The 122,632-nt window shown below is 39.2% G+C and overlaps 1 protein-coding gene across 3 annotated transcripts; it reads right to left on the bottom strand.

Annotated features, from left to right (window-relative positions):
* Positions 1-1,020: 1,020 nt before the first annotated feature.
* Positions 1,021-83,992, bottom strand: GADL1 (glutamate decarboxylase like 1). 3 transcript variants are annotated; one of them, XM_066194049.1, is made up of 15 exons: positions 83,924-83,992; positions 72,589-72,758; positions 71,661-71,787; positions 69,897-69,987; positions 69,182-69,288; positions 67,610-67,725; positions 60,844-60,923; positions 60,674-60,728; positions 57,200-57,316; positions 51,028-51,092; positions 50,702-50,783; positions 43,674-43,873; positions 39,407-39,458; positions 36,292-36,381; positions 1,021-3,779 (listed from the first exon to the last, which is right to left on the bottom strand). In XM_066194049.1, the coding sequence occupies exons 1-15, from the start codon at positions 83,928-83,930 to the stop codon at positions 3,606-3,608; spliced, it is 1,533 nt and encodes a 510-aa protein (XP_066050146.1). In that variant the 5' UTR covers positions 83,931-83,992; the 3' UTR covers positions 1,021-3,605. The 3 variants fall into 3 exon arrangements, with proteins under 3 accessions (XP_066050146.1, XP_066050163.1, XP_066050154.1); XM_066194066.1 differs by lacking the exon at positions 83,924-83,992 and adding an exon at positions 82,970-83,001; XM_066194057.1 differs by lacking the exon at positions 83,924-83,992 and adding an exon at positions 82,515-82,533.
* Positions 83,993-122,632: the final 38,640 nt, after the last annotated feature.

Raw genomic sequence — 122,632 nt, 5'->3', positions numbered from 1 at the left:
CAGGTTTTGACATACTCTTGGCATTATGGGAAGGCAAGTCTACCAGTTCTACTAGGCTTTTCTTAAAGGTCATTTCTTGTCCTTTTAAGGACAGGTCAAATGATATTTGAAAAGCATCTTAATGCATCACTGAAGGATACAAATGAAAGCACATTTCAATTCAGTCTCACAAAAATAAAGATAAATCTGAACCTCTAGTCATGAACATAGAGCAGATAAACTGAGGTGTACAGAGTGCCAAACTGGGGCTGAAATGAAAGATCCCAGTGGTAAGACTCAGGGTTCAATCCAGCAAGGGTTTCCAGTTAAATCAGTGGGAGTTAGAAGCACTAAAATCATATGTAACCAGACTCTGATGATTAGTGTTCATTTATCACAGAAAATCATAATAGAAGTCCTGAGACAGGGACTGCTGGCTCTAGGAACAATGATTTATGTGGGTGATTTTGTACATGGACCCATCAAAAAATGCCCAAAGTTCTCACAAGACACAGCCACACAACTAAGTAAAATCTGCCTCCACATCCCTTCTGTCTAAATATTTCTTTCCTTTTCTATTAAAAAAATTATTAGAGGTAGACACAAGAAATTACAGGCAACAAATGGATTAGCCTGTACACTGACTTATGCATGCAAGTACCTCATTACTTCCAGAACTTTATTTAGCATCCTGAGTGATGGAGCTTGCCAGTAACTAGGAGAGGGAGCTCATGGGCCAGTCCCAACTAGCTAGAATAGCAAAAAGTAATAAAAATTAAATGTCTTTTTGCACAGACGATTTAGCTTCTGCATTTAGAAGCAGAAGTAGGATAAATCATGACATGTTTTCACCCAAAACGTTTATTAAAGATGATGTGGGCACAGCACACAGATAAACCACATCCTGAAGCAGGGTTAAACTAGGTTTCACATTTTAAAGCTGAAGTGCTATTTATCTGGAGTGCTTAGAGGTACCTTCTATGTTTGTATATGCAGTTTTAGATTGACAAATGACAAAGACAGCCTGTACTTATAAGGGTGTCATTTACTTCACCTTTTATTAAAATCACCAGCTACAAAATAGACATTTTGTACATAGTACTCCTACATAAGCAACTATGAGAAAATTACATTAGTCCTGAAATTAAACCATCATATTGTGCACCTGGGACATGGTAAGGGGCCAGAAACAATGGAAAATATATGGAGATTGGATAAAGTACTCACATCACACTGGAAGGTTAACCTATAGCTTCAAAGAAATCAGTGCATATGTTGATCAGAGTTATTTTCTGCAACTATGAAAAAAGTTCCAGTTTACTCTCATATAAAAATACTACAGCCACTACTGCTACAGAAAAGGAGTTGTGTTACTTCTGCCTGACATGTGCCATAAGTGTCACAGTGCCTGCAAACAGAGAAATGCACTAAGAACATGAAGAGAAACAACACAGTGACACCTTTTTGATAGTGGTGGTGTCTCAAAACATCACGGACCAAATTTTTAGCTGGTGAAAGGTGTCATAACTTCTCCAGGAATCAAAAAATCGAGTGCTCACCAACAATCTGGACCATAAACAAAAAATCCTGACACTGTATTCTGTCTTTCCCTTCAAGGTCAAAAAAAGAGAAGGAGAAGGGGTAGTGGTCCTGTATAAGTCAAGATGAAAGAGGAAAGCTGTCCCCTTCATGAAGCATTCCTTGTGCACTCTGCACTGCACTCTGAGTGACTGGGAGGCAAAAAAAAGCCTTATGGGCCCTGAATTTAGGCTTTCCAAGATCAGGATAACTGGAATAGCCAGAAGCACACTCCATCAGTAAATGATGGAGTGATTTGTGGGTATTGAAGAGCAACGTACAGGGGCCACATTGTGATACTCATTTTACTATCAACATGGTTTTTTCTTGAAGTCCAGTGGATCACTCTGACAGCACAAGTATATCCACTTCCAGGACACTGTTAAACGCACCTGTCAAGGGCTGCCGGTGACCCTTGCTCTTAACTACTGCTCTGACAGTGACAGTGTGACCTCCTTGGTTATCATGACCTGGTTAAGCTTTGCATACCGTCATCCTGGAGACTGGAAGTAGGAATTTCCTGCAATGTTGGATCCTAGTACAATGTAGGCAGTGAAAACAGGGAAGTTTTGTGTTTAAAACAGCTTTCAGGAGGACAGAAAACATTACAGCAAAAAGGTTCATACTGGTTAGTGCTACATCAAATACAGAATAAGGAACAAACAGCAAAACATTAACATTGGGTAGATGTTAATTACAAGGTGAAAGACATGGCTATTTCCATTAGCTTGCTGCAACAACTTCATCAAAAGAAATACATTTCTATCTTTATAAAATTGATCTTTTTTATGGAATAAAAAACAGATGAAAAATATAGTCTAATTCTTAACACAAAGTGCAGAACTTAATTTTGAAACTTAAGATTTACCAAAAACATTCAAACTTTTCATTTCTTAAAATCACAGGAAGACCTTCTCTGATCACCACTACTGTAATTTCAGAGTAAAATTACAAATTATACACTGATAACATAAAATTGAGTCATCTCAAATCTGTAGGAAAATACAAACAATGACAAATAAGTAATTTTGCTATATTATTAATATAAAGTCACCATGCATAAAAATAGATATCTTCTGGGTAAATATATTTTTTTTCTCTGTTAAAATTTTAAAGTGCATCTAAAAGCTTCTAAATAACTCTTTACACTTTAAAAATAGATGAAGGTGAACAGCAGTTCAGAAATGGTAAGAAACAGCAGTTCAGAAATGGTAAGAAACAGCAGTTCAGAAATAGGTACATCCTGCTAACAAAGATGTTCTAAATGTTATTCCAATATTTTCAGCTCTCCTAAAGTGGTGATATTTTGGGTGGGCAACACTGGCAAACACTGACTGGACCAAATGACTGTGTTTCATAGAATCACAAAATCCTGTGGATTGGAAGGGACCTTAAATGGTCATCTGTTCAACCCAGCAGGGTCAATATTGGTTACTCAGGGCATTAAGCAGGAGGTTTCTGCAAATCTCCCACTGTGACGACTGCACTGAGCCTCATTGTACTGTCTGCCTGTGCTCACAGCAGAAAACCTGGGCAACCCACCTAGTTAGGTGGCCTTGAGGAGCTCATTTTACATAAGTTCACAATTTCCAGTCTTATCATGTTAATTGCCAAACTAAAATATTGACAGAGTAGATAAGACAATTAACTAGCGTCAATTCATTCGTAATAGCAACTTCAGAGGAATTTTGCCTGCATGCATAAGTGACCAGTTTGAGCTACACTGTGCACAGGCACCCAGCAAATAGCTGCCTTTCCTGGGACATAGACACCATTTTCAGAAGTGCTCCCTTCTTGAGGAAACACTTCCCAAAATGGCAGCAATGGTGCCGGAAGCACCAGCCTGCCCCCCAGCCCCCATCAGCAAATACTTTCCTGTGAAGGGTTGTTCTGCCTGCAAAGTTCTCAACACCAACCTGTAAAATGACAGTTTCCAAACTATACATCAAGCTTTTTACTACCTTTCACAAAACAGCACCAGAATGCTGCTGCCACTCTCTCTCCATAAATATCACACATAGGCAGCACCTGATGCTGTGGAGCTACAGCTACAAGTCCTTAGCAAGAAGCTCGATTTCATCCAGCAGGAAGTCCATGTCCTCCCGGCTAACTTGCGGGCTGATGACCACCTGGCGGAAGAAGTTGACTTTGCCCCAGTGAGGCTGGTACCCAAGCATCATGCTGCCTTTCTTCATCATCCTCTCCTTAATTATAGGAGCAACCTGAAAGTAGAGACAAAAAAAAAAAAAAAAAAAAAAGGTTTGATGTCACGCTCAGAAATATAACAAGTTCAGGCAGGTAGTGTATTTTGTGACTTAAAAAGTTTTTCTGAACTGTCTGAGTTTTGCACTCCTAGCCTGCCTTCCCCACTGCCTGCCCCAAGGAAAGCCAAACTCAGACTAGCAGGTTTAAAGCACTGAGACCCTTGTGTTCTGTAGTTCCTGAAAGAATTGGAGCAAGATCTAAACCCTGGTGCTTGAGGCAATCATCAGTGACATGGGAAAGGCTGGGTTAAGGTCCCTAGTCTTCCTGCTTTAGATCAAAGGTTTGAACTCAGGAAGAACATCAGCTGCAGCTGGTTAAAGGCAGGGTTTGTCTTCTTGTGCTAATAGGCTAAGCATGACTTCTTGCCCTTGATGACCCTTCACCACATCTGCAAAGCAGCTGTCCCTAGAGGACATTCTGCACTGAACCCCTGTGAGACTCAAGTTGCAAAAAAAGTCAGTGTGATGCAATATTCAAGGACAAGGCCTGATCCTGGTGCTTAAGATTTCATCTTGTAGATTTCAGACATGAGTAACTTTTGGCTACACCAGTCTTGTGCTGCATGGGATGAAATCTCATAGCTGTCTTACTGCAGAAAAAAAACCATGCGTGAGACTGGCAGAGTCAGGTCCTTATGGCAGAGCATTTGATCTCATCCCAGCAGGGCTGTTAACTTTGGCCAATTAATTTTGTGCATAGCTTAAAGTATGTGAGTAGTTCTGCATTGCAATGCTTGAGATAGGTCATAAGCTTAAATACATTGCTGGACTACTCCTTAGAAGGCAGAACTAAGTGTTTTGACACGAGTATTTTTTAAAAGGTCTTGCATTTTAATATATTAGTAATAACATCAAGGTATTTCAGAAGAGTGTGTTCCTCTCCTCTTTATGATGGCTTGACTTTGAACTAAGAAAATAGGTGTGTGACCTAACCTTGGTTTCTGTATTAATTTATTTCAGCTCTGAAACTTTCTGCCTGATTTGCAAAAGAAAAAATGATGATGCCAAACTTACCTAATAGCTTTATTTATACATGACATATTTCAGTAGTCTTTTTTGCTTAGATAGAAACAGACAAGGTTCTCAATGCTAACAGCCTGGTTTTATGTGTTTTATAGTGGCCAAGTCCCCTGAGAATGGGTCACAGCAGCAGAGGAGCAGCTGCCATTTCCTCAGAACAAAGTCCCAACTGCACAGACATGAACTGCAACTTGTTACTTCCAAATATATTCATCTAGTTTGCTTGTGGGAGTAGCAGGCAAATTAATAACAAATTCAATTTATTTATTGAAAAATAAAATAAAATCCTCTCCACTTCAGACCAAACATTCCAAACTGCACCCCTACCATCTGTGTCCTGACAGTACCTTGACACTATGACATCATGCCCCAGAGGGGTTGTGCTGGGCACCATGTACATACAGAAAAGAAAAAATTCCTCCATCTCTGTCCTTGACAGAGCCCCCAGGTGACTTCTGCTCATGGAATAAAGACACTACAAGTGCAAGGGGAGAAGCAAATTCTTCTTAATACACTTTCTCGGGCTCTTTAAGATTCAAATCCCTATGGCAGCTTTTAGCCTTTATTGATGTTCCATCACAGTTATTTCATCTTTTGTATCACACTATTGATTCTCTTCATCCCAACACCTGGCGCTCCATAATCCATCATCCCAAAATGTGCAGCAGCACAAACAGAGGCCATGAAAGCAAAAACATTTACAGCTTCAGTAATTTGAGGACTGTAAATAGGGTTTTAAATTAGGTTTTATTTCTGTAAATAGAGCATTTCAGTAGCTCTTCTCTCGTGGAAAGGAAAGGTAGAAAAACCTCACTTTCATGATCTCATTTATTATCTCATTCATCCTCCATGCTAATGAAGCTGTCCTCTTAATCTGAAGTGTGTTCATCCTTTTTTGAAGGCAAAACAAACTCTTCCTACATAAATAAAACAAAACAAAATACTGATTTATAAGTTTTTGACAGGGTTAGTTTTGGAAAGACTTTCCATCACAAATTTTGCATGTTCTTTTTGCTAAAGTGGTTCAGTCAGTGTAAAAAAACTGTGAAAGATCCTATCCACAGAAAACAGTAAGGAACAGAATCTATGTTCAAATGCTTAAGCGCATGTCTCACAAAAAAACCATTAAATGATACCTGCATGCTGAGGCTTGGACTTGAGTGGCACAGGGTATGACTGCTAACAGAAGGGGAAGGCAGTTACCACTCTGCAGCAGAAAAATTAGACCTATAAGAAACTAATTGCCTAGTGAGGAGTTCAATGAGTTTAATTCTCACTGAAGTCAATGAGAAATGAGGATGCTCAAATATTAGAAAGAGCTGCACAGCCCCATTCAGGATAGGCTCCTTGGAAAGCAATTTAGTGAGAGCAAGATTGCTTCACCAGCCCAATTATTTTCCTATGGAACTTAGTTCAAATTGTAAATCTAATTCTTTATGTGACCCATCCATGGAGCAGCCTCAGAATTTTAAGTGTAATATAACCTAAACCTGAAGTTTTCTTCTCTCCTTTGCTCTCTTCACCTCTTCCTTCCCACTGCTAGCCTCCCCTACCAATCCACCCTGGAGACTATTGCTTCAAACACTCACTACAGCAGCATAAAAGCTATTAGTCAGGCTCTTCTTCCACCTAGGAATGTGGGGAGTAGGTGCCGTGTGTGCAAGGCCATTCTACACCAGAGTTTTCCACATTGCTCTGTGCAGCCAGAGCCCAGAGAGCTTTTCCTAAGGATTGATGGGTGCATCACAGTCTGCCTGCGCAGAACTACAGAGAAGCTGTAACAGCTCATACTTCCCTAACTACTGATAGCAGAGCTTTTTAAAACAGACCAAAGATCGCAGAGTAGTTTAGCTCCTTCTGTACCTACTTGAGTGACAGGGTAATCTCTTTTCCCACTCTCAGCCAGCACTCAGCCACACTACCAACAATAAAAAGTTTTAGCCCTGAACTTTAAGCTGTTTCCATCAAGAGTCCAGACCACAGCTGATCCTCATACATATTTACATGGAAGATGCCAATGCTTCTTCCCAGCACATATACACACAGAGCAGTATGATAAGTAACTGGGATCAGCTTAAACACTACAGCTGAAGTATCTAGTGTACCAGGGGGATCAGAAGAGCAACATATCTTCTTCTCTATATCTCAAGTATCCTTGAGAAAAGTGATTCTGCAGTCACACCACAGGGCAACATTTATCTTTAAACCACTGTGTCCTACTAATTGACTCATCAATGACATTTAATCAAATTTCTCCAACACTTTAAGAACCTTCCTCAGGCTCAGGTTATAACAGCATAAAACACTTCAACAACCACCATTACAGACTGACTCAACAAAAGGATTGAGCACATTCTTCCCACGAGAATCCTATATCCAGTGTCTCCAAGAGTTAGTTCCCACATTTGGACAATAAAAATCAATTCAGAGGACTTGATGAAACCCATATTTGATCAAATTTCTTCTTCCAAATAGCAAGGCCTCCAAAACCATTTTCACCTTGGTCAAGCCATACAAGTCTTGTTCTTAGGCCAAGAACAACCTTCTAGCACATGGGTTTGTTGTGCAAAGGGAAACCTTCAGAGCAGCTCTGTTAAATAGGTAATGTTCTCACTCCATCAGTCATGGCACAGTATTATACTGTGGAATTCATTAATTATTAGCTGCCTTTTGGTAAACATTATGGACATTTGCCAGAAGAACTGGTTTGTAAATTTTATTCTAATAACAAAACAAAAAAGAAAAATCACAATAAGAAAACAAAGTTCCTAATTTGTTCAAAGCACATCATCTCATTGACTTCCAAAATACATGCCCTGCTATCACCAGTTTGTAGTTCAAGTTGTACACTTAGAGCAAAACAGCAGATACCTTCTGATGCAAAAGAACAGAATAGAGTAATCTGGCTCCTTTGTTCATACAAGGTAAATGCACTGGGCCCCGAGCCCCAACTGCACTGGTGCTGCTGGGTATGGATAGCTAAATAAGTTGTCCTAGAGAGAAGCAGAATTTCCCCAAATATATGCAGTCTTGTTCTTTTTTGCTGAAACAAAGAAATCGGCACCTACTGGTATTAATTAACTCCTTACTTCTCTGTGCTAATGCTGTCCCTGACAATTGCAATTAACAGACATGCTGAAAATGCAAGAAAGCTCAGGCTAGACAACTGCAAACTGGCTTGCTGATAATGGAAGACCATGTCAACCTTGATTATAAATTTCCTTCTCTAGTACCTTCCTTTAGTCCGTGAGTGATCTCATTTTAGACCTAATTGGGTATTTGCACACTGTCTCATCACAAAAGATATTCCCCGACACTGTACCTTTGTAACCTGGATGTCACCTGTACTGCTCTCATTCTCACAGACTCCAGCTGGATTTCTGTAGTCATGCCTAATGTTACATATCACAACAGTTTTTCCAAACTGTAGGCTAGAGGTTATAAGCTTTAAAAGCAACATTATGTTATTTTTTTATTTAAACACGGAGGCAAAAGGAGTGAGTTGCAAAACTGCTAACAATGCTGGGTAAAAATATTCTGCTAAGCAATGAGTTTATGAAAATATATTGCTTCAGGGGGGAAAAGAATGTGAAATTGAAAAATAGCCTAAGATAGCATCAGCCAGAAAAATAAAGAAACCTGAAAAGACTAAACTTTCTCTAAACTTTGGAAACAAACATATTTTGAGTATTTGTTTCAAAATACTGTTTTCAATTAAAACTTAAATTCAATTGGAAATTGACCCATTTTTATTAAAGCCCGTAGAAAAGGACTGAGAAAATTGACACTATGCAAATTGCTTCATTTTAGCTTGCCAGAAAACAACTTTCTGGTCAATTAAAACCAAAAATTTCTTCTACTTTCCCAATTCAATGGCCAAGCAAAAAAAAAAAAAAAATTCATTATTGTACAACCATAAGTATGTGGGACCAAAAGTGCTGACACTGCTTAAATAAAACATCTGTAGAATTTTTGTCCCTCAGAAAAGACAGAAAGTATGAGAAAACTCGTGGGAGTTCCCACTCTGTTGGCAAAACCTGTCTGGACATCCATATGAACAGCTTTGAGAAGTGTGGATGAGTCTAAATGTGCTAACCTAGCAAGTACTACAAAGACAGAATGCCTACAAAAACTAGTGTTAATATTGGCAACTGCTATAAGAAGCATTTTTCCAAATCTTTTGAACAGTTCCCAGGTGACTGAGCATCTCTGCAACATAAAGCTGAAGAGTTACTCCAGTTGCTGGCAGCAGTAAGTCCCAGTCACAGGACCCCATTCTGCTTCTCCTGATATTAATTTCCAAATTGCCATGGACTTCAGTGGAAGCAGAATGCAATTATCTAAGTTTCCTGCTTAAGCCTCTGCTTCAGGTGGCAGTTTGCAAACAGCCTTCAGCTTTTGCTACAGAAAGCCACATTCACAGTCAATCAATAACCTTTCTAGGGATCCATAAAAGCAGGTTAGACAGCATTGGAAGAACAGGAGAATATTAGCAGCTCAAACTATTCCTCTTCCACAAATACAGCCTTGATTAAATTTTCCGAGGTACAGAATACCACATGAAAAACTGGCTGAAGATTCGTAGCTAAAAGACAAAAAAGCTGCCCTTTACACAAAAGGGAAAGACGACATTCTCATGATTTCAGAGATATGGGAAACACATTTTTTGTCCTTGTCTAAATTGTTCCTCACAATGGAAGACAAGTTTATACAGAACAGACCCTCTCATCTGACCACAAAAATCTATTTTGTCTCCCCAAGAAGGGGCAAATTTTCATTTGGAAGTTCATGATTTTTACCTTAAAGGCAACTATTGGCTGTTCAAAGTCCGACAAGTTATTCTTCCTGCTAGAAATGAGTAGTCTGAATCCATGCATATTCATAACAAAACAGCTATTTTGGCACAGCAATTGCCACCAAAAAAAAAAAAAAAAAAAAAGTCAATAAACCCAAATTCATGAAGTATTTGGGCACAATCTTAAATTTTTACATACTGATCAATTATTTTCAGGGGTTTTCCACAATACAGTTTCTTATCTTGCTTAAATTATAGAACAGTCATTTGAAATACTGGATACAGACTCCACAACTAGGACTGGTCCCAAACTCTGCCAGAGGCTATTTGGACAAATTACTACATCTCTTTTGGGTAACATGCTTCTTTTCCCCTTTATAACCCTTCAGAACAGTGAAGTCTTTATGTGTTCATACACTGGCGAGGGCTGGTCTCTTCTCTCAAGTAACAAGCAATGGGACAAAAGGAAATGGCCTCGAGTTTTACCAGAGGATGTTTGGATGGAATATATTGGAAAATTTTTTCACTGAAAGGGTTGTCAGGCACCAGAGGAGTCCACCCAGGGAAGTGATTCAATCACTGTCCCTAAGTATATTTAAAAGCTGTGTAGATGGTTTAGTGATGGACTTGGCAGTGCTGGGTTAACGGTTGGACTCAATGACCTAAAAGGTCTTTTCCAACCTAAATGACTCCATGATTCTATTATTCTATCTACTGCAATTGGCCAACCCACGACACCCTGGCACAAGTAGGCAGAGCGTCCACAAGGTATGATATATGTGTATTTTATAACTTTTGTGTTAAGTAGGTCTCACAAACACCTGCCACAACATGTCTGCTGCATTTCCCTATGTGGCTGCGGAAGATAAGCTTGATTTTAATTATACCAGTCAGTATCAAGTAAGAACAGTAGCTGACATTTTAATATCCATCACTGGATGCAATACAAATGAACAAAACACTTTCCTTGGTTGCTGTTATCACAAAACTAGCTAAATATTATAAATATTTGGAAGTAATAGTGCTTTCATCATATTTTAACACCAAGAAAGTATATTCCCCACTGTTAAATTTTTCTTGCCTTTTGCTGCAACATCAGTTGCTGGCTTTAAAACAGGCTTTTCCCCTCTTGGTGATAATTAAAAACAAACTCAGACCATTTGTCAGCTGTCACAGCAACCAGGACAATCGAAATACCAAATATTTGCACACCCAATCACAGCTTTGTTCCTGTAGCCAAGGCTCTCTGTAAAACCCAAACATGTTTTTCTTTTGTCTAGAATCTGTTCTGGGCCCACATCCCTAAACCACTAATAAATTACTGCCTTACACTATTGCGCCAGTGCTCCCCTTGTGCCACACCACGCAACAAAAGCAGAAATAAGTGCATTTGTCAAAATAGCAGTAACCACTTCCATGTTCTTTGGGCAACTAACTTATCAAAGAAGAACAGATGCTGCAGTATTTTTGTCTCAGTACCAACATTCTCTGTGCACCTTCGACTCACACACAGGGCTGCACAATATGTCCACACTACCATATATTGCACATCATCTTCCCATCCACTGCTTTTTGCCAGAGGACATGTTATGAATCCCAGAAATCCCTGAAAATCACCTGAATAATAGGAGATGGTGGGCTGGCTTCAGATTTTATTTGTCTTCAATGACTTCTTTAGGTTGGTCATTTATGCAAGACAAAATAGCCTTCTGACAAAGGCTTTCACACTAATGGTATTGGCCTCTGGACAGGAGGAGCCAGGAATAAAAGCCCCCAGAACAGAATCAGCACTTGAACAAGTTTGTGTGTGTTTTTACTTACAGCTGAAAAGCACATTGGTGAACAACATGGTTTTACAGGTGCACAATCCCATGTCTGCTTCTGTCAGAGCACATGTGGTTTTTCAAGACAATTCACATGGAATTCTTATTATTTTCCTGTCATTTCTCTGTTGTTTTACCAAGATCTTATTAACAAGCCATGTAGAAAGTGCAGGCATTAAGAAAACTCCAGAGGCTAGCATGCAACACTATTATTCCAGTGTTCAAAAGAATTGAGAACTACTGGTTTTATAAAAGTAATTATTTTAAAAGCTTTCACAGCATACACAGGACTCTTCTGTGCACCATTTTATTAAGTTCTCATTTTAGTGACTAGGATTTCCAGTCTTTCAACCCTGCTAAAGCTCCCCTTCTCCATCCAGGATGAAAGGGTAGTATGTCATCTTAAAAACAAGAGTAACAAAAAAATCTTAGCCTTTATGGTTTTCATGCACAGGGCTGAGATTCCATTCTATTCCGTTGAGGGAATAAAGAAACCACAGTGCAATGTGAATGTCTGGGGCTGGGAGGAACATTTTACAACAGAAGATGGTTGCATTATGTGGTGACACAAGTTCAAAAACTCAACATGCTTCTAGTGTAGAAAAAGGAATGTCACTTCAGAAACTCAGAATTATTCCCCACTGTTAAGATCTTATTTACTATTTGCGCAAGTCAGCTTCTGGTGTAAGATATCAGCACCTTCTGTATTTGCATTACACTAAGAACTACAGAGCAATGCATATTCTTTAACCAGATTGAAAGAAAAATGGGTATTTCAACAAAACTAGGTAACTTTCATGCCTTGTTTTTTTGCCCTTAAAGTCATCATACTGGCTCTCTCAGAGGCTGCATACAATTACTTGGGGATCATGAGGGGATGTGTCTACTATGACCCAAAATGTTAACACAAAAGCAAGGCAGTTGTCTAATTTGATCACCCAATTTAAAACAGTAAACTATGCCATTTGCCCCTCCACACAGTGAAACACAAGACCAACAACTGTCAGTTATCAAAATGGTTTTTCTACCTGAGACCCCTTTTCGTAATGCCTGATATGGCTATGAAACAAAGGCCATCTAACCCTATCAAAGTCAACGCAACATTTTTCCTGTGTACATCTTGCCCCCAGAGAATGTTCATTCCAGCTCAGCCTTGCTCCTCTCCTCATTCCCAGTGAGTTGTTTTATCTTTTTTTTAATCTCCAACCTAAACCCAACATATGTTACAAACGTCTGTGATTAATGCATGGACAGCCAGGAAACTGAAAGAACAAAGCAGGATCTCTAGGGTGTCAAAATGTGCAATTCTATTGCAGTGTGAAAGGGTGAAAAATGAAAGGAAAATAATGATTTGCACCTATGAGTACTTGCAAACTAAAGAGCCAAAATATAGGTAATGATGATTAATAATAGTCTGAGGTAAGTAGAACTAGACTGCAGTCAATCCCTAGATAATTTAGGGTCAGTTGAAGGGGGAATATCAGACTAGGCACAAAATTTAGAATCCATTTTGCAAGGATTTGTAACCTCAAAGGAATACACAAAATAAAAAATCTGCTAACCTTGGGCTTAAACCATTAGAGACACAGATATGGCTCAGTATTCAGAGGCACAGATGAAATTTTCTAATCCTGTACACCAAATTGCTCTGAGGATCTTATTCTTCCACCAGTCTGACCAGATATTCCCTACAGACCATGGTTAATGCCACAATTTTCCCTAGTGCCACATCTACCTATAAATCACACACAATCAGAAAGGAAAAAAAAAAAGCAGAGTAAAGCACTTGCATGTTTTTGTAAGGGTTCTGCACCAGCTATTTTTGCAGAGAAGGAGAGCAAGAACAATGTTTTGAGCTTTGAAAGCAATTATGATCTGCTATACAAAACTCATCCACTAAAGTCTGATAGATTTCACTTCCTTTATTGAAAAAGTTTTGCAGAACTCAATAACTACAAATATTCCGCTTACAAAAATTTGTAATTTTTCTGATTGTTCAGTGTGTGTCGTAAAGGTTCTCTAGACGAATCAACATTCACCTACAGAACTCTGCCATTGAAGTCACAGAGGGTTTTATGGTTAATTCATCTGTGGTAGGGTTAGACTAGCCCATGTTTCCTTATAAATACTATCTGTTAAATTATCTATTATTAAATTACCTATTAAATTTGGAAGGAAGGTCTAAATATCTGTTGAATATCAATATCAAGGATTTGCTACTGCTTTTAGAGGAATGCTTCTCAGATATAATACATTTTTTCAGACTTGTAGGTATTTCCGACCATATTGACCCCTTTGGAGAGTAACGAGAAATCCTTCCCTTGTAGGCAGGAAAAAGAAATATATTCCATCTCATTCCTCTTGAAACTCCTACAGCTAGAGAGGACTCTGTGCTTAAATATCTGAAGCACATAATGAAATCCAAAATCCTAGAAAGAACTTTGTATCTCACTACACATGAAGGAGCAGGATTTCCTCCCACTCATCCCCAAAAACTTTTTTGACACCACTCGCAACATCACACAAGTATAAAGACTGCTTAATTGCACAGATGATGCAAGGTATACACTTTTTCTGTGGCATTAATAGTAATTGATTTTTTCTGAATATTTCTGAAATTTCTTATCAACCAACAGCAAGGAAGGGAAGTTTTATGTGAAGGAAGGACAATTTAGGGCCCGGACCTATTTTCCTCCTGGAAATACAATACAGTATTTACCTTCAGTTCCTGAAGGAAGTGTTAGTGCTGCTCCCCTCTCCTTCTGCTGAAGTTGGTGACAGGAAACAGAAGAGTGCTAACGTAATAAGCAGATACTAATTTAAGTGGACACAAGCTTAAGATTTATTGACCTGAAAGCAAGAGGTCAATATGTATTCAGAAAACAATAAATCTTTATACTTCATTCTAACAGATGTTAATCCAATGTATTATTAAATCCATCCCATTAAAGCTAATTAGACTATGTGTCCTCATGAGCCTAGTTGCCAATAGTCATTAGTATTGCCTGGGTCATTATTACTACGCTTTGATAATTAAATCATGTAATATTCAATAAAATTAAATACATGGGGATAGAAATATTTATTTTTCTCTATCATGACTATATTGTTGTGCGTTTCATTAGGTTCTCCTTCATGCTGCTATAGACCTTTCTTATATTCTTCTGCCAGGACCAGCACAGCTAAGGAATCAAAAGCTCTGTTTAAACCACACCATTTTTTAAACTTTTTCATTTGCCTTAAAAACCCTGATGCTCTTAAAGCCACGTCCATCTACTTGTCATGCTCTAGGCAGGTAAGAAGGAGAGACACAAAAGAGTAAGTAGCTGCTGTTAGGGAAAAGGAAAAGAGAAAAGGAAAAAGAGCCTTACTCCTAAGTACAAATGAAAAATTCCTTCTATTTTGGAGTTTTACAGTGCTTTCCATCTTCACATTTCAATGTACTTCTTAGATAAGAAGAAATACTATTATTTCCATCTTGATCTCTGAAAGGAACTGAGTCACACAGAAAGGAAATAATGACTGAGATCTTAATCACAACTCTACACCAAATCTAGACATCACTCAGGTACATTAGTGAGCAGGACAGGGGTTTTTTAGTGCAAATTGGCCCTGCAAATACTCTTGCAGAATACACACAAACTTATCCCATTTGGGTCAAAGAGGTTTCCTTCCTGGAGGAGCCTCAGCTGAACAGCAGCAGCAGGATGCAATGCAGAGTGCCCCCTTGCAGTGCAGGTGCCAGCTCCTCCAGTGGGTAGCACTCCACAGTGCACACCCAGGGCTGCTGACTGCTGTGAGCTTCACTCTTAATGAAGGTTTAGTGAGGGATCACAGAAAATCAAATCCTGGACACTCCATCTTCTTTACACCACACTCATCATGAACACAGACTACCATTTCCCAAGTTCCGGCTCTGTATATTGACTTAGATTGATCTTTGACAATATTTTTGCTTCAGGACCCACACTGTTTACAGACTGTAGTTGGTTATTTTTGTAAGACCTTCTCACATAAAGGGAGCAACAGCTTGAGAGAAGTGTTAGGTACATTGAACTGTGCAACATGTTACTCAGAGACACAGCCTTCAGCACTGAGATAAAATGTGGAAGTAGGATCCCATTCCCATAATTTAGGCAGTCTAAAGGTTAGACATCTAGCCTATGCTAGCCATCTAGGCTTTGTCTTTAGTTAAGAAAGAAAAAGAGGTACTGCTAGAGAGTGATTCATCTTATCCTAGAAGAAGACAGGCCTTAAGAAAGATGGGCTCAGTTTGAAAAGCCTCCTACACAGGCTTCAGCAGAAGACTTCTGCCTAAGTTTTAGTTGGCTAATACAAGGTAAGATGAAGCCCGGGCAGACAGTTTATCTTGAATCAAAGCTATCTAAAACCATGTTCCTCTGCTGTTTCTAACTGGTGGATTGTCCCAAAAGCTGCACTAGACGAAATATAGAGGGAGGATTTCCAAAGCACAAGAAGATTCAAGGGGAATCAAGTGTGGAAAATGCATTATGTGATACTTAGGTGAAGAACCAAAGGTGTGGCCAGAGAGAGGTCAGGAGGATGGGGGAAGGTGAGGAAAACCCCATGAAGCATTACAGGCTTGGGGCAGAGGGGCTGGAAAATGGCTCAGTGAAAAAGGACTTGGGACTGCTGGTTGACAGCCAGCTGAACACGAGCCAGTGTCTGTGCCCAGGTGGCCAAGAAGGCCAGTAGCATCCTGGCCTGCATCAAAAATAGTGTGGCCAGCTGGACCAGAGCAGTGATCCCCCCTCTATGCTCAGCAGGGGTGAAGGCACACGTCAAGTCCTGTGTCCTATTTTGGGCCCCTCACTACAAGAAAGATATTGAGGTGCTGGAGAGAGCCCAGAGAAGGCAACAGAGCTGGGGAAGGGTCTGGAAAGTCCAATGAGGAGTATCTGGGGTTGTTTAGTGCAAAGAAAAGGAGGCTCAGAGAGTTCCTTCTCACTCTCCAGAAGAACCTGAAAGAAGGGAGTAGCCAGGTGAGGGGCAGCCTCTTCTCCCAGGCAACCAGTGAAAGCACAAGAGGAAATGGCCTCAAGCTGCACAAGAGGAGGTTCAGGTTGGACTTCAGGGGGAATTACTTTACAGAAAGGGTTATTAAACATTGGAATGGATTTCCCAGGGAGGTGGTGGGTCACCATCCCTGGCAGTGTTCATGAAACACACACTTAGTTCCATGGTCTAGTTGACAAGGTGGTGGTCAGTGAAAGATTGGACTAGATCTTAGAGGTCTTTTTCAACCTAAGTGACTTTTTGCATTAAAATAGGGAAAGTAAGATTAACAGGGCAGATACAGACAGACAGATGGTCAGCACCCTTACCTATCTCAATCCTGCCCTTAATCACTGCAGACTATCCTATGTTCTTATTAAATCTGATTTCTTTCATCTGTATGGATGTATGAACATTAATAAACCTCAAAATGGACAAGCCAGATAGCAGGACAGAAAGACCGAATACCTGCAACCAAGGTGTCAGCAACTGGATAGACTCAATTTCCAAAACCAGCTACTAGAGAAACGGAAATGTGCGTATATTTCAAGACTTCAGTCCCTACCAACTGAAGAGAATATGATTGTTTGTAGTTTCCATGTCTGTATGACATGATTTTAGATGTGTTCACAGGGATACCAGTAAAGACACTGCTTTCTGTGCTGATCTCTGTAGCCAGCTGTGTGTATATCATGTATTTTGTGTGTGTGTATGTGTGTGTGCATGCACACATGTGTGCACATATGCACCTCTTGGAATTTGTGTACTCACTGGACTTTAGGACAGGGAATCACAATGGTCTCACACCTACTGGGCTGGAAAAGGAGGAATGTTGCTGGGTCCCAAGGCCAGCCACCTTCTGACATTGTACTGAATTGTCACTGCTCTGAAGTCTTCTCTGTGGTTGATAACCCAAGCCAATCCTTCTATGATTCTGTGGTTTTCACTGAAATGGTAGGGATTTGTGCTTTGAATAATTTTCTAAGTATAAGAAATCATTTGCATTTTATCCCAGGAGCATCCCATTGGACCCGCAAATGTACACTGATCATTAGAAAACTCTGGGGTGGAGCTTCATCTGGCATGAACTTGAAATGGAACTTCAGACTAGGATTAAATCCACACATGTTTTTACCTCATTATTTATCATATGTTAAATTCCCTAAGATCAAAAACTTAAACTGCACAGAATGAGGCAATGTGAGGTTTGCATTTCTGATGCTGTTTGAGCAAGAGCCATCTTTAACCAAGAACAGTTGTGAGGATACGTGCAAACACCATCCTGAGGGTGTGCCTCAACTCTCCTGACGCTATTTCCCTTCTATGTTTGGAGCCAGTTTTTATAAATTTAGCACATGCAAATTCCTTTGGTGCACTGCTGCCAAGCTGGCAATGTGTACATGCAAAGATCAATTTTTCCTGTAAGCACAGATTATTTGGATGCATATGTTACATATATGTATACATACAGCTGTGTAGGACCAATTTAGAATGAAAGTCAGGGTTCAGTGGACACCTCCAAAAAACACAAACACAAAAAACAAGCCAAAGGAAAAGCTCCATCTTGTACCTGGCACAGCTCTCCAACAGGCTGCAGAGCAAATGACTCTCAGATCTAGCCTGGCTACAGGCTACTGCCCTCCTACTAGCTTCAAACTGTTGTTATTTTACTTCACTCAGATGATTCTCATTATAACTGGGATGAGTCCTGAGTTTAAAAGTCAGTGTATGAATCATTTAATCAACTCAGTTGTCTGGAATTTAGCTTTTCCATGCATTTCCTCATTGCTACATGGATCACCAGTGTAAAACACGTTGTAGCTGCATCAAATTTCCTTTGGCTCTTTTAACCCTAGAGTTGCCTGTGAGCATATACGTATTTGGTGCTATCCACCTTCCTAACCACTGATCTGTGCCTTCACTGCCTGCCTCACAGAAGTCACAAAAAGTTACAAATATTTACACTGAAGTTAAATCCAAGAGGGATCTCTTTATCCATAAAGCCTCTGCACTGCACTGAGTGCCTGTGTTCTGCCCAGGGAAAAGGAAAAAAAAAAAGCAAAAAAAAAAAAAAGCAAAAAAAAAAAAAAAAAAGCAACCCAGATGTTAAGTATAAGCCTAATTTAAGCTATGCCATTGCTCCATGCACCATCAGATCTCATCCATCTTTCCATACATGGAGGTGGCTCCAGAGCACTGCATCTTTTTCCATAGCCATCACCCATGGCACCTCCTCCCACACAGGGGTAGAATGAGGGCTGTTTCCACCAGCTTTTAACCTTGCTAGAGAAAGGATGTATGCATGTGAGTTGCTCTGAGCACTAGTCACAAGAGATGCTTCTGCTTCCTTATAGATTTACACAGAGAATAAAAAAGAATTTTTCCCTGCTATTAACATTTACTGCTCATGTGACATGCTCCTTCTTTTAGCTGTTTATTTGAACTATATTTATTTGGCCTATAATAGCTATAGTACAGTCCAGTGTTTTTTACATCATCATTTTACAGTCCTGTGTTTTGTACATTTCCCTCTTGCTGTCTAAACACTGTACCGTTGATATTTTCTACCTACAGCCACTCTGCACAGTACTGTATTAGACATCCCCTCATCCCAGATGTGTCCAGGTACACATATCAGTCTCCATTCCTGAATATTATACCTTGCGTTTTTCAGTAAAAGAATATTTTTGACTGATTCTCTTCAGTGGAATGCATTTTTTCCAGTTACAGAATCCAAAACACATCTCACAATCTTTCCCCTTGAAGCCAGTAGTAATCTAAAAGTACAGGACTAGAGCAGGTTTTGCAATTTCAGGGTACGCAGTGCAGAAATGGTTTTTCCTTGTTTGTTTTTTGGTTTGTTTTTTTTTTTAATCTTATAAAAAACTGTAATCATGTTTTCAGAGTAATGCTCCCCCTGCTTTTTCACTACTGCCTTGTATTACCAGTAATCAATCTGTACATTCAGAGACTTAAGTTTCAGTCCATAGCAATTATTTAGAGAACTAGTATATTTGAATTCCTGTATTGTGGAAACAACACTAACCCCAGATTGAAGTTATGGAATATCTGATGAACGCTTTACAATCAGACAGAGAGAAGCACTTCCTACACTTTTATCCAACAACTGACTAAAAAAAAAATCAGAACAGGAGATATGAATTTAGAAGCACCTCTATCTTAATCTCTAAGATGACTCAACTAAACAGATTAATCATTAATGGACAGTGGGAAAAGTTTAAAAGCTTGGCAGGAAAGACTGTCAGTCCTGTGCTTTCATTTTCCAAATGCCAACTGTGATTTTGGGAAGAAGAGAGAACACAACTTGGGCTGCTTTTGATCACCATCTAGTGTAGGAATTAAAGAACTGCACAGGTTTAAGGACTGACCGAATTAAAGTTAAGCAGCAGCAGGATTAACAATTCTTTTCATCATTTATAGGAGACCTCAAATGAGCTTAGTGAACTTGAAAAAGTAGGAATTTCCAGGTGCCCCTAGCTGCCTGATGAAAGTCAGATGTTTCATGAAAATACTGTTTTCTAGTAGTCTTGACTTTGACGGTCTAGGGATACAAAGAAAGCAAGACCTCTACGTAGGAAATCATAGTGAAATAGTGTCTCTTTTAGTCCAACTTACTTAGTGAGATGGAGCAACATGGTTTCAAGCAAGGAGTCCTTTCACCAAGCCTCTTCCATGTGTTTAAATGCTACATTCATTTCATTGTTTTCTGATTCTTTGTCAAGTCAGAAACACTATTTGCAAAATTCTTCACTTACAAAAATTAATTGTGTGTGCTGTTATAACTAAGGCCCACATTCTGATTACGCTTCAACATTTATCCATGCAATGGGGACTTCAAGGCTGGTAAATCAGAAGGATAACTGGACAGAGGAAGACTATCACTACCACTGGGGATAAAAGCCTCTGGCAGCTTTAGGTGTTGACCATTGCAGATGACTCAGGACAACATGGACTATGCTTTTCAACAGTACGGGCCAACCAAGGCCAATTCTTGGATAACAGACTCACTTTTCAGAAATCATACCCTGGCTCCATCCACAGAAACTCAGTATCTCCACCCTCAGGAACTTACTTTAAAAGACCAAAACACAACAAAAAAAACATGTCTTTACTAAAACAGGCTTATACCTTCAATACTAAATATTAGTACTGTTAATTTCCATCAAAGATTAGCAGGAGTTTCAGGAGACACTGGGAAGAAAACTTTGCTTGTAGACAGTAGAACAGCCTTCTTTTTAAGGGAAAAAATGCTTCCTTCCTCCCATTTTCTTATGAGGCCAGGTGAAGGAGCAGTCAAAGATGCTTCGACACCGTGACTTACCAGTAGCCTATAGTCACTGTTATACAATACCTACCAATGCTAATAACCTCATACAGCAGCAAGCCAGAAATAATGTCTATTAGTGTCCCTTCACATCTGAAATTCAGACTATCAGCTAAAATCTCAGGGGAAAAAAAATAAACGTAATAATTTTTAAAAATACTACCTCCTCAAATATTATTGTGTTCAGACTCCATACAGGACACTCAAATGCCTAGGAAGAATTGTAAAATCCTTACAGGTATTATATTTTATTAAACACTGATCTCTCTGTGATAATTGTTCAATTCATCTCATTCGAGGTAACTTGCAAATCAGTATATAACTTTAAACAAAGGATTGAAAGGGAGGAAAAAAAAAAAAAAAAGAAAAAGAAAAGAAAAAGAAAAAAAGCTAGTGCTACCAGGAAAGTAGGAGATAATTCATGCTTGATAGTTTATTCTTTAACAGCTCATGCCTTCAAAATAGAGCTTGCAGTAGTACTGAGGAAATTATGTTGATTTAAGAAGTGGAAGAAATCTCTCGCCCCCCTCAAACGTGGGGTTTTTTTCCGTGACTGCACCAAGGAGACATTAACAGCCTGAGCGCTAATTAGCAGCTCCCAAGCATTGCTGTCGTTCTGGTGCCCCCCGATGGTCACCTGGCCCTACTACTACCTGCGGCTGCAAAGCCTCTCGGAAAAGCCGCGCTCCAGAGGTGACCCCCAGCTGCACGCGTAGCCCTTCAGCCGGCTGGACACGAGCGCAGAGCCCTGACACAGCCACGGACACAGCAAAATTCCCATCCTTGGGATCCAAAGCAGGGCATCCAGGGCAGGTCCTCCAGCCAGGTCCTACCCACCACCCCTAACCACTTCCAGCAGAGTGCTTTGGCAGCTTCGGCAGTGAGTCCTCCAGTCAACACAGCTGCCTCACAGCTATTGTTGATTGTGGAAAAACAACCCGATTCACAAGCACAAACGCTACACAGAATAATCTGTTGACCCTTCAAGGTCATCTGGTCCAACAACCCTGCAACAAGCAGGGAAACCTACAACTACATCAAGGTTGTTCAAAGCCCCCTCCGGCCTGACCCTGAATCTTTCCAGGGATGGGATATCTGTAGGAATCTACATTATATTAATCAAACTGAGGCATCATGCAAGCAGTCAAGACATCCAGCACTGGATAACCAGCACTGGCCTTGTCTTACCTTCCTTCCCCAGCAGTCACCACATCCTGTTACCACACACTGACCCATCACATCCACCGAATCTAATTCATACAACAATCAGTTTTGCACACCCTGTCCCAGTTCACCGGCAGGGTGGTGCAGACACAGTATGATATATCTTCATTTCCAACCATATTCTGGCCCAAAGAAATTACTCATTGGTCTATAAATCAACACTTCCCCCTGTGAACTCATCACAACCTGACTAAACTCAGTGAAGCCTAAGGAAAAGGATGGACACAATCACAAAGACTGCTTTAAAATAATTAATTTCAAACAAACTTCAGGTGGAAAAGATAGATGAAGGCTTAGAGCTCTTTAAGAAGAGATTAGATGGTCAAAAGCTGCAATCCTTCAATCAAGAAAGAAGACAGCTTTATCTAAAAGCCCATCCTGATTTATTGGCAAAGAGAAGATAGCAAAGCAATATTTAACAAGTTGAAAGAGGGAAGCAGATCATATAGCAATCAATACAAATGTGACATGAAGAAAATTTATCAGAAGGAAAAGAAAACCTTGATTGACAGGACTAAGGAAAGAAGAAGCAGTTTAGTATGTACATTAGGGATGATTGAAGCCCTATCCATGGTTAAATCATTAAAAATGCAGGCAAGGCAGAAATGTTCAATATGCTTTCTTTTTCTGCTGGGAGGGATTCCTACCACAAATCTGATGGGCTTTCCAAGCCATCAGGATTTTAAAGATCTACTGAAGAGAATTTTTTAGGCCTATAGGCCTGGATGGCTAAGATCAAAAACAGCTCACTGGAGCTGTGGATAATTTTTGAGAACATTGTGGAAATTTCAGAAAACAAGCACTAGTGTTAGAAGTGGTAAGGAGATAGACCTAGTGAAATAAGGTTGCTTAAGTCAATGGGAACCTAAAGTTAAAAAAGAAAAGCTCATGCTGGATTTAATTTATGAGTTAAAGGGTAAGAATACACAGAAATTCTAAAATTTATAGAAACAGACAGAAAATGCAGTCTTTTATTTCAGTTATATTTATATCTTTGCCAAGCACCATTTTTTTAGGTCAGCCCACCTTCATTATTTTGCTGATATTCCAAGTTTTCTTGATGATTTATTTGCACTTAGAGTATTAATAAGAAAGCCTTACACAAGCCATTTAAATGAAAAATAGCAGGAACAATTCACACAGGAACAGCACAAAAAATTAGGACCACACAATAGGAATGCAGTAGAACTGAGCAAGATTTGAATAACTAGCATATCTCCCCATGCAGGAAAAACAGAGCATCAATCAAACATTGCTGCTAGTGAGGCTCCACAGAGACCAGGATTAACCTTGATGCTGATCCTCACTGTTGGCTTTCTGAAAGTCAATAAATGACAGCTGATACCATTTGCAAGTGAGAGACTCACACAGGGAGAAAAACGAGGAAGACAAGTCATTGCACAGACCTGAACTGCTCAAACTCACTCAAAAGGTAAGTTATGCATGCAGATAAAAAAACAGAGACAGCTCAAAATTGGTAACTACCCTAAAAACAGGGACTCTGAAAAGAATGTAGCAGTCAACAATAAAACAAAATTCATATGATCTTCCAGGTCACACATCAGAAGCCAAAAATCCTTCCTGGCAAGCAACTGACTTCTCTGCAATTTTTTTCACTCTACACCGAAGCCAAAATCAGCTTCTAAAAGTTCTATCAAGAGGCAGACAACGAAGTTTTGTAGTTAGGTCATTTATGTGAATGTTTTAAAATAATCAAGACTGCTCTTAAACAAAGATTCCCAGATCACAGGACCACTGGTTTATCTGGGATGTCAGCTTGTTTTCCATAGGTCAACGGGAAAAATAACCCAAACCACCCAAGATGTCTTGACAATTTATTTTGTTCTCAAATTAGTAATTTATACACACAAGAAAACTTATCATTTCAGCATTCATCAAAATATATATATATATATATATATATATATATATATATATATATATATATATGATGGATGGATGGATGTATTATAGAACCTCCTAAAGGAATACAGAAGAAAAAATGTAATATGATCCATGATTTTATAAGGACAGGCTTTTGGGAGACAATTTTTATCTCCACATACAGTAGTGGAAACACAGGTGCTGACAAACACAGGTGCTGGCAAGGAATACATAGCTCAGATGTTTGTTGGGCTTCTGAAAAATGGCAAGGATGATGATGACAGCCACAGAAATAACTCAATGTCTAATGAAGACCTAAAGACACGAATCTATTTAGTTTATAAATAGAAGAATGAGAGGTGACTTGATGATAACTAACGAGCAAAAGGGGGAAACACATTAGAGAAGGCTATTTTAGTGTGGATAAGCATTATTTCACCACCATTTTGCACAGGAAAATTTCATACAGGAAGGCTAATTAGCTATTGAAAGGAGGTGCCAAAGAAAGTGTTCGTTTTACCATTCCTTGATGTATTCCAGTCAAGAACAGATGCCTTTCTAGAATACATGCTTATACAAAAGTCACTGGTCTACCCAGAGAAGAGTCCCCAAAATACAGAGCTGGCCAAGTAGACAAAGACAGTACCCTAAAACAACCTCTAAACAGTTCTGTGATTGAATATTTGTGAACTATGTTTGAATTACGATTGTAATTCTTTTTTAGAGATGCTGTATTTGTCCAATTGTCCACATCCTTTGAAATTCCACTGACACGCGAGTTCCCCACTTATGCCTGATATACCAAATACAGCGAAATATTTCCCCAGATAGCCTAAGCCAGTGTTGAAATTGTCACCCATGTTTCAGACTACAGTGGAAGTTTACTTTTCCTCTGAGGAAAAATAAAGACTAACTCTGTTCAGTAGCTGCTCTTTTCTGTCTGGTAAAACAACAAAAAAAAATCTTATTTTCTATCAAACACATAGTAACTCGTGTTGTAGCAGTCCATTAATTAAGGGTGAAACTCAAAGATTTTATTTTCCTTCTGTCTAGCTCACTACAAAATGACTAAAAAAAAAAAATCACTATGTTATTTATCTCACGATCACTATTATTGCACTATGGTCAATTCATTGCTGTGATTTATTAAACATGTCAAACCCAACAGAATGCTGGAAGACACTTGTTTCATTCAGAAACCACAGCAGGTACTAGCTGGCAGGGCTGGTACCCCCACCAATACCACCAGAAAGATTTGTATCCAGAAGGAACTTTATTGAGTAGTGTATAACTGGGTCATTTAAAAAAACACCACCAACAGACCATACTACTACTCACCGTTCACTCATCCACCTGCAACTTCTGATATTCAGGTACCTTTATAGCTAAAGCACTCAGAAAAGGTCCTGTTACCACATCCTTGCAGAGGGAAAGGCAGCACTTAAGAAGGTGCCAAGAAATTGTGCCTTCCATCCCACATTGCAGTGTAACTAATGCAAAAGCAAGACAAATCATGCATTAACAATTAAACAACTGCTAAGAATGATTTTTTGCTTGGCCATGATCCTTACTTCCACTCTCAGTGAGATTCATCCTATGCACAGGAGCAAGGGGAGGGATAGCTACTGCTGTTATCCTACACATACCCTTCAGCATTGAAATACCAATTATTAGCGAGGTTAATGAATATATATAACCATCATAAAGGAATATATATAGCCATCATGTGTCAAGCCAGTGGCTCTGGTGGGCAGTTCCCTAGTGCAACCTAAAATGTTCACTGCAAATGCTCACCTAAAAACCACCTCAGTCATCGACCCCATTCAGTTCAAACTCCCACTGTAAAACAGATCCTCTGAGCTGCATGCCAAAATTCCCCCAGGGCCAGGGAGCCAAAGCTTGGGCAGCCGCAGGAAGGCAGCTTTAGGAGCAGCTTACAGGCACAAGGTTAAACAAAGCAGTGAGAATATGATGGTCCTCGAGGAGTACCATTAAACACCGTGAGAGGGGACTGACCTGGGCTGCACAGCAGCCTTGCTGGCCCAACCCCGAGGGCTCCAGGTCAGCCAGCACAGCCTGCACCAGCCCAGCTCTGCCAGTCACACAATGCAGCCCTGGCACACCACCCATGAAATACTCAGTCAAGAAAAGTTCAAGGGTCTCAATCTCGCCAGGATTCCTAGCTTCATTCCAAGCCTGTTTCTCTGTCAGGGTGCTGCAAAAGTCAACCTTCCTTCTACCACATTCAAATAGGGAAAGAATTTATCCCTTGTGCAAACCGCAGAGCAGCAAGTCCAAAAAACCCTTCTGTTACTGCTGTTTTCCTGAGACAAAACTATACATCCTCCCCATACCCACACAGCACCACCTGTGCAGCTTCAGGCTTGCAAATTATTGCTTTCCCATCACCAGGAGACCAGTTAGGATCCTTCAGAGAGCCCCTGCGGCTTCTCATATGAAAGGAGTAAATTCAGAGCTGGCAGACAGATGGATCAGCTTCACAGACCCAGAGAACATGTTGAGTGCTCTTGAGGGACCATTCTGCAGACACCCAGGACAGAGATGAGAGAGCCATGAGTCAAGTGTACTGGAGATACTCTGAAATGCTAATGTCTCTCAAGGACTGTTTTTCTCATTTGCAGAAAATTAGGAGGTGGAAGGGGCAGAAAAGGGAGTTTATTGTTCCCCTGAACGTCAGATAAAATAATTAAAGTCAGTGTATTAAAATATTATTACAATTTGTTATAAAAAAATAGATTATAGGGCTTTTATTCAGGTAAAAACTTAGCACAGAATGAAGCTTCTAGGGACCTCAGCACTCCAGTACTTAGACATTCCCAGAATGCTTCAATTATTGAGTTCCCCTGTGATATATACTGGGTTTCATTTTGATCCACAGGCTATTAAGCATGATCTATGATACTTTCAGAAAAGCACTAGTTTGGAGTTCAACCTGTAACTCGAAGTTTTTTTCTTCTATCATTGGTTATTAATGTGCATACGGCATCGAGGGAGCAGAATGAAGAGGTGCACAGATATTCAGGAGCACAGTGCTGCTTTAGGAGAACAAAATCCATAAGGTCAGACAGAACAAACTGTTGAGTGTGTCCAAACTCTGCTTTCTTGCTAAAAGCAGCTCTCTTCACAGAGAGCCATAAAAGGCCATTTAAAATATTAGCCAATATGTTCTAACTCCAAAATGAAGCAAAGGAAGTGCAATTAGTCCCATTTAAGCAGAGGAAAATACACGTTGATTGGGCAAACAAGTGCTATGTAGTCAGGAATCTGAATGCAATTTTTCATTGTCAGGGTGACCAAACACCTGCCCAGGGAGGTTATGGAGTGTCTCATCCTTGGAGATATTCAAAAGTCACCTGGACATTGTCCTGGACAACCAACTCTAGGTGTACCTGCTCAAGCAGGGAGCTCAAAGACCTGTAATGTTCCCTTCAAACATCGACTGTTCCGTGATTCCTTTTACAAGTTTTTTTTACAATGGAGTTACTTGAGTAACACTATATGTTATTCCCTTTCAGTAATAGGTTTTTTAATATAATCTTATATAATTTTATATAATTTACCCTGGGTAAATACACACCCATATTCATGTGTACGCATAGGAACACACATACATTTATGTTGAAACACTGCATATGGGCAGTTCTAAAGACTGTCACAGTGTTGCATTACAAAATACATGGGGTTTTTTCATTTCTATAGCAGTAATGAACAAAAATGCAATACTCTTCAGTGGGGCAACATGACTCCAAGTAAGAAGTACTTATTTTTGTTATGCCATTGGAAAATGATGAAAGGTACAAACAAGGATGACACTGAAGTGCTCTTAATGGAAACAAACAAAGAAAGAGATGATAGACTCTTACATTCATTACAAATTCCCTTTTGTTTTCTATACTCAGAAAATAGTTTAATATTTGCTTTTAAAAAATGTCATAGTTGACATAGGTTTCAGATTAGATTTTTCAATTCTGCCCAAACACAGAGAAAACAATTTTCTGAGGCATATCGCCGACTGCCTGCTCAATTTCTATGAATTGCATCACCTTCACATAGTCCCCCCAAACATTCACCTTTCTGGAAAAGAAATGGGGTTGTTTTACCCTCTTGGTCTTTCCACACTTTAAGAGACACTTAACAACGGGTGCAAAGCATCTGCTGCTCTGGGTAACAGGTTGTATCTATTTGAAAGCCATACAAATTTAAAAGTACTGTCTTTGTTCACACAGAAATAGCAAGGAGCTCTTATGCAGTGCTTAAGTGCCCTTTAGTCAATTGAGTCAGTGCAATAAAGCAGAGAATGCAGTTCCACTGAATCTCCACCACCTGTCGACCTATCAGTTACAAAATAAGATGTTTTAGAAGCTTCCTGTATACAAACAGAAAAGTTCATTACATGTGAAACTTTCAACAATGCAAATATTTGAAAAAAGGTTATTTTCTATATCTGAACTGAAAGCTAGAATGACCCTCAGATCTAAGGATATAGCACGCAAAAATTTTAAGATATTGGACAAGTGGAACCCATGGTTTCCCTGGAAGAAAGGAGTACACCTACCCAAAATATATACCACTGCCATTTGATGACATGCTTTGGTCCTGAAAGAACAGCCATGTCAACTGTTCCTTTTTAACCTGAAGTACCATATTTAGCCTGTTGCCATATGGCTCCTAGTACCTGAGCCAGCTAAGGTATCATCGCAGAGCATTAAATACCATGATGGAAACACACCTTGCAATCATCCCCCTGGAAGGATTGGTCCTTTACTTTGAATCTGTGAGTCTCTTGTGATTTTATTTCCTAACAGTATTTCTCTCCACTTTGTCTATCGCCCCCAGCTTCATTTCATGCCATTATGTGTATTACCACATGGAGAAATTATCGGACCCTCCATTATCCTTAAAAGGATTTCAAGCAAGAAACGACTAGTGTGAAACCTACTTCATCTCTGGAGATCTGAGCAATCTTGCTCTGCAGGTGGCTTGGGGAAGATGAAATCCTTGTTCAGCTTGAATGCAACATATGGAGCTGCAGCAGACTCCCTCCCTCCAGCTTTGATCGTTTTAGTAGGCTGAACACCAGGGATCAATATACCTCAGTCCTCAGTGTGCCTTGAACACGCACAGCTCAATGTTAAGTCTGTGACAAAAGTTGCCCTGCACTCTCATGCAGTAAACCATTCAGCATCAGAATCATTTGGGTTTCTTCTCTTTTTATTTTTTTCTCCCAAGAACTGAGGTGTAGTTTTAGCAGCTGTGCAACAGTGGTTTTAAAATAGTGTTGTTTTGCTGAAAGATGTATTATTTAGCGATGTTGACTGTTGCCTATTTGCACCAATTGAGACAGGTACCACTGACCTAACACATGTAAAGATTTCTGCATGCATGGGACTGCCTTTAACTGGAGCCCAACTGATACTACACACCCCTGAAAAGTCAGTCTGGAATAAGGGGCAAAGTAGGAAGCTAGAACAAAATATCTACGATTGGCATGTCATGAATTACCACAGTATCACTTGGACTATTATAGAAAGCACAGGCTGGAAGCAGTTCACACCCTTGCCTTGTCCAATTACAAAAAGTAATGCTGTAGTTACAATACAGTCATACAAATATACCTCTGTTCTAGCCCCATACACACACCTGCTATGCCAGACATCCCATGAAAGAGCAAGCGTGAGATCAGGTCACTCTCACACACCGCTACACGTGGCTGAAAGTTAGGCAGGTGTACAACCTCAGCAATGTAAAATATACACTGAAGTGCCCCTAACACCTCGGCCAAGTGCTCAGGTGAAATGGACACTGTCAAGTGCATTGATTCATGCATTGATTACTACTTCTCCTGATGAAGACTTTACCAGCCAATTCAGGCCCTTAGACTAACACTATTACTTCAGTAATCATGCAAGAATAAATATAAAAGAATAAAAACATAAATTCCAACCAGAAGCAGATACACAGTCAGAAACCAAAATACTGTATTTTGAATTAACAATTGGGTATTCTTATAACCCAATTCTATGGAGGATACATTTAAAACAAAGTAATGTTAAATACCTTGTTTAATTAACAACTACAGTCACTTTTGTACTGATGAGTTATATAAAACTGCAGAAAAAGACACATATTAAAAAGGAAAGTGTGCAAATCCCTCATTAACGAGGTACTGAAACACTGCTATAATTTTTCTCTGCTATTATATTATCCTGTACTGTTTCTTCTCATTTATCAAAGCTTAGACCTTTCATCTTAACAATAACAGTCATTTATGTGCAGCCAAACTACAAACATTTTATTCATCTGCTGCTGTCTATTATGCAGTATTAGTTGCAAAATAAGGGATGTTGTTACTTTAAAAGATTAATGCTTATTTTATTATTAAACTTCTGAGCATCACCTGCTGCTGAGGAATGGTCACACTACAACGTAAGTCCTGATTATTATCATGTTACTCATTTTGTGGCTTCAGTGCTTGTTGGGCCTCTCTCCCCTAAGGTCTCTGCCAGCACCACTGCCTCCACGGGGCCTGTTGATCTCAACTCTCCTGGAATGCTGCATTTCTGCCCCTCTTGAGCACAATACTGAGAATGCAGCTAGGCTCATTCAGTCAGGAGGAGATGTTGCAGCCCTTCTCTCCAGAAGCCTGTGAAACAGAAATCTAAAACAGCACACAGCATGCTGAGGATTTAGTGGTAGGTTCTTTTTACCTGTATTTATAAATAATGCAGCCAATCAAGAATCATGGCACCTCTTAGGTTCCCCTTGTGAATAATGGAAGTTTTTCCTAAGGGTGCTTCTGACTGAAGGTTGCCTAAGGCATGATCTGGAAGCTCCCTTTCTTGTGCTCCATATTAAAGATGGCGGAAAACCAGCCAATTCCTCAAGTAGCTTCCTTGGGTAACTGCCTTAAGTTTTATAGGGTGGATCTGAAGCTTCTGTTGACCTTGATTTCTCTGACAAACCAAATTTCTTCAAACAGCCCCTTCAGAGGTCCCATCTGTTATGCTGAAATGACAATCCATCTGCCTCTGGAAGGTCTAGAAGAAAGACTGCCAAATGCAATCTCTTCCACCTGTAGAATTTTGTTTCTTGAAGTCCACAACAGATTTGAAGGGTGCATTAAGAGAAAGCAAAGACACTGAGGAATGGCACTACTGAAGTCTAGATAGACAACATCCACAGACTTTCCTTCATCACTTAGTTGGTCACCTTGTCATGGAAGCCAACGATTTGGCCAGTCTAACTCCTGTATACTTCTGTGCAAATCTTACCATTTGTTTTCCAGTCATTAGTTGTAGCCCTCCACTGAAACTCATGTCAAACTGAGCTAGATGCTTGAGGCAGTAGGCTACTTGCTATCATAAAAGTTACTTATGTAAGGAAAGTTCACAGAGACCTGTCTCTGTCATTACTCTTCAAACACACACATTAAAGTATCATTTAATTTGTTCCTTGCTAAAGTGTAAGAAAAACTCAAAGTGTGGTACACAGGGATGCCAGCAAATCAAATAACATATTGCACACAAATCCCAAGTAGAAATACACTTTTAGTGATATATTTGGGGCCTTTCTTACTCAAAAACCTGATTTCAATGCATTTAATACGGTGGTTATAACTTACGTGGTTTTTCTCTCATTCTTCCAAAATGCAGAGGACAAACTTTGTTAATATAACCAGCTGGAGGTCTTGTTTTCCCTTCCCATTCAAGTCTTGTACCATAATCAATAGGTATTTTGAATACATAAATACTGCTGAATCTGGTCCTTGATTAGTTTTTTTATTTATACAACAAAGACCACAAGATTCAGGGGTTGCCAAGGCAACACCTCTTCAACCTCCTTACATTTATGCTTTGATATGAAATCTCTCATTACGCAAATGTATCACTACACCATTCAGCATGACATGCTATTTTACAAATATGTCTTCAGACAACAGATATATTCTTCTCTTAAATAGGAGAGGAAGGCTCAAATAAGTTTACCTTTTACTGAGGTGAAGAGCGGAGGTGCAAAATAGCATTCCAAGCCATAAAGGCTTTAGTAGGACATTACAACTTTAATATGACTTTGCACCCTGAGCTTTCTATTACAGCCAATAAGTTTTGTATTACTTGACCAAAAATCCTCAAAAGGAAAGGAAGGAAACAAAACAAAACCAAAAAACACCAACTGCACCACACAAGTAGAGTCTGAGATGCTAGAATTTTGAATTACTGAAACTAACAACTGTGTATAAAAGCTTTACTGAACCACAAGAAATCTAAAACTCCACCATATGTTTTTTAGAACTACAAAGCAGGCAAAGTTCAGTAAATCACAAAAGACTTACTAGGAACCAACTGCTGCTTTTTGAACTTAGATTTTAGATTTTGAGATCTAAAGTGGTACTTAGAATACAACCACTAGCCTTCTTTACTGAGCAGTATTCAATACATTGTACTCTACCTACAGTTACGCTCCAGGATCCTTTGGCAAAGCCAGGAGGAGGGGTCTGTTAAAGACAATTACAACAGTGTTATCTTTTAGTCTGCAAGACAAAAGTATGAGTTTCAGCAGACTACTCCAGAATGAATAAGACATGGCTGTCTGGGTTAGCAGTAGCATGGCAATAGGATAGTTCCAAATGTAACCCTCCACACCCTTCCTTGTGCCCTAGCATCCTCTGTGCTGGCAGGAGGCTTTCCAGAGATGCTCTCACTAACAATCAGCTAATTTTACATGATCTGCAGGCATTTCAGTATATGCTGAGAAAGGTGACTTTTTTAAAGAGAAAATTGTTACAAGAAAGAATATGCATAGATATTTGTAGGTATGGAGAAAATATGAAAATTGAAATGATATCTGCTTATGTGTTTTCATGTCTTCCCTCACTCCCATTTCTGGCTTGTAATTTCCAGTTCAGCTTTTCTCACCGTGACCCTGTGACACACCGACCATTCTCAGCAGTAAACAAAATAAATCCTACGGTGTGTCACCAAAGGAAAGGAGTGATATTCCCACTGGGGGGCGCATACAGCACTAGCAAAGCCATTGCTCCTTCATCCCGACAATTATGTCAGTTGCCGGTCAGAGACAGCAGCCCCCAGTCTGCAATGACAAAATAACACTACTTACAGATACTTCTAGTTGGATCTACCAGCAACTCCTCAGTTACCACAGAGGGCCGTCGTTTGCATGGTTTCTACAAGAAGAAATCTCTCCTCATTGGGAAGAATGACACTGGAAAACACCTTGCACAGCTGGATCACTTATGGGCTATACCGTCTGCTATTGCCTCAGTGCGCTGCTCAGCGCTCAGGGCATGGACTATCTTGGACCATCGAACTGCATCCTAAGCCTTGCTGCACTGTTTATAGAACTAGCTTCACTACACAGCCAACTCCTGCTGTAATCCCAAAAGATCAAAGTGGTGTCAGACTGTGGATGTGCATAGAATTCCCAATTTCACGCATAACAGAGGAATGTACCATTCATGCTGTCATTTACTTCCCTCATCATCATGTTGTTTTCTCACTCCCTAAATTGTTCAGGTGATGAATCAAATGACCAGTTAGTGTTCCAGATCCTTCAGACTTCTATCACATTTCTGTTTTGAATGTAGTAGACTCTGAAGAGTGCAAATTTCACACCTGTAGTTGAAGGCTCCAAAATTTAAAACAAACTACCCCTCCCCCCAGAAAAAAAAAGAGAAAAAAAAAAAAAAGGAAGCTTCTGAGAGACACATTCTATGTAGGACAGTAAGAAGGCTGACATCAGGTATCACTCTACCGTCCAGTCAGTCCTGACACATTTCCATATAAAGTGGGCCATGGAAACTGGAGAAGAGTCAGTACAGCAGAAAACCTCCAGGGTTATTTTGCACAGGTCTATGCAAATTCTTCACAAAGCTGAAAACTTTAGATGAGAACAATTTGTTTATCAACTTTCACCAGCACTAAAACTCTTATAACTAGCCTTAGAAGACATCATGTTATTCTGAACAATATTGCTGAACAAGTAGTTGAATAAAATCAATTACTTGCCCTAGGGATTTTTAAGACATATGTTTCCTTAATTATTGTCAGTTATGCAGGTCAACAAAAAGGAAGATTGATTTTTGGATAAACAGAATAACTGTGATGTTAAAATGTGGTGTGAAAAGAGAAATTGTGAATGAAAGCATTTTAATGCTCATTTTAGTGATATTATGGGAATATTCAGAAACTGCTTGCAATCAAGAAACTGTCACAGCCCCAACTGTCCATCAACAGCACCATGTAACAACCTCTCCAGCCTCAATGCTCTTATCATTTATACCTTGTTGATCAGGATGCATTCCTTCTTGTCCAGCAATATGTTTGTATTGATTAATGTAATATAATGACCATGCTGGTTGCATCAGCAGTGGTAAAACAAATTGACCTTAGCTGAGAAAGTCAAGTCAGTCTTATTTTTCTGACCCAGTGCTGTCATCTCATCTGCTCGCTGATACATGTTGTGACCCGAACTGGCCCTCAGCATCCAAAAAGCAGGGTTACCAAGACCTATCCCTGTAGAGAATCAGGGAGGTGAAATAACACGTTTTCACTGTAAAACAGGCTCACTTCTGTAGTGTCAAACTACTTCCCAGCAGTGTCTAAAATAACACAACTAACAATCATCATTTTTTGTTTCCTCTAGGAGAGAAATTCATGCCATTTCCTAGGGAGCTTTGGTCTCTTTTGTGCTAGATTTTTTTTTCCAGACTTTTGTGGGGAAGAATGGAATAGTTTATGTCTTAGGATTTGGGATTTCTTAGTTAATCATCAGAGGAGATTTAAGAATCAAGAAAATGTCACCTTGCTCATGAAAAGAGTGGTTGAGATCCACAGCAGTGGTCAGTTCTTGGAAGAAATTGCATGCAAGCTTCTTTCCCAAAACACTGGCTAGAAAATCTGTATTTCCAGCATCAGTCTACCTATATTGGTACATAAAATAAAGGCAGGTATCTATTCCCTACCCTGACTGGAAGCACCACAGAGTAACAGAGCAAAGAACCAGTAAGTTACACTCCATAAGCCACTCAAATATACGTGCTCAAAGCCATTTGCTGTGCTTCATCCCTTCCCTCCTTGTTCCCATCTGTAGCCACATAAATCAAACAGTGACAGGTGCAGCATTGTTCCTTCTATGCCTTCCAGTTGCTCCTTCCCAAATCCTGACTTGTCCATGAGTAGATGAGCTGTTACACAGCTCTATATCCATACATACACACACACACACATACATGTATATATATACACACATATATTCATATATAAGCCTTCCACTCTAAGGAGAGGATGGGAAGCCCCAAATGAAAGGAATATGATTTCGTGAAAGTATGGTAAATGCCAAGCCCTTGCATCCATAGTGTGGCTAGGCATGGATCTGTACTACAAAAATGCACTTTCCAAAATAATACAGGTGGGGTTAAGGAAGATCTTTCTCCCAAAGGCACCAGCCTCCAGCAAAAATTGAAAGCAGTTCCTGTAAAAGCTGCTGAAATGAGAACAGATGTTACAGGAAGCAACATATGAACTATGTAACTATATTATAAACTACGTAAGCTTGTTTGCTTGTTTACATAGTATGCAGATGATATACTATGTTTTAGTTTAAATTTCTAGTAGCAAACTCTATGAAATAATAAACACAGAACACCAAAACTCTTCCAGAGATGAGCAAACAATGAATTAAATTCAATTCTTCATAGAATAGCTTATTCAGTAAAACATAATACCACAATGTCTAGTGGCTTCTTAATTAAGTCTTAATTATTGATTTTCTGCTAGTAAATTCAAAATTTTACTGCTGCTTTTTTTCCAAGATGTTCATGATTTTCTATCAGGATGGAAAAGAGTTACCAAAACACTCATCTGTGACGGTTTTCCCACAGTCTTTTCCCATTATATTCCTGTTTTCATTTATGTTTAACATCAGAAATATATTCTAAAGCATTTCCTTGCTTGCACTATCATAGATTATCACAGATAATGCAAGCCAAGTTCCAAGGACAGCACTAAGTATATGAAACAGGTAATGAATAATCTGTCTAGACAAGAGATACACCAACACTGTTCCTCTTCTCTCAGTTCTGCCAGCTGCTAACAGCTTGGATAACAAGCTGAATATTTGTTAATGTTTACACCTCTTCCATTAAGAAAAAAAAAATAGATTTGTCTAAACCAAGAAAAACCTTAAATCTTATCAACATCTATTTAAGGATTAAATCCCCAGTCTACTGAAAGGTTATAATGGTGAGCAAAACCAAGGGCTATTTCACATTCTTATCTGGCACACAGACAAACCAATAAGCCTCAGGCAGCACGTGACACTCACCTGGTGCAGCTTTTGCCAAAATTCAGGTCCATCCTCCATTTTTCTCAAGCTGGGTGGAATGTACCAAAAGCAGACGTTTGCATACTCCGGCTAAACAAGAGAACAAGTGACTGCGTGTAAGATGCAACGGAACGGACAGGGACACATATTACACACTTTCAAAGAGTTCTGCTTTAGTTTTTAGGGGGGTTGAGTTTATACCCTTTCCTTTAAAGCTTCCTTCTCCAAGTCACCTTTTGTTTCCTTTTTTTTGAAACTAGAAATAATTTTTCATATCATCCATTCCTCTTCCTGCTGCCAGGGGCTCATTTTTAATTTCTTCCTTCTATAGCCATCTTTAACTGTTTTACTCAGTAAAAAACTTTGGCTAGAAAAAGTATAAGAGAGGCACAGAAAGATAACTTACAGAATTCATATTTGAAGCAACTTTAAAGAATACGTTTTCTTTTTAGTGTTTTGGGGTTTTTAAATGAAAATTTCCAATGATGCCTTTTATACAAAAACACAAAAACTCAGTTTTTGTGACCATTTAACATTTGCACACCTCGTCACTTTTCTACTGAACAATGCAAATCTCCTCTCATATCACAGAGCACACTATACGGTGCAGGAGTTAATGCTGAATTTATCAATTTCCACATTTTATAAGAATCTCAAGACCCCTTTCAGGGTGTGCACCATATCCTGAATGTATCCTGTCTAATATCTAACTAGGCCTTTTGAGCAAAGACTGAGACTCCACATGTCTGCTTTTATCCAGGGAAATATTGCCTTTAAACTCAGTAGAGTTAGCTGCAAGGCTCCCAGCAGAAGTGGCTGCTCACCATGCATTATAAAATAAGGCATTTTGAGCTTATGAGGTTTCTGTATCATATATGATTGAGAAAATGTTCCTAGCAGGCCAGTTCAAGGTATCTATACATTTTCTGCTTATTTGGAACTATATTTTTTTTTTGTTTACCAGCATAGAGAACAATAATATGAGGAATAAATAACACCTTCTGACCCCATCCCACACAACCCACAAATCACTAAGTCAATTTTGACCTCCACTATTTGCAGCACAACATTCAGATGGCAACTAGATTATAATATGGATTATGATAATTTGGATTGTGAACTCACACACCCCGCTCCTCTCCCACATGCTATCCTCATTAGTACTAGCTGAAAGGATAAAAACACTCTTAAAAGGGAGATTGGTAGCTGAGTCACAGCGTCTCTTTGCCCCACGGTGGATGTGACTGCTATTATAATCCCAGGCAGCCTCCTGAACGAGGAGAGCCCACCAGCTGAGACATGTTCTTCCGTGAAAAGCCACTGAGAGCTGCTCATATCATTTTCCGCTTCACTTCAAAGAATGCATTAAATACAATTTAATCATCAAGAAGAATATCATTGTCAGCAGGAACTGAGCTGCTAACCTGCCATGTGCTGCCGCTGAATGGATTAAAGATCGGTTCTTAAAGTCCCATTTCTTTCCCCAAAGAGCTTGCTTTGAGCACACATGTAAACACAGACCCTGAAAAGGCAGTGCTTTCCCCACAAAAACAAGCACTAGCTCAGTGTCTCAGGGTTTACTGCAAAACTATCTAAAATCAGATGGCAGGAGCAGACAGATGGCATACATTACCATATTGCCATTGCCTATATTGCCTTCTTGATTATCTCAGTTTCCTTTCACACATCAAATATATCATCGCCCTCTGAAAATACCATTCATCCTAGAAAACTACCCCCAGCCATGCTTCACACTCTATTTCTGCTTATCTTGTCACAGGTCTTTTCCAAGCAGGTAAGCAATTATACCATAGAAGAGTTCAAGATGACTCAAGCACAAGCAGCATTTCCAGGCTTTAGAGCAATTCTCATCACAGGCTTTTTCCTCACTGCATGTATCAGAGGATCATCTTCCTAAGATTCTTGTCTGAAGCCCATCTTCCCTTCAGAGAGGCCTTACACAGCTGGGCCTCGCTGCCTCATAGCAGCTTTTCTTTGAATTCTCATTGCTTATCCCCCCTGCACTCCTGAAAACTTCCTTAGCCCTTTCAACTTCTCAACTCGTAGCAAAACTCAGAGAACTCAAGAAGCTCAACTTCTTTCTCAAAGTCCATACCACAAAATTCCCTTCAAACCCACTATGAATCCAGGTGTCCCATTCCTGCAGGAACTACACAACAGCCTCTGCTCTTACCAAGAGTTTTCACATCTAGAGCAGCTCTGGGCTCTCAGCTAAGGTCTACAATAAAAAGAAATGGACAGCTTTTAACAGACTTGCCACTTGACTAACCCCATCCTGTGCTGCTGGCCTAAAATTCTTCAAGTGATCAGCAGTTTTCAAAGTTAAAGAGAAAAGTCTACATTGTATGAAATATTTTTCATTTTTTTTATTTTGTCTAGCCTAACCTGCAATGCTCATGGTGACACTAATTCCATTTCCCATCCTCCTCTATGTACTCTCTTCTTCCTGATCCCACATACCAGCCTGTCTTTCATACAAGTACATTTCCAACAATTCAAAAGGTTTTTATAAAAATGACAGGTCTTTGCGACATCCTCAGACATCACCCTTATTAAAGAGCTGAGGACAGGTGGAAAAACGGTACTTAAGCTCTATTTCCTTCACTCACTCTCCCCCAAGCAAGATCAACAAACAGGAAATAAGCTGACAGGTTTAGTAAAATAAGTGAAACACAGAACTTTTGGGTAGTTTTTAGGAAGATGGGAGTCAAAATGGAACTAGGGGGAAAAATACGGACTTTAAAAATGAAAAGTCCATTTTTAGGATGAAACTATTTTTCCATCCAGCACACAGTCTTATCTGTAGGTCTGGCAAGCACTGTTTTTTTTTACAGCCAGCCTCTTCGCTCTCCCAGAAAAGTGCTCCACCTATGCCCCTTGAGGCAAGACAGGACCAGAAGCTAGGAAATAAGGTAGAATGATGGTAGGGAACACAGCACATATTATGCGTGTTCAGTCATATCTGTGGATCTCCAATACATAATCTTTCTAGATTAGATTCTTTAAATACAAATTGGTTATTGACTAAAAAGAACAAAATTAGACAACGGACACTTCCTAACAATAACAACAGTTCAGTTCTCCTTTCACTTACCTCCAAAAGAAGCTGGAATCCCTCTCTTTTTTTAATTTCCTCCACCAGGTATCTGTAATTAAAAAATCAGGGGTTTAAAGCACAGAACAAAGCAATACACACAGACAACTGAAAAAAAAAAAAGGGTCTTAAACATGTATTTTTTTTCCTTTTTTTCTTTCTCCACACTAAGAAAACAACAGAGTTAAACCTCATTTCTACCTGCTGTGAAAATGCAATAGCTATCATAGCTATCAGTTCCTAGAAACAAAGAAGGCCACAGCCAGCCAAGGAGCACTGAGGAGAAGCCAAATTCTGTCCTCAGGCACAGATTTTCAGCAGAGCCACATGGCACAAATTGATCCCATTTGCATCAGGTGGTGAACTTTCCCAATGCAAATTAATACCTCCATCCCCTGTTGTCAAGTGCCAGTGCTGGGCTGCCAGGTTATTTCACGGTCACTCTGACACCTCTTGCATTCTACTGTCACCAGGATCTCTTAGCTTAGCCAAGAATTTAAAAATTTGAACATACTTCAAGCCCAGCAATTTTCTCAGTACTGCCCACATTCCACACAGTCCACAGTGCAACCTTCCATTCAGTGGGCCACTGCTTATGTACAACAATCCCTGGACATCCTATGCCAGCAGTGTATTAAAAAGGGAATTTCTTTTCTTTCTCACCTGTCACACATGAAAAACACAGAAGCTTCAATGGAAAGATGGTTTTGAATCAAAATTTTGGATACAAAAAGCTTCAATTTACAGAAATTCTTAAAACATGACCACAACTTTGACATGGCACGTAGCACAGAGGAATTCTGAAGCAAGGGGGACACAGATGGGAATTCTCTCTTTCTTCTCCCCAACCAAAGCCTTACAAAGAAAAATTTCAACGAATTTACTGCAAAATTCACACTGCTTTTCCATTCCAACAACATTTTAGCCTTCTACATGAAGATATTGCTGTCTAACATTAATAAACCTGACTCAGTTAAACTACTGATTGTGCACAAATCTGTTCTTCTCTTGCATTCACTGTTTGGCATTTTCCTGTCTGAAGCTGCATTACTGGTCCTCACCCTAGTAATTCTTTTTGGTGAGAAAGAGAAATATTGTGAAAAGAACCTCCCTTGGTCCTGCCCACACACCTGAAACTTGCCCCCAGCAGGGACACCTTTAGCACAGTTGTCTCTGCAATACCTTCTCTTCAGCAGACGTGCTGCAGGAACAGGCTGGCTGGGGAAGCAATAAACAATACCCTAGATGACACACATTTTTCCAAACAGCTCCTGGGGAGTTGTCACGCTGTTTATCATTAACAAATGCTGTGCCTGTGACTCATTACTCCTCAGCACATATCCTGGCTTTGCAGTGGAGGGCCAGTGCCCACAACACACAGCTCAGGAGTTGTGCTGTGCACTGCTGAGGCGTCTCCTCTCGCTGAAACAAGTCATGGTTCTGGTCATTTCTGCAGTGACCCTTCAGATCCTCCTGTGTGCATTTGTTTGTTATCTGGCTGTTAATATCCATACTACTGCTTAGGTTGAAAGAGAGACATGATTATCTGTAGAGTAATTATCTTATGTCAAACAAGCTTGCTGCTTCTGTTCTGTTTATTAGAAGATACTAGTCTGTGCCATAAAACCAACATTCAGCAACATCAGCAGGCTATTCATATGACAGTGGCTTTCAATTTGATTTTTTCTTTTAATAAATTCTGAAAATGAAACCTATGCATAATCACTTGCCTTTTTCTTTTTTTTTTTTAAGGTCTTGAATTGCTAGAGCAATTTTGCAATGCTTAATACCTTTCCCTCCTACCTCAAGTGCCTTTATTTTATATCACCTAGGTAAAAAATCTGACGTAGGCTACCTGATGTCAGTCAGGTTCACAACACTGTTAATCATGCTCTTAACTACACTGCCAACAACCTAAGAAGGCAGCCATTAGAAAATCCATTGCCCATGATTTATCTTGCCAGGATCATTTGATGGCAGTGGAGCAATTTACTTTGTGCATCTTTCCACAGTTGACAGGGAAGTTTTATTATCATGTCACAGATGTAGTATGTTAGAAGGGCTTGAGTCTTAGTGAAGACCAAAGTACACAGAGAAATGTCATTTGCTATGATTAAGACTTGCAGAAAATGAGAGGTGGAAATCTGCTGTGAATGTAGACATATGCCTGCTAACAGTGGGTGTCAAAGAGGAAACAGGCAGAAAAATTCAAAAGATGAAGCATAAAATGCAGAGGTGCTTATATAGTAACTATAGTTGTATTCTAAAAGCAGTTTACTTCTATTTTCTTTTTATTGTACTTTATAAAGCAACATCCCTACATCAAAAATAATTGGGGGGAAGAAAATGCGCAAAAAAAAAATCTGAAGCAATCAGCTGGATGCTCTGCTCTACGTATTTACAAAGCAAGCCTTGCTAAATAGATAGCATAACAATGATCCTGGGATATTTAATACCCTGAAAGCATGATTCATCTCCAGAACAAGAAGATGTTACTGGAATAGCCAATAGGCAAAGTTTGCTGCATCAGAAATACATGCCTGCAATTATCCTAAAACCTTTTCAGCTCTGCTTGGCTACCACCAAAAAAGAAAAAGCAATCTTCCCCTAAATTCTACAGTCAGTGGACTAATTCCAGAATTAATCCAGGTCTGTGTTCAGGAACACTGAAATACTACCCTTGCAATTGAAGTAACATCTAACATAACAAAAGAGGAGAAAGGCTGCATAGCTGAGCAGTTGGTAAACATGGTCCAGTGTCCATGTCCATGCAAACTCAAGATGGCAATGCTACCACTGTGAAGAATCTATTTCATCAGATAATGTCTAAAAATTAAATTTCTTCCTAATGGAAAAACAAACCAAAACCAGAAGAGACAAGCCAGTCACTCTTCAGAAGTGTTACCATCTGAATCCTAATGTTAAACAGAAATATCGATCCCAGAAATGTCATTAATCACTACACAGTCAGTCAAATGACCTTGGCCAGTGACCTTGATAAGACTGAATTCTCCTACCGATAGCAGAAAGGATTACTTACTCTGAACAGACAAAGAATGGTGCAATGCTTCGCAACAAAAACAAGGTGCAATGTAACCAGAACATATTAAAGAACACATAACCAGCCAAATAACTCAGTGGCTTTAAATAAATCAAATAGAGAAAAAAGTCACAGCTTTTTCAGCTTTTCTGGTTTTGGTTCTTTCTTTTTTATTCCTTTCAAATCCACTCTGGGTTTAGGTCAGGAGCATTTTTATCTTTTCTTTAAGAAACTTCATTAGAGGCAGGCTATTCCTTTAATTTTGATTGAAATAAACATTCAATTCTTTTCTACTTGTCATTTCATATAAAAAGTAAAATGTCAATACCAATTATTTGACTTAAGGCAGTCTGTAGACAGTTCGGTCTAGTTTTCACTGTGCTTTCTCTTGTATAAATTCTGAATACACATTTTACCTAAAGTGAACTTCTTTTAATGGTCCGTTATCTTATTTCAAAATAGTTTCTTCTAAGAGAAGAAAAAACCACCTGTGTATGGAAGTCAACACCATCACTTCATAAATATTTTCTACCAAGAATTTTGCTGAATTCACTTGTGAAACTCAGTTCTGCAAGACCAAAAACTTAATGAGATTGAAGAGAACAGGTGTGGGGAAAAGCACAAGAAAAATGTGTTTCAGTCAATAACAGAACGTACTGTGAAGTAAGAACTTCAACAAACTTGAGAAAAACCACTCAGTGTGTCAGAACAATATTGCTTTCATAAACCTCTACTAGATCCTAATATTAACACAATGTCTTCATATGAGTTTTCCATGATCAGTTTTTTGCACTTCCTCTTTCACAAGGAATAGTGTGAACAGGAAAATTTGGTTCTTCCCAGATACAGCTTGGATTCTGGCACATAGAACTTCTTTTACACCAACACCAGAACACACAGCTGAGCTAAAAGAAAGCATTTTGGTAACTCTGTCCTATATCTAGTTCAGATAACATAAATGTTCCACAATAGAGACTGATAGCCTTATTTTGACTTCCATGTTTACCAACATGTATGCTTATCACTAAAAGCAATCATTATTGTTAAATATTGTAGCAAATGTAATAACATTAATTACTATTGTTATTAGTTCCACCCATTATACACAAACAAAATGATAGGGGCAAAATGTAACAATGGGGTCTGTTCCAGGATATGGATTACCAGCAGTGCCAACATTTCAGCCAACCAAGCAGACTAGACACACTCAAAACTGTGAGGCAGTACCTCGCCAAAGCCAGCGCCCTATTCACTCTCTCCTCAAGGCCCGTAGTTCCCAATGCTTTCCACATCAGCCAGAATTTGAATGCGTCTGGACGCCTGCTGCACTGGATGGACTTGTCACCAGTGTCATAGCTGACATCATAGAACTTGTCCTGCTGGAACAGGTACGCAGCCTCGGCAGAGTAACAGTTCTTCAGGAGGCCCTATGAGGAAACACGATGGAGACTTCAATCAATGATAAGCATTTTCAAACCCCCTCATAAGCCAAAGCCTTTATTTTCCTGTCTGTATCAAATGCTTATTAAAACAGATCTGGATAGGCAGAATACCTTCCAAAGCTTATGGTGTGGTTTAAGAAACCTGGATAAGCCTAAAGTCAGTGAATTCACACTGACTACCAGCAAACATTTTTTTATGATCATAATCTTCATAATGTCATGGAAGAGTGGCAGGCTGAAGAGGAATTTTGACTCAGGTCTCAAGAAATCGTGGGAGTGGGTACCACAGAAACAGTTGGCCTAAAACATATATGGATGTGAAAGAGAGAGAAAAAGGAGACACCTATGTCCACTGCTCCAGTTTTTAGATCACAGAATCACAGAATATTTTAAGTTGGAAGGGACCCACAAGGACCATTGAGTCCAGTCCAACTGAATGGGCCATACAGGGACTGAACCCACAGTCTTGGCATTATAACCATCATGATCAAGAACAACCCCTGAGGAACTTCCTACATGTTCAAAAATGGCTCAATCTGTTCCTGCCTTGGTTACTGGCAGGTAAGGAAGATTTTAGCCCAAAGAAATAAATGTTTAGCCAAATAGTCACTGTGGGTTTAGCATAGGCCTACTGAGCAGAAGAACCACAAGGAGATTAGTACAACCCAATATTTCCTCTTTCACATTTCAGAAAAATGTAACACTTGAAAATAAACTTGAGGAATGATACTTTCACATATGCTAATCATGATTTCTAAATAAAATTATTTTTATTCAGTAATTTTCAGCCTACAGCTTCTGAGAGGCAACCTGGGCAGAGATGAGCAGCACAAAACAGACAAAGATTAATGAGTGATGTGGCAAGTTCCAGCAAAGAACAAGGCTGAGAAACTGAAAGCACTGAGGCTGTTACAGGTTTAAAGGTATAGAGGAAGAGAAGAGACACAGGACTGGCCATTGGTTGAAGAATGAAATATCAAAATATACCCTGTAAAACTATGAAGTAGAGAGAAGGGCTGGCAGAAAGCAGGCTTCAAGAATAGAGACGAGGGTGGCCCTGTGAGGGCCCAGGAAACAGAAAACACGGATTTGTTAGTGCTAAGAAGAGCACAACTCATTTTCCAATTCAACATCACTCTTCAGTTTGAACCAACAAAACAAGGATTTCTCATTTCACTCTTTTCTCTGCATCTGCTGCAAGTCTGATTTTGAAATGGCACAGTGTCTGATAACTCTCTTAATCAAAGTGTCATATTCCCACAACAGAGGTACAATCCTTGATCTACATTCCAATACCTTACTTATGACTTTGGGACTGGCAATAAAACCGAGTAAAAAGGTCAAGACAATAATGATAAAAAAAAAAAAAGATAATTAATGAACTGGCATACACAGAATAACTCTGCCTCTCTCCTAGACTTCTCAATTCCCTCCACAAAAGCAAAGCAAATAAAAAAGTCCACCTGCACACCTATTTGTAGAGCACAAAAGCAGAACACCACCAAGGTTTCTCCACAACTTCTGTAATGGTTTGACAATCCCATTGTAATATTTGTTTGGTAAAAGTACACCAAATTTGGTCTGAACTCTTTAGTCACAGGAGCAGCACATTAAGCCTTGTGAAAAGACAGTTTATATGACAGCTTGGGGAAAAAAAAAGGGCTGGTGTCTGCTCTCCCTTTGCAGAGTGATAACGTGCAGCTGCAGCACAGGGTAGCCACAGCTGGAAAACCAATGATGGATGCAGTGTTTTGCAGCATATAAGATTCCAACAGCTACTTTCCAATTTTCTCAAATAAAGAAAGGCAAGAAGATGACATAAGAAACTACACGATAGTCAAACACTGAGGCATCCATACTTTTGAGGGGTTTTTACAGCTTTTTTTCCTCTGACTAGTGGCTGCACAGCAAGAAACAGGAGTCACTCTGTCGAGACATTGTACTCTACCCATTTAGACCTTCATACCTTTATTTTCAGGAGAATAACAAGTTTACTAGACATGGTGTTTAAAAAGAAAAAAAAAAGTAAAAAGGCAGCAATATCCACAAATTTAAGCTAATTGCTTTGTCTCTTACTGACTTCAAATGTTGAATGATGTATCTGCAGTGAGTGTACAGCAGGGGTTGGTCAATATGGCACTGTCTTCTGCCTCATCAAAATGCAATGCAGCTGCACAATAGAGAATGTCACAGAATAATAGTTCCCTTCATGCCTGTTATCTGATAAATAATAACTATTGCTTGTCACAAGAAACCTAAACGCAGTTGGCAGTATTACAAAAGACTGAGTTCACTTGAGATCACAGGATGGTTGCAGAGTTACATATTTTTTAAAAAATGTTCTAGAGTGAAAATGCAAAAAATATTTTGATGGCCCTGAATAAGCTTGTATTGTTGGTCACGTAGTTCAGAAAAAAAAAAAAAAAAAAAAAAGGCAGAAAAGCAGATACTGTCCTCATTTCCTGGTGCATCTGAAGCTGACAATATATGTTGGCTTGATGATCCTTTTCCACCTGCTTATCTTACTAAGAATGTAACATGCTCAAGAAATCCTGCTGAAGATACTGATACTATCAATCTCCAGAGGCAAGTACAGTAACACCCTCCTGCATGACACTGGAACAGAGAGGAAAAGAAATAAAAATCATCCTTTGTGAGAAAGAGAGAAATATTCCAGAAGAAAGGTGGAGGAGAAAGGGAAAAGTAAGGGAATGAAAAACAAAAAAGTCAGTTTTCCTAGTCAAATGAAGAAGAAGAAAAAAGAAAGGAAAGAAATATGCTTTAAATATGCCTTCTAACTCAGCATTCTCAGTCCCAAGAAGATCCCAACAGTTTTCCAAACAGTAACTGAGCTGCTGCATCTGCTCAGAAGAATTGCAAAAGTTTCATTAGAACTGCCCCTTTGGACAGCTTTGAGTTTCTGTCTTCAGCATCTTTTGTCTTTCTACCCTTTTAATGCAAGTTCTCAGCCTTACAGTCAGTCTGTTAAAGTTTAGGAAGTGGAAATATTATTTTAATAGAGGGCCCAGTCCACTATGAAGTTTCAAAAAGCTTTTGAATTTGATGAAGTCTATGTATAGTTTTTGTGTGTTCTAATTAATGGCAAAATTATGAAAAAATATGGATCCTGAAAGCAAGAGCTCCAGTTTCATAATTCAACATCTTTTTCTCATTGAACAGACTTACCTACAGCAAGTCTTCTGATCTCTCTCCATTTCAATTTCATTAATAAAATATCTTTTTCCCCAAGACAAGCCTCTCCGTGATTTGCCTTTTCTGAGGCAATAAGGACAATCTTTTGAACAGCATACTTGAAAATTGTCAAAAGCAGTGCAGTGTGAAAGGACGCTATAGCAACTCATTTCAAGAGGTGAGAAGGAGCTCTCAGTTGTATTAAACCCAAGCAAAAGCAATGAGAATAGAGCATTTCCTGTTGCTGTCCTGGAGGGGAATATCTATGATATTGCTGATGATGAGGAAGAGATTACATGTGGATGGCTACCATCACCACCTTAATCAATTACATTCTGTACTAAAATGAGATTTCATTAACTACATTGAGAATTTATTCCTAACTTACAAGTAAAAATTCTGCTTATTACCTAGAACTGATTCTTAATGACCTAAATTAGTGCTTCACTCTCACGAGACACAGAACCTTGGCACTGGTGATAAACAGTAGTTCTCTGTTTATATGTAGATAATATTCACACAGATATGGAAGACAGGAAGGACAAATTGGAGTAGCCCTGTGGTTTTAAGGGAGTATGTACAACCCAACACCGATTCCCAGCATTTTAAGAACATGTAAGACCAAAACTGACTTCACCAATGTTTTGAGATTATTGGTTCATCTAGCTTTGTGTTTAACTGCAATTCATTACTCAGAAGTACCAGTGTTTTCTGAGTAAGACTAACTTGTTGGAGAAATGATGAAAGTTACTCAGGGCATGGCAGTAAAAAAGGAATAGCTGAGCACTTCTTGAGTCCTTTAAGCACTGAAGAACTACAGCCATTGATCTGAGCTTTTACAAAGGATTAACCAATCTTTCTTTCCCTTTGGTGAAATTGCTTCTCTCTTCTAATCAAGTCAAACATGTATGTCTCTTTTCTATCTCTACCTTCCTTGGAAATATTCCAATTTTGTTTCACTAAGGCTGGAAGATACTCTTTTATCAACATTTCACTGCAGTTAATCTTTTTTTTTAGTTTTTTTTTTTTTTTTTAAATCTGTACAGGAAAATATTTAATTACAATGTTTCATTCTAGCAAGCCAGTTGCAGTGACTTAAATATATTAACACTGGTAAACACCATTGAAGTAATATGAACAAAGAAAAACCAAAACCAAAAAAAAAAGCCACTATTATTTTTGTTAATGGGAAACTACAGTGTTACCAGTACAACTGAAATGTGATGACATCTTCTAAAGATTATCTTTCATATAGAAAGTATGAAAGAGAAAAGGAGAAACTGAAGGGGACTAGTTTACTCACTTATAATCAAAGAAGCCTAATTCTGAAGTATTCCACAATTTCCCAATGGGCCTCAAAGCAAATGGGAAGATGCACTAACAAAGCTTCGTTAATCAGTCTTTCAGAGATTGGGTAATTAATGAATGGGACTTAACATTCATGATGAACATTTTGCTGATTTGATGTCTTGCGGAATTCAGAACTTCAGAGTCTACCTGAGGTTCCTTGAACGTTCACTTGCAGAGCAATGTGTGCCAGACTCCCAGCTCACATCTCAGCATCCAGCTCCCACTGATGCATCCAAACCACAGTGTGAAGGAATTATGTTCACATATAAACGTGTGCTTCATCTTAGCCATAGGTATTTATGTGCTTTAGGGGAACGCGCTCCCAAGTGAGAAACTGACACATGCACTTTTCCCTTCTCTTACTGGTGCAAAAATTGCATTTTTCATGGGAAACTGGATTCGGCTGCCTGTTTTGGTATGGAAAGGATCAAAGTGAAGCAACACTTTTCTGTCAAAGTGTCTTAAATATACATTTGATCTTTTTTTTCTTAAGGATTTATATTCCAGCTAGTTAATAAGAAAGTACTCAAATCTGTATGTGTGTCTGTTTGCATATAAAGACTTCACTGGCACATACACAGAATGAGTAAGAGCTGATTTTCCAGAAATTAGACAGAGTAAAATATCCTTCCTTCCCAATGCAGACAAATCTTCTGCATTCCAGAACACGTCTCACTGTACAACAGGATCTGATGCTGTGATCCATAATATTTCTGTTTTCACCCCTCAAAGACGTAAGATTCAGCTTTACAAGTATTTCTAACACAATATTGCCTAGCTGTGGTTTAAAAGTGGAGCAGGATCGCTCTACCAGACCTTACACTGCACAGAAGGGAACCGTAGAAAGGCTGAAGTTGGAACAGTGTTCATAAAGTGACTCAAAAGGCTAGAGCAGCTAGAACATTTCAATCCTCTACATTTCTTTCCTTTTTCTTCATGAGAAATTTCCACTATTCAGTCCAAGTAGCCTAATCATTACCTGGAGCGATATCTGTGTACTGGGCCTAATTAGTTAAAAACACAGCACTGAAATCTTCCCAAACCTGCAATTAACACACCATATCAATCTTAGTCAATAGCTTTATTCTGTTTGGTTTTCAGCTCAGAATAAAGATAATGTATGGATGGTAACCCTGAAATCTAATCCTCTTCAATCCCACAGGCCGTAATCTAAGGAAATGAGGTGGCACACACGCTTCTTCTTGCTGTCCTGCCATGTCTCACCCCTGATCTAGAGCAATCAGCTCCAAGAGAGTGCTGATTAGCAACTGTGCTCTTTGGTCCTCATCAGTTCTTACTAACGGAAGTTAGTAACAAATTACATGGATAGGTAACCCCAGCAGCTGCATAGAAAATATCAGTTGTTTTGACAGAGATTTATAAAAACAATTTACAAACCATGGCCACAAAATAGTGATGCAAATCTTAGGGGCTCGATATCTTTGTGATGTTCAGTCACTTATAACCTATGGAGTATAAGGTAAAACTCACCCATAATGGCGGGCAGTTGGCATAAGTTTTAGCAGGTTTGATTTTTAAATGAAGCTTCAAGTAATAAGCCTCTTACTGTTTGGTTTATTTTTTCTTTAAAAAAAAAAGAATGCCACAAAGATGCAAGAAGGGATTTTTGCTACATTGCAAATTCATCTTGAGACCAGAGCTCTGTTGTTTTTTTGCTAGACCTTTAAATTAGTCATGGCTTTTGGGAAGTCTAAATCCCCCTCCTGATGAGCAAGAACTCGTAGGACATGGAGAGAAGACTCAGCGCCTTTACCTGCATGTTCTCTGACTCCCCTCCCTCTCCCACTCTGGTGCTCCCTCCCGTACAAGGGGATGTGAAGATGAGCTTTGCCTGCTCTAAACAGACAGCACTGCTGCAGTGCCGATGGATGACAGCTATTCTGAGGGCTTTGATGAGCTTGGTGTTAAAGTGTGCCAGGCCCAGGTGACAAATACTCCATTCTGAATGCAAATCATGTGCAGAAGTTAACTAGCAAGGGCACTAGTTGCAAAATTTGACCACCTGTGAGTACAGTGACTTGGATCATTTTCACCTTGCTCTTTTATTCACCCTTTATTAATTGATTAAGTGGTGAAATTCAAAACAATATAATTCAGCCTTTGTACTGCAGTATAGTAAAACTGACTTTTGGCTGTTTTCTAATTATTTCCACTTTCATATTACAGCAATGACAGCCTATTAGAATATTAAAAAAAAAAAAAAAAGAGAGAGAGAAAATGAAAATTAAAAGGAAGGTGAGGAGGGCTTACAGAGTTGTCTTTCACCAGAAGAGCACAGCACTGGATTCCTGCCAACAGCATTTTATGGGGATTCCAGGCAACAGAATCAGCCCTGCAAAAATCATAAATGGAGAAAGGGAGGTGAAAATTGCATCTATAATCATGGGTACTTAAGAATCATAAAAGAGGACACATAATCCAAGCAGACAAAGCAGATTTCCCACATACCCACCCCCACCACTAGTTCAGAAATCTCTCCAACTATTTTTAAAAATGCAGCATTTATGGAAGCCAATAGGCCACATAACTTTCACCTCAATCCCTAGTAAGTGAGCCCATGGACTAAAGTGACTTACCTGTGGATACCATGAAGCAGTCTGCGATGCTTCCTTGATATCAAAGCTGAGCCACCCCAAGAAGCCTGTTGGAACATTTATAGAGCCATGAAAATGTTATTTGTATAAAGTTATTCTGATAATACTTCAACTAATAGTTTCCAAAGACATCTTATCTCATTTAAAACTTTGTTTACTACACGGTTAAAGGGCTAAATTTTGCCTTTAGTTTCATCTCCTGAAATAAAGATGGCAGCCTGGGGCTATGCCTGAAACAGAGGAGGTTGTGGTCTGTGCCACTACATGAGCCACAAACCAGAGTGGCCCTTCTGTGTAAGCAAGGGCAATGAACTCAAATATCCTTCCATAACCAGACTCATTCCTGTCACCAAATAGAGTTGCTTCCTTTTCCCCAGCCTTCAACTATCAGTGACAGCAGAAAGCCCCACTTTGCACATCTTCCTGCTAGCCAATTCCCTTCTGAGAATTTCACTGGGGAAACAGTGGACAGCGATAATCTCTGGCAATTGCAAAGGCCAGGCTCAGGTTTTGCACAGATATTCACATAAGTCATTCAAGCAAAATCTGTCAGATGGCAGTAGCAGCATTTCTGTCACGAGCAACCCAACTGACCTTAAAATGACTTGAGACTCCCTCAGCCCACCTAAGTGTGTGCTCTAAGAGCCACTTAGACCTTCTCTGTAGTGAGGAGCTCTCCATTGAAACTCCTTATGTAGCTCCATCTATTCCAGACACCCAGCTTTGGGTGATACCTCTGGCAGATGAGTCTCTCCAGAGACTATAGAAGGAACCCAGACAACAAGTTTTCATTACATAAATTTAATTTCTGGACAACCTGAATCAGGGAATGTTATTCTTTTTCATGAATTCTGCAAGGATCATCAGGTGCTGTGAACCTTCACCTCCCAAACAACAACATTTATCCACAGTGGAAAGGTGAGGAGATAATGTAAGCACTCGGCATGTCACACAGTGCCTTTGAGAAGTTACTGCTAAATAAATAAATATATAAAACAATTTCAATATTCATGCAAGCAGAATGCACTTAAGCAAACCTGTGAAGGAAGCAAACCTCTTCGGAGACACAAAAAAGACATCAGTCCACAAAACATTTGGACTCCATTTATTTAAAAAAAAAAAAGGCAAAGAAAAAGAAAATCACTGATGTAGTTTCCTGACCTAAGCATAGAAAATACATACTTGTTTAGTTTTTTCTTTTTTTCTTTCCTTGAAATGAAAATCTGTGATAGCTGATATATGAATTTGTCCTCAGTATTTGCTTCACAGGCCACACGTTAGGAACGAGATCTGCTGTCTCTGGGAGACAGGATGGCAAAGGCTCACAAGGGAGATGAAAGTTATTAACTTGTCTTAAGAAGTCATTCTCATTAGTGGCACAGACATTAATAGATCACATCATGTTTTACACTGTCATGCTCACAACATCCTTACTGAGACAAGTGCTGCTGCACACACTACAGGTGGGACCTAAGGTAGGAAATTTTTTTGCCTCAAACTTCATGGTAATCCTGCAGAACCATGACTTGCAACTTCAATTCTCCATCTAGTCCAAATCTGCCATGCTGTGGGATGACAATCAAACTGAACTTCCTATTCAGAGACAAATTTTATTCCTCTCATTCTATGATTCAATAAAACAGTCACTAAGTTATTTCCTGACTTTCAGAATTTATAAACAACCCATTAAAATATAATAAATTTTTACAGAATTTGCATCCAAATTTTCTGTGTTTGAATATTTCTGTGTTTTACATTCTCACAGTTTGTGAAAAACAGGACTAGAAAGGCATTTGAGAGGTCATCTCCCATATAGTGTGTCATCCACAAAGGCAAGATTAGCCATACTCCCCTCATTTCTTTCAACCACATCTTTTCTAGAGGTTATTAATTAACAAATCAACGACACCTGTAACAAGCATTGAAGTGAAAAATAAAATGCAGAAAGAGACCAGCAATTGCTGCCCCCACAGCATTATTTGCTCTATTTCCTCCCTTTTTTAAAAAAAACTACTACTGGTGATCTAGATGAGAGAAATGATAATACTCTCCTTGAGTCACTGTAATACAAGATGAATTTGTGATCCACGTTTCTTTACCCAATTCAAAGAGCAAGTGCTTAAGGATCCAGGGCTGGAAAGAAACCTAACAAAAAACCCAAACAAACAAAAAACCCAACAAAAGTAACAAAAAAAACCACAAAAACAACCAAAACAAAACACCGTAAATGAGAAAGCGTTTAAGAATACTGGGAATCACTGGCTTTGTCTGGTTTTAAAGGCCTCTCTAATGATGGAGGCTGCACAACTTAACCACCTTATTTGTGTGTAATAGGAATATCACCCTTTTAATTTAAAGTGTCAGTCCTAAACAATGTTACCATTTGTCACACCTGCAGTGGTCAGGGGAACAGATTAGTCCTTTTCTTTTAGCAGCACCTTTTAAAGCTTCTGTAGCCTATTATGTTCTGTTCATTTGTCTCTTCTAGTTTAAATAACATCAGTGTTTTCTATCTTTCCTCATTGGTCATAATTTCTAGGTATGATGCTGTTTATCTACATTGCTTTCCCATTTTCTAATCTAATCTTCACCACAGAAGGCCTGTAGGGCCTTCTTGAACTGCATCTTTTTATTTGGACAAATTTTCGATAAAGCAGATGGCATGTAAAGCAGAAAGAAAGAATTATTTTATGTACCTCCTTTACTCAATTCTGAAATGTATTTAACTCTGTTTGAAAATATCACTGATAGGTGAACTAGAAAAATATCTAGGCCTTACAGTAAAGATCTGCTATCTAGCCAACAATCCCCAGCCTGTGTTTGTGTACTTGATTACTGCAGTTTAGAATTCTATCTTTATTGAACTGCAGCCTAGTTTTTTCATATTTTTTCTCCAAATTGTCAAAATACCTTTGATTTCTAATCCTGTCCTCCCACTGCCTTTTACAGAAGCCTTATGTCATTTTCAAATTTGTCAGCATATTCTTTTTCATCCAAGTTATTCAAGTAAAATACCAGATAATTTCTACCCTTTGAGGAATACTGCTCCAATTTTTTTCCCCCTGTCAGGGAACCACTGGTATGATGTTTCTGTGGGAATGGTTTTCCAGCCAGGCCTTCACTCACTATTGGAGCTGCAGCTTGGCATGTTTCTCTAGCTTTTTGATGCAATATTGCAAAGACAGAGTAACGTTGACTGCCTCTCCTCCATCCACAAGATTACAGAAGGAGGGCAGGTTGATCAAACTAGAATAACGCATTTTAAGACAAATCCAGCTGAGAGCAACACAGGGTAGGTCAAAACACAACTATTATCAACCTGTGTCCCACACAACATCATTGGTAACAAGGTATGAGAAAATTACTGTTTCATATGCAGCAAATCACTTACAACTGAATTATGGGAATCACAGTGTGCACTGCCTGATTTAGCTAATTACCTAAGCATAGGCTAATAGGTCAAGCCTGATTTTCTCTACTGGCCTAATAATAGGAGAAAAAAAAATAGTCAAAGTCAGGACCATAAGGGAAGAAATACTCATACATGGCATTTAAAACCATGTGAAGACAATACATAACATATACGAATGCTAGAGGGCATATTAATGATACAAAAATAATATTAAGAAAGGCATCAGAGATGGAGATTAAAATACAATAAGCAACTGGAATGCTGTAATGTGAACAAAAATAAGCTTGGTATAGCCTCTGCTCTTAGGCTTGACTGAACAGTTTGACTACCAGGGCAGTTTGGACCTACTGGTATTATCTTCTTAAAACATTTTCCTTAACTCGCTTTTCCTCTCCGGCTTGTCTTCATGTCAGAGCTTATCTACTATTTCTGACTTTATTGAAATTTATCTTCCTAAAGCTTACTGAATTTCTGTTGACATTCTCCCTTTTGACCTTCCTAAGAATCACAAGCTTTATCATTTCATATTTAATGAAAAGAGTCTCCCTAAGGCAAACACATCAATTTTTGGGATCAGAAAATATTCCGGAATGAGATAAATCAGTGTAAATCTGGAAACAACAGCACTGACATTCATATAAGATATTCTTAGTAACAGCTTGTGAGAGCACTTACAGTAGATAATCCTGATGCCTATCAATGACACATGAAAAGTCCTAAATTAGACAGAACTTTTCCTGGGTTTTACTCTTTGTTTCAATTGTACTGTACCTTTTTTCTTCAAAGTTACAGCAGGCCTAAACAGCAGTACACACTTGTTACACTGCATGATGTGTAAATCATTCAACAAGAAGCCAGGCCTTTCAGCGGGCTGTAGATTCTCAGAGATCTCAAAATATTACATTCCATCCTATAGTGATAGGAGGTATGCTTGCTTTAAAAAAAAAAAAAAAAAAAAAAAAAAAAAAAAAGGAAAAAGAAAAAATCCAACTCTTCTCTGTGTATAGTCTTTCTGTATGGCAGAGATCCAGTCTCACTGTACCTGCTCACATACAGTTTCAGTAAATCTATTTCTAGTGGTGCTGTGTGAGAAAAAAAGTCACACTAAGAAGCGCAGTCTGCTCATTTTACCATAGCACACTTATGTGTGCCTGATGTCACTTCTGTGGAAAGCTTTCAGTCTTTCCCCATATCCTGTTCTCTTACAAATACAGCTAGAAACTTTTAATGAAAAAATAGAGAAACAGCCATCCACTCAACCCTTCACAGAGTGTGAAAGATAGAGAAAATAATGATAGATCTTCTGAGAACCACTGAGAGACTCATAACATGAATCACATAATAAGAGAACAGTTGGTCTCCCAGACTGTAAACCCAATTTTCTACCAGACATTTGTCCTTCTACTGCAAAACAATTAACACCTGACAACTACAGTCATTCTGAAACAGAAAATAACTTAAAGATACTCCTGTACATTTTTACCTTAGTTTAACATGAGGCAAAATTGGAAGAATAAAGTTAGTTCTTTTCCAAACACTAACAACTTGCTAAAGTTAAGGACCCAGGCTTATCCCACCATATTTTAGTTCAGCTACAGGGAGACTACTCATTGTTCTCCTACAACCCCTAGAGATGGCTCCAGCCATGTCTGTTTGACTCACCTAAGGCCTAACACAAGTTCCAACTACACTTCTCTTTCCTCCAGCTATACACAGACACACAAGAGAGTTGTGTAACAAGAGTGCTGCACTTCTGGAAATCTGATGAGTCCTCAGCAGTACACAGCAGAGAGGTTTGACAGTGAGGAGGCTTGGCAGACATATTAAATATTAGGCTTAAATTCTGTATTTTTGTCTCCAAGACTATAAGAAAACTCTTTTGACTCACACATACAGTGACCTTATTTTTTAATGTCTGTGAGACATTTATTTGAAACATGCATCACTGCCTATGTGATCTTTCTTTAGATACTCAACATTAAACAAACACTTCAGAAATTTAGAGCAGGTCTGGAAATCTCCACAAATACTGCTTCAGATTCTCTTCTTGCTCCATGATTTTTAATCTAGCCATTCTGGATTTGTGGCATTGCAATTACAAGGAGAATGTAACTTTAGAAAATATTAAGTGGCCTATCTTTTAAAAAATACATTCACAGCTAACTCTTTCAAGTCATAAAATGGCACAGTGATTATTCCAAAAAGATTAATGAATGGATTTTATTATCCAAACCTAAAATTACAAAGAAATTAAAAGAGAGAGAAAAAATTGCTGAACCATTTAAGAAAATGTAAGGACATATACAGGAAATTCAAATCTGTAAATATGAAACAGAAAAATTTCTGACTGGTTGAACCAGAAACATACCTTTATTTTAACCTATACAAACCTCGCACCACAATTCTAATGTGTCTATTCCCCAACAGAGCACGGGGAGAATCAAAATTTATGTTTGTATATAATCACTCTTGAAGCATTTTTAGGAGGTAGCAAGAAGGAGAAATTGATTATAAAATAATTTTGAAGTATAACCTGACAATAACAAAATGGCTTTGGCTGCATGTCAGAACCAGGTTATTTTCTGTTTTGCAGCATATGTGTAAGAGTCAAATCAGAACATATTCCTGGTCCCTATGCAAGGAAAAAGAGCCTAACTTCTAAAAAGAAATATCAACAGTCAAAGTAAAATAGCAATTATAAAAAAGTAGTGCTAAACAAAACCACACAGTAGACAAACTCACATCAACATGAAGCCAGAGGCCATGATTTTCACAGATATCAGCAATTTTATCCAGAGGATCAAATGCTCCCAGTACAGTTGTGCCTGCTGTAGCACAGACAAGAAATGGTGCTGACCCCTGCAATAGGATCCAAAACAAACAAACAAAAAAATTACCATTTGCGCTGCACATCTCTTCCATGTATACTTGTAGAGCTAAAGTGTAAAAATATCTAGGAATGTAGAACAAGGATGTGACAATCTACATTTTAGTTTCCCAGCAGAAGGTACTGTATTTAATAGTGCTGAATCTCTTTTTTGGCTTTTTTTTTTAAATTTTTATTTTTATTTTAAAAAATAGGCATTTTCCGTTTCTAGTTAGCACCATCCTAGGGCAGACTTCTGAAGCTTCAGACTGTTTTGACAGATGCTAGTTTTGTTAAAATCAAAACATACCAGATATTTGACATCTCTCTTTATACACTGATTTCCATTTCTCTATTTCCACATTTCACTACCATATTTGCTGTCATTCTGACTGATAAAATAAAGCTACTAGCACAGCCAGCAGACTACCCAATCAAGGAAAGGGCTCATCCCTTTAGGGTTTCCACCTGCACTGTGTCTACAACATCCCTGCTCTCTGCCTGCTGAAGAGGAAACTTCAGCTAGGGAACATGATTTGTCTTCAGCCATATTGGTGCACACCATGACAGGGACCTGACTGATCCCACACCTGACCTACAGCTAAGTGCCAATCCCTTGCCCCACCTCCTGTCCAGGAAAGATGGGCTGTAGATGGCAACTGAATGTTAGGAGAGGGACTGCTGGAAATCTCAGATGGCATTAAGGTCAGTCAGGCGGGATCAGGAAAACTTCTGTCAGGTTGCAGTCTCAGCCAGCCACATACAGCCATCCATTTTTGCTTCCCTTCAGCTAGTAGCAGACAAGTTCACCTACCCCTGTAGATCTATGTGACCAGTCTGCTTAGGAGCAGAAACTACAACAGTGAAAAGAATTGTTAGAGTCTGTAACAACTCCATTAAATGGAGAGTATGGGCCCTAGCAATGACTGTGCAGTCTCACTTGCTGGTAAATGCACACTGAAGGAACTGCTTTGCATGGTTCAGCATCTGGCCTACAAAATGACAACGGGCTTACTGAAGAGGCACTAAAGTTGTTATTAAATTGTACAAGCTGGGATCACTGAAATTCATTTGCAGTGAAGTAGATCTCTCAGATGATGTAAGTGTTTCTGTGGAGGTAACTCAATGGAGCTTTAGTGAAATCAGACATCGGCCGAAAAATCAAACTCCACACAAGTCTTCCATCTTCACCTAGCTGAAATCCATTTTTTTTTTTTTAAGTGTTGCTACTTTAAGCATCTACAGAGACAGACAGGCTTAATTCACGTTTACACTTGGACAATTTTATACTTCTTTACAGTGCAGAGGACTGTGAGAATGGTACATAATTATGATTTGTATTTTAGGTTTTCTTTACAAATGGCTAAAGCAGGGAAAAGTAACACTGGAATGAACTTAAATTAATCCCATACATTCACAAAGACTTACCAGCCTTTAATTCACTTCTTTGTCATTTATTCTGAGTACAAGCTACCACAATAGTTAATCAAACTTAAAAATCAGCCTGAAGCTTGAATACAGAACACTTGCAAGTAAGGCAAAGATGTATCCAATGCATCTATTTTCTGTTAGTGTTCTTCCCAGCAATTTTCTCCCACAGCTACATCAAAGTCAAGGTTCTCAAGCAGCCAAGTGGTAGCAAAACTGAATACAGGGACAAGTCTCAGATCTCTACAAATTCCAATAATTGCCACCATTATACTTTTCCCACAAAGAAGGGAATTAAATTACTACTCTTGACAATATAATTAAACTAATCTTCCTGCCTAAATTCTCTAAAAAGAGAAGACTCTTGCCATTCATATTCAGTGATCATTTTGTGCTTCAATCACTAGCAAATACATCTTCTGTTGTCTAGAGTCATTAGAATATTTACTGTAGTTCACTGAATTGTCCTTCTGTAAAACTTGTAAAGTAGCACTTTGTCAAGGACAGGCACACTGAGGCTCCAATGAAATTAAAACCTTCCAGTACACCCATGACTTCCCTTAAAATGCAAGTGAAATCATGTTTTCCTGTAAGCAGAGCATTTCAATGTAGAACATTTGTTTTTAAATTGGGGAGTACCATACTGAGGTTGGCCCTTTTAAAAAACTCATAAATCCCAGATGATTTCTTTCAAATGACCATTACATGTATTGCTACAAGAACAAACAAGAATACTGTTTTTGCAAAAGCAAAGAGTTAATTCTCCTGCAAGCCTTCTTCCTCTTGCTTTATTTTATTTCAGTCCCATTCTTCCCCCCAGCTTGCTCAAATGACTAAAGTACAAGTTGTCTTCCTCAGAAAATGCAAAGTGCAGAAAGAGGCAAGCAAAAGTTTGCTAGATCATCAGGGCCCCCGTGTATCAATAGCGATGCTATCCAGCATAAATCTCAAATAAGAGATGGTTGTTTGGCAGAAAATGTATCCAAATCAGAACTTACTGAAAGCTGTTGTGGCCATACCAGTTCAGGACAGGACAGGACAGGACTGCCTTGGCTTTTCTATCAGCCACAAAGGCAGATTCCCCAAGAAAGGATTCCATGGAAGGGAGGTATCATCCATGCTATGGACATTGCACTAGTTGATTTGTATTTACTCATTATGGACTATAGGCTGAGCTCTGAATTCTATTGCTCTGATGCACAAACTAGAAGTGAGAAATAGGGTGAGATAACCAAGCCAAAAGAAGATCCTCTTGGAAGTCACATTTAGTCACTCAAGCTTTCTTAAAAAAAAAATATGCTTGCTATAGGTAAGGGCTGTCTTAAAGACTGTGGGAATGTATGTTAATGTTGTCCAAATACACACATCAGTGCCTTTCCAAATTCCTGCCTCCGACTTTCTACTTGGCAAAGTCCCTAGGGGAAAAGAGGCACATCTCTGCACTCTCGATGGAATAATAGAAAGGACAGAATTCAGCATTTGAAGCTTGTAAGATAGTTTTAGAGACTAAGACACATGTTAAAGTTCTTGCTCACTGCAGAGGCAACAGAGCAATAGCTGCTGTAATTAACTGAAAAACCGTTTTAGGAAAACATACTGCATCCATTTAAAAAAAGGATCAAGGGCAAAAGAAATCCTATAAGAAATGTGCTAAATACTTCAGAGCAGCATTGTACTCAGGACTTCCATTAGCAGTAAACACCCTGTGGAATTTTCCTCCCTTCTAAGAGTGTAGAACCCATAAGCCTTGGCTTGTTCCACAGGTTTGTGGCAAACAGATTGCCTGTTAGAAAGACATTGTTACATTAACTGCCCTATTTTTAAGATTTTGGTCACTCTTAGTTTTCCTTCCTTTCACTCAGACACAAACACACACTCTGCATACACTCCTCTCTCCTTCACACTCTCTCTCCCCCTCTCACCTCTTTCCTGGCCCGCTGGACTTGTTTCTCCAGTTCCTCAGGTATCATCTTACCTCTAAGGGACACAGATTTAAAACTTTTTCAGTTACATTCAAATAGGTTAGTTATGTACAGCACTACTGCATTTTAAAAAGCCTCAGAGATCAGAGTCCTGGCTTTTGCTTTCTTACCTTTCATCTGTTTTGATGAAGTACACATTCTCTGTACCAATACCCAGGAAGGAGGCTGCCTTCTTCATGGAGTAATGGCACTGTAAGTGAGAGGCACCAAAAAAAGTACACACACAATTAAACAAGAGAAAAAAATTCCTTAACATAGGGAACGGTGGCAAGTACAACAGCACCTAAAAGCCATGACAACAGCATATTCTAACACAAAAAGCAAACTGATAAGGTACATATCACAAAGCCCATCTTATTCTTAACACACACAGAAAACTGGGGAAAATAAGACAAAAAAGTTTGTGCACCATGTTTAAAATGAAAGCTTAAGAAAAAAATTAGAAGCTCTTTGATAGAACTTTTCTTAGAGCTGGTTTTGCATTAGAATGAAAAGTAGAAGCTTTGAAGTGTCACCAGGGAAGAACTACTAATTGTTTCAAACTGTTTTAATAGAACTGAGTCAAAAGTATCAATGAGTGTAAGAGCTGGGAAATGCATGAGGAAAAGGGTCTAAAGGCTGTTTAATTTCCTGAAAGCAATTAATTAGGTCTGAAAGTCCAAAAGCAACACTCCATGGAAATTGGAGCCTTAGTTAGGATGTATATTTGAAGCCTCTACTTTATGCTTGTAACAATTCTGTATGCTTTCTCTAAACTTCAGCTGGTGGCCACTGCCAGAGGCAAGAAATTCCAGAGACAGGATACACTGCTAAACTGACCTATGGCCTAATTCAGCAAATCATGTTCACAGGATTAAGGAATTCAAGTCCCAAAACCTATCAAAACTTTAGATATGGTAAAATGGGGATTTGCAAGGCTTTCAATGTCCTATCTCAGCAAAAAGGATCTGGAAATCACGGTGGTGTGAAGATAGTTCACATGAATGTGAACCCCGGAAACTGCTATGAAAGCAGGCAGACTTTAGACAGGACTCAGTACATCCTCAGACTTTACTGTGGATTTTGCAAAGGGTTCCACTCTCCACCAGTCTGCATTTTTCAGAAAATTATGTTATTATTTTAGCAAAAATTTTAGCTAGGTCTCATCACAGAGACATATCTCAATGAGTATGCAGACACATGCAGCCCACTTCTCACTTCGCACTGATTAAAGGGCATCAGTCTATGAAGCCTGTGAAGTGACTGTAAAAGAGAATTTGAGAAATGGGTGTTTATTTAATCAGAATGTGGTAAAATGACTAAGGCAAGATGCTATTCAAGCCCACAAAAACTATACACTTTTCACAAACCTTTTTCTTTTCAACAAATATTAATGGCTTATCTAACCATATTTCCAACATTCACCTTTATAAGGAGCTGCTCTACCACAGATACTGTTATTCCATCACAAGAACATTTTGTCTTATTCCAGAACAAGAGAACACTGATCTCTGCTTAAATTGTCTTCAAGATTAGCCTGGGAATTCAAGATACAGTAACCTTCTTAACCTGAAGATATTCAGACGTCAAAACTACCCACTTAGAGCAGTGGAGTCACTTTTGAGAGTACACCACATCCCCTAGGACCAGACAGTTCTTCTCAGAACCAAGACCATTCAACCCTTGGATTATCACTGCCCTTCTCACAAAATAAAATTGTCTCTTTTACACATTATTACTGAAGGGTTAAAATAATGCATACTCCAGCAAATGCAAAGATGTCTAGAATTGTTACTTTTCATACAGGAGGTGAAGCCAGGTGGTTAATTAATTCCGTTTTCTTCCTGAGAGTTCACACAAATGCAGTTACTGCAGAACATAATTATGAAAAATGTACAACATTTTAATGTGTGGGCATGAATATATTAAGGGTATTAAAGCCTGTCACGCTTATTTTGATGAGATGGATGATCTCAGAGGGCTCTTTTTCTTTTTGACGAAGACGTTTCCCCCACCATCATCCACTTTTTAAACAAAGGCCTACAAAGACACTACCTGATGCTACTGAGCAGTTTTAAGAAAACTTAATTTGTAACATGACACATCCACAAGGCCTTTAGGGCTCAGTCATTTAGACTGCTACAAGAATAATAACATACATAGGTGGAGAATTAGTCTTACATTACATCAAATTACATCAATAAAGGTAATAATTACTGCAAGTGGCTGTGTGCTGTTCAGCATAAGTTTGGAGATGTTTTTGACTGACTAGTGAATCACTTAAAGTACAACTTGCTTCCATCACTGATTTCTAGCCATTACCTTCAAATGAAAGGTATGAATCAACAAGAATAATCAGATTGCTCCAAACTGAGTAAGCAGCAGACCTGAAAATTCAGTATACTAGTAAGCAGACCATCAGTAAATTATATATTTTATTACAATGGTATGAGAGACTGGCAGGAAGATAAAAGAGGCTTGAGTACCTGAGAGATTATACCAAAAAGCAGAGGAAATGAGAAGAACAGAGGGAATACAAAAACAAACAGGCTGCAAAATACATTATTTTTCCTCCAGAAGTACTTCTGCACTTTTTGGAAAATTCTGTCCTTTCTGTAGGACAAAAAAAGAACAAGACTCATAATACTACACAGACTTGGAATATGTTTCCTTTGATGAAAAAAGAGGTGTTTCAGTTATATTGATTGAAAACATGTAAGAATTTCTTCCCCCCTCTTCATTACTAAAAGCCATTATGCTAAATTGCATTGCACCATTTTAAGAAAAAATATACCAAAGAACATTTAGCAGCTACAGTCACAAGAGTGCCAACTAAGTTGCTTTCCATAGTTTCCCTTTCCAAAATTTCTTTCAAAAAAAACCAAACCAAAACAAAACAAAAAAAAACCCCAAAAAACCAAACAGATTAAAATTATTATTTTAAATACTGTGAGTTCAGATTACTCTTGCCACGTCTTTCACAGTTTAGTTTGTTTGGACAAATTATTAAATCTGTAGCCATTTGTAGTAAGAAATTACCATCTTTGAGCACAAGATCGAACTGGAACACTGGTGCATTTAAGATGTGCTGCAGTACTATTTTATCTAGACACAGTTTTCATTTCCTAATAATGTTTGCAAAGACAAGGTACTTTCTACCTGTGCTCATTAAAACAGGAGAGAACTTGAATTTTCTTGATTTTAAAAAGTTTCCTAAAAACACGATTTCATAAAGCAATGACATTATTATAAGATTGTTTTATTACCCATTTTTGTCTGTTGTAATTTCAACTGGGGACAACAGGATAAGTTAATGTTGTGTTCTCTCACTTTATTACTTTCATGATCAAGTTGCACTGGGGAGAAATTTAGTTTCATTTCATCTAAAAAAACTGTTCATATCAGCATGTACATTTCAACTGTTTACACATCCTCCTCTACCCTTACTTACCTCAAAAATATCAGATTTCTACCTTTCAGATCAATGTAACACATACTTAATGCCAGAATAAAGTTTACATGGGACTCAAATAACAAAAGGGAATAGAAAGGTGGGCTGATATCTACAACTAGAACCGTATTTATCTCCTACAGAGCCACAAATCATGCCTCCAGAAAGTGGGACATAACAATTACTCTTCTGCTGCTACTGTCTCAAGAGGAATCACTCTGTAATGGTCCAGCAAAAGTATTCCAGAGTAACAGCATAAACAGTGTTCACCGTGTATCACCACAGTTTTAAATATCTAAGCATTTACTTGCAGGAACAAGGATCCTTTTCATTCCTGAAGGCCAAGCAGAATATGTGAGGACCTTGGGCGGGCCATGCATTAAATATACATCTTTATGTTATCTGAGAACTTACAAAAAATACATAGCCCTGGATCACGTAAGTCATTGAAAGTCTGTGCATTGCCCCTGCCCTGCAGCAGGGCAACTCTTTCAACCTGACAAGTGCCAAACTGAAACTTAGAGACTTAGCAAATCAAGGCAAAAATTATTTTATTTCAGCACAGCCCTGCAGTCACGCCCTAAAATGGCACAGGGGCCTTGAACAGTCATGTCTTTTGACTCCTTATCAATACTCTGTTCATTATAGCCTCACGCCTCTTCCATTCCAGTGCTCTTGCCTGATTCATGATGAAGATAAACCCAGGTTATTATCTTCTCCAACTTTTGCTTTACTTTTTGTCTGTTTGTTTTGTTGGGGGGCTTGACAATTCTTAGGTACCTCTTCAGATAAAACAAAACCAACAAAAAAAAATCCAACAAAAACAAAGGATGTTTGGATGAGGTGATTGAGTGTACCCTCAGGAAGCTCACAGATGACACCAAGCTGGATGGGAGATTGATCTGCTAGAGGGTAGGAAGGATTTGCAGAGGAATCTGAACAGGCTGGATTGATGGACAAGGCCAAGGGTGTGACATTCAGCAAGTCAAAGTGCACAGTCCTCCCTTTGGGTCACAATAACCCCAGGCAGCTCTACAGGTGTGGGGAAGACTTGCTGGAAAGTGATCCAGTGGACAAGGACCTGGGGGTGCTGTTTGACATCCAGCTGAACATGATTCAGTGTGCACTCAGGTGGCCAAGAAGGCCCATGGCATCCTGGCTTGTGTCAGCAATGGTGTGGCCAGCAGGACCAGGGCAGTGGTTGTCCCCCTGTGCTCGGCACTAGTGAGGCCACACCTCAAATCCTGTGCTCTGTTTTGTGGTCCTCACTGCAAGAAAGACACTGAGGGGCTGGAGTGGGTCCAGAGAAGGGCAACTCCCCATAGTGGGTCCTATGGGGAGTGGGTGAGGGCGCTGGGGGTGTTTAGCCCAGAGAAAAGGAAACTCAGAGGGACCGACCATATCGCTCTCTACAACTGCCTGAAAGGAAGATGTAGCCAGGTGGGAGTCAGGCTCTTCTTCCAGGCAACCACTGACAGGAGGAGAAGACACAGCCTCAAGCGGTGCCAGGACAGGTTCAAGTTGGACAATAAGATTTTCATCACAGGAAAGGTTAAGCATTGGAAGTTTGCCCAGGGAGGTGGTGGAGTCACCATCCCTGGAGGTGTTCAAGAAACAACTGGACATGGCATTTAGGGACACGGTCTTGTTGACAAGGTGGTAATCAGTCAAAGGTTGAACATGATGATCTTAGAGGTCTTGCCCAACCTAAATGATTCCTTGGTTCTGTGATTCAAAGGTGCAAAATGTTAAGTAAGACTCAAAATAAAAACAATAACAAAAAAAAAAAAACTAAGATTGTATGACACCAGCACTTCTGTACTTGTCTCAATGGTGGACTACTGATTACATATATTCTCAATATGGCATGTCTGAACAAAAGTTTCCAAAAGGTCCTGTAGCTTGGACTCAGTACAGGTGGATCTAAAATACGTATAAATTAATATGCCCATTTCCTCCCTCATAACACCAAATAAACACTAGTGATCTTAGAAAATAGTCACATTATCTAGCTATCAAAAGTATCAGTTTTACAGTAAATGAATATTGAATACTAAAACACTACATAGTTGTGTGAAGCAAACAAAGTATTAGAGATCAAAAGCATGGCCTTACAAATAATTTACAATTTATTTTTCCTGGTCAGCTCTATGCTTTATGGTTTGGGTCTTCCTGGTGAAGCAAAGACATAAAAATAAACTTATTCTGGCAGCCAATCAAAATTTCTTTTGACATGAAATTAATTGTTTGCTTATTCCAGAGTCAGAAAATATGTTGCAGTTAAACCATGCAATGAAATAAAACGTTACTTCACGGTAAAAATTTCATGGGATTCACTTTGAAAGCTTTTATGGAACTTGCTTCAAACTCATTTTTTCCTCCTTAACTATTCTGAAGATCTAACATGATGGATTAAGTGTGAACTGGAATGTCATTTCATACACACACTTTTCAGGAAAAACAAAAAACACAAGAAAATATATTTTGTGGGGGACAAAAAAAAAACCAAACCACCTTTATTTAGGACATGTGGGCTCAGTTCCAAAAGACATGTGTTATCTTTGAAAACTTATACAATGCCTTCATCCCTCAGGCTTCTTCAAAATAAGCCTCTCATCTATTTACACTGCAAACTGTTTGGAGCATAAACGTCTGAGCTAAAATTACCATAGTAAGTCTATATTTTCTAATACAACAAGGTTCTGTGCAGGCTTCCACTGGGGCCTTTATATAGTAGAGTCAGAATTAATAACAACTCTGCACTAATCAAATGATAAACTCTTAAAACTGAAGGGACAGGAAAGAGGAAAAAAAAAAAGCCTCCAAAAACTACCTTCAGAATAATTGTATGAATGTAAGGCATTTTGGACTGCTGTTATTCAAGAACTTTAAAAGCTAGCCACATATTTTCAATTATTTAAAGAAAAAAAGTCTAAAGGTCCAGCATTTTTTTTCTGAGAGGCATATGGCAGGTTTGACTCTGTACCACAACCAATCTGTATTCAGAAATAGGGCAAAATAGGGGCTGCAGAGAGCCATCTCACAGGCCCACAAGTACTCAGCTTAGCACAAATTAAACATGCAGAAGAAAACCTTTGACATCCAAAAACTACCTACAGTTCCTACTAGACTGTGTGTTGTGGGAAATCAAATGCTGCAGACCTCCACAACACAGCACATGCATTCTGCTTCAGGTTTGCCCCATGTACAACCTATTCTTATATCAGCAGTTTTCAAAGCAGGAACATCTGTGTTTGTTTTCTGAAGGCAAGAAAGCTTCTGCAGGGAAATTTACCAACAGAATTCTCCACTTAGCTCCGATATTCCCCATCATACACTGATGTCAGAATTATTGTACCAGTACCCCATCAGGTATGCGAATGATATAATTTTGCAGCTACTGAAAAAAACAAAGTTCACAAAGCTTTTCTTTGTTTTCATTTTACCTCTTCCGAAGCAAACAGAACCAGTCTTGGCAGACCTGAAAGCCCTTTCTCCTTTATTTCAGGCCAAAATTTGTACCTTGCTAAGTTCATAGCATACATATTAGAAACAGAGCCACCTGCAAAAAGAGACATACAAATATTGTATTAGCCATTAGTATGAGTACCTTTCCTGCATCTGAGTGCTTGACCTATGAAGGGAAAAATAAACCTCACAGGCATCCTAGTGATGCATCCATCAAAGTTTATTTCCTCCCCTGAAGGCTACATACATAAAATGAACCTTGAGCTCTGCAGCAGGCATGAAAACAGAGCCTGTTTGGATGCTCTTTGGGGATATTTCCTGAGGAATAAGAGCTGTGCCCAAGCAGTCCTTCCCAACAGAGAAAATCCTGCCACAGCACCTTCCCCTCTACACTGAAGTAGAGCAAGCTCAGCTGCCTGCACCAAGCTCAGAGCCTTGGAAATCTCTTGGGAAACCAGGCCTCAGAGGTCCAAGGGAGGAAAAGGTCTTTGGAAAAAAAATCCCAAAAACAAACAAGGTGAGTGGGAACTGAAAGATCTGCAAGGTAAGATCTGGACAAGCTTTATTCACTCAGGACAAGTTTTATTCACCTAGAAGAACAAAACCGAAGCAGTAAGAAAAGCCCTTCTATAAAACTAGAACCAAAAAAAAGGACAATTAATTTATCTTCTCTCAGTAGACCACTACGTTTTAAGCCAGGAATTATTCTGTAAAAGTAAGGCTTCTACCAAAAATACACATCAAATTTGATGTGGAAAAAATAACCTGTACCAGTAATATATTTAAAAAATAGGGATTTTTAGCTTATTTATTTTTTTACTGCTCATGTGTAGGCTAGAATTACTGACTTTGTTTCAGTTTAGGGGGGGAGTTTAAACTCATGTGCTCATTTAATTTCTCTTCTCAGCCCCAAAATAGATATAAAAGCTTCACATCTAGCCCAATTACTTGTTATCTGAATAATATGTGAAATACCACCGTTATGCTTCATTATTTCAGTGCAGTGGGCTGAAACACTGCCTTACAGAATATTTGAAAAACATGGTTTATCAAGCAGCTTAAGAAATATTTGTTTTGCCTGCCTTATCATAACATTTAATAAAATTATAAAAATTCAGAGGAGTTAAGATCACGTAAATTCTTGCTCCCACAGTTCATGGGCAGGATACACAGATCTATGCCCTCAGGCATCATGGGTAGGCATGCAGCACATAAATCAGCTCCCTGTCTGTCAGATAAATTGACTCCTTACAATGAGGCTGTTGGTACTGTTAATAAGGTCAGAAAGGGCATCAGCTACAAAAAAACAAAAAAAAATTTCAAACAATTCCATACAATTATATTTAATGTAGAAGTGTTTTCATTCATTCACTGGTCAGAACCACCAAATTTTTAGTAGAAACACGCAAGATAAGCGTAGATTAAATAGTTTTGTGTATCACTACATTTTCACAGGCATTTACAAATATTCTACATGACTCAAATGTTCATAGAATTAATGGTAATAGGCAGTTTATAATGACTCAGCTTGAGGTCTGAACTCTTCCTACCTGGATTAAATATACCATCCCCTTCTTCCCAACCTATGAATTCAATCATTTTCTTGATTACTGCTTCTTCCACCAACAGAAACACAGGGGATACTTCGTATGTGTATCTAAAGAAAAATAATAGCATAATAATTGGTATTAAAACTACAGAACTCAAGGCACAGAGCATGGCTAGAACTAGATAAAGGCTTCTTGCACCTTTCTTTAATCTACCAGTAGCTGATCACCACCAGCAATAGAACTCTAAACTAAAAACATAATGGATCTGATCCAGTAGAGAAATTGCTTTGTTTCTGGCAGCATCTCATTGACACTTCCACTCTCAAAGTAATACACCAGAGTTTGCTCTTAGTGTAGGTCACATGCTTAAATTTCAGCTTTACATTTGCAAGGAAACAGTAGACAGGTAACCATTTGCATTAAACTCTGTGCAAAATGCTTCAAAGGAATGAACAACTAAGTTAAGTCTGATTCATTCATTTTTATGTAATAAGTAAGGTAAAAGTCCTGGTTTAATATCTTTGAAAAAAAAAATCTCCTCTTAAACCCCATCTTCAGCCAAACAGAATCAGCCTGTTTCCTCTCCCAGAGCCTTGGACAATTCCTACCTCTTGTGTTACACTGAAAAGAGAAATCACAAGCAAGGAAGCAAAAAAACCTGGTATTCCCAAAACCATGTTAATTCATCATCAAGAGGACAAAGAACCACACTTACACACTGGGGTTCAGTGCTTCTGTAATGAAACGAGCCACTAACGAGTAATAATCCATTCCAGCATACAGCTGATTGAAAAATCTTGGATGATCTGAAAATACAGATGAAAAGCAAGTGACAGGATATACCAGAAAAGACAATACATCACACTCCTCTCTGGTGAATGTTGATCATTGTAAACCATAATTGACTTCATTCTCTCAGTATCCTCTGGATTTGCTGTCCTTTCCTGAAGTTAGACATTCCTTTGAAAGTGAATTTAATAGGAACTTTTAACCTCAAAATATGTCTTGAGAAATGCAAGTGGTGCACAGAATAAATGTGAGTTGTTCACAAGTTTTATAAATCAAAAAAATAAAAGGGATTGACAATTGAGTATACATAGTGGCTTTAAACAGGGGGTTTTGAGAGGGCATAGTCAATGCTCAGCCAAATTTTGCTAAGCAGTAGAATACAGGAATGTGCTGATCCCAAGCGGCTGGGCTTTTTCTCCCACCAAAGTCTCAACACAGAGAGAGACAGTCTAACAACTTCGAAGAATTTACTGCATACTTAAAATCAATGAGAAGTTAAGAGAATTTGTTTACCTGCCTTGAAACACTGAGATATAACTAATTTTGACAAAATTCTATACTACTGCTGCCTATAAAAACACCTCAGTTCAACAGTGGGGTCACCACCTAAATTTTAATCCATAGCACAGCATTTTTAGATTCAAAACCAGGTAACAGTATACCTCCGTTTATATTATATCTGGGGTTTCAATGAATGTTTATACTCAAAGACTACTTGCACAGCATATATTTATATACGACATCCTTTCTAAGGTGATGTAGCCTAACAAATTATAATCTAAAGGCAATTTGCAAAAGTAAGATTAACAGAACATCTTCCACTAACTCAGTAATTATATCTGTATATTATTAGTACACTACCCCTGCAGATCAGTATCACTAATCTTTATGGTTTTCGAAGGCATGTTCCCTCTCAAAATTATTTTACAGTTTTACCCCGCAGCAACAGTGACTATAGCAGAGAATGCAGCCCAGAAACACACAACTAACCATATCAAATGTCGTTCTTACTTTACCAAAATACAGCTAAGCCATACAACATCTGAAATCCTGAGCTACTGATTCACAGTGCTGTTTCCTGAACAGATGTTGTTCACCCCTTTTCACCAAGATTGAATTACCCTGCACATGCTGCAGAAAGGTTAGCTGTAGAGAACTAATCCTGCAGAGCTGTGGCCTACTGTCTCCGAAACACTGCAGGCTCTCTTCTCATGGTGTCTGGAACAGGAATTACTGCCTATCAGCAAATTAACACCCTACAAGACTATTGCTCAAATAGAAAAATTATAAATGGAGGGTAATCATCACTAAGAACATGAGGGCAATAATGGTGACTCCAAATCTTATCACTCAGACAGCAGGAAATCACACAAAAAGGTCCTTCTCCTGCCTATTTTGCTAGATTGTTACATCATTTGTCTAGGTGATTCTCTCAAGACTTCAAAATGACAGAATCTACTATTAATGCAAATGGCATTACATTAATTGTTTTTTGATTAATTTGCCATTGTTACATATTTTAGTCAAACCTGTGGTGACCAGAATTCAATCAAACCATTTGCACACTTATATAGGCAGGAAAGAAACAAACATTTACACTCCCAGCTCCCTGAAAGGTGACAGAGCTTTGTAAACATTATCCCGTCTAAATTAGCATGCAGAGCAACTGTGCTTAAAATCCCATTCCTACTGGTTTTGACGCTGTATTTTATAACATCACGGCAGAGCTGCAGGATCTTCTGGTGACATTCTCCGGTGTCCCTCATTTCCAGGTCAAGAATCTGCTTAAGCTTTTCAGGGGCTTGCCATTCACAGACCTAGTGATGTGAAGCAAGGCAGACACCATCAGTGAACAGCATAGCCAGGAGCAAGAGGTTACAGAGGTACTAAGTAATCACCCCATTCAGCACTGCTTTCACAAAACCTCCCATGGCAGGGCAGCGTGCCACCAGAAAATATATCCAGTGAACTGGCCTCATGGGATATTCGTTTTATCATGTCTCAGGTGACACTCAAGCAGAAACATTAGAGTGGGAAATGCTGAAAGGCAGAAAAGAGGCCTGCAGCTCAACTTCTGTCCTTAGCAAAGGATTTGTAATCACAGCACTTTCAGATGCTGTTCTGCCAAGGGGTGGGAGCAAGCAGTGCATGCCCAAAGGCAAGTATGGTTTATTTGCAGGACCTCCTCCCATACAGCCTCTTAAGCAGGTTCTGCAGAACCCACAGCAATCTTATAATGTTGTCCTTTTACAGTGGTACCACACCCACTTTCCTCCTTCTCCAACCAGTGACCCTGAGGAGCAAACAAATAACTCAACCCCACTCCAAACATGAAAAACACTACAGGCATTTGTGATCTCAAAGAAAATGACCTTTGTATTCTGATATAAAAAAAACCACTGTCATTTTCTGGCAGATATGTGTGCTAATTATGTTATTGGAAGGGTTTATAATACATTCTTTATTAATTTGTAAGGCTGTATTTTATTTTGGAGCCAAACACAGACTAGAAGCAATTTTGAGGCTACTTAGAATGCAATAAAATAGCAGCTTATAAAAATTTGATTTATTGTTCATTATCTTCACTACAAAGTCTCAACAACACTCTCTGGCTTTACCTTTTCTGTAACATCATCTGCTTTCTGGACAATTTCTTCCATTATAATCTTACAGGCCTCTTCCACAAACTTCTCTCCTGCTTTTGAGTCCATTATTGGACCATTTAGGATGACCCCATCCACCAAAACAGCACTCTTCTTCTGGAGCATCTCCTGCTTGCCAACACCAACTGTAAGAGAAATTATTCATCAAAAAAGCAAGGATAAATGAATAATAAACTTAAAAAATATTGTTTCACTGCTGGAGACTTAGTCAACTTATGAAAAAATTCACATGGACTTTTTACCTACACAAAAATCCTAGATTTTGGTGGACGAATCTTTACAGACAAAAAACCTCAGTAGTTCAAACTTAGACTGTTATTCTGTAGGCAATAATAGCCTCCTTGTATTGTACCTACTGCTTTCTGTAACATACAAAAGCATGCAAGGGACTTTCCTAACACAGAGGAAAATACAGTTCTGGCTTACATGTTACAGCTGTATAAATGGAAATAGAGTGAAAGATAATGGGCATTTTTCTTAGCTGAAAATGTTTCCTTCCACAAGCCATCCCTCTGCTCCCACTTCTTCATGAAATAACTTTCAGCTTTGTTTCCTGCATCTTTATGCTGCTCCTTCCCACCAGCCTTGCTCAGTCTTCTGCATTCTTTGCAGAGTGCTTTACTGACCCATGAAAATAAAACCTTTCGATGTCACATACCTGTACTTTCTGCCCTTATCCCCGTAAGTGCCCTTAGTCACTAATTACAACAATCTGCTGGGCAGATTATCTTGTTTATTCCTTCCTCCAGTGATGATCCCTTTCCCCTCCCTCACCTTTACCTAGGAGATGGACTCTCCTGCTGTGTTCCGTGAACACATTTTTACTTCCTCCTTCACACTACCCCTGAGAGCTCATCCAAGACGCTTGTAAGACACTGGCTGGTAGTGGCAACTACGTATCTCTTTCATGTATTGATTTCATATGGCAAGACCAGGACTCCAGGTTTCATCAGCATGAGGATGAAGATGAAATTGAGACATTTGGAGATATCAAGGGAATAGATATTTGAAACAGTATCACGCTGAAAGGAAAAGCGGTAACTACTGTAGCCAAATTATCTGGGTTACAGGCAGAGTCTGTTCACTGATCCTGCTGTAGAATAGTTAAGATCTATAAAGCCAGGCAGCACTGCCACCATGGGTTGTCTTCATTTACAGTGAGGATGATGCAAGGCTGGGGTGTATGGAGAAAGTTCTGTGCCCAAAACCAACTTTATCTAATTGGAGCTTTTTGCTCCACTTAAAAGTAGAGAAGACAGGTGGCTCTTTCACAGGTCTAAACAACTGAATTTCTAGAGGACTGCTGGGCACTGCAGTCTAACACATTTATCATGCTTATCATAATTCCAGCATGTCATGCCCAGGAGGACATAGAAGAACAACAATGCTGCTTAGAAATGTGCATCACTTCAAGGTCCATTGATTGAAAGAAACCCTGCTAATCCCATGAGCTTTCATTTTCTGGTGACTCAGAGAAGCCATTCAGTTCACTTTGACTTTTCAGGAGAGATATGACAAAGATAAAATTCTAACATGAGATGAGACATCACACTTCTCATAACGCTCCCAACAAAAATTACACCCCACCCCCCTCTCCTCCACACATTTCTGAAATTACTTCTATTTTTAATCCAAATGGGCAGCATACTAAATTTTTCTGAACAGAGTAGCCTTCAGCCCATTGTTATAGGAAAAGCATTCATGTTCTTACTGTAAAGATGGGGAACAAGCAGGCAAACAGTATTAAACCTTCAACAGGCAAAGAGGGAAAATCACAGACATCAAAAATGTCAATTCTCATCATGCTTTCTAGCACACCACAGCAGAGGCACTGTAAAGAAACTGCAGCTTTGAAAAAGTCTTAGATGTTTATCTCTGGAAACACAAGCTGGTAGGTCAGCTTTACAAGATTTAAAACCCTGGGTATTACCTGGAAATGGAAGGCATCAGAGCTTTGGCAGAGAGAACAGAGACTAATTTTGTGGTGAGACTTAGTTATTTGACGCATAAAAGCGGTCTTAAGTACTATTCAGAGTTCAACACAAACAAAAAAGAATTTCAACCTTAACATCACCTGCAGAGTCTATGATCTCTATGTATGCCCAAGGTGTCTTGTTTCTATGAAAAAGAGGACAGGATCTGAAAAACATCTGTGTGGGAGATTAATATCTATTGCAGACCACAGATATTGCTACTTCCTTTGGTTACAAACAGAATAGACGGTGGAGCAAGAGAACACACTAACTCTTAAACTGCTTCTTTTGCTTGTTTGGGTATTTTTGTTGTTGTTGCTAGGTGGATTGATTTGGGGTTTTTTGTTCTCTTTAAACTCTCAAGTGTCTGCTAGAAGAAGAGTTGAGAAAGGTTTCTATTCTCTTAGCCCTATTCCTCTCACTTTTGCACAGAGATAAGATTCTAGTATTTCCATGACTTTACAATGCTCTTTTTACAGGATGTCTGCAAAAGCAGAACTTTACATTACTTTTTCTACCGGGTCTTTAGGGAATTGAGTCATAGGTCCAAGACCTTCCTGTTTGAAGCAGGTCTGTTCACCTCTACACAGAGTTTTACAGTCTCCCTAGGATGCTTTGTGGACCCTGAGGAAGAAGATTTGATCTGGGTGATGGTCTACCCCTAGTCCCCACATCTGTTTTGGAGCTTGAGCACAGTCCATGAAAGAAAGGCAAAGCAGAGAGGTTAGAAGGAAGGGAAGGGAAGTAAGACTTGGGAAATTTCATTTCCCATTGAAATGAAATGAGATTTCATTTCAACAGCATTTTACCTGTGCAAAGCTCCAGCAAAGAGCTCATAACTTTGCCCACATTTTATTTCACGGAATAATACTCCTTGAAATTACTTACCACTCCCTCAAAAATTTTTTGGTTATCACTTATAATTTCAATCTGAATTTGTTGCAAATTCTGCCCTGGAGTATATCATAGGACCATTATTTGAAATTAGCTGAAACAGTTATTTCACAATCCGGCACTAAACCAAGCCCCAAGCACACACATTTCTCTGAGGTAGTCTTCAGGTTTTGGAAACCACTATCAGAGACTCTTCTCATCCCTCATGATCTTTCTGCAACTGATGATACTTAATCTTCTACTTGTAATTGTCTGACTTCTGGAGTTCTTATGAGACGACCAAACTCTTCTCTATCAAAAACTTAATGTGTTTCCACTTGGTTGCAGTGAAGAGGACACTGAAGAGGAAAACTAAGTAGATGATAAACCTCTGAAAATCAACACCATTTATTTCTTTTTATCACATTTTTTGAAAGAGGCCATTGACCAATTTATTATGCTTTAGAGGTTAACCTCCAGAAAGATTCCAGGTTCACTTTCTATATTACAGTAAAATAGATGCCTTTAACACATTCTCAGAGCTCAGCATCCAAACTAAGAAACACACACTATGCTGATGATACATGTTGTCACTAATAAAAAGAATAAAACCATTCATCAAATGCTCACAACATTATTTTACAAAAAATTTTAAGCCTTTTATATATCTGTCTCAAACACACCTGATTGCAGTAAAGGAACATCTCTTTCTTTGAAGTGGGAATGCCCACTTCATAAAAACAGCATCTTGTCACATACACCTCTTCTGTTTTCGAATATGATAGGGAAACCATCTAGAGATGTGACTGTAATAAATATGTTCTGTCCTATTTGAGAATACAAAAACACACTCTGAAGCAGACTCAGAAAACAGACACCCAGAAAATGCATCAAATACAATTTCAGCCAAATGGCTCCAGGCTTGAAACAGAACTAAAAATTTAGCAAATGGAAGTGCTTTAACACAGAGATTAAGAATTACTGACTGTTTAAGATATCCTTCTGCAAAAGAGAAGACTCAATTCTGCTCCAGTTGAAGGCAATTGGGCATTCAGCCACAGGCTTCAGCAGCAGCAAATCAAGTACATAATTCTCATATTTCATCCTGAAAGAAATATTCTATTACAGAAGCCTAAGTATTTCCAACCAGAATTTCATTTTTATGATCAATACTATTTTCCCAGCAGCAAACATAAATTAATTGGAGTTGGAATAATGTACAGAAAAAAAATAAAATTTTTTTCAGATGTTTCTATATCTTTATGTAAGTACTACCATATATTTTAAAAGCTTCATCTGTGTTTCCATATTCAACTGCTAAATCCTTGCACTACAGAAAGAAACTGAAGCATTGTACTTGGACCATACTAACAATATTGGGAGAGTAGCATGACCAGAAAGATTTACTGCTTGCAAGGCAAATGAGGAAAAAGAAGGGGGTTCTTGTGAAAGAGTAGCTTGTGCTTGAATGCCAGAGCCAAATCCTGCTCAGTTTATACTGTATTAGCACCACTGCCTATTCGAGGAAATGCAAAAAGCTGGCTTTGACCAAAGGCGTATTTCTGCTTTGTAACAAATGCAGTAGTAATTGCCAGCATTAATCAGAAAAAAAAAAATTACATTTCTCATTCTGTATCATTTAGTCATGGGTCTTCTTTCAGTATGTCCAGCAAAAGAAAATACGTGCCCTCAGTGTCAAGACTCCACACCACGTTTAATGAATTACTGTGGTGCCGTATCATGTATCAAAGCATTAAAACACATACTTGTCCCACACTATGCAGACATTTGAGTCCCTTGGTATACATAGTCTTTAAAGCCACTTCTGTTTCTTTAATCACTGCTTTCTGTATGCATGAATAAAGTAAAGCCACTCCAGTCTTAAGGCAAAAATACATTGTTTCTTCATAAACTGATTTCCCAGGCCTGTCACCAAGTAAAGGAGATGCAGTTTCCTTAAAATCTAGTATATAAAATTGCTTGTTCTGGAAAAGCTATCCATGTGAAAAAAAGTAGGCATGGGTATGGTAGGGCCTATGCAATTCCCCCTATATTAAATATTCTTGTGTTGCAGATTTATGGATCAGGCTATTTGTGGATAGAGAACAAGTTGAGTGCTTCCCCTCAGAAGGTCTGGAACAGCCACCCCCACACAGGAATCCTCTGACTGCAAAAAGGCAAAATCGACCTTTATAGAGAAGGACCCAAGGAAAACAAAAGTGCTTGTGTCTGGGCTCCAAAACCCCTGAATAGACTCATTGAGCACACTGCTAGCACTGAACAGTAGCAGCAAAACAAATGGGTCCTATTCTCCATCCTACACCTGAAATCCCCTTTCCTAAAGGAAGGGTTGGGAGAATGAAATGAGGACAGGAGACTCCGTGATGAATATCTGACAGGGAAGGCAAGGACCACTTTAGGACACAAGTCCTGCTTTCAGAGGTATTTCCTGAGTTCTGAGGGGGCACTCTTTCTAGTTGAATGCTCACAACATGCCATGTTGTATGAGCCTAGGAAGGATTTGCATTAAAAAAAAAAAAAGGCAGGTAAATGTTAAAAAATAAGACTCAGACATTTTTATGCAGCCAGTCCTCAGGAGCTGATGTTAATTTTTCATAACAACTCTGCAATGCCCTAACCAAGTAAGTGTGGGAATGATTTGTGCTGTAACATTTCCAATTAGGAAGAAAGGCTGTGGAGAATCAGAATTCACCTTGATGCAAAACTGAGAAATGGCAAAAGTCAACTATGAAATGGAAATCCCAACTCCCTGACCCCAGTGAGATTCTTTCTCGGATGTTCTAACTCTAAACACCTGCTAACAGTGTAGGAAGTATCTGAGAAACAAAACTCTTTTCATTTTAATTAAAAGAATTGATGATGAATATCTAATGAACATTTCTTTTTCAGTGGGAAAGTGACTGAATCGGCAATATTCAAGTCAATCAAAGCACTGTGCATGGGATAGCAAAGTTAACTTCAGGAGGCTGAGTTCAAACAGAAATAATGAATATAGGTGTGACCCACATAGAACATACAGAATACCTGAGAATTTTCTGGTTCCCAGTGGAAAAAAAGATTAAATGAAAACACAAATAGTTTTTTTTCTCAAATGGAAGTTCCGCAAATTGCTTTAAAAGGTTTCCTGACAGGCTGCCACTTTATGCAAGAACTATATTTTTAATCATAATATAAAATCAAATTTTAGTTCCAGTCTTTAAAAAATCAACTAAGCAGGCAGTAATTGACTAAAACTGAGTTTTATGGGATCCAATGTAAGTTAAAATGCAGAAACAGATGAAAAGTCTAAATTTTATTTTAGGAAGTTTTAACTGCACATTCAAGTTACAGTCAAAACAAGTCTTTTCCTCTCACTTTTTTCATATCATAAACCCTTCCATATTTTCTGCTTCCTACAAAGGATTTCCAATTGCTGTTCAATAACTTATGTCCACAACATAACTCTGAGCTACGCCCTTATTTACTAACATGGGGAAGCTATTGCATAGCTAATCAGGATGTAACTTTCCAGCCCACGAGGTTCTCTGAACTAGTTCCTAAATAGATATTCATAATTTATTAGCCTATCAGTTCAATGTAAAAGAGGTTTAAAGTAGCTCAATGCACTTTCAAAATGGAGCAAGTTGCCTTGCCCAGGCTACTGTAGCACTGCTGGTCACATCAGCAGAGATCAGTCACACAGATGAAGGACCCAGTGGGGCTCCGGACACACCACTTCAAGTTGTGCCTACCATGAGTTTGCTACCTGATTTTGGGAAACCACTCCTGAGCTGCAAGAGGCGAGGCTGCTGCATGACACTGGCAGGTGCCAGCAGAAGACACTAGCAGTCCTTTTCTAGAGCATCAGTCTGGATAGTGCCTGGTGGAAGCACAGATCTGATCCTACTGTGCACGCTAACGCTCAGCAATGGCAAGCTGAAAGAGACCCAAAGAGAGCCACCAGACTCCCTGTAATCTGACTGCACCCAGGTCTTCCATTTTCCTCTATCAAAGGCAGAAAATGGACACCTTAGTTTGTTTGGGGTTTGTTTGTTCGGATCATGCCAAAACTTAAATCAGTCATTTGACCTCAGCATTAGCACTGCAACCAAATACCAAGTACATACAGCATTTGTCACTTGCTCTTTCTCCTTCAGGCTGGAGCCAGAGCTTTTTAACATGATATATTGGCCCCAAAGAGGGCTCCATAATCCCTGAACAATGGAGATGGGTTGCTTGCAAGAAGTTAGTTTAAGTAGCTCAATGAGACCCTGCAAGCTGTTTTGCAGTGTAACCAGCAGAGCAATGCCAAGTCACTTAAAGACAATCTTTCTTGTTGAAACCCTGACATTTGCCAATGGATAAGATCATATTTATAAGGCTTTCCAGCATACATAAGATGAGATGTGACAAAGGGCAGAGATAGCTAAGCTTTCGAGACACAAGCTTTTCCAAATTCTCTAGATTTACCCAACTACTTCGTAGAGTCATCACCACATGACTGACAAAAGACCGTGGTCACTAAGAATCACCTTTTGTACGACATTCACGGTACTGAAAAGCTTCTGGTCCAGTGGCTTCTACTTTGAAAGACAATTCTATTTGCTGACACTTGACAAGTTTTTCATTAAAAAAAATGAAGATCACATATACTCAAGAAATGGTAACAGAGATGGACAAACATACATTTGAATCAGGTCAAAGACATCTTTTATTACACTTAGATGAGGCCTGGCAATAATTATCAACAAAAACAACCACTGCTGACACACTACAAAGCAACAACAATTTGCCTTTTCAATTTATTATTCCCTCATTGCACATGTATAAACCCCAGTAATGTTAAAATAAGATTACTTGTGTGCACAGATGGGAGAACAAAAGGGGGGAAACAGTCCAGATTTAGCCATGTCCTGCTGAGTATCCTGGACTTATCGATGCTTTTCCAACAACTACCTCCTACAACCTCAGCAGTTTGTGACACAGGACAAAGCAAAAAAGGCTATGAGAAGTTTAATTTCTGATTTTTGCAAAGCTTGAAGAGGTAGTTTCCGTAAACATCTGGGATGAGCATAAAAAACTATCTCAAATTGAACCACGAAGTGGGGGGAAGTCAGAAATACAAAGACATACTTTAGTCCGTCCATATTTTCTGACTTGAATACGTAATAAATGCTTATGCAAATATAAATGATCTTTAAAGAAGCAGGCAGCTTAAAATAGTCAAGAGCAGGGAAATTAAGGCACACAAAATCTAAACTATTTAATAGGCAATAACAGCTGAATCAGTATGCAACAAGATCTCGTAATGCATTAAAAAGTGACAATTCTTGGCTGTGTAAGTGACAGTTTAAAAGATGCCTTAATCAAGAAAAAAAAATTATTTACTGAACTTCTCAAATGTCAAATTAAGCTTCTTCACTAAATGTTCATTAACTGCCAAGAAAATTCTTATTAATTTTAAAGCACCATGAACGCACTCACGCGGAATGGCTTCATTTGATGCAAGCTTCGTTTCTTGCAAAATGATGTCTCCCTTCCTCTGATGAAGTGATATTAGAAAAGATCTGAGTACCTCTTTTATCAGATCAGATTTTAAAACACAGGAGAGATCCTATCCCCCTGCTTTGATCAAAATACTAACCTGAGTGTCACATTACCAGTGCCTTAAATTCTCCCTAACTTCCAGTGTGCTTTGCCATGCTTCACATTACAGCTGTTTGAGATGGCAACATGGCAACACCTCACACAAAGCGTTTGCCAGCTCATGTCCCCGATCTGCTGGTGGCATAAAACCACATAACTCCCCATTCATACCAAATACACACAGAACCACCAGCAATTCGGAAGTTTAAAGGCAGCATATTGTACAAATGCTGGCTGCTCCCTTCCTCTTTTGATTGCCAGCTCTGACTCTGTTGATGAGCTACCAACCTGCTTGAAACTCTGCTTAACACACTCAGATTTACACCCCACAAGAAAACAGCTCACCTGTTTTTTTTCGCCAAATACAGAATATGCCAAACTTTCTCCATGCCAAATCAACCTTGGAAAACTACACTGATGCCAAATGACTGAAACATATATGCAGTGAAGATCCCTTTCTGCAGCTAGGAGTAGGAATTTACAACTTGGACCTCTTACATTCATAGGACTTTGCTGTCTTTTGTGTGAATGGAAGCATAGCCAAAAAAAAAAAAAAAAAAAAAAAAAAAGTCTCTTACTCATCCCTGCATAGTCATTAAGGCTTCCCTTGTGGACAGTGGGGATATCCAAAAGAAATGAGGCTCAGCTAGGAATCAGCGAGATGAAATTCAAGTGATCACTTTCAGATTTGTTGAGGGGGTTAAAAAAAAAGAAAGAAAGAAAGAAAGAAAGAAAGAAAACAAGGAAAAGAACCCAGAGCATAACCCCTCCGAGTGCTCCCACTATGCTCACCACAGCAGCTACTGCGCTACTGCAAGTGTTAACTCTCTGAACATTCAAGTTGCCACTCCACTTTGCCAGCTGCTCCAGCTGTGCAAAGCAAACACAGTGCTAGTGCTGCAACAGGCAGGTGCCTTCAGTTTCTCTCCCAGATGCTTTCCAATAGGACTTTGAAAGATAAGTACCCATAATATCCGTAATGAAAGGAGAATTGCACTGATCTGCCCAGAAGGTCTAGTTTTAACAACGGACTCGCATTTACTTATTTTTAAAAAATGATAAATATTTCAGCAGGCAGCGAAGTTGTACAACCTCAAGAACCACAGAGCCAAATTTCTACAATAACTTGACCTTATAGAGAAAGCTACAATGTAGCCTAACTTCCATCACCATCCCACTTAAGAGAAGCTTATTCATCAGATAGAATCTGGCAGAAAACCCAGCAAATCACCAAAGAAAAAGGAAAGAGAGGTCTGTGAGAGTAAAGAATTCCTCAGGAGAGGGAAAGTGCAAAGAAATAACAGATGCTACTCATGAATAACGTAGAGAGACAGGAAAACCTGCAGCAAGGGCAGAGATCACATTAAAATTAGACACATTCTGTCTTACCAGCACAAGCCAATGCTTTTGGAATGAAATTAGGACTTTCGGTAGATTACAACAGGTGATATTTGAACAAGAACATTACCACCCAGCTCAACCACCAGGATCTCAGTCTTAGTGACTGCTGGCAACATATCTTTGGTGTTGTTCTGGCAGAGGATGTAAATCTAAGCTGCATCTGAAGCAAATAACTTTGGGAGCTGCTGTCACTCACACAGTACTGCCCCTGCTACTTACGTAGTACAGCTGTCCTTACCGTACAGCCTGAAACTACTACAGGCACCAGAACATATTTACTACACACCAGAACTGTCATGTAACTTTACAATGCTCATTCAATCTGCATCAAATAAAGAAAAAGGGATTCTAAAATATTAAGGTTCTGCAGTTTTCTTTCAAATATATGATTTTGTTCAGAGATTTTTTAAACTAATATAATGCTAATGATTTGAATCACTCACAAGGATGTAAGAAGAGACTTCTCAACCTGGGAATAAAAGATTTTTCACAGTTTCATCCACGTTTAGGGTAAAATATAAAAGCAACTTGTTAGGCCTCAAGTCTTTTTTGATGGTTTTCATAAGAGAGACACAATTTGAGATAAGTGAAGAAATTTTTATCAAGAATATTGATCTTATGGGAGAGGGGGAGAGCCATCTGCAAGCACTTTTACTATTTTCTGACTTAGCAATCAGCTTCCATTCACAACACTAAAGACTTCCTCATTTCTTAACCTTGCAAATTTAATCTCTGCATTTTCTAAGCTCCTCCAGCAATGTCATTATTGTATTAGCCATAGTTCATCCACAGTCCCAACTTTCATAAACACATGGTCAACTTCCACTTTTCATTAACGATGCAAGGCCTTCCTCTTCATGCAGGTAAAGAACACGAAAACACCTTTACAAAACAGGATTAACTTCTCCCTTACTGAGACCTTTTGTTCCAGAGCAAACCACTATATTGCTATACATCACTATGCTATTCTGGTGCCTGATGAAAAAAAAAAAAAAATTAAATGAAAGGCACCCCTCTTTAAAGATCACTTATTTCAACAAAAAATACCTCTCTGCAATGTTTTTATGACAACTGTTGCAAAGTCTGCACCTTATTAGACCATCCTGGCTGTGCCACTGCTGCTCTGTAACAAAAGGAGGTTACAGGTAGATCCCCAGCAGGCAGCCCTACACCTGCGCTGCGAACCGACCCCGACTCTTTCCCCTCGCCCCGAGGCCCCTCTCCTCGTCAAGCCCGGGGATACCCAAGGCGCAGGGCGAGGAAAGCGTTAAAAACCCTGAGCGGGGCAGAGAGCGAAGCCGCCTCCCTTCTCCCGGCCTGTCCGAGCCCCTCCGCCCGCAGCCCGGCCGAAGCGGGCAGGGAGGCGGGACACGGCGACCGTGCCCCTCAGGGTTTACCCTCCATCTCGGCGCCGCGCTGGGACCGGAGAGGAGCGGGGGCCGCTCCCGCTGTGCCCTGGCCGCCGCCGCAGCCTCCGCGCCGCCGGGGCTGCCGGGCCCGCTATAAATACCCTCGGCACCGCCGGGCACCGCCGCCCCTCCCGCGGGGCAGGGCGACACGGCACGGCCGGAGACGGGCACGGCTGCCAGCCCGGGCCCCGGGGCTGCGGTGCCGCGCCATGCCCGGGGGCTGCCTTCGCTGCCAAAGCCAGGGGTTGCGGCAGTCCCTGCTTGTGACAACGGGTTTGTTTCGCTGCCCCTAAAGCCTGACCCGGTGCCTGAGAGCCCTGGCCGGGGCTGCGCGGCTCCCCTGCGGGCAGGCAGCCCTGGGCACGGCTCGTCCCGGCCCCTGCCGTCAGCCCGGTCGGACACCGCCGCCCGCCCAGGGCAATTCTCACAGAATCACAGAGGATTCTGAGTTGGAAGGGATCCACGAGGATCACCAGCTCCAAATCTTACACTGCAAAGGACATCCCCAAAAATTACACCATGTGACCAGGACCGAACTGTCCAAACGCTTCTTGAGCTCTGTCAGGCTCGGCGCTGTGACCACTTCCCTAGGGAGCCTGTTCCAGTGCCCGACCACCCTCTGGGTGAAGAAATTTTTCCTAATATCCAGCCTAAGCCTCCCCTGTCACAACTTCAGGCCATTCCCTCGGGTTCTGTCACTGGTCACCATAGAGAAGAGATCAGTGCCTTCCCCTCTGTAGACTGCAATGAGGTCGCCTCTCATTCTACTTCTCCAAACTGAACAAACCAAATTTTAAGGGCTCTGGATGAGTTGTGGCTGACATCCTTGTTCCAGTTCATTTCAGGACACTTTCCCCGTTCTGAGCAACATAGGTCTTAATCCTCATCCCTTGATTTCCTCCTAATTACTACCTTTTAAAAGAAAAAGGTAAACAAGCTTTGTTTTTGAATGCTGCTGTTGCAGGAAGGTCTGTAAGTGTCCAAAAATTAACTACCAATGCCCCTAAAATTTTATGTCTCCCTTTAAAATTCAATCTTGATTAAATCCTAATGACAGAGATGTTTGGAAGTATTGAAATATTCACATGTGAATTAAACATCGATTCACAGTAGTGTCCTAATTCTTCTTATTTGCGGGGAAACAAGTGTAGCCCTCTTGTAGCTTAACAGCAGATTCTACCAAGCCAGTATAACTTGTACAATTGGAGAAGGTAATTCTGTAGCCCAATAGATATCCTATGCTGCAAGAGACAAGTATTTGAACCCCATTTTGATAGATAAAAGGGATTGGTATCACTAAATTAAGAGTTTGCAGTTGCCTGGGAACAACCAATTGTGGTCTGATTGTATTCATCATGGGTAAATGAAAGACAGCCCCAATCAAAACCATGCGTTTCTGCTGCTTCGAAGAGCTAATTTCCCCAAACTGAGAAAAACAGTAGGAACAGCTGACAAGGAAAAACATATTTAGTGTGAACATCAAAAGAGGGGCTCATATAAAGCCTCGATTTAATGGCCAAAAGACTGTGACTTTGCAATCACAGAGAGCAGTAACTTTACCATAAAACCTCTAAGGAGGCAGTCAGAAAGCAAATGGAAAACAAAGAGAAATTATATAAATTACAGTTGCTATAAATTGCAAGTTACAATATCAGAAATCAATAATTTATTAGGGAAGAAAAAATACCCACGGTTGTGATAGCTAAGGAGAAACAGGACATTTAAAGTGTGCTAGGAACAAAAGAAAACGCAGTGATGATACTGCCCCATGTAGTAAATGTAGTTCATAAGTTGTTTTGTGCTGATGTGTAAAATGCAAACATGTTCTATAAGTACTTCTGTGCTACAGAAACAAGTAGAGATATCTCAAAGGGATTATGAACTGCTCCAACCTGCTAGTAATTAAGAAAGATAAGAATCATGATTTGCAAAATTCCAAAGGGGTATTAATCTTATACCAGTAGTCAAAAAATGAGCAAGTGCAATGAGAAGAAAATACAGGTCAATACTGGCATCCTAAATAATAAAGGGAGAAACATTTAATTTAAAAATATTTCAAAGTGATTAATAGAAATAATTCCAGTCTTTTCTATGAAGATCAGGTCTAATCAAACTTCTCTAAATTTATTTTTCAATGAGATTGTTTGTTTGGTTACATGCATACTGAGGGTTCAGATTTTAAATCTGAAAGAAAACATGGTACCCCATGATATCATTAAAGCAGATATTAAATTGACTAGGACTTGCCTAAATGACTGATGACAAAAAGCAACAGAAAATAAGGGAACCTTCTTTGAATGGGTATGCTTCCCTGAAAATGACCCCAAAAGGAGAAAAATGGCAAAGGTACCAAGCAACCAAGTGAAGTAGTCTGAATTGAGTGGCAAACTGGACCTTGTCAAACAAAATACACCTACTATAGCTAAATCCCTGTAATAAGCTTGAAGGATTGTAGGTGCTGTGTACTGAGCAGGTGATGGCACTCCCTGGAAGCGATTTAGCAGCTGTAGTCACCAACTCATCCTAAACACTGACTGTGATGTTGCTAAAAGGAAGGATTAACTTGCATCAAGGGAGTAGGAAATAGAGAACAGAGCTTTCTCTCTGGATATATCACTGATGATACCAATCTTGCATACAGTGTTCCTGTCCATGTTTTGAAAAAAAAAAAAAAAAAAAGTTGAAAAATATTAGAGGGGGCAGATTAAGAGCTGAAAATGTAATTTGAGAGTTGAAGAAAAATGCTGCTAAGTGAGACGTAAAGAGCACAATCTGTTTATCGTATCAAAAAGATTGACTTGATTACAGCATGTAAGTACCTTGATGCAGAAAAAAAATACTGGATTCTGAAGGGCTCTTTAATCTAGTGGAGAATGGCATAACAAGAAGCTGTGGTAGAAACTGAAGTCAGACAAATTCGAGTGTAGCACATAATTTTTCTTTTTAAGGTGACATCACTGGAGCAGCTAATAAAGGCACCAAAAAATTTTTAATGGTTTTGTGTCCCTCAACCGGGACAAGATGCCTTTCTGGAAGACAGGTTTTAGCCAAATGCGGGCTACTGCTACTGCTACTGCTCTCACTGCTTGTACATGTGTGAAATTTAATGACACAGGATAGAGAAGAGATCAGACCATATCACTAAATGGTCCTCTGTGTCTTATTTAATTTTTTGTTCTTATGTTAAGTAATTATAAGAAGGGCTGGCTACTGGTGAGCATCTGCTCAAGATGATTTCTTTGTCAACTGACTGCAATCAGTCTGAAAAAAATTACTACCCTGAGTGTGTAGGATTCTAAATGATCACAGTACATAAGACATACTCTTGGCAAGCAGCATATGAAATACCAAAAGACAATCGACATTAGTCACCTATGCTCATTTGTCAGTGCACTGAGCTGACAAGATTTCAATTCATTTGTGTCTGAAAGGAGCTCAGAAGAGCTTAAGGTGATGCTGAAGGAAAGGGTAGCAGTATGAATCCATTAAAAACACTGGCCATCAGACTTAGGTAACATGATAATTAAACACAAACTTTGAAGCTGGCAGGCAAACCAGACAACTAATTCAATATGCAATATTACACTGGTAAATATACATAATTTTTAAATATTTATGAATTTCTTGCCCAGTTTGTGCATAAATGAATCAAGTTACCTCACCTGAAGCTATGATCCCCCATAATGAGCTGTGTTATGCAGTGAAGACTAAAAGGTTTGACACAACGAGTAATGCCTACCTCTCTGAAAGCAGCCAGGACCACATAACTGAATTGTGTTGCACATAAACTATTGAGAACTGCATTAAAATATTAATGAACTAACATTCTTCTTAAATTGTTATATTTGCCAGAATGTGAACTTGCATCTTCTCTCTGCTGCTTACCAAGCTGATATGGCAAAGTTACAACATACACTTGCTGATACTACAAAGCTGAAAGGTCTCAGTAGCCTTTCTGATCTCATTTCCTGTCCCTCTGCCTGAAGTTTATTCTCTGAGCGCAAACCCTTTCAACAAATCAGGAACCTTCTCTAGACTATGCAGAACACCAGTGCTGTAAGCAAATAGTTAACACAGAAGATCAGAATAACAATTCATTTTTACTGAAGGAAGAAAGAATTGTGTTGAAGAGAAAAAGTTCATTTTGGAGATAAGGTGTAATTTTTTTTTTCAAATCAACTACTCCAAAATTCAGAACAAGGATGTTTTCCAAACAAAAAACTTAATTTTATCGAAAAGGGGCTCAAAGATTTGGTAATATCTAATACTGGAAGCAAACTCTAATACCATGTGATTGGTCCTGACTTTTAGAAATTATTTAGAAAAACAGCAGGGCCCTTAGATGGTCTTAAAGATGGAAGCTTTTAAAATTACTGTATACAAATCTAACCTGGAAGGTACATAAATTAGGGTCTCAGCTCTTCCTCTGTCTTTTCCCTGGAAGAAGCTCCACTTTTAGAATGAAAAGGAAATCACAACTACAAATGGATTTTTTTTAAAAAAAGAAAGCTGCAAGATCCCTGAGCTTGTGAAAATCAGATCCAGAACCTAGGGCATTAATAATTGAAGTGTCATGGTTACCTCCATTGGTGTCAACATCACCTATGACACTCAAACATTAGTAGTCTGGTGCAGGTAACTGAGACAGGGAAGAAAAAGCATTAAGGAGTTGAAGGGCATTCATTACCTTTTTGATGCCTAGAGGAATAATGTTGCTGTGCTAGTGGAGGCCAATCAAAGGTGAGGGCTGATCATTCTACACAGTAAAGTGAAGAAGTAGTCAGGTTCTCGAGTTGCAGCATCTGATGCCTTCAAAGGAACACTATGGCATTAGATGGCTGGCAAAACACATTGTTCAGAACATCAAACCAACAAAACATCAGCTGCGAAGGTCTGGACCCTCAGGGCTTCAGCAAAGACAACAAAGCCAGCAGGAATTTGCCAATAATGAATTTAAGCTGCAGTACAGGACACCTTCTGGAGATGATACTTTGCAAATCAGAGGTGAACAAATGTCATTCCCTTGACACACAAATAGGCCAGATGTTCTTTTGGACAGCACACATGCAGCTGCCCAGAGGTCACATATATAATAAAGACTGGGTAGAGGAAAGACGGGGAGCAGTTCAAAAACAGCAAAGTCCTCTGGATCATTACAAGGCAGGGCAAGGACGTGACAAATGCCAGGACTCAGTGCTGTCCCTGATGGTGGTGCCAGGGGCAGGATGAGCAGGAAACATCAGCTGGAAGGACTTCTCAGCATTCCACTGCAAGCCTTGGCTGGACATGCAGCTCAGGACTGTGGCAAGCTTGTGCTGCTAGTTTTATCCCCACTTGCTGCTCAAATGGAAACTTACTCCATTTCCTGGCAAGTCTTTTGTGGTTTCATAGACCCAGCTTGGATGCCCATGTTATGTATTTAAATCTGGTAAATTGCATCTATATTTTCTTGGGGAAAAGAAAAAAAAAAAATTAAAAAAAAAAAAAAAAAAAAAAAAAAAAAAAAAGGGTAGTCCAAATAGGTTTTTTTATAAGCTTTCAAGACTGACTGTTGTTCATTCAAGTCAATAATGAGAATTACAGATCTAACTGTTATTATTCCCTTGTTTAATAAAAGCAGCCATGCAAGACATATTATTAAACAGTAGGCTGCCTAAGGTGCCTGATCTCACAATTGTAATACTACTTTGGAATAACTGGTATGTCTTGTATATTGTCCTTTAACCAATGCTAGCAAACCAGGAAACGGGGTCATGTTATATCCCTTCTCTAATGCTGATTTTGGTGGGAGGTGAAAGAATTTAAAATCTCATAGGAGAAGGAACCTCTCAAGATATGGGAATCAGCATACTGTTTCACCCATTATGTTTTAATCAAACATTTTTCTGGAAAAGATGTGTGTTCTAGGAAATATCCTCATGATGAAATAATGCTTAACAAATCTCATTACTCAGGTTTATGGAGTTGCTTGCCCCTTCTGCAATTCAGAAGGATTAAATCACTCCTGCAAATTAAAAATAGGATGAGCAACCGATTAGAGTAAGGCTTCTGTTTGCCATTTGAATCAGACAAAGAGAGAACAGGCACAATAAGGAAATCACATTCAAAAATTGCAATGAAAATGAGGACATTTAAAATCTAAGATCCTAATTTTATCTCAAGATCTCACTGATTACAAAGAAGAAGTCTAGACAAGCTTTATTGCTATGGTTTACTATATTACCAAAATCTTTTCATAGATATATAACCCATATATGGCTATTTCACTGTGTTTTAGACACAGAGGCTTAGGGGGAAATGGCTAAAAAAAGCAAGGTGTTTTCACCTGCATTATGTGTCTGTATTTGATTTATTTTAATAAACAAAAATATACAGACATGCACATAGCTTCTGTCTTTCTATTTTTAATGCAAGAATCTTAACCTGTTTTAAGCCAAGGGAATCACAGAGAGGGATGGAAAAAATTAGAGAAACAGTAGATACCACTCTACTGTGGTCACTGCAGCTAGTGTATGTAGTATGCATATAGTGGGCATGTATGAATTATCTCTAAATTAGCAGGGTTAGATATTGCTAAAGAAGTACCAAAAGTAACACAAAGCTCAGGGAAAGATGCACACTCTTGCTCGAGGCTGGGTGTTTGGCCCATGGCCCACTTTGAGCCACACGCTGCTGCAACTGGAGTGCTGCCTTTGCACATGAAGGTAGCAAATGATGGTATGTGCTGGCTGAACAGATCTAAGACCAGTCCTTAGGTTATCTTGGAAGTTAGGAGATAAAATCCATATAGGAATAATACAAAAGTTGAAGATTAAATTAATAAAAAGACAGAGTTTCTCTCCTCAGTAAGCTACATTAAATTAGATTCTCCCACAATGTCTCTTTTCCTGAAATTTTATATATCCCATTGAATCAGGTTTCACTAGATATTCCCGAGACAATAAACTCTGAAGGGCACAAGAGTAGACATGATGAAGCAGAGAATGGGTAACGTCTCCATTTTGACATTGTGAAGTGTCAAGAATCTTAAGAAAATCCTATATACCTAGTTTTTCACATAAAGTAACTTACATATTTATTCCACACCTAAAAAAATCAATCCTTTGTGGTTTTCCAAAAAAATAAAACTGGGAAATTTTGAGCAGGCTAAGTACATGCCACCCTGAAATACCTTTGCAGCAAAGGCTGTAATTTTCACATTAGCAAGCCATAAAAGAAAAGGCATGAGTATTGTTTCTAGAATCAAGATTTATGTCCTTTGTAACATGCAGCCCCCAGAAGGTAACATGAGTCCAAGAAATGCATTCAAACAGGTCTAGCACTCCATCCAGTGCAGTTCATTGTGTGGAACCATTTGGAAGCAGATAGAGACACCAGACTTTAAGTGAAAGAAATCTCCATTTTCTTCCAGAGCATGTACCCATGCTAAGGAGGGCTAATGCTTCAGCTTCCCATCTCTGTAAACTTCAGGAAACAATGAAGTTTATATCAATTGAAGATAGATTTTACATGAATTCTTTCCTGTTGCAAAACAAGAGTCACACACCACATAACATTTAAAAAGGATGCAAAGCAGCAGGCGATTTCAGAACCACACTGAGCAATGTTATTTAGCAAAAAACTAGCCCGTGGGTTCTGCAAATGAAATTACTCCCAACGCTCACTTCCATGGAAAATGTAGAATTTTGCGTACAAACAGCATACACCAAGCAGCATGAAACTGCATTTGAGGACAGGAAAAAAGCTTCTTTGAGCCAGCTTCAAACCTGATTTGACCTTCGACAATTTCACTGCAATGAGCAGAATTTCTTCTCTTTGTGTGAACACCTGTTACGGATAAAAAAGTCTGAGGTAAAATGAGATTGCTGCATGCAGGGATCATAACAGTTGATGTCGTGGCTGGGATGCAAAGACTAGGAACAGACAAGAAGCAAACAGCTGTCAGCATCCCACACCCAGAACAAAGAGGTTTTTTAGTGGTAGCATGTTTAGGTAATGTAAATGCTGCATGTAGATTAGAGAGCCAGTTTCAGTTAAGTGACTCACTACTTTTCAGTCTTCCAGGAGAAACGGAGCAGCAAAAGGGGAAGGCGTAATTTCAGCATACTATTAGCTACGGGAAATCAAAAGGCACTTTTGGCCTATGCCTGCTCTCTCATGCTAGCACAGGCAGAAGTTAAGTATTTCAGTGGCTCCTTTTTGTGTGAGTATACACTTTGTTAAAAAGCACAGCTACACCAGTGCTGTGACTGTGATAACTCAGAGTGGTTCTGACGTCCAAGTCCCCATGCAGAAAGAGAAGTGACCACTTTTTCCAGTGGACACATGTTCAAGTGCAATTCCAGTCTGTACTGCTGCATCTGGTTTTCACAGAGCTTTCACAACACTGAGCTGTATCCCTGGTGCAAATAGGCAGCATATGAAACAAGCTGACCTTACAAAATCAAGCTTAAGACCAGGAAAGAAATAACTGAAAGCTGGACACTGTACAGTACATATCAGTAATATTTGCAAATCTTCTTTTTTTCTTTTGGTTGTTATTTCTCCAGCAGCCTTTTTCTAGCAAAGAAAGCATCTTTGCTTTGGTGACAAAGCATCTTTTCTGAGATCAAAGGAGATAAACAAGAAATAAAAGCAACTCTCAGGCCAAGAATTATGCTAAGCAGCTCACTCCTCTTAGTATTCTAAGCTCTTACATAAGTTTAAAAGTCCCCTTTGTTAGATTAAAGAAAACAGCCTTGCATGCAGCCAATAAAAGGGACAGAAAGGTCAAAGCAACACCAATGTGTTGCTGAAAGTTAACTACTATACTCCTGAGAGGTCAAGGATCTGAATTCCCATCTCCTGCAACCCTGTACATGGAGGACATTTCACACTTTGAGCTTGGGAACGAGCCAGTGAATTTAAATTATGACAGGGCAAAAAAGGAGTGGAAGTCCCAGCCCGTAACTAGGAGAAAAGCCAAATTCTTGTTGCTGAAACACTATAATCTGTCTTTCTGCTTCTCAAGGACTCAGAAAACCACTTCCTCCAATGAAAACATGGTGAAAAGTGCCAGCTGTTTCTGCTAATGGAGCTGAGACAAACCTAGGACAGGTTTACCTGAGGAAGGAGCTGATACAAGATGATGTGACACTTAATCAGTATAGCACAACTTTATTCCTGGACTCTATCCTTCTACCTTTGGAGAACTTTTGTAATATGATCATTATACAAAGAAAAAAATAAACCAGAGTTTCTAGGTAGCAATGGCAGTATGTAAACATGAAAAAAGAGAAAAAAATTGAATAAAAGTTGTTTTCACTGTTTTCAGCTACATTTTCAATTTGGCAAAGACACTCAGAGCTGAAGGGCTGAACTGAAGCCTGTATGCTGTTATTTCTTTCACCATCAAATGCTTTTGGAGCACTATTAGATATCAGGATTGTGTGAATTGGTCTCCTGAAAAAAGCAATTCACATAGTGGTTTTAAGAAATTTTAGGGTGAAAAATAGATAAAAACTTAGCTGAAAACCAACCATTGCAACCTGAGGGAAGTGTTTTAAAACCCTGGATCTTTCAGTTATGTAGACTCCTTCATGGGATGTGCTGGTATTGGGCTGCTCAGGCAGGAAAGAGAAATCATTATTCCCAATACTATTTTTTTTAATTTAATCATTTAGAACTGATTTTCTCCTGAGACATCATCCATTCAACCTTTAATTGCATTCTTTGCCAAGACATCTTTTCTCTTGGCATCCCTCTGCATTGCACAGGTTAAGAAATGCCAACTGTGACTGCTCACTCAACCAGTTGTACTAAAAATAGTAGAGATGATAACACTGCACAGTCTTCTCTACTTGACAAAATGGAAGAATACAAAGACTTACTCTTCGAGTGCATCTGAAGGAATGGAGCCAAATGAGTCATAAAATACAAGGCTTGTCAGCAGTGAAATGGAAAGAAAGTAAAATGAACTTCCACCTTGTTTTAAAAAAGACCCTGGTCATATTTTACAAATAAACTGAACTATAAGGGATATCTGACAAATATATAAACCAAGATGTATGAACACACATACTATTAAGGATTAAATAAAGAGAAAATGCATCACTTTAACATATTCTTTCAGTACCTACTTACATAAAGCAGTACAGAGAAGTATATAACACATTTAGAAAGATGTCATTAAATTATATACTTCACAACCAACTATAATACATTAAACCCAGTTGCATTCCCTTCTGAATGATAACTGTCCTCAAACATTTAATGCCAAGAGCAACATAAAACCAAAATATGTAATTTTACATCCTCTGTGCTGCATCCTGCACATAAGCAACCCATTTTGAAAGGTTTGTCTAGATACATTTCTCGTATCAGTGTAGCAGTTCAGACACAGAAAAACCAGCACAACCACTGAAACAGATTCTCTTACCACTGGTATTTAAAAGTGTTAAGTCAGTAGATTAGACCAGCACATTGCTTTTTAAAATAGAGCTACGTATATTGACACAGATAATTCTTCTTAATCGTGTAGATATTTGATTTCACTTCAAAGATCCATCCCTATAGTTTAGAACTTCTCAATAAATAGTATAGCTCCCTAATATAGATTGACTTACTGTAGCAAAATTAGCTATCTCAGTTTACTTCCACTTTTACAAGATGACCCTTTAAGGCCATTTTTTTTTATTACAGTGTTTGGCCATCATAAGACAACAGTGTTACTATTTTTTGACCCCTCTCTGTAAATGCACAAATATACTCTTTAATCCTAGCCTCTTGTAACTCACTTCATGCAGAGGGACAGAGTGACAGAGTGACAATAAGGGCTTTTGTTCCATTCTGGATGCCTTGGTTTCTTTACAGATGTCAAACAAATTCCTGAGTGTTCTTAGTACTAGAATGGATGTAGTGACTGTGTCATTAGAGTTTTCAAGAAAAACCTCTCTTGACAGCAAACAGAACTTTTTGCTGGATAATCCCAGCCCTGAGTATCCCACACATTTTATTATTCTCATTTTCTCAGAGGCTAATTTTAAGAACTAATAAGAGAAATATCCCAAAGAGTACTCTCTTTTCCTTTCCAAAGCCTATGTAAGTTTGTTGGAAGAAGTGCCTAAATGTTTGACCCAGTCCAGAATCATTAGGAAAACCCCATATTTATAAATTTGTTACTCTAAGGCTTTTTTCAGTATTCTAATTCTCAAAACAATAAAAAATAGACACTAATTAGTTTCATAATTAGGCAAGCTATCAATAATGGAGAGAGTAAATTAGTTTTTCTCCCTTACCAGTCCAAGAAAAATTTCTATTCAATAAACATGTTGCAGCAAAATGATAAATAACAGAACACCATTCAGGGACTTTCCAGATTAAAGCCAGCACTAAAAGGAATAGGGAACTTTTGGTATATGAACGCATTATAGACCCAATCTTTCCCACCTGTTAGGAACTATGCACAAGACTTTTGAAAGGTTTGCAACTCAGAGTTGAGTTTGTCTGTTTGGGAACTACCTGTGTGCTGCAGTGCCATTTTCTAAGGACAGCATAACTACAAATGCCTCTTTCACAGTCCCCTCTTCTCTGAGTCCTGCTCCAGAGTGCAATATACAACCTCTTGGTGTAAAGAATGTGCTGAAGCTTTCATTTGATTTCTTGTTTACAATGTCAACAGTTCTGCTTTCTTCTCTTTTGTTTAAAGGCTAGAAGCATATGGCCCTTAGTGGCCTTGAAACCCCAAAGGGTAATTTTAACAGACATTGTGTATGATAGAGACTCTAAAAGTTAACCTAGTTTGACAGCAGTCCCACCTGAAGGAGTTTAATTTATAAAAAATGTATAGGAAAGGACAGATTTTCCATCTGATCCATGCTACTATACACAGCAACAGAGAAAAATAAGATAGACACATAGAGTGACAACATAGAAAAACAAGCCTACAAGACTCCTGTGCTAGTCTCTAATGAGCTCCTTCTCCCTCACCCTGCAGAAAGGTCTAATAGAAAAACAAGTAAACATTAAAAAAAAGGGGGTTACCTTTTCTCAGAATATTGTTTCTACAAGGTTTGACACAATCTCTCTAACAGTGGGCTAACAGTCAACATAAGATGCATGTGAAAGTCTGTGTCCAGATTCTTGTGTGTCTCACTATTACTATAGTCAGGACCATCAATTCTAACACAGAATCTCATTAGCTGTCTCAGAAGATACAGGCCAGTAAAAACCAGAATGGACATGGAGGATGAACAATTGTCCAAATCAAGATGCATCTTGCTCAGGCACCAAGGGTTAAGCTGGTCCCCAGGAATGAAGCCAAAATATCCTTCCAAATTAGATTGGAAGTGAAAGCTTGGAAGGTTTTGGTGTCTATCAGTAACATGATGGATTGTTTATTTTGCAGGAGCCCCTAGACTTCTTTAAAGGACAAATTCTCCTGGTACTTTAGAGTGAGAACACACTGGTTTTGCCCCAATCTCTTCGGCTTTTTTTCCTGTTGTGTGGTGTGCTTTTGTGTTTCTGCCTTTTGTATTACAGCCTTTTGTTATTACAAGTTTGGGTGAAGTTCTGTGGCTCCCAGGATTTACACAGAGTTGCTTTTCTGTTGACTTACCTGTATTAATCATTTATCTCAGGGCTGCCTGCTACTGCAAAGGACTATATCTGATAGTTGAGGTGATTCCTTCAAGATTCTTCTTCCTTCGAGGTGGTCTTTACAGATCATGCATTAGGCAACTTAATGTGCAGCTTAAAAGGAGCATGCTCCAAACCCACCCTGCTCAGTCAGCAAAAAGAAAGCTAGACAGTCTCCAGAGCCATCAACACAACATAAACTCAATATTGCTGTTAAAATAAACAGCAAAAGCAGAGATTTCTCGGCCTGACTGCAGCTGTTGCTCCTTCCACCATCTCCTTCCTTACCCCAGGGCATCAAACTTTGCACTGCTGATATTTCCACAATACGTCCTCCAGCCTGGCTGCCGGGTATGTTAACACCAGGCTCAAAATAATGGTCTCCATCTACCTTTTTCTTTGGGTGATTGTAACACTTTGGCTACAGATTTTAATCCCTTTCATGCTGAAATTTGCCATCTTATTTTAGACATTTTTTCACCTCAAGCTGTCATTGTCACATAAACAATTCCAGAGCCAGTAGTAATGAGCAGGGCTGAGGGCAAACAGCATAATCAATGTGCCACCTAGATCCTGCCCTCAACCTGTTTAGGAATTCCAAGGAGAAATGCTGTCCTCATATGAATCAAGAAAATGAATTACTACTAATTCTAACAGAGTCAGATTTTTCAGCATTGGTTACTGAAGCTCCAAGTAAAGCACTTCATACTGAAAGCTTCCCCTGTGGCTGCCACCAGAGGACCTGAATCAATTAGCAAGGTATTTGTAGGAAAATATAAAGGCAAAAGCAGATCCACATTCATACACACCCTCCTTCATCCATTCTCCTTCTCCAAACCATCAATATACCTGACCCACTTTCTAACTCCCTGTTGTTGCAGATGTTGCTGATGCAAAGCCTGCTTCAGCTTATTGGGAAGATACATTCATCAGAGAAATAATGCAGTGCAGCAGTGTCTTCTTTTGTCAGGAGCAGCTGGAATTATTGCTTACTTGGTGTCACCCCAAGGCGTTCATAATTAGAAGCAGAAGATGTGTGTGCCAAGATAAGCTGTAAAAGACACATTTTATGCCAAAAGCAGGTTGGGAATGTCTTTGTAAGTATGGCAAATGCTATCATTTGTACCTTAATGAAGGCAGTTTTCTTGGATTTCATTTTTGCCATTTGCATAGAAGGATTTGATCTGCTGCAATAAAGATTCAAGTAGCATGCATCTATGATGGCGAAGTACCAAAATCCATTCTTTCAGTCTGCAACAAATTCGTAATTCCATGATAAAGAAAAAAAAATCTCCGTGACTGCTCACATATCTGAGTATTTAGATATGAATCTGAGGATTTAATTTGACAATGAAAGAGCATTATTTTACATGATTTTCAATTAATTTAAAATTAATTTCAGCATGAAGTGTGTTAGTTTCAACCCTGCTCAAAAAGTTTAAAACAAAACCCCATGATGTCCCAAGGCACCTGGGAGCTGGCAATACCAAAGGACGTGTGTTTCCACTAAGATGATAGACTGTGGATGGAAAAGGCAGAGGCATGGGTACACGTTTCTTTTTGCCAGGTTTCCCACTGCAGTAGTAACAGCTGGCAGAGTAGCAATCAGCAAGGAGATTGTAAGATCTTAAACCTATGCAGCTGTTTTCTTAGCAGCCAACTTAGCCCTAACTGCAAACACATAGTTCTATCAGCCTCACCAAATGGGTGATAAGCTGTTATCCCTTGCCACATTCCTTGCTTGGCCATGGTCTGAGTAGAGGTATCTGTGACAAAAGGCTGCATGAAGCTCAGCTTCACCACCAGCACTGTGCTGGGTGGTTTCCCAGAGGGACACCTTCCTGTCCTCTTTTCTCCTGGGGACAGGCTGAAGAAACCAATTCATCAGTCTCTGAACAAGCCTGTCAGGAGCCTCCCCACTGTCAGAAGGAATTATTACTACTTACTACTAAACAAGTCCTGCCAAACCTCTATGCAGGACTATCCCCTTGCACCAGCCATCCCTGTGAGCAACTCAGCTGGGAATAATTGTGTTACAAAAGTCTTCAGGGGGACATATTGCAGGCTAATGATACCTTTTGAGTCCAAGCCTCACTCCAGTGACCCCTTTTTGCCACCAGTCATAGCCAGGAGCTTTTTGGCATAGTGGCTTGGTGGAGGGCTCTGCAGAACACTGGGTGAGCGTCTCTGCATCGTCTGCATGTGTGAGTGCAGAGCAGTGACAGCCCAGAGGTCTAAGAGTTGAGTTTCATTACTTAATACACAAACATCCCCCATGACCTCAAGTGCCTCTGTACAGTACTCAGATAAATCCCTCTGCCAAGATCAAGTTGCAGGAGCCAGAGACAATCGCACAGTACATGATGCCATAATAAGCTCTTTTCTCATACCTCTTCCTGGAGAAATAGAACTTAACCTCCAAATGATAAAATATTTTTAAAAATTTAAAATAAAACAAACTAAAAAAAACACACCCTATATATTTCAAATATATTATCAACTTCATTCTTTATCAGAAAGCCTTTTAACTGGAGTTTTCCAGGAAAAAAAAATATGACCTGGGATTCCCAGATGATTTTTTATTTTAACCCAGCTGAGTGGATGACCATTATTCTTCTAAAAGCAGAAAAATAAATTAACAGTCACAACACAGAGGAAGAGAACACTGATACATTTTGACACTTACGACTTGCAGATCACAGACCTAGGAAAACAGTACTGTCCTGTTAAGATTTTAAAAAAATGAGCCGGATGAAAATCAGCTACAGAATTCTAATTAGGCCTATGCTTCCCTGTTCATCCCTGACATGCCACATGTTGAACTTCTGCTTCTTCCCTCTGCAAATGAAAGTCAAAGAGTGAAAGGCCTGACATTTGTTGCTGGGCTACACTGAGCATTAAACAAATAAATGAGGTGACAGGACATGTCGTTGTTGGGTCACCCTTTAACAGAGATGAAACCCATGCATTTTTAGGGATGAAAAGGAAAGCATGTACTGAAGCACAGGATTATAACTACATGATCAGAATTGTACAGGACAGAGTACCTCAAGACAAAAGCCTGAAAGGACTGAAATGGCTCAAAGCAGTGATGTGCAAATGCATAGTTTCCAAGGGAATAAACTGTTTTGGTCCAAAAAGAAGCTACTTGGAATTCAAAGTGGGGTAACACTTGTAAGGCAAAAGGGCCATGTGTTGTAATTCTTTAGGAGAATGGTCTCTCGCCTTCTGACCCTTCTGGAATTTCCTCCCTACATGTCCATACCTAATTGGCTGAATGCCAGGACCCTCCCAAAATAGGAGACTAGATAAGACCCCTGTATTTCTTTGTTCTCTCTCTTTCAGCCCCTAGACCCCTTCAAGGAATAAACACCTTGGAATAATCTGGGGGTAAGAGCCTCTTTTGGAATCCCCAATCCTGTCCCTTCGGAGATATTCCTCCAAAGCCTCTCCAGAGCTAGCCCCAGGGGGGGGCTGCGGGGGTAATATTTCAGCCATGTGGTCATAGTTTTTTCTCCCTTGAAGGAACAAATGTTTTACAATCTTACTCCACTTACACAAGCTTAGCCACAGAATATGTAACCATTTCAAAGACAATGGGCTTTGTAAGTGGACTAAATATTCACACTTTCACAGAGTTTCCTTACTACTGCTGGAAATTGTTAGGCATTAATAGCAAATGTTTTTTTGCTTGTTGGTCATTTTTGTTGCTAATTTGCCTCATTGTGGCACTGCCATTGCAGTGGTCATCACTACAATGTGTTGTAGTGGAACATAAAACACTCAAGAAGTTCAGTCATAATAACTAAATACTGTAATGTATATACAGAAGAAAGTCTTGACTTTTGAAGCTGGCCTGGCACAGGGCACATTGCCCAGAGAAGCTGTGGATGCCCCATCCCTGGAAATGTTCAAGGCCAGGTTGGATGGGACATTGAGCAAACTGGTCTAGTGACACTGGCAGTGTCTCTGCTGATGGCAAGGGGTTGGAACAAGACAATCTTTAAGATTCTTAAAGATTCTTAAAGAATCTTTAAGACCCTTTCCAACCCGAGCCATCTGATGATTCTGTGATTCTATGAAATAAGCAGGGCTGTGTACTGCCCTGAGGTCTGGACTGTGATCATCTATGCCATATAGGGTGTTAGCATGTTCCCAGCCCAGTTCTCACCCATCCAGACTCCCACTCTCCCATTTTGAGCTCCATTTTGGGGTGGAACAGTATTTGCATGTTCTTACTAAGCCATTTGGGCTCAGTCACCATGTTCAAAGACGGAAAGAGTATTTAGCCATGTGAAAATGAGTTAAGCTACAGTACCTGGCCCCAGCTTTGTCTAGCTTTAGAGACACTGCCCTACACAATATTTGCAGTATAAGGCCCATCTTAAGATCAAATTGCTGAACTAATTGCCACCTGGAAAGCCCTTTACATTTGTTGGTGTTGAATCCAATGACAGTCAGAGAGGGAAGCTGACCTCAGATGCATCTTAGGCTTTGCAGTACACTTACAGGTGTGCTTATCTACCAGATGAAGGGCTCTGATCTCACTCTGAGCTCACTGAGTCTCCTCAGTGAGACTGAAGCAATTTTAATCATTGACATGTGGCCAAGAGGGGCTGTTTTAAAAAAAAAGTTCTCTGAAATAGAATAGGTATATATTTAGGTGTGATAAAACTAGAACATTTTTCCAACAATAGAAGTAATTTGACACTACTCAGAAAATCTGTAAAACTTTCACTGGAAGAGTTCAGATCATCAAAGTTTAGTCACCAAATCACTTTTTTTTTTTTTTTTTTTTTTTTTTTCAGGAGGAAGAGAAATAACAAGAGCTGCTGCATTTTGGAATCATTAATGATCTTATGTGAATTTTTTCCACAGTGTTTACTCTGACAAGGACAATTTCAGCTCTCCAGCAGTCTGTGCACAAGTGCAGTGGATGCGAATATATAGTGGTTTTAAAAACAGTAATAAGAGAGTATCTCACTATCTTGTTTTGATTCCTCTTCAGGAAATGATATTTTCATAAAGTTACAACTGAATCAAGGACCGGCAAGACATTTTGAATTGTTTCAATATCATTAAGTAGACAAAATGCTGTGAAGTGGGCAAAGTGTGAAGTTGCATGAGATATTGAGGCCAAGAGAAAAAGGAAGATGCTGGGAAAGGAAATGGAAAAAAGAGCATCAAGACCAAAATTTCTCAGAGATCCCATTCCCTGCAATATCAGTGACCTGTGCAGATCACAACTAGGTCAGAGTCCCTACAAAACTAGAGGACAAAAGATGAGAAACTCACAGAGCTCTCACAGGTTGCTGAGCTAAAGGCAAGTCTCAGGAAAGAAGAACATACCCCTACAAAGGCTAAAGGCCAAAATAATAAAGCAGAGGGACGGCTTCAGGTCTCTCTGCCAAGAATCTAAAAGAGCAAATTCCAAGTCCCAGAAATACTGGACAGCAGTCCTTAAACAGAGATACCAGTTCAGAGCATATAAGGACATTGGGTATGTGCACACAGATGGAGAGGCCAAGACTGTGAAGCTCAGAATCAAATTTCCAGAATTCAGTGTTTAGGGTATCAGTGCTCAGGTATAATAGGAAAGAGACAAGGTCATGAATCAAAGAACCTGGATTTAATTTCCAGCAGCTAACTGGAGTAACTCAGGGCTCCAGCACTACAGTCTCTGGACCTGAAAAAAAGTTTTTTTTGAACTTTCATATGTCAGAGAAGTCTGTACAAGGTCAATTTGCAGTATGGAAACATAAACTATATTCTCTACAACACGGATAATTAGCTAGGATCTGTACAAAGGAGATCGGGGAAAGATTGTGTCAAAAGGCTCCTGAATACTGGATCTGATGAGAGGGCGAATCTGTGCTCCATGTAATACTGTGGCCCTGCCTCTCTACTAACCCACACATCAAGTGCCACAACAGGCCCATCGCAGGTCACACTGGTGGTTGTGCACATCCTCCATCATCAGCCTCCACAAAGCAGGAGAAAGGACAGGGTGTTTTTAGAGGACGGCTAAGGCAAAGGACAGTCAGGTGAGAAAAATAAGATGCAGCACCACGGCAGGAGCAGGCAGGAGCCTTTGAGTAATTGTGAAATTTGACTGGTCTGTGATTTCCTTAATCTAAAATAAAAAGAACATGTTATCCTTTTAGGAGGAATAAAGTTTGGGGCCGTTAATGGTAGTGACAATCATCCTAATGACATCCCAAAAATAATCCTAATAACAACCCACAATAACTGAAAGGTCAAAGAATTACTGCTAGGTTTATCTAGGGAAATTTACTTGTGGTTTTAATTAATCACATCCAGCTGGCTTAAAAACTGTTATCTGGGCTCTTTTGAGCATGTATCACAACACATTCACTGAGCCTCCCTATCCTAAACTGTAGGGAAGGATTTTGTGATTGTCACTGATGAGCTAAAAGTACAAACACCAACATGAGTCTGCCTGAGCTGCCTAAACTTGACTGTACCCCTCATGTATGTGCAGCTATGGATATTGTGGGGGCTAGTTCTCAGTTTCTCAGACCATTTGCCAGGCAGGAGATAGTTTCAATGAAGCATACAAAGAGGAGAAACCAGGACAAGAGGCTTCCTTGATGGAAAATATCTGATCAGATTTCTCCAGTATCAAAAGCATACAAACAGATCTTTCCGTATTCATCTTGTCAATAATTTACAATTAAATTAGCATATACTTAAAATCGCCTGCACACAGATGGACTGGAAAACTTCCATGAAGCATTACACAATCAAGAGGACAAGTGGATGCTAGATTCAAGAGACCAGGGATCAAAAGCAGGAAGCTGCAGCCAGTACAGACAGAAGGGTCTAATAAGAGACTCACACTAACATTGACAAGGAGCTTCAGCTCGCAGCAGAGAACAGCATGAAGCCACCATTGGATGGAACTTGCTTTCTGATGTTCAGCTAAGAACAGAGATAGCTGACAGGACTGAAATGGGCTCTGTCACAGTTAAGGGACCAACTTTATTCTCCCACTGATGCTATAAATATTCCCTTGGTTTAACTGTTTTCCAGGAGTAAGTGCACAGACATGTCAAGAGAGAGATACTGGATTTTTTAGCAGGATTTCAAAATTGCAGTCTCAGTGACTTCCTTTTAGGAGGGGCACATAAGTGCCAATCCAGATTGGAAAATCATGTTTCTAAATTGCCTCCTTTGAAGTCCCACACTCGAAAGTAGCACATTTTCACAAGCAGAAGAGAATTATGATATTTACCAATGTGTAAAAACTCACAGTTGCTAGAAATATGTATACCAACATTTTTGCTTTATAGTGTATGGATAGAAAGTGAAAAATACTAGGTAGTGCTCAGTTAGCCTTCTGCACTGTGAAATGCACTGTGGTCTGCTCTGTTTTCTTGTGCATAGCAGGGTAACAGCTTCCCAAGCAAAGCACAGGGATGTTCAGTGCTGCCTCTGACATTCTCACCTACCTTGTACATTTGAGCACACATTGTACTGACCCCGCTACAACTATTCAAGATTACAGTAAAGGTCATGTAGATTTCTATAGTGACAAATTCAGAAATAAAACTGATGTAAGTACTGTGTGAAGAAAAAGAAGTCAAATGTGAAACTTTCTGGCCTGCAACAAAATGGGTTCCAATTTCCAAAGCACTGTGCATGAGCTGGAGCTGTCTGAGGAGGTGCTGCTGGATATTTCAACAACTTCACTATATCATCAAAACTTGCATCCCATTAAAAAAAAAAAAAAAACACCTGTCTCAATGCAATCCTACATGTTTTCAAGCACTGCACTGTCACAATCTGGAATCCTACTAATTAAGCCTTGCAGGTGAAAAAAAATAATCCCCTGCAGAAATCATTCAGATTTTCTAAACTTTCTAAACTTTCCTCTAACTAGTTTTCTTTGTGTAACTTGTACAGCTGGCACCAAACATATATTACTGTGGTTTTCTTGGCATGAGGCTGCAATGGCAGAAGGCCACGTTGTTCAAGTGAAATAGATACTAAGTACCAGATGCACAGAAGGGCTGGGGCATATACATTTCACTTCTCTCTGTATTTACCACCCTACCCTGAAGCTTGGATACGTAAAACTGCTGGCTGTCTCCTTCTCCTCTTGGCATATAAACCCTTAATTCCCTCAAGGGACTCAAGCATAAATGTGAGTGTTCCTTGAGCCTCTGGAATACTTCTGGCCGTGCACACAGATACTTAACATCACTTGGCAGTGAAGTGCCAAGCCCTGCTGGGTTCCACCAGTTTTTGTTCCAGCTGAGGAGTGATCCAGCTGGTGGACTATCGGCATGTCTAAAGGAGGAGTGTTATTCCTGCCTTCGGAAGCACAGCTAGCAAACCACTGCTCCCCTTTTTGTACCACAATCTAGTTCTAAATTCAGCGAGTGAAAACATATCTTTACAGCCATCTTCTGCCTGATGGGATTCAATTGACCCCTCAAAAAACTTCTCTTACCACAAGTGCTTGCCATTTTTGTGGGGCAGAAGCCCTTACAACCTCTCTGGATGAGTTAGCTTCAATTTGCATGAAAAATTAAAAGCTCGTTGAGTGAAGGAAAGTAACTTAACTCTGTCACCTAATGGTCAGGATTCTCTCCATGGAGTTTGCAGTCCCAGGTCAACAGGAGTGATTACAAATTTTGCAATGGAAAGTTACAATAAACAGTCAACATTGGTGAATGGGTGATGTCCGAGAACTTCACGTGGAGGAATCATTGAATAGATGGCATGCCCCTTAAATCTTTCATTATTTAAAAAACAAAAACAAAAACTAAATCAGACGAAAAGGAAAAAAAAAAAACCCACAAAAAAACTCACCACCAAAACAAAACCAACACCAAACCAACCAAACAAAAAAAAAAAAAAAAAAAAGAGGGCATGTAAAAGAAGCACCAACCCTTATCCTCAGACAAGGGCAGTTTCAGTGAGAAAGAAGGAAAGATGGGTTAAATTCCACTCATCAGAGCAGAACAAAGTGCCCCAATATCTCTGTGTACTGGTTATTGCCTCTGAGCTGTTTTGCTGCTGTTTCATTCTTCAAACATAAAGGCACGACACAAACCTAGGCTTAAGAAAAAATGCATCCTGCAAGCTGAAGGGTGGCTGAAACATAGCAAATCTCACACTCTCACAATGTATGAATTTGTATTCTAGCATTTGTACCCAGGGACACTGGGAGTCTCTGAGCTTGGTTAGTTTGCCATCCAGCAACCATTTGACAGGTGCAAAGGACACCTGGAGAGTCACTGTACTGTTCTGTTTAGGCAATCATCTTCTGCTTGTTTTCTTCCACACGGAGAAATCTCTGAGTCATCAGCATCATTACTGCCTCCTTTTTGCTTACCTAGCCTCATTAAAAGGATTAGACCGATCAGCAAGGGGCAGCAATTTAACCAGTACATACTTTACAAACAAAGCTACACCAATTTCTTCCACCTCCTCTGATATTTTTGCCACATGAAGAAACACTGCGGCCTGATTTTCCCTATGCAAGACTTCTGATTTTTGAAAGGCGGTGCTTTTTATCTGATGACTCAAATACAAAATGCCCACGTATTTTAATTCTTCCCATCAGTCTAACATCTCTATCTATAGTAATTTGAAGATGCTTATCATTCTATTGACCAGGCAATTACCCCATACATGGCAGAGAACATTAAATGCTCCTTAAATCCCATTACAGCCTCAGGTTAGGATGAGTGAGATCAAGAGTGCACTGCCTCTTTTCAAAATAAGGTAATAACAGTGGTTGAGATTAATGCCTTAAAGATCACGAAGTATATATATAGTCACACCAAAATACACTGCAAATATCCAAAATGCAGGGAAAGCCAACTTTGCTAAGCCGTCATAGAGTACAGAGCAGTGTTAGGGTACACAAGTCAAGTCTTATACAGCTGAAGGATAGATTTGGCCAGGGAGCATTAAAGGTGAGGCATGTTCTACCTCAACAATAAAACTGATGTAACAGTTATGGCCAATGACAGTCCTTCCCCTCAATAGGGAATTCAGTCTAATTCTCTTTCTGACTCTGCTAGGGCAGCGTTTGGTGCTGATCAGGAAGGGGGAGTGTCACCTACTGCCCTTAAAAGCACTGTTCCATTTCAGAAGAAAATTATTTTCTTGCCAGTTTGCTGTACGAGCCGGCACCCTGCCTGTCCTGCCAATCTACCTATAAGCAGCTTGGAAGCCTGATGTGATACCAGTGTTTTATAGTCAAGGATGGGAGCAGAGAGTTCTTTATCTGTGGGTTCTGACTAAGCTGATACTTGCTACTCTCAAGTGAAGGCTGAAGTCCTTATTCCTCTCGTCTCAATGGGATTTCTGCCAGTGAGGTATCAAGGCATAAGGATGCAGTTCTTGGGTTTTCTGCTGTTCTCAGCTGCATCTTAAAATTCTACAGCTATTGTTAAAGAAATCTAATGAATAAGGCTTGGCACAAAGTAACAGGGCAAGCTTTAGATCTTCTGTTTATTGCATTTCATTTAGTGAACTTCCTTGCATGAAATTAAAGATTCAGCTTTCTACAGCAGCAGCAAATATTTTGATTTCTAATAAAAAAAATCATGTTGATTATTCAGGCCAATGGATCCACAGCAACCGTGACATTACTTGTGACAAGTGATGGGAACAGTGGATATTTTTCGCTAGAGATAGTAAATTGGAACACAGCTGAAAAATGGAACCAGCACTGGAAGAGATTAATGAGGAACTAAATGATTTACAAGTACCATGTCCTCATTTGACTGAGAATTAGATAAATTAACCAAAAAAAAATCAATGTGTTTATGAAGCTGAAGGGCAGCTCCACAAATATATTACAAATGGACTTGGAGACAAAGCGGGGGAAAAGAGAGGAGGCAAAAAGCAAGCAAAGAAAAAAATGACAGTCTACATGTAAAATGTGCTTAGCAACCCAATGGATATGGTAACAATTCAAGCAGAAACCCTCAGTGTTGTTTCCTGAGGGTGACAGGCAGGGAAGGAGAAGCTGGTATAAGATAGTTGATACATCTGTTAAGAGGATACCTTGTATGTGGGGAAATCATATAAGAGAACTGGGTCATGCTACCAAGACTATAGATGAAGTTTAATTTTAAACATAACAAATTGGCTGGATATTGTGTTGTAAATGTCAGAGGTAGAAGGAAATTCAGCCTATATTAAGGAACACACTTTAGAGGATCTTCCAGGACACATTCCTCCGGCACCAAAAAAAATGCAAAAGCCATGTAACTTGTCCTACTTCAGCAAACTTCCATAGCCACAAGATGAAAAATATTGATTCTGCTCCAAAAATGAGTTCAATATGAAAAGGAATACTTTTAGGGAACCTGAAAAAAGTTACCATATAGCAGGATTGTTGCAAAGGAAACAGCAATGCTGTTTTTCAATAATCATCACCAGTTCCATTTCTTGGCCACTGAATTCAATCTTATCCTTGAAAAACCTGAAAAGGGGCTACAGCTCAACAGAGAATGATCAGTTATTTACATATTAATGATCATCCCTCCAACCTGTTGTTTTAGTAACACAATTTTCACTGACTCTTGAGCTGAGGGCTGTTCCTACTTAGCTTAAGCATTTTAGCAGGCCTACTTACTGGTTTGTTTCCAGCATTCAGTTCCCTGGAAACTGGGAAAGGACTCACGGAAAAAATTTACAGGCCAGGTTACCCCTGCAATTCATTAAGGTGATTCAGCTATATCTTGTTAACAAAACATCTGTAAGATTTTACATCAGTTTTACCTTTGGTGGGAGTTTGCAACTGCAACAGTCATGTTTGCATAATATAGTCTATACTCTTTTACCTGCTTAAAGCTTCCTGCTCTAACACTTTACAGTGCACATAATAATTAATATGTACATTACTAAAAGTATATTCTTTTGATGCTTTTCCCAGCTATGATTAAAACTGAAAGAAAATCCAATTTTTCTGGTTCAGACACTAAACCAAGAAATGGAAAAATATTTTAACACTAACCTATTTGTTTTCAATTTGAATGTTATATTTAGCATAGACAATATTCAAATATTTGCTTGACCAGAGAGGGACAATGAAAATTGGTCTGGATGGCTTCAGGCCTTTTGTAAAAGGAAGCTATCTGGCCTGTCTCATCTGCTGTAATAAATGCCTCTGTATAGCACACATTAAAAATACTATGTCGGGAAGAGCCAATACACTCCATCCTAGAGATGGATAACAAGTGCTCTTCCAAGATGAGAGAATCACTATTGTAATTTGGGTTGAGCCTAGATTTAACACTTCCACATACAAAGTCCAAGCAAGAACCACTGGATTTTGGGCTATTAATGGAGAATGGGATGATGCCTTCCCTTTCTTTATTGTTTTAAGTTCCCTTCTGAATAAAATCTCTGATTAATGGTTGGGCTTGATGATCTTGGAGGTTTTCTCCAATCTTAATGATTCTTTGATTCTGTGATTCTAATCCTGAAAATACTCATGTTTGGAAAATATTAGAGCTATTCTTGTCAACATTCCATCTTCTTGTTCTTATTGTTGTTGCTCTTGCAGCCAATGCTAAATTAATCTCAAATTCAAATATTGTTCTGACCAACCAAATACAATCTATTTATTACTGAAGGTAGGAAGCAGGCAGGATGCAATTCTGCTTTGGGTAAAGATATTTTATAGGTTGTGTATGTGTAAAAAAAGTTTAACGATGGGGACCATGAGATGAGCTGTCCTTTTAGTGTGACATATAGCAAATTTTAACAGCATCCTTAGAACTACTGGAGAATGAAATTCATCTCTGTGGAGAAAATTGCACTTAAGCCTTCAAAACAAGGCTATAAGTGAGAGATAATGGTCATCTACACCTTTTCCTGGCTCATGAATGGAGCTGAATTTCCTCCCAAGAGTTTAGGATTAATATGAACACTCTTCTGAAAAACTACAGAAATGCCACAGGTAAGCAAAAAAAAAAAAAAAAAAAAAAAAAAAAAAAAAAAAAAAAAAAAAAAAAAAAGAAGTTGTTTTCTTGAAGATTTTTAGTGAAACAGAAAGGTATTGTGAATTCCTGCACTCTTGCAGAAGTGTCCTTAGTGTACATGATACTTCCTGATAAGTGTGTTCATGCTGTGCCACTTCACTGCTTGGCAGGCACAGCCATAAAAGCCACATGGATTTTTTAATATTTACTCCTGAGGATTTGCCTTTTTATTCCATTTCACTGCTTAGGTGGAACAGAACAGAAACACACTCATCAAAAGTATCATGTGTTACTGGTGCTATTTCAAAAAACAAGGGCAGTTAAAGAGAGATTCCTCATTTGGTTAAAAAGTTATGTTAATTTTGCTGGACATATAATCAATGCTTTCAGTGGGGCATTCTTAAAAGATTCATAGATCTTCTAAAAGCAAGATCCAGTTTTTGATCCAATCAGCATGCAAGCACATTTTTTTTTCAAAGATTTGAATATCAAAATAATGCTGTCATGGAGCACCCCAAAAGAATATTTTTCCAGTGACATCAAGTACCCATTAAAATCCAGTTTTGCAAAGCAATGAGTAATTTGATGAGAGCCTAAGTTGTCTCTGCTTTGCATAGAGGTTCTCAGACTGCAGCAGCAGGATCAAATTGAAGGAAAACTAATACAAAGGTGATAAGAAGAAAAGAAGAACTACATTACCCTTCTGTTCTGTTCTGCCTTAAAGATATTTGCTATCAATGTTGATAGTGTTGCAATGAAATTAAATCTATTCAACGATGTTGTATTCTCAAAACAAATATGTTTCTCAAAACAAACACATATTTATTTATTCTCTTTATATAAATACTCATGTCTATCTGGAAGAGTCTGAGTTGTAAAAGGAGTAACTTTCAAAGCACAGGGAACTTGTTATGTTCTTCCCACGTCTCCCTGAAAGTACACCATAATCTGAACTGTTGGTCTCAGCAGGCAGGCAATGAAGGGGTACTGAAGTCACTGCTTGTCTGGCAAGGAAATTACTGATCTCTGTGTGCAGGGACAGCAGTGCTTCCTCACCTCCCTTTGAAGAAGGAGCTCCACCTGCCAGGACACACCAGCAATGAGTGAGCAAACGCCTCCGACACAAACCACCACCAGGTGGGCACTTACTGCATGTGAGGCATCTGTGGGAATGCTGGGAAGATGAAACACTGGCAAGAAAACATCAGTGCGTGTGGAAAGGAGACAGGACGAGGAAGAGGAGAAAGGATGAGATCGTCTACCCGGTCAGAGGTGCAAGTGAAGAGATATTTGTAGCTTCACTTGGAATATCTTTGTGGTTCTTCCCATCAAAACCAGCAGGACCTAAATGTTTCCTGGTGTTTTTAGAGATAAATTTGAATAAATTGGAAGCTGTGAGAAAAACCTCAACATGAAATCACTCTGATAGACCATTGAGCTGTACAAGAAGGAAAATCATCTTCTGAATGAGTGAAAAGCTCCAGCTGACCTGCCATCAATACACTAAATGAGCCATCCTTACTCTCCACTGGCCCTGGGACAAATGACAGACATGCTGGCAAATTCAGAGTGCCAGCCACACATAACATACACCCATGACTCCCTATCCTGTGGAGGACTCGGGACTAATCTCTGCACTACTGGGCAACACTGCTGAAACTTCATAAACCGTTCCACTACAGGACAACAATTTTTTAAAACAAAAACAGAGATCAAGAGGAGGAGATCCCGAGGACAAATTATTTGAAGCATTTCAGCACCCACTGTATTCATACTCTTATGAAGATCACACAAAATATTTGATGGAGCAACCAGAAGTGCCAAAGTGTAAAACATCCACTTTACTACTAAATTTTAAAGCTTTAATTATAAAAAATGTCTGACTAACTCTAACTGGCACCTTTACCTTTATGGTAATGAGAACAAAAACAACAGAACTTGAGAGAATGAACTACTCTTTCATGTCTTTGGATAAAGGCAAAGGCATAAATCTTGTAATTAAGAGAGAGTTTGAACTGCCAGTGTTTGAACCAGACAAACCAGATCTGTCTTGCACGTAAGCAGGGGCTTATAACCTTGGTATGATAGTTAGGACACACACTCATTAATGTCTGTCTAGAGCTATGATATGAGTATTCCTTTACACATCTGTGTCTTTCATTCTCCATTCACAGGCTTTTAAACTAGCTTTTTTTGGTTTGCCACCTGCCTTCTCATCTATTCAGGAAACCAGCTCACTTTGTGGACTCAATGCCAACTTCATGCTGAAGGCTGGCACATGGTCTGTGAACTCTTTGAAGCGGGAAGGGAGCTCAGATCATACAGAGTCCTTGTACTATTTCTCCAAACACACACAACGTCTATCCCTTGTAACTACACCTGAGGAAACACTAAGAAATGTTCCATGTAGGTGGGGCTCAGGAATGTAGTAGCAGCTGATGGCAGGTGTGTCCAGAGGTCCTTCCTGCTGGAATCCTCTCTGACAGGGGACAGAACTGTATGTTTAAGGAGCTCAACAAGAACAGAGTTAACATGTAGAGAAACCATCCAAAAGTGGATGGAAATTGATTAGCACTATACAGCTTCCTGAACTATTGATGATGTATTTTTATTTGTTAGTCCATGCATTTATCCTGTCACTTTTGAAACCGGCACAGACTTGTCAGGTACTGAATGACACTTTGCCCGGGCAGACCTAATTTTTACCAAACTGTTGCTGTCTTGAATATCTGGTCTAGGCCATTTTCTACAGTTTCTCTATCAGCTGAGAGAAGCAGGGTTTTCAGAGGGAAATCCCACTCATCGTAAGATCAGTTATTGCAGATGCTGGGGATGAGTTACCTCATGGAGATGTTCTTTCCTCCACTAACTTAGAAGGGACCCTAATGAAAACCTCACTTCTGACAGCTATAGTTAGGTGACATAGTTGTATTGTCAAAAGAATGTTTCTGGAATGCAAAGACACCTTTGCTCTAAATGGGTAATCCAAAAAACACAGAGAATACAATTAAGAGTGATCTTGAGAGGGTCCCTTTAACGATACAGAGATCCTCTCAGCATCTCAACTGAGTGATGCCATTGCTCTTTAGGATTGAGCTAGTTACTGGAATGACCTACTCACAGTACATGTTTCCTTAATAAAGTCTGGGGCTCTGACACAAAGAAAACTGAAATTAGTACAATATTTGACAACATACTTGACATTTCCAAGAGAATGCTCTATGTAACAATAACAAAAACAACAATAAAATGTTTCAGAAAAGCTGAATCTGATTATGCAGTGAACTGCTAAACAGGAACCTGAACAGAATCTTTAAAGGGGTGAGATAATTAGGCAAATGTTCAAGAGACAGAGCCTCATAAGAATGTCAAATGTCACAATTATCCATTTACTTGATAAAACAAGTGCTCTGTTGATTAAATTTTATTGCTCTCACTGCTTCCTGCTTTAAAGATTAAAACATCAGAATCAATTCTAAGACACCACGTTTTTAGGAAGGGAGAGAGGATGCCTGTGTCAGCAGAGGTCCTCAGACAAATTCTGAGCCACTCCTGAGGGCCTGTAACACCTGCTGCCAATCACAATCACAAAACCCTGAGTTTTGTGGCCTGGGCTGGTGGGAGGGAGGGGAAGAATCACAGTTTTGGTTTCATCAGACCTTCTTTTGGGAAATCTAATCCACCCATCAACACCAACCATTCGATGTAGCAGTCCTCATCAGCCATAAAAGCTGGCCACTGCAGGAAGCCGAGTGAAGAACATGGCACTTATACTCTGCTTTTCTGGAGAACCAGCTATCACCTGGCTTTAGGCAAACATGAAAAAGTCACAACCATATGTGCTCCAGTCTGGTTCACCATGGTATTTCGATTCCAGTGTAATTTTATGCATCAGCACAAACCTGGAGTGACACAGAAGTTATTTCAGCCCCGGCTATTTAAAGTTTCACAGAGATGAGCTGTTACAGTAGGTCTGTTTACATGAGAAGAGGGACATTGTGATTTACAGCTGATGACAGAATTTGGAAAGGCCAGCTGCTTTCACTCTGTATTACACTGTCGTTGGCTCTAGCACGAACCTGACCCATCAGTTTCGGAAATCCCTCTGTTTCTAGATGAGGTTAATTTCACATCTTGCTAGTCATGTGTAGCTACAACAGCTACTGCCTCTGCCACCAAATCCAGATGCATCAACTCCAGGCTTCTCTCCTGCTTATTCAGTGTTGTCACTCAGCTATGCCCTGCATGGTGTGGAGCGGTGCTGTCATACTACATTGTCTTTGAGCTTGGCTCAAGCTTTCACTGGACTAGAAACAAATTCAAGCTTATCAAGGGTCATCTTGCTCCATCTTTACAGTGGAAAGGAAGAATGGGAACAGTGCAGCAATAGCAGCTGAGCAGCAGCAGCTGCAATCATAATACCTGTGGGGATTCCTGGAGAGTTAAAGCAAGTATAAGGAAGGGGAGGGAGAAAGTAGGAGCTCCTTCAATCAAATCATCTTTTAATACACACAGATGTACAGGAGCTGAAGGATGCTCACCTTGACATGTTGGTATTACAAAGTATCTGCCAAAGGACAGTGAATATCATTATCTCTGTCGTGCTACGTTTTGTCCTTAGCAGCACAATTATAAACTCCCAAAGACTTAGGCCAGTTTTCAGAAATAGAAACCCAAAGTTAGAGCTACATTTAGACACTGGCATCAAATGGTGAGTGGCGGCTGTTACAGGTTCAGAAGTTTTCACAGTTAACTCACCCATGTCTCAACATAAACTTAGCTGCTCAGGTCTGTGCTTCTGTCCCTAAAATTCTTGTGTGGTGGGCCCACTTTTACCACACCCCAAATCCCAGCCCTGCCTGCTCATTAGGTTCTGATTCAGTAACTTGCCAACTAGCCTTGTGTTCAGATGAGCTACACACAATTCCATCAGAGCCTGCTATCACCTCTCACTGTGATTTCAACTGCTGAGCAGATTAACATTCAGAGGACACAAACAATAAACATTTTGCTTCATTACTTCTAACAAAAAAATAAAATGGATTCTAGAATCTCTCCCAATCTCTTCCTCATTCTTTATTGTTTTTGATATACTAAGCCACAGTGTCCCAATCATGGCATATTTCTTCTACATTTCACTTACTTCACCATGAAATGACTCAATTCAGTCAAGAGGATTTGAAATACACACCAAAAGCAGTGTAAAACAGCACCCTTAACAAGTGTGGAAAAAGAAATATAGTTCATAAACAGAGTAGAAAGCATATTTAAAACAACTTCTAATGAACTCCAGAGGCAGCAGAGCTTGAACCAGACAACATACCCCTGACATCAGCATTGGCTTTCAAAAAAATCACATTGTCCACGGGTCATATATTTCACTGCATCTCTGAAGAAATGCTAAATCAATAAAATAGCTAAAGGTTGCCGATGAATCAGGCAGTGTTCTATAAAAAGCCAAGCATTATTGCTGCGGGGCAACTTAAGAGCTGAAGAAATATTTGCAAGGAAAAGGCCATCCCTCCCACTGGAGCCCATTCATATTCAGTCGTTTGACACATTCCAGCGGACACCAGTGAGCAGCACCAGGAGCTGGAATCATGTTGGCCTGCTTGCTCTGCTACAGCAGCTTTTCTTGATGATGTGGGGTTTCTTACACACTGTCAGTTTGATTTCTTGAGTGTTCCCCCTCCCTGAGCCTGGATTTTAGCACCGTTATGAAAACCCAAGCTTGCGTTGGCAACACATTCACCAGTTAGTGTCTGTGTTACCTCAGCACCCATATATCCAGATTGCACATTCTATACTCAGCCTTCGAAGGGCCACAAAATTACCCATACCTGGTAACTGTGAAATCAGAGCTGGGAACTTTTTAACAATTCACAGGACATCTTTGGTTTAGTTGTTTCTGTATATACCACAGGATGCTATTTTCTTGCCGAGGGCAACATAGAGAGGAGAATAAAATAATAGGTGAAAGCAACTTTGATATTCTAATGCAAACCCAGAAACTTAGCTTATTGGTGTCATAGAATACTTTTGGGTTTTTTTCCTTTATATGCTGACATCCATCTTACTGAGTGGGGTCCTTAAAAAACCAGACTACCATACTCATCTGACTCAGTTTTCACAGAAGTAAAAATAAAAGTCGGTGTCTGTTTCCTGAACTCCTGCAGAACACTTTGATCTTCTTAGGCTATCAATTTTAAGAGGAAAAAGCAGTCTAAAAGCCAATTCAGTGTTGATGGGTAGGCTAAGAACTACTGGAAATAAGATTTTTTTAATTTCATGCAAAAGCTGGGACTAGAACTTTTCTTTCCCAATGTAAACATTCTAAAAAGTGCTCCCTTTTCAGTCATGGGAACATACAATTTCTGCAGTAGTTTCAGAAAATAATAATCTGCTCCAGAAGTATATAGTACATATATCTTGGCAACACAGCTCTCTATTCTGCTTTCCTGTTGCTAAAAATACAGATTTTTCACAACCATACTTTCAATATATATTTAATATTTACATTAAGGCTGTTTTTGACAAACAGGGCTTTTGGATAAGCTTCAATGAGCACTGTGTTCAGTTCCATTATCTATAGTATCACGGCCCTCTGAAGATATATACCCCCACTGTCACCACCAACATTGACACAAAAAAGGGGGCTTATTCTCCACTGTTACCACCAACATTGACACAAAAAAGGGGTCTTATTCTCCTCACAGTCACTCTCCTGCAAGCTTCACAGTTGGGAAAAGCCAATCTCACCTATATTTCATTACTCACCTCAAAGAAATTGAAAGTGCAGGGCAATGTCAGAGAGAATTTAGGCCTTATACATGACTTACTTATAAATGTTGTTTAAGTTTGGCCCTACATCTATACCTCTCTTCCTCTACACACTTCCATGCTAGATTCACATCTCATAAGAACTTAGTAATGGCAAAGCCAACATTTTCAAGCAGATGACTTTGTGGGTGACCAAATGCTCATCAGCTAAACATACATCAAAATTGTTTTCCTTATTTTTTAGGAAGGCAGCCAAGAAAGACTTACGGATTCCAAATTGTTTACCACCATGTGTATTTCAACATTGTGCTTACTGGCAGATGGTGATTAAAAACTTGTTTTCAGCTACCAGTTCTGTGGAACACTTACCTACAATGCATCAGTTTTTTCCGTCTCCTGTGGTAGACCCACTGGATCCTCACAACGTATGAATTAGAAATCTTTTCCATTTCTTCATACCTTTCTGATATTAGACTCTGAGATACTGGGCAATGAGAAGCAATGTCAGACAGTATGTGGCTAATTAGTCTCCTTGTAAATTCATCAGGCATTTCCATTTAGCATTGCCGTGATTTTTATCCCCTTGAAATTATCCTTTTGATTCCAATTGCATTCTATGATTTTCTTGAGCAGAACATTTATCTTGTAATAATTTTAAACATGTTTCTGCAGAGCAGTCATCCTATTAGCCCTAATATTTAAAAATAAATAAATAAATTCTCTGCTGCACAGTATTTTTTTGTCATTATGCTGTATGCCTTTTGTACAACACTGATTTCTTTTTCATATTCAAACCTGACACAAGTGGCATAAGTGGGTAGGATGATGAGCAAAATTTAATCCATGTATCTTCAAGCTCAGAAAGATTAAACCCAAAATTAATTAGGCCTAAGTATGTAAAGCTCTACTGCAGGAATGACAAAGCAGAGCATCTCAAATGTTGAATGTGTTTCTTACAAGTGAACATTTACAGATGCAGAGGGTACAGATACAGAAGATCTTTCTTTTTTCCCCACAAATTCTGAATCCCAGAATGTCATTAACAACACCAACTCACTAATTTTAACAAAGATAGGTGTTCTTGTAACATTCTCATCAAATGTAACATTTATATCCTTCACCCATATGAGTCTTTAGAATTAACACAATACCTATTCCTACAAAATAACTGCAGATTAGTTTGTATTGTTCAAGATTTATCAGGCTCTAAAACAAGCACAGAGCATACCTGGAGTGAGATGTTTACCTCTCCAAATTTTTGTGGAGTGCATCTTGTGGGTTTTATTGTGGTGGAAGGGGAAATCTATGGGGAGCACTTTCAATACGGTATCTTAGATGATCAATATATATATGTACAAGCTCCTAACATCAGGGTGAATCTTGCCACTGACTTCCAAAGCTGTTAGGCAAACCCTAAAAAGTGCATTGAACATACTCCCATTTCTTCCTCATGAGTGCAAATAATGCTGGGCACAGCATGACTCCTCCTGCTCGGGTGTTAAATGGAGGCTGGAAAAAGTAGATGGCTTTTTGTCACTGGGATGCTAAGGGTACTACAGGGAAAAGACAGTTAAGGATCAAACTAAATCAACATTTCTGCAGTAAAAAAATGAGGCAGTGGTAGAACGTGTGCAACTTTTTCAGCATTATTTGTGCTTCTTTAGGCTTGGGATATGGTATTGTAGCGGTATCACCTCTCTGCCTGAAGTGTTTCAACTCTAAAGTGCACAGGTTCTGAAAGAAACAGATTGTTAAAAAAGATAAATGAATGGTGAAATCTTTAAACAGTTGATGACTATGCCTACAAGACCTTTACAGACGATATATTATGGTATGTATCTCCATCTTTTTCTCCCCACACTATTCAAAATGTTAAAACTGTCTTTGATTTTGATTTGTGTCTGAGCTAAGAATAAAGAAGCTGCTTTATCATGCTTCTCAGTAGGTGTAAACTGAGATATTTCTACTGTATTTTTCAGGTTGAGGTTTGCTCTTTTCACCTCCAGAAGAACACTCATTTTGCAGTTGGTGAATTGGAAACCTGCTCTGGTATCAGGATCAAGGAAAGCAATTCACAATTGCCAGCCACCAAGGACTATCAAACTTTGGACCCTACTCCAGGAATGAACTGCCCAAGCTCGCAGACTGCACTACCGGACAGGCCACTGAAGGGCTTGTCTACCACTGGACTCTCCCATTAGGTCCTTCTGATGTGAGCATGAATAATTAAGTGCTCCAGCACGTTCAGTCAAGCAAGGTGAGAAAGAAGAAAATTAATGTCATGTTACGTTTTATCTGGTGTCAGGAAGGTTCATTTTCAATCCAGGTTGTGTCAGTAGGGCTCAGGGTATTGAACTCTTCCAGCCACTCTTTTTGTCTGATTAATTTTGCTTTTTCTTTTATATCTTTCAGGTGTGGTGAAGTTTGCTAAAATCCTCTGGCCACTGTGGAGTAGAATAATGCACTGTAATTTTGCCATTTATTTTAAATCTCAGCTGAAAAACAGCTGTTCCTCAAGTCTATAATTTGCTGTGACTGACTACTCCTTTTACTGTTATTTATCCAGGTAGATATATTATTTAACTCTGTGAAGCACATTAGAATACAGTCTACCTGGAGAACATTAGAAAGTGGAGAATGAAATGGGACTCTTAAAGCAGATTTCACTGATGGCTTTGAAGTGCTTCTAAAAATTCTCACCTGGACCTTCCCAGTACAGTTACTCTTTATACACTTGTTCCATAATATGACATTAAAGGAATTTTCAGCTTCAGTCCTACTTTCTGACTCCAGCAGCTCCCGAAAATCTTTCAGATCAAAGAACCAATGGCAGTTTGTCATCTTTGTAATGATGCATTTTTAAAAGGTATAGCTGGTGCAAGAAGTTACATGTACCTTTTCTGCATCAGTGCATTTTTCCAATTAAGTAAGATGCCCTGTTTCTGCAGGCTCCACTGGTCAGATAATGGACTGCAGTGAGACATGTCCTGAGCTGAATGCTGCAACTGGGAGAAAAATGACATGAAAAGTAAAATTAAGTAAAATGATCACAGTGCAACTATATAATTCACTTCTAAAATGTTAGAAAAATTACAAAAGTGTTAATCTTTTAGCATTTAATGGGCCAAATTAATCCCCAGATTTTATAGTCCATTAGAATCTAATAGAAAAGTGGAAAAAATGTTGTGAAGAACCTTTAAGCAAGCTGCAGAACTTGGTTGAAAATTATGTCCTTACTACACAACACCACAGGACTTTTTTATTCTTAGGGTATAAAAAAAGGATATATTTTATAATGACATTCTGTTGTTGCAAGGCTTTCATATTTAGGGAATTCTAGCCAACCCTTTCCTGTCTTGTGGAGACGGGATCTTTATTTGGATCCTGCCTGCTGGGTAACATACAACTAATTCTGCTGCTGTCTGCAATGTTTTCCTTTCTATCCTTTAGATACCTGGTCAATTCAAATTGAAAATGAGCCCAAGACAGTCACTTACTGCAAGTATTTACAGTAACAAGGCAAGTGGTGTGCTCATTGCAACCTGTTTTTTTAGTTAATTTTGAGCAGTGAAAAAAAAAAGAAAGAGAAATGTGAAAAACTATCTTTGGTTGCCTTTTACTTCAGCAATGTGGGTTCATGATGAGTAAATTGACTGAGGAGTAGGTCTTGGGCAAAGAGATGCAGAGTAACCAGCAGACATAATATCCCACAAGTATGCTACAGAAAGGCAGGCTGCCCAAAAATCCTGGTCAGCTTTCAAGTTGGACTTCAAATCGCTGTACATGCCCATGATACCAGATCTTCTGATCAACCATGGGCATCAGTAGCTTCTCAGATATGTAGCTAGACACAGATTTAAAGACCTTATAAGGAGCAAAGAGTCTTACTTAATTATTCTTTGTGGGAAGGAAAAATGCAAATGCATGAGTCATGGCTTCAATTAACATCAAGTGCACTCTAATGGCCAGCTTCATTCTGTATGATTCATGATGTAAAGCTACATGTAGCCCTGCAGAATGTATAACTAGGGGTTTACTAGTACAGTCACTCAGCTTGCAGAGTTCCTCTGCTGGTTCAGGACATGAAAGTACTCTAAGCCCATGACCGCACTGACATACCAAGATTCAGGGTTTATAGTTACACAGAGAAGCACTGCATCTCCCAAAAAGTCCTGTCCAAAAAGATGTTGTTATGATGGATAACTGATAAAAGTAGTCTTGCTTTGAGAAAACAAGCCTCTTTTCAAGAGTCATACAGCAGTGAAATGCTGTAAATAGAACATAATCTACATAGAGAAAGGTTCTAATTTTAAAAACTGTATAGAATTAATCAATACATCTCTGATACTGTTATACCCTTTCAGTAAGGTTTTGGCATTGAGAGGCAAGGACTGTACTCTGACACTGTTATTAGACTATTTCCTCTTAACAATAAACTGATTCTTTTGGATTAATGATTAATGAACTTCAAAATATTAAAAGCCATCAGATTTCCATTTACTAATTCCTGCATCAAGGCCAATGATTGTGTGCCATTGAAAATGAATAAATCTTTCAAAAGAAAATGTTGAATTCTGATGTTCAACATTATAAATTTTCAAGAACCCAACAGTACTCTCCATTAATGATTTCCAGTGATTAATTATCCTCCTTGTTAGAAAGGTGTACCTTAGTTCTCTGAGTCCCAGTATCTACTGTCATGAATAAGTGCTACAAAATTACATTTTTTTGGATCCTTCCAGGAGCAAAAATAAAGCTAGAGAAGGAAAAACAACTGACACTAGGTACTGGACAAAACAGATACCCACACAGCTTATAACTTGTGTTTATACCTAATGTCTGAACTGAACATGTGAAATCAGTTGCTGCAATCTTTTTCTTTCAGGAAGGAAGATATTCTTCTGCTCTAAGGAGCAAAACATAGTGACTGATAACCTCAGGTTTGAGTTTATTTTTAAGCAACAATTACTCACAAAATGGGACAAAGCTGAAATAAATACTTGAGTACCAAGGAAGGGCTAACAAGTAAAAATGTATAGAACCTCCACAAGGAGAAGGCCTGATTCAAGTGATGGGGACCGATGTGAAAGGATTTTGAGTATGCTACTTTTGAGGGATGCTCTTATGAGCCAAAACACAACACTAAGAAACAATATACATGTGTGTATTATATCACATTGCAACAGTTTGCAGAGCTATTCAACCAAATTATCTGCCAATTTTAATTCCAAGCATAGACTGAAGCAAAGATATGCAAGCTTCCACCAGTCAATGCCATAGTCCATCTTCTAGTGCCAAACAGAAATGAAAATGTTTTTAGGTACTGAATTAACACTGAAAATTACCATCCTACCTTTCACCAGACCTAAAATTCTTGACCATTATTTGCCTTTCTGGTTTTAAAACCTGAAAAACAAAAAAGTATTCCTTAGAAGTAAAAAATCATCCATGGAGAAAGATCAGATCTGAGAAAGAGAATGCTCAATGGTGAGCCAAAAACTTTCCTGGTCATCCTTGGCTGATGCTATAGTGATAGGGAACATTGAAGTGTTGGAAAACTGCAAGGTTCACTTCCCCTTTGCTGAACCTCTTTTCACTCAATGGCCAGCTAAAGGGATACTGTCATTCCTTCGTTAACACTGCTGACAGCCAGCCTCTGCTTTGGATCAGAGAGGCACAGGCTTGTGCTAAGGGAGGGGAAAAAAAAAAAAAAAAAAAAAAAAAAAAAAAAAAAAAAAAAAAAAAAAAAAGCCATTTGGATCAGGTTTCCAAATCAGGAAAATTATAAAAATTACTTATTTTATCCCAGGCAGACATAGTATTAATAAACTCATATTTATTCATTCAGTTTTCTCACAAACTTCTCAAGCATTCACATGATAGGAAATCAGCAAGTAGTCACAAAGAAATTTACTTTTAAACCAAGGATTACTCCTCCTCGGCTCCTTCCCACTTACCAGAATTTTTTAACCTGCTCAGATACTCAGAATTCAGAGCAATCTGTTTTAAAAACAAGATTCATTCCTTTGTTTCAAATTAGAAAAAGATGAGTTGTCAAGCACAATCAAAATTGTCTTCATTTTCCAGGGACAATAAAGCCAGGCTACCTAGGTTTGCATTCTTTTAGCTGTGTGCAATCCAGAGGGGCTGTGTTCCACCTTTGGCATGGAAATTCCAATGCATCCTAAATTTTATTAACAAGTGATACACTAAGACATTGTTTGTGGCTAAATTCTGCTAAGATCTCTGCTGCTAGGCAACCTGCCTTAAGCACAGTGTGAATAAGGTCAGTCAAGTTTCTAGCTCAGCAGGATTTATTTTCTGTGAG

Source organism: Chamaea fasciata, unplaced genomic scaffold, assembly GCF_029207755.1.
Source record: "Chamaea fasciata isolate MVZ Bird 193981 ecotype frontalis unplaced genomic scaffold, bChaFas1.0.hap1 SCAF_1, whole genome shotgun sequence".
NCBI classification, from domain to species: Eukaryota; Metazoa; Chordata; class Aves; order Passeriformes; family Sylviidae; genus Chamaea; species Chamaea fasciata.
Note: the sequence above shows the minus strand (reverse complement) of the source record. Positions and strands in the feature narration are given on the sequence as shown.

Bases quoted from the DNA above. Each gene is read 5' to 3' on its own strand.
- GADL1 (XM_066194049.1), bottom strand. The intron at 39,459-43,673 runs GTACTGCCTCAC...TTTTAATTACAG, and splicing joins AGGGCGCTGGCTTTGGCGAG to ATACCTGGTGGAGGAAATTA. The intron at 3,780-36,291 runs GTGAGTGTCACG...CTCTACTTTCAG, and splicing joins TTTGGCAAAAGCTGCACCAG to GTTGCTCCTATAATTAAGGA.